Here is a 144,179-nt window from a genome sequence, read left to right on the forward strand (position 1 = left end):
GGGACAGACTAGTCACATGAGTATGTTACACTCTTTCCACTGAATTTCAGCCATATCTGCAGCATATCCATTAATTTAGTAGGCCACTCTTCCATTTTAGTTATATCATACTGCCAACCAGTGGCATGTTTTTCTAAATTTCATTATATCTCACTACGCCACTGTAGTCAAGCTATCCTGGCTGTAGACGGCTAATAGACAGAAACCGGTCCTAGGATGCTTGATTCCGGTCCAGGTAAGACATGGCTTGGCATTCCGGGCTGGACTGTTCCCATGAGTCACAGGGCCAAGACTGATTTGCCTATGGCCATGTCTGAACTGGGGTGGCTTGGTGAGCAAAATAACAATGGATTAAACCCAGATCTGTGGCTCAGGGTGAATGTTTTGCCATTGTGTAACATTCCGTCCATCATCTTGTGTGTTTTGCTATTCACCCTATGTGGGAAGGGTATGCTTAGACGTGGGTCCCGTCCTCACTATGCCACTGGAGTCAAGCTATCCTGGCTGAAGACGGCTGATAGCCAGAAACCGGTCCTAGGATGCTTGATTCCGGCCCAGGGAAGACATGGCTTGGCAGTTCGGGCTGGACTGTTCCCATGAGGCACAGGATCAAGACTGATTTTCATATGGCCATGTCTGAACTGGGGTGGCTTGTTGAGCAAAATAACAATGGATCAAACCCAGATCTGTGACTGGGGGTGTATGTTTTGTAATTGTGCAACATTCCGTCCATCATCTTGTGTGTTTTGCTATTCACCCTATGTGGGAAGGTTATGCCCAGACATGGGTACGTGCTCACTACGCCACTGGAGTCAAGCTATCCTGGCTGAAGACGGCTGATAGCCAGAAACTGGTCCTAGGATGCTTGATTCCGATCCAGGGAAAACATGTCTTGGCAGTTCGGGCTGGACTGTTCCCATGAGGCACAGGGTAAAGACTGATTTGCATATGGCCATGTCTGAGCTGGGGTGGCTTGGTGAGCAAAATAACGATGGATTAATCCCAGATCTGTGATTGGGGGTGAATGGTTTGCCATTGTGCAACATTCGGTCCATCATCTTGTGTGTTTTGCTATTCACCCTATGTGGGAAGTGTATGCCCAGACGTGGGTCCCGTGCTCAGTACGCCACTGGAGTCAAGCTATCCTAGCTGAAGATGGCTGATAGCCAGAAACCGGTCCTAGGATGCTTGATTCAGGTCCAGGGAAGACATGGCTTGGCAGTTCGGGCTGGACTGTTCCCATGAGGCACAGGGTCAAGACTGATTTGCATACGGCCATGTCTGAACTGGGGTGGCTTGGTGAGCAAAATAACGATGGATTAAAGCCAGATCTGTGACTAAGGGTGAATGTTTTGCCATTGTGCAACATTCCGTCCATCATCTTGTGTGTTTAGCTATTATATTTTCAGACACACTAGCCTCTAAAACTAACTTGGCTTCGTTTTAAGAGTGTCAATCCATGATTGATATTTTGTCAGGCTAAATGTAGCTCAACAGGCTACCCGTGGACTACCTCATGAAGTATCTTGATTGTGATGAATAATGGCACCACAACTGTTTTACAGTTTGAGAATCTTAGAAAGAGGATGTAGGTTAGTAACCCTTAATTTCTGAGTGTTTTATTAGTTTTAAGATATTTTTGGAGCTGCACACATTTAGAGGGCCCTCCTCGTTATTATTGGTTCCCCCCTGCTGTTGACGAGGCTGCTCTGCCATGACCCCCCTTTGGGCGCTCTACTGTGCAGGGCTTGAGTGCACTGGCGGCAAACGCTGTGGAAGCATGTGCAACGTGGCAGTGGAGGAAGGTGGCAACCTGCTGAGCCAGGACTTTGAGTGCAGATACCAGCACAACTGCTCGCGCAATAACCACTCCAACGCTGATGTTAGCATAAAAGGCCATTTATTAGTACAGGGTTGACAACATAAAATTAACCAAAACATCAGTAACTTATCAACAACCCCAAAGTCATGTCTTTCATCCATCATCCATTCCCACACTCCATTTATTCTCTCCCAATTCACTCAGCGATCTCCTCCCTTCTCCCATTCGCTTCTACATTTATCTTTAAACCTCCTCCAGCATCTCCAGCCATCGCACTCTTGCATCCTGCACCCCCATCATTCACCTGTATCCCCCTTCCCGGGGGGGTGAGTATGCCTGTCATAGACTCCCAACCCCTCCACAGTCCTGCATGACCCAAACTTCAACCCTTCCTAAACTGGCACGCTCTACCGTGTACTTAAACCGTTCCCCACTCCTGTAACATGTAGGGTGGGCAGGCAGATCAATTATTTGTTAATGATCCTTCCCTAGCTGAGGGCAGGAAGAGGCGAAAACTCCTCACCTGCCCTCTTTAAACCCTACACTTAACCCCACCCCTAACACAACCCCCTAACCCTACACTCAGCCCGGTCCTCTGGTCTTGCGCAAACCCCCCGGGGGAAGGCTGGTCTGTCTACCCCACTTCCCCATGGGCCACATTGCGCAATAACATCTCCAACGCTGATGTAAGCGTAAAAGGTCATTTATTAGGACAGGGTTGACAACAAGATATAAACCAAAACATCAATAACTTATCAACAACCCCAAACGTCATGTCTTTCATCCATCATCCATTCCCACACTCAAAGTATTCTCTCCCACTTCACTCAGCAATCTCCTCCCTTCTTCCATTCGCTTCCACACTTATCTTTCAACCTCCTCCAGCATCTACAGCCATCGCACTCTTGCATGCCGCACCCCCATCACGCACCTGTATACCCCTCCCCGGGGGTCAGTATGCCCATCATAGACTCCCCACCCCTCCACTGTCTGCCAACCAGGGAACCCCTGTCGGGCGGTTACCTTCCCCACCCAAATGTTCAGTTGCACATATTGCCCTCAAACCTGGCGGCACCAATGGACTCATTCCATAGTTTACTGATACCAGCCCTCATTTCATCATGTAATGCATTGCCAATGTGCTAAAGGTGCACTCCATCATCGCGGAAAAGAAGTGGCTCTTCCAGCCACAACCCCACATGTGCAATCAATTTATTACCTGCCTTCCCACAAAAAATTCTCATTGCGCAGTCCAATTTCCTTTGCTCTTTCTCAATCGCAGCTGGCTTTAGCGCTCCCCTCCAGATTTTCCTCAGCACAAACTTTGTCTAAACAATACATGCACCTGCAAGATTGCTCTTCATGGCTTCCAAATCACGTTGCATCAAATGTAACAGGAACACACCAGACTGCTTTATCAAGTCATTTTCACCCAGATGAATTACCAACATGTACGGACAGCCTCTTTGTGCCACTTTCTTTGTAAGCCAGGGCAACTACCCTCCCCAGCGCATCCCGCTCTTCCCCCAGCAATGAACCTCATGGTGGCTGCTGCGCAGGCCCAGGCTACAGCCGTATGCCTGCCTGTCCGCGTGCTTCAATGCCCAATGTACAAACGAGTGCCCGACAATCCAGATAACCATCTTGACTCCTGGGCCCCCATGCAACCACGAAGAAAAACAAGTGTTAATACAAACTTCCCCCACAAAATACACCAACAACCGTCACTGGTACCTCCCCTTTTCAAACTGTACTCATTTTGGCACATAGAGCTTGCAGCAGCAAGAGATCCACCTCCCAATCTGTCTTTTCCTATACCAGGACCATCCCAAGCGCGCCGCCGCCGTTGCCAGGCTAATGTGAAAGGAATGCATACCATACCTAGCTGGATCCTTGCCCAAACGCCTCAGCGCCATTCGCAGTACTGCCAGCAACTGATATTCCGTCACGCGCTACTGGGAATCATGACAGAAAATCTCACCAGATACACTCAGTGCCTGCTGACAGAAACCTTTCCACTCCATCGCCGGGGACACAAATCCCGCAACCCGTTTCGTTTAGCCAGACCCACTTACCCCTACCACTTGGTATGTTTAAGAACGACCCAACAAAATACCCAAATGAGTCCTATCCAGTCGTATGTCATCATAAACTCTCCCGTCGCTCCCTCGTGCACCCAACAACTCACCCCGGGAGGCTCCAAAAAACATGCATACATGTTGGAACAACGCAACCTTGTGCTTATCATAACAACAGTGCGGCAGCTCCGCCAACAGCCCCTGCAAAAGATCAAAAGTAATCGCCTCCCCCTCACTTCACTCTAACCCCAACCATTCAACATTCTGCTGAACAACTCACTCTTGGCTGGATCATAACCTATGTACAACGTGCTGTAAAAATAAATTCCCGCCAGTTGGCCCCCAATCATCCTCTGAGACAACCCCCTGTCAATGCAATCCAAAACAAAATGAATAACTCCCTGTTCACAGTCCTGCTGTGACATGCACCATGTCTCACTGGTCCATCCCAGAAACGCCCCGAATTTAGACCACGCCAATCTGTAAGTACGCCTTGTAGATTCAGCTACGGATTTCTCGACGAGGTTCCCCACTCTCACTTCCCCCAGGTCCAGATGCCGTCTGGCACCTTGGTCTTGCAAGCATCCGCTCCTGGTTCCAGGCATCTGAAACGCGGCCACTGCAAACGAGACAATGCATCTGCAATGCAATTGCTTGCACCTGGTACATGCTGCTCGCAAAACAACACATTCAGTCGCAAGCATTGCAACATAAAATTTGCAGCAGGCGCAGCACACGCAGGTGTCTTGCTTTCTGGTTATTCACCAAGTACACTACCGTCCTGTTGTCCACATGGAACAATACTGACCTGTCCCTGAACTCTGTACCCCACACCTCTAAGGCGAACAACAGAGGAAAACATTCTAGGAAAGCAATACTTCTGCCCTGTTCTAGCCAATGGTTCGGCCACCATTCTGCACACCACCTCCCGTCCCGAGAGATCCCAAAACCGGAAGCCCCTGCGTCATCAGAGAAAAGTTGCACCTGCCAGATCATCTTGTTATCCACAAAGTCCAGTGACACAACATTGAAATCTGACAGAAACATCTGCCACACCCGAAGGTCCGCCCTGACCCCCAACAAGATCCGGACCCTGTGATGTGGGAGCACCTCAACCGACATGGCCATGCTGAGGCGTCTGCAGAAAGTCCTCCCAGCACGCACCACCCAGCACAAAGTTCAGAGATCCCAGGAGTCGCAATACCAACCGCAAATCAATCTTCTTCTCACCAATCATGTGCAGCAGGAAAGCCTGCATGTCTGTCGCCTTCTGTTCCGGTAACCTGGCCACCCAAGCACCCGAATCCAACTCAATGCCCAAGAATGTCAAACTGCAGCTGGGCCCAGCTGTTTTCTCTGGAGCCAATGGAACCCCAAAATCCTGCGCCAGAACCTGGAATTGTCCGAGTGCTCTCTTACACTCACCAGACTGCGCTCTCCCGACAAAACAGAGAATCGTCCAAGTAATGAGAGACCCCCCGATGACCACTCCTGTCTGTGTGAACACCCACTGTAAAAAGGAGCTGAAAGCTTCATATAATGCACAAGAAATGGCACAGCCCATGGGCAAAACCTTGTCGACAAAGATGGCACCCTCAAACTGCATTCCCAACAATGAGAAGTCCGCTGGGTGTATGGGAAGGAGGCGAAAATTCAACTTAATGTCACACTTGGCAAATTCTGCGCCCTACCCGCATACCTGCATCAAACTGATCGCATTGCCCACAGAAGCATACAAAATCCTGGAATCTTCTTCGGCAATGAAATCATCCACAGACCTACCTTCCAGAAAGGACAAATGATGGATCAGCCTGAACTCCCCCGGCTCTTTCTTGGGCACCACTCCCAAAGGTGATATGATCAGGTCAGGAACAGGCCAATTGTCTAAAGTGCCAACTATCCTGCTTTCTGCTACCTCCTTTCACAACTTTTCTGCCACAACACCTGTCAATTCCTTTGCAGAGCTAAAATTCTCTGCCCATCTCCATTTCAGAGGGACCTGATAACCCCCCCGAAAACCCTCAGTGAAACCCCAATGGATCCTCAGCGCGGCCTGCCTGTCAGGATATCGTGAGAGCCACGGACCCATGGCCACCACCCTAACCGGTGTAGGAGCGCTTAGGCCAAGTTTGCGCACTTCCTTTGGTGATTCGCTACTGCTCTGAGGGCGTGGCCAGGGTGAAACATTGTGTGAGAGGATGGCGTCCGCCACACTTAGTGCAGAAACCCTTGTTGAAATTCAAACATGCACCTGTACTACCTCCCGTGGGCTTGGGGGACTGGCCTGTAGACCCAGAGTAGCTGCTCTGCCCATCCGCTCCAGTGTACAAGCTCTGCCTTCCCGACCCAGACTGGACGGGACGCGATTGAAAAGGCCGACGAGTGACTAGCAAGCCACTGGCCGTGCGCGTGGTTGGTGACGACTGAGTGGAGGACATCCACTGCATCCAGAGCTCTTGATCAACCTCCCCCACAGCTTATCATGGTTGGCACTGGTCCTAGGCCTAAATTTCTCATCGTGACTATGCCAAGCAAACCTCGCGAAATGCATCTGTGCTTTTCGAATGATGTCCATGTACTTAAGCAATGCGATAGTGCGATCAAAATGTTTCTCACAATATCTGCTCACGTAAATCAAGAAGGCCGACATCCAATTCTCCATGTTAACCAGTACCCGCGGCCACCTCGTCAACTCCCATTCCTCTTCCTTAGAGCCCTCCTTGGCATGTATTTCCCTATGTAGTAGCTTGAAAACATCCACATACTCATGTTTCAAAATCCTAGACAAATGTGACCCTAGCGCCATCGCCAACCCCATATACGGTAGTTTCTTACGGTGTTTGTCTTCACCCTTGTCATCCTTACCCTCCTGGTGGTCAGTCTTGTCCGTCTGGATGCCTGCACCTACCATTTGCTTGCCACCCCCCACTGGCTCCACTGCCGCTTTAGTAGGCACACCTGGGTCCCTCATTGACCCCTCTCCCACACCCACCAACCAGCAGGCTTTTTTCTGCCCCCCTTTAGTGCATTCATCCCATGCCACCCACTAGGCACCCTCACCTGATAGATTCATGTCACCTCCCGGTCCTTTCTTCGAGCTTCAACTGACTTCTGGATCTCTTTCTTGTTCCCACTGGTGCTGGCTTGTGTGGCCTGCAAGACACCAAACTTTCCAGTTGCCGCCTGTGGCCTCCCCACTCCCCGCAGTCACACACTTCACCCTTTTCCAGCTCATCACTCTCCTCATGATAATCCAGCTGTTCCTCTTGCGCAAACTCAACCAGCAGTTCCAGCACATCTTGCACCACTCTCTTCGGGCCTTTCCCTTTCACACCAGGCAAAAAATCATACTCCGGCACCGCTGATGCCGCTCCCTCGAGCAGACCACCCTTATGCTTTCACCCGGCTTGTGCCCCCTCAGGCTGTTGGAACCTGAGGGGGCCCCAGCATCACCAGGTCTCTGAGTCGTCGTGGCTGTCCCTACTCCTGACGTAGACCTCCTCTCATCCAACCAGATCCACTTACCTCGGGCCCCTTGGCCCAGAGACCATACCCAAAACCAGAGCTCCCCATCCCTCCCCCAAACCCCACATCCCTGGCTGCACATAAAACCTGCCACCTCAACTCAGTTTCCTGTATGATGTGGCATAGGTCACATATCCTCTACTGAAGTGATCTCTTCCCACCTAGGCAACGTGGGCAGTGAAAGTTGCTCATCAAGTCCCCCAGCCCCAGAAGGCCCTGGCACGCTGTTCCTGGCTCCTTACCCCCGTCTCAGCTTGCCACTGACCTTGCCCGCCCCCCCTTATCCCCCTGAGGTGCGGGTCCTAACCCCTAACAAATACCCACCCCGTCTGAGTCCCCACCCGAGAAGACGAGCTGGAAATCCTCACCTGTGCTCTCCTCCAATTCTGTGCTTTCATCCGCCTTATCCTCCTCCGGTGCGTATGATCCCACTTCCACCCCCCTGCTCTACCGCGCCTGAGAAGGAAAATCCCCATGTGCAGCGATGGAGGCCGCTGCCTCCTCTGCACGCTGCTGTGTGGGCACACTCCTGCCCCCGGGGTAACGGAGGCGCGAGGAGAGCATCCACGTCTCCTTGGAAACGCGGGGCATGCTCTTACACCGCACCCACATTTCCCCGTCTCTGCTGTTACCAGGCCCCAGCCCCATTCAGACATACCTCAACGTGGTGATGGCGGCTCGTCCTGGCATGCCATCACCGCCGCAGCAACCCTGGCAGACGCATATCGAGGTGTACGGGTCATCCCGACCCACGCCTCCTCCAGCACTCCGGGCTGCAGGAGGTCCACTCTCCCAGCGCAGCCCAGAATCTGTAATGCAGCGCGGACCACCTCCATGTGCGGCACTGCCATTGTCTCCTGGCAAAGCATCACTCCCCTGTGGACACAATCCAGACACACCTCCTCAGTCATGCTGCACCGGGACACCAGCTGCATGTGCCAAAAACTGCCTCAGCCGACAAGTTTGGCCTATTCACCGATCTCCCCTAACTATGATCAATTATTTGTTAATGTTCCTTCCCTAGTGGCGCTGAGGGCAGGAATAGGCTGAAAACTCCTCCTTTGCCCTCTTTAAACCCTCCATCTAACCCCACCACTAACCCAACCCCGTAACCCTACACTCAGCCCTGTCCTCTGGTCTCGCAAGAACACCCCGGGGGAAGACTGGTCTGCTGACCCCACTTGCCCCGCGGGCCACAATCGGCGTACGTTTTGCCAACACAGTGGAGTAGAGATCTGGGCTGCACTGAGCCGGAGTGTGTGAGAGCTGGCAGGGCCAGTTCTGTGTTGCCGTATAGCCTGAGTGGATCAAGCGAGGCTGCAGCGGTGTTGGGTGGCACCAGTGAATCGAAAGGGTCAATACTTTTTGCACACAACACCGAATTGACGGTAAGCGTTTTTCTGACACCGATTCCCGGAGCTTTCTCCATGCGACAGGCAGATGAGAATATAACGTGTATGTTTTTTGTACACATTTCAGGTGATCTCGACAGTTTTCGACATCTAGGGAATATTTGAATTTACCAAGAGGTTAGATTTTACTCAGCACTTGGTTCGCTTTCGGCACATTAGTTCACTATCACCTCGCACGTTAGAATGTTCCGATACGCTTGTTTGTCATTTTGTGGCATTTTTTCATTTTTTCATTAATACAATAGATCCCTGTACGGCTTGCACGCCAGGCAGTAAAACTACAGAGAACTTTAATTCACTTGTCTTCCACTACCTAGTCACTCGGTATTTCATCCTTCTAGCCTTCTTTTTTACTTGTTTAATGACGCAAACAACAGACATGAGGTCGGCAGAATCACAATTGATACAGCACTTTACCCACTGATCTTTGAGCATCTTTATTGGTACGCAGTGCAATGCATGTTTGCTAACAGCTTATCACAGAGCACAGCAATTCCTATGTTATTTTGTGATGTCTATGATTATATGTTTGTTCCTGTGCTATATGGTGAAAAAATTGTCATCCTTTACACTTTCAGAATTAAAATCCATTGTCCATTACAGTTTGGAAAGAAAAACGTTTCTTAAAATGTACTATGAATGAAATAGTATGAACAAAACAGAATAAAATCAATCTAAGGATAAACTAGCAATAAGACTTTCATGGAACTTTATTGAACTTTTCAATCAAAGTGTGCCAGTTTGGGGACGTTACTTCTACGGAAGGAAACAAGTGTTTTGACTTATTGAGTATGTACAATCTGGGTGAAATGTACCTAAAATGAGTACAATTACTTAACACTAAAAGCCGAGCTAGGGTGAGAGTAGGCAATAGATTCTCTAACAGCTGGATGATGAAGAGGGGGACCAGACAGGGTTGTCCCCTGTCTCCATTGATATTTGCTTTAGCTTTTGAGCCGCTAGCAAGGCAAATACGGGTGCGACACAAGAGGAGAAGGGCTAATGGTAAGAACACAAAGAGCAATTATTTCTTAATATGCTGACGTTATTTGTTGACTTTGCTGGATCCTGTATGAACGTGGCCCATAGTATATAACACTATTAAGGAAGTAGGGGCCCACTCGGGATTCATACTTAATACAGACAAAACAGTTATTTATCCAGTACGGTCACCATAATTAGGAGATGAAGCTGTCAGTGAGATTAGATTACAGAGAGCACTTATTGAGTACTTAGGGCTGTACCTGTGCTATAGTATTATACCAATATATGCAGCTAATGTTGGGAATTTATTGGAAACTGCAGAACGTAGTGTTTGAAGATGGTTAAAGTTTCCTATGTCTCTAATGGATTGAATAGTGATTAGTAAGATGATTCTTGCAGGATCTGCAGCATATGCTGATGCGAATTCCAGAAGCATGTTTTAGATGATTAGTTGAGTTACTCCGCTTACTATACTGGGGTACAGGAAGAGCATGCTTTATCTTCCAGGTATTGAAGCTACCATGGGACAGTGGAGGATTGCTGGGCCCACATTTTTTGAGTTATCATCAGGCCTCCACTTACAACATGTTGCCAAGTGGTTTATGAACCCATCTTGTGATCTTGTGACTGGCATATTGACTAGGCTGGTTAGACTATGTGAATTGCTGGCCTTTCCATTTGTCTATAGAAAAAAACACAAAGACACGCACTTTACAAGTATGCACATTGTGGTACATATGGGAACAAGCAATGAAAGGAACAAATTACACTTATATATACCTACAACAATTGATGCTGTGGTTAACAGACATTAGCCCTTTGCCATGGGTGCTCTCATAACATAGGAGGGGGAATAACTTTCCACGTACAATAGGAGAATTATATGAAATTGACTGTTTAATGAGTGATGCTAACTTTTGTGCCAAATGGAAACTGTTTGGAGGCAGTTTTTGGCTTATGCAGGAGTAGCAGAAGCCATTCCTAAGGTCTTGGAAGGGTTATAGCTGGAATCAGATACACATGTCCTTAACTGGGCCTAGTCAGATATGGGGGTTGGAACAAGCTTATCACTAGGCTATATTTATTTCGCCGGAGAGTGTCCCATAATGTGAGACATTAATTGATCCATTATAAATTTGTGGAAAGGAACTATGTTACCCCTATCTGGATACATAAACTGAATCCTGTTAAATCAGATGCCTGCTCTAAATGTAGATATAATGTTGGAACTTATATACATATGTGATGAGAATGCCAGGGGATACAGGAGTTTTGGGAAGATGTAATTAAAACTCTACAGGGTTTGACGGAGTTACCTTTACAATGCTCTATCTAGATATGCCTGCTGGGCTTAATACTACTAAGATGACTAAACATGCTATTAAACGTGCTGAACTGGGGATAGTAACAACAGAGAAATGTATAGCTAAATTCTGGATCATATCCAAACTCCCCAAAAATAAATATTGGTTGCAAGAATATATAAGGTGGTTGCTGGCTGAGTATGGGGTCAGGTGTAATAATTTCGGATTGATCAAAGCCAAGATTGAAGGATGATTTCGGAACAAGCGGAGATTCATATCCAGCAATTTACTGATGCTTTAACACAGATGGCTGAAGATGTATGAATTGAACTTTGAGATTATACTGATTATACCCTGCTCCATTACACCTCTTCTGTTATTGTTGTATTTTGATATCTGCCCTCAGAATAATGCAATTGGATACCATTCTGCATTTGTAAATTATCTGTACAATACGCTCCCATAGAATCATGGAAAGAGGAAGGCGATGGGTGGAAACTGTTCAATGTCATTGTAGTTATGATGTAAAACATAATAAAAATATATATTAAAAAAAGATTTTTGGGGAGCTTCCCGTTGCTTAAAATATTATCATTTCTGATATTTAGCTCTTTCAGTGCCCTTCATTGCTTGATTTTACTGGCGAGAAAGTGTCACTAAGTGTCACACATTTGGGAGTTGAATGCCACTCATAAATACATTGAAACCACAGAAATGTTGCACAATCTAACAACTTGGCAGATATGTAAAGTACATATCTCATTGGAATGTAGCTACCTAGACTTTAGCAGTTGTTGTTTTCAGACTTATTCGGAACCAAATTGAGGGAAAGAATCAATTAGCATTTGTCTATAACAAGGAGGGCCCTTATCTCTCATCATGGTCCAGTCAATATAGTTTATGTAAATCATATATTGAGCTGGTAGCAAAACCAGAGTATTGAGTTATAGTCTAACAAAACCAGAGCTCAGAGTGGCATAAATCTGTTAATATAAACCCACAGGTATTACCAGAGCTCTGTGTGTGTGTTTTTGGTAGTATGTGGAGTTAATTTTCAGAGAGTCTGGGTTTCATAAAGTGCTTTGAGTGGGCATTTGCATTACCATAAACATAATATGACTAAGATTAAGCACAATAAGGAGATACATTCTCTGAGTGGAGTGTGTATTTTAAGAGCTTGTGCTCTGAGTGAGTAGTAGTTTTATAATGGGCTTTGAGCGAGTAACGATTATCAAGAGCAAGAGCTCTGAATGGGCTTTGATATTAACAAACTCTTGGTATTATCTGTTGCAGTGTTCTCAGAGAATCTGTGTTTTTGAACAGTCCTCAGAGTGTGCCTGGACATTATCAAGACAAGAATTATGGGTGAGTGTGTATTCTCAGAGCTAAAGTAAATGTAGTGTGTCATAGAAAAAAAGGCTGTGTAGAACCTTGCAGGGTAACCATTTTATCAAACTTTGTCTTTTTTTTTCTTCTTTTTTTTTGTTCTCATACGCCAGTAAAGATATTTTCAGTATTGATTATACAGAGAGTCTTTATGGAAGCTCTTTTTGCAGACACCCAGTATACGACTTACGGTACCACAATGTCAATAGTCAGCTCAGTCTTGCACTTTACCAGACCCTTGGACTGATCTTAGGGTGGTTCATTCCGCAAAAAGGCATAATCATTGGACATAGTTGGTTTATAGCCCTTCAAGCCAATTAATACATGGGGACCATAAATGCTTCCTTCTCTTCCATACCACATTGTCTAAACTAAGAGTGTGCCTAATTGCCCTGACCCAGTCTAGATATATTGGTGCGTTGGTATTCACCCACAATTTACATATTTCCCTATGAGCTAAAATAATTAAGTACAAAAATAACTTATTACTGTCTTGAGATATTTCCTCATAATTGGAGGGAAGTCCAAAAAATACTTGTTGTGTACTAACCTGTATTTCATGCCCAAAAAGGGCTTTCATACCTTCTTGTACTTCAAACCAAAATTGTGATAGTGCGGGACAATTCATAAACATATGGAGATAGTCTGCTTTTTCCAAATGGCACTTTGGGCAGCAGGGCGTGGGCTCCTTTGAAATTTTAGCAATCCTGGCCGGAGACCAGTAAACCCTATGGAGAGAAAACAGGTGATTCCGCTTTAAATTGGCAGGTGAGACCGTAAGGTGTAAAAGATCAAAGGATACTTGCCATAAGTTCTGCAAATCAAGATCCGAGATTTGTTCACTCCATAGATGTTCTGGAAGGCTGAAGTCTCCATCCTCTCCTTCAAGTATTGTCCAGTAAAGAATTGATGTTTTAAGCGGACTTGCTTTCTTCAATATTAGTTCAACCAAATAGATTTGGCACCTTTATCCTCTGTAACAGCCTGGTCCCAGCTTTTTATTTGCAAGTACTTGAATTTGGATAGATTTTTATCTGTGAGAACTGAAATGTTTTCCCAACTCAAAAGATTACCTTCAGGCATCAGCTGGCCCCATGATCTGATATTTGCGCTCCGGAGAAGTAGGGATAATAAATCTTTAGTCCATTCTGGAGAGCCAGGAGAGGCCCAGATTGATGCTAGGTCGGCGTAATATGGAATGTTCAGCTTTTTTCTAACTCTGGCCAACACATATGCCATGTCTCTAAGAACCTTTAGACGCACTTTTTTGAAAAATCGCATATCACCAAACTTAAACATAAACGCATGAGACCCTCCCTGGATCTCAGATAGCATATTTTGAAACATAAAGTCTGTTTCTGTCCCCCCTAAGGTATCAAAATAACTGATTCCATCTTTCAATAATAGGGTCTAGGCATACACTCTCAGGTCAGGTGCACACAGCCCACCTTTACCTTTTTTCCTTCGTAGTTTTCCCAAGAGATTCTTATACCTTTGGAGGCCCAGATAAACGAGTTCCATTTAGCTTGTATTTTACTTAATCTAGCTTCTTTGAAGGTAAGTGGAATGTTCTGAAATATATATATTATTTTTGGTAGCAACATCATTTTTACTATATTGATCCTACCGATTAAAGTCAAGGGGAGAAGCGACCATTTTTTTAGGGATTCCGCCATTTCTTTATCAAACATGGCGGCTAGCAGGCGTGGCTAGTCCTGAGACTCGGAAGCTCCGGGCGTTCAGCAGTACGGAAGCAATGTTGAGAGTGGAGGCAGCGTGCTGGGAGTGAATGCAGCGGGAATACCAAAATGCCGAAAATCAGCTGCTCGAGCGGCTGCCACGAAGACACAGGAATTGTTACGTGGCCGTGGCCGTAGCCGCGGATAAGCAGGGGAACGGGAACGGCTTCCGTAACGGCTTTGCAGTGGCATTCAGTGGACGGGGAGCCGACAGATTCAGCGAAATTCGTACCGGGATTGAAGCAAGCGGAATGTAGAAGGAGGTGGGGGCTCTGAGGCGCGAGCCGATCACGGAGAGTTACGGTGAGGACAGACAAACACCGGTGAATATTTAAAAAAGCCCATAGTGAACTGTGCAGCAAAGGAGGATCAAGCAGCTGTGTACCGGGGGGCAGCGTGTTGCAGGGGTTACTCTCTGACTGGCAATTGAAGTAATTGAGGTAGTCTGGGGAGTTTTGAAGGATATTGTACAGATGCTCCTTTTCTTGAACAGATCTTCTATGCACTTTAAAAGGTAGGATCCGCTTATGTTTCTAAAACAGGGCTTGACGCGGTGGGCATATGCGGCACACGAGTTGAAGAAGGGAAGAAGAGCTGGATATAGATACCAAAACATTGGAAGCATTGAAAAAACTAAATTAAAACTACCAACTCCACAAAGCAATGGGCTGGGTTAGATTTCCATTAAAGCAGCCCCTTCAGCTTCCATAATGCCCTCAAACTCTGATTTGTATATGTCAGGAAAACAGATATCAGGCTCTCAGGATTTGGTATATACCCTCAGAAGCAGGGGAGGGAAACAACATACGCTTAATGAGTCAGCAGATTCCCCATTATTAGCTAAAACTAAGGCAAAAACCTTAAAGAGAGCTGGGAAAAAAACTTAAAAGCACAGAAGACAGCTGAAAAGCAAAAGCCACCTCCGTCTTTGAAGGCATATTTTAAAACTGTACCAACAGTTTTGGAACTCAAACCGTCCGACGTGGTTTCAGCTGAAGTATCTATAAAAGGCGTCCCGACTTCCAACAGATATCAACTTTTAGAAGGTTTAGAGATGGAACCGGTGCCGGAACAAACCACAGGGCCAGTTGAAAACACTAAACCACATCACGCACATAGTGCGGATAAGGATCCTGAACCTTATTTAGAGGGGGTAGTATCAGCTCAATCCGTTCAAACAACAAACATAAGCAGTGAGGATGACGTATTCACTGCCCCAGTGAACGCAGAATATATGGATCAGTCAGTTATATCAATTCTAAAAGCTCTGAGCTACGAGGTAAAAACTAGTTTTGAAGCCACACTAACCAATCAGCAGGAGCTAAAAGAGAAATTTGATGCATTAGCCACCAGAACCTCTGAACTGGAGTCCTCAGTCGTAGATTTAAAAAAGCTTGCCACCAAGCATAATAAGAAGCTTGAGGATCTCAGACAAAGTGAGTAAGGACTCCAGGAAAAAATGGAGTCCCTAGAAAATGCGCAGAGACAAAATAATCTGCGCCTTCTGAAAGTTCCAGAATGGGCAGAGGCGGGCAATATAAAGGAGTTCGTGGCCAGGCTGATTAAGCAAACTATTGAGTTGGAGGTGTCAGAAGATGAAATAATAAAAGATATCCAGCGAGTTCACAGGGATCCGTTTAGGCTCAACCCGAACACAAGTAGACCTAGAAAGATCCTGGTGTATTTTCAGACTTATACTTTAAAAGAGGAGATCATTAATAGAGCCTTAAGAACCAGTGAGCTTGCATCAGAGGGATTTTCTTACCAGATCAGATCTGATGTCTCCTCCATCACAGCATCTAGCCAATGGGAGCTTGGTAAACTGGTAGAACCCTTTAAACAACTAGGCGCTACTGCTCAGCTCAAATTTCCTGCATCACTGAAAGTGATGTATAAAAATAAAATGAAAGTTTTAAAAAAGCTAGATGAGGCAGAGGAATACCTTTAACTACTTACAGATGCTAGCCAGAGAGAACAAGCTAATAAACATTCAAACTACTAAAGACTCTAAACGAGGTATTCGGGGTGTCCTCTATCTTCATCAGCATATCTCTCTAAATTTTTTTTTCTCTCTTCTATATTTGGTTAGCTGTACTTAGCTGTAATTTTTTTGTTCCACTTCTCACAACTTACGAACACGATACGCCCAGACGAACGACTCTCAATGGCCAAGATAGGCCAAGAAAAGGAGGGGGTTCTCCAGGGGAGCACGGGGGCTTGGGGGGGGGGGGGGGAAGGAGGTGGGAGCACTGGGTGGGGAGCATTGGGAAAAAAAAACAAAAAAAGTCCAAGTCGCCAGATCCTAACTTTTTTTGCTTTTACCATTGTCAAGACAAATAGCGCAAGGTAGTGTAGCAACAGCAACAGCATCATACATTAAGATTCTATCATGGAATGTAAACAGGTTACGAGTTAAACACAGAAGGGAGAGAATTCTTCAGTACTTAAAGGATGCACCTGAAAATATATTCATTTTACAAGAGACTCACTCCACTGAACAACAATTAAGAGATATTTTTACGGAAAAAAAGTGGATTCAACAGGTGATAACTTCCTCACAACAGACCTCCACTAAAGGGGTTGCTATATTGATTAAATCTAACTCAGAGATAAATCTAATCCAGTCTAGGTCTGATATAAAGGGAAGATGGGCTATTGCAAAGATACAACAACACTCACATAAATTCACGATTGTAGGATACTATGGTCCCAATTTAGATGACCCTCTCCCTTTGAAAGACCTTCTAGTTGAACTTCTAGATTTCGAGGATCCAATCATTCTTGCAGGGGACTTTAATCTTGTAATTGATCCAAAGCTGGATAAAACATCGGCGGCTAGGTTCTCTCATAATCCTAAAACTAGGGCGATATTATCCAATGCGATAGCTCAGTTTGGTTTGAAAGATATCTGGCGACAAAAAAATGGAATAAAAAGAGAATTCACATTCTATAATAAGAAACTGCGTCATAAATCGAGATTAGATTTTTTTCTAATCACAGAACATTTAGTCCAACAAGTTAAGGAGATAAAACACCTCCCTGCGCATATCTCCGATCATTCAGGGGTCACTATAACCTTAAAGCTCTCAGGACCCCAGCTGGTCAAGACATGGACTATAGACAGAAGTATTCTTTGGGATGAAGAGGTAACAAATAATTTGATCAAGGAAACAAATGAGTTCTTCATCTATAATTTAGATACAGCCTCCCTACCAATTGTCTGGGATACGTATAAAGCTTTTCTGAGAGGGCGTTTACTAACATATCAGATTGCAAAACACCAAGCATATAGAGCGCAAATTACACATATTGAAGCAAGAAGAAAGGCCCTAGAACAAGCAGCCCCAGTCCCTAGCTCCCCAGATGAAGAGAACAACATTAAAAACGATCTGTTAACCTGTAAATTAGAACTAGAGCAGGTATTAGATGGAAGGCTGAGGAAGCGCTGGCAGGCTAGTCCACTAGCACATTTCGAATATGGAGAGGCTAGTGGAAAACTCTTAGCCTGGAAAAAAAAAAGATATTGAAAAGAACTCCATAAAGGAAGTACAGATTACAAATACGGATGAGATCTCTGATAACAGAATAGATATTGAGCAGGCCTTTTTCCATTATTTTGACAAAGTATATAGAGAAGATTTATTCCGTCAACATCAATCAATACATTCATGGCTTGACCAATACCAGGTTCAAGCTTTAGATGATCAATCCTCTTGTAATCTTAATAGAGAGATCAGTTCCACTGAAATTGCAGCAGCGATAGACTATTCCAAGAAAAGTAAGGCTCCAGGCCCGGACGGGTTACCATCAGAGATCTACAAGGCACTAGCTCCAGCAATTGTACCCGTTCTAAAAAGGCTATTTTCAGGTATATTCGAGGAAGGCGGCAACATCCCTGTTTCCTGGAATGATGCCATAGTTGTTCTCATCCTAAAACCAATGAACTCATCTCAACACTGATTATAAGCTTATGGCAAATATACTAGCGAAAAGAATGAACGGCTGCGCAGCTAAACTTCTACACCCTGATCAGAAGGGTTTTATCCGAGGTCGCTCTATACAAGAGCTCATTCAAGCATTGGTGGGAGCAATAGATCTTGCCTCTCAATACAAAATTCCATTAGCGGTCATTACTTTGGATGCTGCAAAGGCTTTCGACCGCGTTAATTAGGAATTTCTGGCCAAAGTATTAGCTAAGGTTAACTTGGGAAAAAACTTCTGTGGCACAATAGCAGCATTTTACCAAGCTCCGATGGCTAGATTACTAATAAATGGTAGCTTGTCCCCTCCTATAAAAATCCAAAGGGGGACAAGACAAGGGTGCCCGTTATCACCTTTATTATATGATTTATAATTTGAATCATTCGCAGAAAAGATCAGACAAAATCAGGATATTCTACCCTTTAAATACAACAACTGGGTGAAGAAAGTTGCCCTCTATGCGGGCGATTTCATGTTATACACCACTGACCCTATCAAATCAATTCCACTTATCTATAAAGCTGCAGAGCAATTCAGTGAAGTCTCTGGATATTTAATTAATCAAACTAAATCAGAGTGCATGTGTTGGAATCTACCCCAGATTAATCATATCCCAATTCTGAAAAGTCAAATGAGATATCCGGGAATTCAAATTAAACAGGATATAAATCAATTAGTATCAAACGTTGTCTTGTATTGAACAAGAAGCCAAATGCAAAAACAATATTTTCTTTAAATATATATGCAGTATAAGCCATCCGTCACTGATATTTTATGTGGTCCTTGAAAATGCAACCTCTGCACAAATAACTGCTTGCCAAGGGAATGCAATTACAAGTAGTGCTATCTTTATCGTACCCGCCAATGAACCAATGCGATAGGTTTGCACTCTTTTTTAAAATTTCAGCATGTCCAACCTAATGGAATTTAAGAGGAAATAACGCCCCACTATTTACCAGAACACGCAGGTTTTGGTGCATTATGCACCAAAATCTGTGTTATCTCCCAAAAAATTGGAATTGGAGATAATTATTGTATCCTATAAAATAATTTCTTACACCTCAGTTTCTGATTTCATTGAGTGTGATAATTATTGCATCCAACAGGGCCTCCTAATAAGGCCTCTAATAGAGCTAGAATACTGCAGCAAGTGCTTTCATAAAAGTTTCAACAGATGACTGATAAATTCTGTACTTTTCCACACACAGTATCCTATGGTAAGACAGTGATATATATATATATATATATATATATATATATATATATATATATATATATATATATATATATATATATATATATATATATATATATATATATATATATATATATATATATATATATATATATATATATATATATATATATATATATATATATATTCGCTCCAAAATCCCAGGAAAATCACTCCTATAGGAAAGTAGCACACACAGGGGAGGTTCCACAAAGATTTAATAGGAGAACCAACAGCAACGACGCGTTTCGCCTTGGGGCTTCGTCAAGTTGTGCAGAGAGCCGAGGCGTGCGTCGGTTTAAAAAGGACAACATGCAAATTCAATGAAATCAAGGTAGGACTGTGCAAAGTGTTACATGGTCGCCATGTTGGAACGATGTGCAATACATGTCCTATACAGGCAGTTGAATAGCATTACAACATAAATAAATGCCAAAACCAAGTAAGATACATAAATCAAGGAATGTCCAACATTATGAATAATCGAACTAGCACAGTCACAACAATCGGTGGTAATACAACAATCTGGCCCTAGATGGGCATGAGGTTAGAACTAAAAATATACCTCTTAATGCAATATAGCAGTAAATCAAGGAGGGGGCAATAGCGGCTTAATGCCGCCGAATGTACAAGCGCCGCACCAATCATAATAGTGCAAGTAACCAAAATGGTTATATGTTAGGTATAGTTACACCTCACATTACTATCACGCCCTGAATGGGCATTTGCATAGGAATTCATCGAGTTTGGGCATGAGACACAAAATTCATTCAAATAACATTAGTATAAAACATTAAAAGAATATGTAAGGTCATCATAATTCATATAAACATATCCTCATGTAGGTAAGGCACAGTCAAAGAAACACGAGGGGAAAATACAATATACAAAGTACAAGATATCTCAGAAAATAAATACCCAACCAGTCAGCCTAAATGGACTGATAGTTCCTCATGCATATTAAGGCCAAAAGGGTGCTTACTCTGTAAGTCTATTATGTATCTTGATTCCAATCGTCTGAGTCTAAGCAGACGATCACCCCTCCTGATACTCAAAGGCACGCTATCGATGCATGTGTATGCTAACAGGTCCCTGTTACTTTTATGCATTTTGGCAAAATGCCTAGCCACTGGATAGGCGTCATCCTTTTTAGCAATCGCACGCATGTGCTCTAATACTCTAAGTTTCACTGCGTTAGTAGTGCTGCCGATATAATTCAGGCCGCACGGGCATGTTAAGCAGTAAATGGCATATGGCGTGGAGCATGTTAAGAATTTACTGATTCTTTTCGGGATGGTGACACCGGGTATCTTGTAAGTAAGCGTCCGCTTACTATATTTACAAGCCTTGCAGCGGCCGCAGGGATAGAAACCATTGAGTGCAGACAACTTGGGGGTCTTTTCAGGTGCAGAGTAGTGACTGGAAACTAAATGATCCCTTAAAGTTCTCGCCTTTCTGAATGTTATAAGGGGATTCGATGGTAAGTCTGCTTTGATGATATTGTCAGACAATAAGATGTTCCAGTTTTTTCTTAAAATTTGCTTAATTTGGCATGCATTATGAGAAAAGGTGGTAATAAGACGAAAGCTGCCATTTTTAGATTTATCTTTCTTTTTGGACTTAAGTAGCTCTTTGCGTTTCGTTTTCTTGACTCTCTCATAGGCCTTACATAGCACATTGTCACCATAGCCCCTTGTTTTGAACCTTTGCATGCTGGCATGGGCTGCTTTCTCAAAATCACTATCATTAGAGTTGTTTCTGCGTATTCTTAGTAACTCCCCATAAGGGATGCTATCCACTAATTGGCGGGGATGACTGCTAGTGGCAAATAGCGTGGAATTGCCCGCCGTCTCTTTCCTAAACAGTTTAGTCTGTATACAACCACAACTATCTATGTAAACAGTGAGATCAAGATAATTAACAGAAGTGTGGCTGATTTGTCCTGAAAACTTTAAATTGATGTCATTATCATTGAGAGCATCTACAAAACTGTTGGCTGTATCCACAGGACATTCTAAAATGATGAAGAGATCGTCTATATAACGATACCACCTTATTATTCGGCTGTCCCACTCTGGATATTTCTCGCTCCAAGATGCCTGCTCCTCCCACCACCCCACGAAAAGATTCGCGAAGCTGGGGGCGGAGCAGGCACCCATCGCGACACCGGACATTTGCTTGTACAATTGCTTGCCAAATAAAAATATGTTGTTATTAAGGCTAAACATCATGAACTCCATCAGCATCTTGTTGTGCTCATAAAATCTTATAGGACGTTTATCCAAAAAACTGGCCATGGCTTTGAGACCATCGCCATGTGCTATACACGTGTATAGACTGGTGATGTCAAGCACCAGCATACAGTATGTGTTTTTCCAGACAATCTCCTCAATACAGTTTAGAAAATGTTTAGTATCTCTTAGATAGGATTTTAGGGACATCACCAAAGGAGATAAAAACGAGTCCACATAGATAGAAAGATTCTCTGTCAAACTACCATTGGAAGCAACAATGGGCCTGCCTGGAGGATTTAACAAATCTTTATGAACCTTGGGTAGGTAATAAAAAGTGGGGATCACAGGACTCAGACACCTTAAAAACAAATATTCATCTGTATTTAGCATGTTAGCGTTGTGCCATTTGGAAATCATCTCATGATAATCAGCCACACTTAAATTGTATGTTCTTTCATTCACAGTGGCATAGGTGTCGGTATCTCCCAGAAGGCGGCAAGCCTCTGTTTCATATTGGGTGGCTGTGAGTAGAACAATGTTCCCCCCTTTATCAGAAGGCTTACATACCAATCCCGAGTCTTCACAAAGAGTGGTCAGAGCGAGCTGTTGAGTTTTGGTGAAGTTGTCTTTTTTGGGTACATGTTTACTAGTGATGCGCAGTCTAGTGAGATCCCTCATCACGGCATCAGAAAAATTATCAATTGCGTCAGTACCCATTATTAGCATAAATGTAGAGACCGGTTTAAAATCACTGGCCCCACCTTTTTGCTGTACATCCCAATTATCAAGCATTTGGGTATTGGTTACCTCACCATCACCATCAATGTTGCTTTCCAAACGAAGGCCTTCTACTGCTCTTAGGCCTCCCAGCTCGCTACATATAAGTTCAGTGCCATCCGCAGCTTTGCTGGCCACATGGCGCACACCGGGTGGTTTGAGCTTGAAAAATTTGTGCAGTTTCAACTTCCTCACAAATTTGAAAATATCAATGCGCGTTTGCGCGAATTCAAAATTCCTGCGTGGACAAAAAGATAGACCTAGTTGAAGTGTCGAATTTTCTTCATTCGTTAACACTTTCTCTGTAAGGTTAATGATGGTTAAATTGTCATGGGGATCAGTGGAATCTTGGTTACATTTCAGTTCTTTTTCTTGAAGAACTTTTTCATACTGCGTGTCACTGGAGGAGAGCTTAAAGGATTTCTTCCAACGGCCCCCCGCCGCGTCTTCCTCTTGGTCCTTGGTTGTCCGGGGGCTTTCCTCTCCCTCCCTCCAGTTGGTTGTTGCGCATTACTTGGTATTCCACATGAAAAGAAGAAGCGTCATCGCTGCCATCTTCACTAGCTACATCCTCCGGATTAGCATCGGACTCCGAAGTTGCAGGTTCAGTGGTTGTAGGGACACCCATCTTTTTCTTTATCTTTAGTTGCCTTCTCGTGTTATCGTACTTCTTCGCGAAGGTCAACACTCTCCCCATTCGATAATCATTTTCGTCCCTTTCAAATTTTTCTTCTTTTCTTTGTTTGATTTTGTGTTCATATTTTTTCAAACGCTTTTTCATTAGTTCTCGTTTTTCCCCCAGGGTCCCCTGGTCTTCTTCTTTCAGTAATTCATCCTCGATTTCCTTGATCTGTGCCAAAGCCTTTTCTCTGTAACTCCAGGCAAAGCGCACTAGAATTTGTAGGCTCCCTTTGCACGATGCGGCGGTATGCTCTGCCCATGCATCTAGCAATTTAGGGTCCGGATTTTCGTACGCCGGAATGGTGTATATCCGCAAACCTCTGGGGACACGGTCGACCTCAATATAGTTCTGTAATGAGGTTGCCTCCCACCACTTTCTGATCTCGCGTTCATATAAACGCTCCAGTGAGACCAGTTTGGATTGTAAAGATGTATTAGCCCCATTGGCTTGACTTCCACCAGCCCTTTGTGTACCATCTGACTTTTTCTTATTTTTAAACATTCCTTGTTCCGCCTCTCTTCTCTCTGCTTCGCAAAACATGTTGAAGGTAGTGCAGCCGCAACTACCTATAGAATAGTGCTGTATAGTCCCCTTCACTCTAAGTTAAATGCCCACAGTGTGAAAAAAGAAGAAAGTCTTTTGAATGCGCACACTGCGCCTTACCCGAAAACTGATGAACTGCCTGTTGAAAATGTTCGTATAAACAAATGGCAGAGGTTCCGGATGTTTGACGATACGTGGCTTTCAGGGCAAACTTGGTGCAGCTGGTAACAAATCCAGAAAGCTACAAAACACCAACCAGTTGCACACACGAGTGGGTGCACACCACTCGTGTGTGCAACTGGTTGGTGTTTTGTAGCTTTCTATATATATATTACCTACTGGCGGTCGCCAGTAGGTATATATAGTTAGGATTTTTTCTCTATGGGATTTTTGAAAATTCTATGTCTAATAACTTTGGCGTTTGTGGACGGAATCGGCTGAAATTTTCAGGAAAATGGGACATTTTGTTTCTGAGCAGCCCCTGACAAGTTCCATCAAGGGGGGACCGAGAAAAAAGGGGGGTCCCAAAATGCGTTTTTCCCATGTTAATTTCCATAGGGCGGTTGGCCTCACTTTTAGCTCGAACGGCTGAATGGATTTGCACGAAACTTGGCAAAATTGTAGGGACTGTTAGCCCGATGTGCCTTTGCTAGGTCTCAATATATGTGCTCCAGTGGATTTTGAGTAATTTAGGTTCAAAAAAAGATATATATCTGGGCGGAGCCTAACCACACATCTGATCTGATTGGCTGTCAGCACTTCATCCAAGAAGTGTTGGCAGCCATCTTGGGACCAATATACATGATAGCACCTCATTAAAAAGCATTGTAGTTAATAGAGGGTTTTAGGACTTTAGTTACATTATAAATCATTTGTTGATGGTACCATACTCGTTTTAGGAATTGTGGTGGGTTCTAAGGTGATTTTACCATGTGAAAAAACCTTCTGCTGTGATATCATGAATATTGTTTGAAAGAAAACTAATATCTCATGATTTTCCCACAGTGGTTTGGAAGGGGATCTATAAGCTAAACTGAAAGCATATTTTCTGTAAATTCACATTATCTTTCTCAGTCATGTGAAAATGAAGTCTGACATTCTCAGTAAAACATGTTCATCCAACAAGGACAGAGACTGTCAGTTGATTCCTTTGTGTTCTACTGCAGCCTCCTAGAGTGTTCTAAAGTCCTACTTATTACAAAGGTATGGCACACCTGAAGCCATCTTGATTGGAATAAAGTGGTAACTCTTAAAACATTTAATTTAAAAAGAAACAACATGAGGGGGTATATTTTGCCATAGAAAGTATGATTAGTGCTGCAGAATGAAAAATTAGGGCACATTTTGAGTGACTTCTCAAATCCTTTTCTATTTCATTAAAACATTCTGACATGCAGTCTCCCAAAATGGCCACCAGAGACAAAAGAGCCCAAATGTAGCCCAAATATCACCCAGATGTAGCCCAAGTATAGCCCAATGACAGAATGTCCCAGAGTGTTCTAAAGAACAACTAGAGCGCTAACAGTCCTACTTATTACAAAGGTATGGCACACCTGAAGCCATCTTGATTGGAATAAAGTGGTAACTCTTAAAACATTTAATTCAAAAAGAAACAACATGAGGGGGGATATTTTGCCATAGAAAGTATGATTAGTGCTGCAGAATGAAAAATTAGGGCACATTTTGAGTGACTTCTCAAATCCTTTTCTATTTCATTAAAACATTCTGACATGCAGTCTCCCAAAATGGCCACCAGAGACAAAAGAGCCCAAATGTAGCCCAAATATCACCCAGATGTAGCCCAAGTATAGCCCAATGACAGAATGTCCCAGAGTGTTCTAAAGAACAACTAGAGCGCTAACAGTCCTACTTATTACAAAGGTATGGCACACCTGAAGCCATCTTGATTGGAATAAAGTGGTAACTCTTAAAACATTTAATTTAAAAAGGAACAAAATGAGGGGGTATATTTTGCCATATTAATAATGATTAGTGCTGCAGAAAGAAAAATTAGGGCACATTTTTAGTGACTTCTCACACCCTCTTCAATTTCATGAAAAAATTCTGACATACAGTCTCCCAAGATGGCCACCAGAGACAAAAGAGCCTAAATGTAGCCCAAATATCACCCAGATGTACCCCAAGTATAGCCCAATGACAGAATGTCCCAGAGTGTTCTAAAGAATAACTAGAGCGCTAACAGTCTTACTTATGACAAAAGTATGGCACACCAGAAGCCATCTTGATTGGAATGAAGTGGTAAGTCTGAAAACACTCAATTTAAAAAGGAACAACATGAGGGGGTTAATTTTGCCATAGAAAGTATGATTAGTGCTTCAGAAAGAAAAATTAGGGATCATTTTGAGTGACTTCTCAAATCCTCTTCTATTTCATTAAAAAAATTCTGACATGCAGACTGAAACATGCACTTTGAATACCAGCAGCAGACGTCCCTGGTGAGCAGTAGCTTTACTACAGTGATCTAATGTGACACATCTGAATGCCTTCTTGATGGAACCAAAGTAAACAAGCATTGAAAATGCAATAGATCTCGCCCTCGTTTAAGTTAAAGCCATTCTGTTTGTAATGAGGTGGCTTTTTAGCTTTGCTTTTATTAGTGTTTTTTCAACTTTTATGCAAATAACATGCATCTGTATGCATATAAGTATATGTATGCATGCATTTATGTTTGTATTTATATAGATATACAGATGATATATGTTTATATATGTATGTATATATATATATTCACTGAAAAAACCATAGGCTATAGACCATATATAGTTAGGAATTAGCATTTACAAAACCTTGAAAATTCACTGAAAAAACCATAGGTTATAGACCATATATAGTTAGGAATTAGCATTTACAAAACCTTGAAAATTCACTGAAAAAACCATAGGTTATAGACCATATATAGTTAGGAATTCGCATTTACAAAACCTTATTTTACTCACACAAAACCATTGAAATTCCATATATAGTTAGTTGCACTAACTATATATCACGCACCCGCAATCCACTGCTGATGATGTCACATATTACATCATTCATGACATGGTCAGTGACATCACTGATGACATCACTGATGACATCTCAAATTACATCACTGATGACATCACTGATGACAACATCCAGTGACTGTATGTTTCTGTAAAGTTAAAATATGTCTTACATATTGAAGAATGAGTGGATGTATAAGTGTCTGGATGAAGGATTTAGTAGGTGCATGACTGACTGTATGAGTGAGTGATTAAATGTGTCTCACTGAGTGCATTGGTTAGTGACTAAACTGTCTTAATTTGTGCATCATTATGTCTGTTGTTCTGTAAACTGTTGCATGTGTTGATAAGTAGCTATATGAGTAACTATATGGGTTATTGATTGGTTGCCCAAGTATTTGTATGGGAGACTGAGTGTGTGTGTGGGTGGCTGGGAGGTGTATGACTCTGTGCATAGATGTGTGAGCAGTTGATTCACTAGATGTATGGTTTCAAAAGTGCATGTGGAAACAGCTGTATGGGCGGTTGACTGTGTGCATGAGTGTATTGGTGAGTGAATGGATATCTCAGTGCTACATGTCAAAGTAAGTACATATGTAAAACACAGTACATGTGAGAGTTGACATATATAAATAACTGTGCATAAGAGCCAGTGAATGTGTGAGTGGCTGTATGGATCATTGTGAACTTGTATCAGGGATTGTATAAGAGAGTAAATATGTGTTAGTATATGTTTGAATAAGTAAAGTTTGTATAACTGTATAGTTGAGGAAATGGAGGTGTGATTGATTCTTTGCATGACTGACTAGGTGTGTGAGTAACTCCATGGATGAGTGATAGTCTGTGAGTGTCTGTTTACACTGATTGTATCTAAGGTTATATTAGAGTCTGAAGAGGTTCATCGTATTATCACATGAATGATATCATCAGTGATGTGATCAGTAATGTCAAATGAGATGTCATCAGTGATGTCATCAGTGATGTCATTTGAGATGTCATTTGAGATGTCATCAGTGATGTCATCAGTGATGTCACTGACCATGTCATGAATGATGTAATATGTGACATCATCAGCAGTGGATTGCGGGTGCGCGATATATAGTTAGTGCAACTAACTATATATGGAATTTCAATGGTTTTGTGTGAGTAAAATAAGGTTTTGTAAATGCGAATTCCTAACTATATATGGTCTATAACCTATGGTTTTTTCAGTGAATATATATATATATATATATATATATATATATATATATATATATATATATATATATATATATATATATATATATATATATATATATATATATATATATATATATATATATATATATTACCTACTGGCGGTCGCCAGTAGGTAGTTATAGTTAGGATTTTTTTCAATGTTAAATCTCAAAATTCTATTTGGAATAACTTTGGAGCCGGTTGACGAATCTGCCTGAATATTTCCTGAAAATGGCCTCGTCGAGCTCCGGTCCTTCCAAGAAAGTTTGGGGGGGATTCGTCAAGCGGGGGCCGAGATAAAAGGGGGGTCCCAAAACGCGTTTTCTCCATGTTAATTTCCATAGGGCGGTCGATTTCACTTTTAGCTCGAACGGATGAATGGATTTCCACCAAACTTAGCAAAATTGTAGGGACTGGTAGCCCGATGTGCCTTTGCTATGTCTCAAGATATGTGCTCCAGTAGAATTTGAGTAATTTAAGTTTAAAAAAATATATATATCTGTAAGCGCGCCCCGGTGCGCGCACCGGCGAGCGCTCCGGTCGCGCCACGTGAGGTGCGCACGGAAAGCTGATTGGCTGTCGGGTGTCTTAAAACATTCGAAACAGACCGGAGCGGCCGCCATCTTGTGTCTCGGTAAAATCGAGACACAAGAGGTGTCAAAAACAAAGGGGGGAATTGACCATAAGGGGGCAGGGTAGACCCCCCCCTGACCCCCTAGGTTTAATGTGGGGGCCATAAAAGGGCCCCGCGGGGTCAAAAAAAAATATATTTTTTTTGATTATCGCGGGGGGCGCGACTGGTACGCGCACCGGGGAGCGCACCGGGGAGCGCACCAGGGAGAAAAGAGAATGGCAGAGTTTTAAAATTTAAGTCGTTTTATATAAATGGGAGGTAGTCCCGAAAAGAACTGTTTTTTTATTCTTTTTGTTGTTTTATATTTTTTTCGGAGTTTTTAAACTTTTTTTGCTTTTTTTGGTTTTTCTGAACATTTTTTGTTTTTTTTGTATTTTTTAAGGAGAGAAACAAAAACCAAGCATTTCAAAAGGGCTCAACAGGAGAAAAAAAAAGGGCAACAAAATAATATTTCCTTTGGCACTTGTGGTTTTCCCAAGCACGATTAATAAGAGTGATGCATTGCTCACCATAGCAAATCGTTTGACCACAAAATTTACAAACCATTTTAAAATTTGAAAAGTTGGTTTGTATGATGGAGCATGTCTCCCTAACTTCCGGTCCTGATGGGGTGGGAACAGTAGTTTTGGAGGTGCTGGCAGAAGATTGTACAGGGTTTTTGGCCAGTTCCCTGACCTCTGCCCTAGAATAGTTGTTGGGATGTTTTCTTAGCATATGCCTAATCATTGTGTGGTTGCCGAAGGAGTACTTCTTGTTGGGATTCCCCCTTGAGATCTCCTGATGACAGATAAGGCAGGTTGCTTTAGGTGCATTCACTTTTGTTTTGTCACTCGGGATAGAAATAAATTGCCAAATGATGTGCTCTTTTGGTTTGTATGTTATGTTGTCCTCTGGGACGAATCTACTGTCCTCTTCGTCCTCATCCTCCTCCTGTTCTGGATCTCCACCACTGTGAAGTTGAGGAGGTCCTTGTGGTGGTGGTGGTGGTGGTGGTGGTGGTCCAGAAGATCCAGCAGCTGCAGCTAATGTAGCCATTTTCTATAGATAAAAGTAAAGGTCTTCCTCTCTCAAAGCAAAAAGGTAGAATAAGGAAAAAAGGTGGGGGCTTTCCTCATTTGGAAAAAAAAAATATCCTGAACCAATGAGAAGTGTTAATTTTAGGTCACATGACTAGGGGTTTTATCATTATGAAACCAAAACTGTTATGAACCAATCAAAAGTGTTATTTTTAGGGCACATGACCCGACGCGCTTACGCTACGCGCCCTGGGGCGTGCCCGGGGGCGTGCCCCGGGTCGCGTAGCGTAAGCGCGTCTGTGCGCTTACGTCGTGCGTTTCACGCATACGCGGCTACGCGATACGTCACGATTATGTTTTCGTTCGTGATATTGGCGCTTACGGGACGCTCCCCGGTGCACGCCCCGGGGCGCTTCATACAATTGCGCTTTCCGGGGCGCTCCCCAGGGCGCGCTCCCCTCCCCCCCCCAAAAAAAAAAAAATGAATAAATAAAAAAAAATGGGAAAAATTGTAAGGACTGGAAGCCCTATTTTTAAGTTGTTTTTACGAAAATTAACTTTGAAAAAATATGTATTGGGATACATTGGGCTATATATATGTTAGTGCCCAAACGTAGCCCAATGTAGCCAAATATAGCCCAATGTAGCCAAAAGATGGCCACCAGAGACAAAAAAAATTGCCCAAATATCAGCCAGATGTAGCAGAACTGTAGCCCAATGACAGAATGTACCAGCATTAAAAAAAACCTATGAAATTCACTGAAAAAACTATAGGTTTCACACCAGTTATAGTTAGGAAGTAGCATTTAAAAAACCTATTAAATTCACTGAAAAAACCAGAGGTTTCACACCAGTTATAGTTAGCTGGAAATTTTACTGTCATAAAACCATTGAAATTCCCACGTTATAGTTAGTCGGACTCACTATAACTTGCGCGTACAATGCACTGCTGATGACATCACATATTACATCACTCATGACATGGTCAGTGACATCACTCATGACATCACTGATGACACCATCCTTGTGACACAGTGACAGACCTCCTTTCAGTGTAATGTAACCCTTGAAACACATATTCAAAAATAGAAACTAATATTTTCAAAAAAGTGAATATACCCATACCAGTTACAACAACCAATTCAGTAATTTTACTATCTATATATAGTGAGTCCGACTAACTATAACGTGGGAATTTCAATGGTTTTATGACAGTAAAATTTCCAGCTAACTATAACTGGTGTGAAACCTCTGGTTTTTTCAGTGAATATATATATACATACATACATACATACATACATACATACATACATACATACATACATATATATATATATATATTCACTGAAAAAACCATAGGTTTGACACCAGTTATAGTTAGCTGGAAATTTAACTGACATAAAACCAATGAAATTCCACGTTATAGTTAGTTGGACTCACTATAACTTGCGCGTGTAATGCACTGCTGATGACATCACATATTACATCACTCATGACATGGTCAGTTACATCACTCATGACATCACTGATGACACCATCCAGTGAATGTGTGTCTTTCTGAAAAATAAATATGTTTTATATATGTATATGTAAAGGTCGATGGAAGAATAAATGTTTGAATAAGTGTCTAAATGGATATGTTTTAAATTGATTGGTAACTGGCTTATTAAGTGTATCTTAGTGAATACATATATTAGCGAGTAATGTTTAAAAATTTTAATATATGTATCAGTGTTTCACTTTGTGTATAAGTGGCTGTATGGGTTGGTGAGTAGCTACATGTGTGTGTATATGGGTTATTATATGTTTTTTTTAGTATCAGTATGAGTGTCTGTATGGTTTGGTGGGGGTGTTACTTAGCATAGATAGATGCATCAAAGACTGACTCACTGTTTGTATGTTTTTTGAAAATAGCATATGTGCAGGACTGTATGAGTAGATGAGTGTGTATATGTGTGTGTTAGTGATTGAATGCCTATCTCAGTAGTGTGTTTATCAGTAGCAAGATACATTTTAATCTAGTATATGTGAGTATTGATGTATATAAGTCAGTATATGTGAAAGTGAGAGATTGTAAGAGTTCCTGTTTAAATAAGTATGTGTTTCTATAAGTGATTGTTTAAAAGAGTACATATGTATAAGTTTCCTTAGAAGTAAGGTGGTAGTGTGTGTATATCTGTATATGCAAATAAATGGATGTTTATTAGTTTATTTGCATATGTGAGTATATGTGTGAGTAACTTGTTGATGACTGTCAGTGTGTAACAGGATGAATAGGTGTATCACTACATATGATGAGTGAGTATATGTATGAGCGACTATATAAAACTGTTGGTGAATGTGTGAATGTGTACATAGATGGTGAAATTACTGAATTCGTTGTTGTAACTGGTATGGGTATATCCACTTTTTTGAAAATGTTAGTTTCTATTTTTGAATATGTGTTTCAAGGGTTACTTTACAGTGAAAGGAGATCAGTCACTGTGTCACAAGGATGGTGTCATCAGTGATGTCATGAGTGATGTAATATGTGATGTCATCAGCAGTGCATTACACGCGCAAGTTATAGTGAGTCCAACTAACTATAACGTGGAATTTCATTGGTTTTATGTCAGTAAAATTTCCAGCTAACTATAACTGGTGTCAAACCTATGGTTTTTTCAGTGAATTTCATAGGTTTTTCAAATGCTATTTCCTAACTATAACGTGTGTAAAACCTATGGTTTTTTTAGTGAATTTCATAGTTTTTTTGAATGCTAGTTCCGAAGTATGTAATCACGTTCGTAACTAGATAGTGTCACCGCCTACACGTCCTGAGAAGCGCATGTAAAGTCATGTGACTTGAAAACAAGACTTCCAATTGGTTCTTAGTAGTTTCTGTTCTGGAATTTACACGAAGCACTCCACCCACTTTCCTCACAATCTTTTCTACTCTCAAGAGACAACAACGTCGAGCATCTTCCGGAAAACGTTGCTGAAATGGCTGCCCTTTCGCATTCATCTTCCGAATCTGAAGGAAATGAGCGACCACCGTTAAGAAGAAAAAAGGAATCTTTCATTTGGCAATTTTTTAATTATCCTAAAGATCAAAAGAAAGTGAATGCGCCAAAAGTAACCTGCACGATATGCAATTCGGAGCTCTCAAGGGGAAATCCAAATAAAAAATATTCCTTTTCTATACACACCATGCAGTTAAACAAAGGCACCCTGAGCATTATGCAAAAGCATCGACAAGAGCCCTGGCCACGCTATTACCATCAGAGGTGGCCAGCACATCTTCTGGTGGACGACCTATATCTCCATCGAGTGCTGAGATGGACTTGAGACCATATCTTGCGAAGGTGCACATGAAATGCAACGAGTGTGGAGAAATTCTTTTGTACGGAGAGCAGAGCCTCGTTCTTATTCAACTCAAAATTGAGAGTCATAAATGCCCCAAGAAAAGATAAATTTCTTTACTTCATTTTCATAGTATTACATACTGAAAAATGTAGTAGCAACTTTAAAAAATCGAAAGCATCATAACACTTGTTTCCAAAAAAAACAAACAAAAAAAAAAAAAAAGTTCTTTTCAGAACTACCTCTTTCTACCAAAACGTGCTCCAAGAGCATATTATGACATGTTTTTTCCCCGCTTTATTTTAGTGCGAGACCGGGTGCGCGCACCCTCCTATCGCGTACAGGACCTGACACTTGCATGTGAAGTCATGTGACTTCAAAACAACACTTCTAATTGGTTCTTGGTAGTTTCTATTCTGGAATTTACACGCAGCACTCCACCCACTTCCATCACTTTCTTTTCTACTCTCAAGAGAGAACAACGTCGAACATCTTCCCGAAGACTTCGCTGCAATGGCTACCGTTCCGCATTCATCTTCCGAATCTGAAGGAAATGAGCGACCACCTTTGACAAGAAAAACGGAGGCCACGCTATTACCATCAGAAGTAATCAGCACATCTTCCGGTGGACGACCTGTATCTCCATCGAGTGCTGAAATGGACTTGAAACCATATCTGGCGAACGTGCACATGAAATGCACGAACTGTGGAAAACTTCTTGTATACGGAGAGCAAAGCTTTACTCTAATTAATCACAAAATTGAGAGTCATAAATGCTCCAAGAAAAGTTTCATTTCTTCACTTTATATGGATACTATGACATACTCAAAAATGTCGTAGCAACTTTAAGAAATCAAAAGCATCATAACACTTGTTTCCAAAAAAAAAAAAAAAAAAAAAAAAGTTCTTTTCAGAACTACCTCTTTCTACCAAAACGTGCTCCAGGAGCATATTATGAGATGTTTTTTCGCCGCTTTATTTTAGTGCGAGACCGGGTGCGCGCACCCTCCTATCGCGTACAGGACCTGACACTTGCATGTGAAGTCATGTGACTTAAAAACAACACTTCTAATTGGTTCTTGGTAGTTTCTATTCTGGAATTTACACGCAGCACTCCACCCACTTCCATCACTTTCTTTTCTACTCTCAAGACAGAACAACGTCGAACATCTTCCCGAAGACTTCGCTGCAATGGCTACCGTTCTGCATTCATCTTCCGAATCCGAAGGAAATGAGCGACCACCTTTGACAAGAAAAACGGAGGCCACGCTATTACCATCAGAAGTAATCAGCACATCTTCCAGTGGACGACCTGTATCTCCATCGAGTGCTGAAATGGACTTGAAACCATATCTGGCGAACGTGCACATGGAATGCACGAACTGTGGAAAACTTTTTGTATACGGAGAGCAAAGCTTTACTCTAATTAAACACAAAATTGAGAGTCATAAATGCTCCAAGAAAAGTTAAATTTCTTCACTTTATTTGGATAGTATGACATACTGAAAAATGTCGTAGCAACTTTAAGAAATCAAAAGCATCATAACACTTGTTTCCAAAAAAAAAAAAAAAAAAAAAAGTTCTTTTCAGAACTAACTCTTTCTACCAAAACGTGCTCCAAGAGCATATTATAGGATGTTTTTTCACCGCTTACATTTAGTGCGCGACTGGGTGCGCGCACCCACCTATCGGGTACAGGCGTCGAGACACGCATGTGCAGTCATGTGACTTTAAAACAACACTTCCAATTGGTTCTTACTAGTTTCTATTCTGCAATTTACACGGAACACTCCACCCACTTCCCTGGAAAACCAGTTTATCGAAAAACTTTTAAAGCCTCCTCTTATGAAATATTCGGCATCGTTCACATAGCAGAGTAGTAAATAGCACTATATACACTCCGTCCCTTAATTATAAGAGACTTATTGCTATATGAGAACAACTTTTGTTTTCACACGATAATGTGAAATGCTGAGCCTGTTACAGAATTTTATTTCATATATATGTTACTATTCTCCTTCGAGCACTAACACCGTAGAAAATACCACCAATAGCGGTGATATTTTTTACACCGAGAACGGGCGATTTGTATCGCTTAGAGCCCTTACAATTATAAAGTTTTATTTCCTAAGTCTCTGATCTCACACTGTGCAACGTGGCTCCCCTGTGTGTCATAATAAGGTCCATAAACAAAAACTACAGGGCCAGCATTATACACATGCACAGAACCACAAAACGACAAGAGCCACCATGTTAATATATATCCTTAATATAATAAACCTCTGAGAATAAATACATATTTCCGTGGCACCCCATAAAAGAAATTTGGCGTCCTCTGACTCTGCTTCATTACCAAACACCCTAACCCCCCGCCCCCCTCACTCTTCACTAAACTCCACACTCCACCCCACCCGGACCCCCTATTACAAACCCCCAACCTACCCTCCCTGCCCAAATCCACCATGAACCTCAAACCGCCCCTGCAAAACTAATAAGACACAGGATTACTAAAACTCAAAGAATAGGCAACAGGCAGATAATCTAAATAGTACATAAAGGCACATATTTTTTCCATAATACTATTGAAAAACATGTTCTATTTTTTATAAATCTATCATGCATCTGACCCTCTAGAACCGCTTTCAAAACGTGAACTATAAACCTCTACTTTTCATTTTCAAACCATACACTTTCAATTACATTATTTTTTTTTTTACAATTCATGTAATGTTACACACCTTTTCTAAAATACACCAGTCCCTGTTATTTATAAGGATTTATTTTCAGTCTTCATCAGTGACACTTTCTTAACATATAATGAAAATCACGGTAACTTTTTAAACGACAATGCTAACGCGGTAAAAATAACCCTTCATTTCCTTTCCTTTAAGAATGCAGACTATCTACCCCACGCATGCGTTTCTTGATCTTTGTATTTGGCAGCGAATACCGACCTTGAATCGGAAGACATGAACAAGACCTCCATTGTCACATTTAAAACTGAACGTTGCATCTGCTCACACACATATCTTTCACTTAGCTAACATTCACAGAAAACAGCATTGATGTAAAAAAAAATTGACCTTGCTTTACAACTTGGTCAAATAACTCCCTTATTTTTTAACGCATCCTCCACTTCAAGAAAAGCTACTTTTTTGATAACTACTAAGCAATATATAAGTGACTAGACTCCTAAAAAATTTATCAAGTCATTCTGCTCCTCTCCACTGCATAGCCTAATTTTGTGGAGTTGCTATCCAACCGGCAGTGCTGCGCCGTTTCCTTTATCATCTTGGGAAATTCAAAATGGATGTCCCTCCTGCCTTCGCAAACGAGCCGGACTACTTAGAACTATTTCGATAGAGAATGCTTCGGTACTACGGCACCTTACCACTCTCAACTCTCAACTTTGAATACTTCATATCGATTAACATTTCGATATTCGTATTTCACCTGTGTGCAGCCTGTATTTCATTGCCTGAGCTGTGATTTCACGTGGGCCCTGGATTTATGTCTCTGCAATTTGGTACCTCCTGAACCGAATTACAATCACCTCATGAATCCGTTACTTGATCATGAACAGCTTTGTTACAACGGAGGGTTTATGGCCTTTGCAGCGATACAAGGAGTTCTGGGTCATTGGAATATATTCGCAGCGGCGCAAGATTTCCTAACAGAGAGCTACATCGAAAACCCACCGTGCTGCCCAATCATGGTAAAAGACGCTCCAATAATGACAGATCATGAATGCTCCTTTGATCTTCTCAATTGGATGGCTGACATGTTTTCAGATGATAACAATGATTTCCTGTTAGAAGCACTTGCTGCATACTTTGCCTACACAATGGACGGTTAACTCTTTCCTAACAGAGAGCTGCCCTCTGATAATAAAAGAGGCTCCGATTTTAACAGATCATGAGTACTGCTTTACTCTTTTCCATTGGATAGCTGACATACTTTCAAATCATAAAAGTGATTTCCTGTTACAAGCAGAAGTTACCTATTTTGCCTAAACAATGCTTCAATAACTCTTATACAAGCCATTGACGTCCTCATTTCCTTTTGCTTCCCGATATTCTTCACGTTCTTTTCCATATTTTCTTTTGAAGAACAGACCTATTGGCTTTACTAACAGTGGACATTATGATTTCGTGTTGTTTAAATTTTGGTCTTTTATGTGGACTACATTTGTTTCTTCAGCTACTCGATTTTCAACTTTTTTTTTTTACAGTCTAATTTCAACAATTCTATTGCATATCTTATCTAAGGTTATTTCAAACGTACTCGATGCAAAACTCGCTAATATATGCTACATGTACCCTAATTAATGTGTAAATTATGAACGAGTTTTTTATAACTGTAAACGCCATTTCGCATCTCAACTGCTTATTTCCACCTCACACGCCTCTGCTCCTTTAATTTTCTATAAAATTATTAATTTAAAATACTTTACAGAAAAATATGTTCTTTCAACAATATTTCCATTGTTACTTGTGCTGTATTTCAAATGCAATACTGCAACCTTCAAAAGATATCTCAATACAGTAGTTCTCCTCAATAGTGATTTGCGCAGCATCCAACAGATTATATACATGCACCTCTCGCCATTTTGTCGCTTTCGGCGCCTTTTTTTCCCCGTACACAGTAACATAACACAAACTTGATAGTGCTTCGCATGTAGACAGCTGATTGATAAAGTAATGATGTATAACCACTTGCATTTTCATATATCGTTCCTAAACTGAAAGGCCAGAGACCTTCTTCCATTTATTAAAATATATTATACTTCCTTATAAGAGTGTACAATGTTTTTTTCCAACTATATCCATTTTTCTTCAACTATAGCGTTTGTATTCCATGTACTACTGACAATACCAATTACTGTGTTTTTTGCAATTTCTGTACTCATATTACATAATGATTTGCCTTTAAAACAGTACATTTCTAAATAAACATTTCAAATATTCACGGTTTCTCTTTTAATCCATAATCTCAACTGAAATGATTTCATATTGAAAAACTATTCATGGGTTCCACATAACCTTAACTGTAGTCACTGAGGACCTTATTTATGAAGACCTTCCGCCGCCGGTGCCTCATTTTTTAAAATGGGAAACAGTGACGCACCGGTGGCGCAAGGCCTTCATAAATAAAGTCCTGAATGTTTTCTTTTCTCAACCTCACTTACTGATACTAGAACCTGCAAGCCAATTACGGCCCGTGAACTTTTTCTTAGTAGGTCGCGCACCGTACAGACAGTTATACCACTGTTAAAAAATTTTTTTTATTGTTACCAAGCACCGCCACAGTTCCGCTTCACTCAGAGTTAATCACTGCTCCCACGCTTCTACAGGCCAAACGCTATGTCGTATTTCTCTCCTTATCACCCTTTCATCTCTACAATAACAAACAGTTGTCCGCCTGCCACCACAGAACAGAGTCAGACACAAAGGCACCAAAGAGTGAACCCATCACCAACTGCCATCTCCGGCTGTTTCCATGGTTACACCTCATTCTGCACCTTGCTGAAGGCACAGGTCAAAAGTTCATGTCTCAACGTTCTACAACAAATTAAGAAGACTATTTTCCCTCCAGAAACACCTGCCAATCCACAGCTCTGTTACATGTCTTGTTTTTTCACACCCAATAGTACTTCTCGTTTAACATAAACATTAACATGCAACGTACTCTTCAATCTCCACTTATTACAATCAACCAATCATTTTTATTTTTTTAACCACACCCAGCCTCTTCCTTTTTCTTTATTTAGAATTTCAACTTCTAACTACCATTCCACTTCCAGAACCGATCGGAGGACGACTACAAATCCCTTGAAAATGAAGGTCTGGCTTATAGGACACAGTTATATTCACTGGAGTGAAAAATATGGAGTAAGCAGACGAATTTCCAACCTCGGCTTACCAAATGTACACATAACATGGATTGCCAAAAGAGGATTGAAATGTCACCAATTGATTCCATTGGTGAAAACTTTTATGCATCTCCAAGAACCAGACCTTATAATTGTGCACTGTGGTGGGAACGATCTAGGCACAATCACTGGGGTAGGTCTGGAAATGCTTCTAAAAGACACCTTTCGACAATTGATGACACTTTTTCCTCGATCTGCCTTGGTATATTCCAATATATGCCAAAGACAGAAATGGAATTGGTCCAATCAACATTGTGCACAATTTGAGAAAGCAAGGAGACATGTAAATAAATCTGTTTCTGCGTTCCTCAGAGATTATAGCATGGGTTCTATTTACCACAACAACTTGCGATACCACATGCAAGACGTCTATAGGAGAGACGGTGTTCATTTCACGAATGAGGGAAACAGAATCTTCCTCTGCAACATCAGGCTCTGCATCGGTACTTACTTATAAATGCAGAAAACACTCAATTAACACAATGGCTCTTTTCAGAGCCACCTTATATCTAAGCACTCAAACTTCTGATTTATCTCCATTTTCACACTCTTGTAAATAGGTGTGCGCGACCAGGTGCGCGCACCCCGTATTTTTTTTCGGGAAAAAATTATATCTTTTTGCGTTTAAGGGCCTTACTGCACACCCCGAGAAAAGCTACGCAGTAAAACAATCTCTACCTTCTCCCCTTTCCATGTTTCAACGCTTTGAAATGAACAATATATTTACTTGCAGTGACAAAATGGCGAACAAAACTTCCTGATTTCCTTCGAATCGAACATTAAAAGTCGTCACGCAGCAAAAAAAATTGCGCTCACGCGCAGCCGCTTCAGTGCGCGCACGCGTGCGCGCCTATAGATATATAATTGACTTTAACTTTAATTTTCTCAACAACTACTGAACGGATTTACACCATTCCAAAAAAAGCGTAATCTGCGAACCGGACTCTACAGTTTTGCCAAATTTCTCATAAATCCATTCAGCCGTTCGACCTGTAGCCGAGTCTAAAGGTCCTATAGAAAATAACATGGAGAAAACACGTTTTGGGACCCCCCTTATATCTCAGCCCCTACTTCACCAATCCCCCCCAAACTTTCAGGAAAGGAGCGCAGCGGACCGAGCCATCTTCTTTGAGAAATTCACAAAGATTCATCCACCAGGGCCAAAGTTATTCAAAATAGAATGTTGAGGATTTCCTATGGAAAACAATCCTAACTATAACTACCTACTGGCGACCGCCAGTAGGTAATATATATATATATATATATATATATATATATATATATATATATAAGTGTCAGATGGAAGCTTTCCAATGGTTTCTAAACAGAGGTTACACTAAAAAACAATTGACCTCAGCCCTAAATAAAGCTAATGCCATTCAAAGGGAAACTCTTCTTCAACCGAAGTCCACTCTAATATCTGCAACTATGGCAGCTGATAATGCAGTGCAGCCCGTCAGGCTTATTGCTACAATTAATGTACAGGAGCAGTCTATCCATAGAATTATATATTCTGACTGGCCAATAATTATGACTGACAACATTTTGAGGACAACTCTACCAGATCTGCCAGCTATCACCTTCAGAAGGGCTCCCTCTATGAGGGATGCCCTGGTTAAATCAATGCCTGAGGTGATAGCAAAAAGCACTTTGTTGATGAAACCAGGCTTTTTTAAATGTACATCCTGCCGAGCCTGCACCTCTGTAAAAAAGTCAACTTACTATGTAACAGCTTTCAGTGAGAAGTTGATTGCCATCAAAGAACATCTGACAATGCTTGCACAGAATACGCTGTTTACAAACTACGGTGTACATGCAATCTGGAAGCAGAAAGCTTCCTGTACATAAGCGTATACTTCAGCATGTCAGGGCGATTGTAAATTCGGACCATAACTACCCGGTGGCCAGGCATTTTAGATCAGTCCATGCCAACACATTTAAGGATCTCAAATATACTGTGTTGGGATCGGTTCCAAACCCCAGCCGGGGGGGGGGGACCGTGATAAGTTGCTTAGACAAAGAGAATCCCAATTCATTCTTGCTCTAGACACTCGAGTTCCTAGCGGGTTAAATATGAATGAAGATTTACACAACTTTCTTTAATATCCTACGTCGATTTCAAACTTTATTCGACAAATTGATCATAAAAGCATCGCAAACATACATTTTTCACAAATACTAAATCCTTTTTTTAAAAAACATTTATATGAATATTTAAAATTTTTAAAAGGTAATTAAACACCACAAAGTTAATGTCGAATTTTACTTAAAAATAGGGGATTGGACATATATCCAGTGTTCATCTAGTTATCACATAGGCTCAGTTAATTACACCAGGGTCAGACCCCCCATCATAGTATTACACATCATCCCTTACTACTGACAATCTCCTTTGTGTCAAATTACCCATTCCCATTTCAAAAACTTTGCCATATCAATAGCAATCGGAAGGCTAGGATCTGTACATAATATTCTCAATGCCTCATCATGTTTCCGTAGGCCAATTAGACGACATATTGGTTTCACCCATTTATCACGTGATGCTGCATATGAAGGACAAAAGAACAAGAAGTGACTTATAGACTCTTTCTTGTCCTTACAATTAGCGCATTTATCCTCAGTGATCCCTGCCCACCTTGCGGTGAATTACCTTATTGGAAGGGTTCCTGCCATAAATTGGAAATAGAGCTTACGATCTAATGGTTTCTCAATTGCATCCCAGTATGGTTCCAATGCTGGATAGTCCTTAAATTCAAGAAAGCGCTCTGTGAGATGAGTTGAGGAGCTCATGGCACATTTCTCTGAGATAATCATCTCCCAATATATCCTCTCCATTTCTACCTTAGAAGGGAAGACATCATTTGTGGGATCATCAGACAGATCATTCAAACCCATTCTCCCTAGAAGGGATCTAATGGCTTTCAACCAGCTAATTTTATGAAAGCGGTCCTTCTCTATAATTTCCTTGAGACCCCTAGCATAGTAAAACAATTCCTCAGTTGTCCATATTCTGCACCAGTATAATACTGGACGCAGCATGGCCAAATCTTGCACTGATCTTTTACCAAGATCCCAAAACAGAGGAACTAGTGGGGTGCTTTGGGGAACATGAGTAGCTTTCCTCAGAAATTAATTTTCTAATAATGTCAGCTGTTTAATATTTGAGAATCCTCACAGCTCAGCACCATAAAGGACAGATCCTAAAACTTTCATCCCATACATTTCCAGTAATGATCTCATAGGTTTAGTAAAGGAAGACTTATATCTTTTGAGAAAATGCCCGCTTGTTGTTTGTGCCTTAACACGGTCATATCTAACTGGGTATTCCAGTACATGTGATTCTGTAGATCAACATGCTCTAGCGGGCAATTATTCATATATATACTTCCCTTAAACCGTTTCATTGACTTAGGGCGTTTAGGTTCAGTGAGGACCATAAATTTTGTTTTAGCTGTGTTTATTTCCAACCCGGGCAAACGGCAAAAATCCGTAAAGCGCTGGAGTGCCCTTTGAAGTCAACTTGGGGTTTTCGAAATTATCAAAGTGTCGTCCGCGAACATAAGGATCGGGACGCACTCTCCAGCCATCATCGGGGCATCAGTCAGGACCAGGGAAAGGTATTATGCCGCCCCGTTCACGAAGAGGGAGAACAGGGTTGGCGCCATGACGCACCCCTGCCTCACTCCCCGCTCGACTGGGAGGGCATCTGTAACCTCACCCTGTCTGCCCCATCTGACCCTAGCATAGGTGTCCTCATGTAAGCGGACAATCAACATCAACAGTTCCAGGGGCATACCTAATTCCTCCAGTACTTGCCAAAGTTTCCCTCGCAGGACACGATCGAACGCCGCCCTTAGGTCAACAAATACTGCATATAATACCCCTTTTTCTAGGACAACTACTCACCAATATATAACAATAAATCGAAAAACCTGATCTATCGTACTGGTCCTAGGGCGGAACCTGGCTTGCAATGGACTCAGGATATCCCCCTCATCCATCCAGTCCTGGATCTTTCCCAGGACCAGTCGACCCATTATCTTCAGTAAGGAATCGATCAGGCTAATAGGACTGTAATTGCCCGCTAGGGACTTGTCCCCTTTTTTATACACAGGCACGATTTCTGCTCCTTTCCATGAGTTGGGAACAGCCATCCCCTGGGCAATAGCATTAGATAAATAACTGATGTATAATCTCCATCTCTCCTTATCACTAAGGAATAAGTCTGCAGGTGTGCAGTCCATCCCTGGAGCTCGCCCCTTGGTTACTGAGTTCAGGGCTCTACCCACATCCCCTAAGCTAAAAACAATCCCTTCATAAAATTTAAAACCAGGAGCCGCCTCGCTTAAATTGCCTTCTATACTAGCGTACTGGGGCTTAAAGTATTCAAAGAAAAACCAAAGGAAATGATGGACGGAGCGTTTAAAATACAAGCTCACCCCCAGTCAACTGATCTGGGTGTAATCCATCACCAAGCCCGACTTGCTGGAATCCATTGGCAAAGTGAGCAAGGGACTCACGTCTGAGCATACCCTGCCAACTTATGGTGAACAAAGAAAAAACAAATGAAATGATGGACGGCGCGTTGACAATACAAGCACTCACCCCCAGTCACTGTTCTGGGTTTAATCCATCACCGTTCTTTAGCCCACTCTGCCACCCCAGTTCAGACATGGCTTGGCAGCTCAGACTGGACTGTTACCCTGAGGCACAGGGTCAGACTGATTTGCATATGGCCATGTCTGAATTGGGGTGGCGGAGTGAGCTAAAGAACGGTGATGGATTAAACCCAGATCAGTTGACTCGGGGTGAGTGTTTGTATTGTCAACGCTCTGTCCATCATCCCCTTTGGTTTTTGCTTAAAGTATTTAACCCAGGAGTTTTGAGGAACATTATGTTGCGGGCTATCCGCACACCCACCTCCTTCCCATTTATTGGTATCCCAAAATAGCTTCTGGCTTTTAGACTGACATGCTCCTTTGAGATCCTGCCACATCTGGTCATCCCATTCCCTTTTTGCGCTACAAATCATTTTCCTATAGTTACAACGGGCGGCTCTTATTGTCACTGAATTTCTTGTTTTTAATGCTAAACTCAGCCCAACCCAAGCTTCCCTACATGATCTGTTATACCACCTCTCTACTTTTTTCCTCGCTTTTACCCTGGCAGTACTAGGTTTACAAAAGCGGGCTTTAAGATTGTTAAACAATTCAATATGATCATCCTCAAAAGGGCTATACTTGGTTCCATTATTTACATCTTCTCCAATTTTACTGAGTACCGTTTCGAGGCGATTGTCAATGGCATGAAGTGTTTCTGGTTGGTTAATCACTTTACACCACTTAAGATGGCGCTCATCATTTGTTAAAATGGTTTTGGGAACTGATAGCTCTTCAAACTTATTTACCACACCATTCTGGCCTAACCAAAATAATGCTGTCAGAGGATTATGATCACTCTCGGCATGGATCTTCACCTCCATATCCACCAAAGTGTGCCAGAGTTTCAAATGGACAAGTATGTAGTCAATTTTACTTGACCTTGTTCCATTATCATAGGAATTTTCCCCCTTCCTATCGGACAAAGTCTGACCCTTTGCAGCCCATAATTGGTTACCAAGAAAAAACCCATTCAAATGTAGCGCAGCCTCAGTCCATTTAACTGTCGACCTGGCCTCAAGTTGGGGAACACCCTATCTATAGTCTTCCTCTTCTGACAGGTTAACACCCTCCAGCCCTAGGGGTTCAAAGGTTGTATTGAAATCACCCGCAATTAACGGCAATACCCCATCTGGCAGGGATTCAATCAGTAGTTCTAATGCAGTTAGCACCTATGACTTTTTACCGCCTGGGACACCTCTAGCATAAACTTTAATAATATAAATTTTTGGGCCCCCCGGAAAGCTAAACCTAACTGCAATAATGTCACAATGCCTTACAGGAAGTAATTGAATAGTACAACTTAGATGTTGTTTAATCCAAATCACCATTCCCCCCATCGGACGTCCCCTTTGCCCTCTCACAGCAGGAACATAGAAGTTCAAGTAACCTGGATTAAATACTGGTGCAACAGCCCAGGTCTCTTGGAAAAGACAGATGTCAAATTTGTCAATAAAACTTAGCCAGCATGGTGACACTAATTTGGTCCCCATACCAGCCAAGTTCCATGACACCAATGAAGTCGGGTACGCTATAGATTGTGGTCCCCCATTTATTACTTTCCTTACTAAAGTGGGGCTAGAGTGTGGCATCATATTGGGGGCAATAATAGGTAGTGGACTATTCCTAAATGCAGGAAACCGAGGGAAATAGTTTTCACCTTTTAGAAGGGTAATACCAGTTCTAATATTTTCCCTAGGACTCATCCCACCCACAGCTAGTCCTGCACTTTCATTCTTTTGCCCCTCACTTCCAGCTACATTTACATTAGATGGGTGTGGTTAGTGGCCATACTATCTTCCCCTTTCTGTGTTTGCTGTCAATCGCACTCCTCCAATCCCGACAAGGCTGAGATCCTATTATATAATCTTAGACTCCGTGCAATGGGGTAACTAGATTGTTCGTTCCATAAAAGGATTTCTCTGTGTGGATCCTGTGCTGGAACATAAAAATCAGTTAGTGGGAGAGAATGGATCCGGGATCTAGGATCTATTTGTGGCCAATTGCAGATATGTTCTACACATCTCCTGTCCCTAAAGTTAATAATAACACAATCCCCCCAACTGTCTTTACACTCCTGCTAACTCCAATTAACCCTTCTAACGGATAAAATCTCTGCCCGAATATGGGTTGGCAAAGGCCGATTAGCATTAAGCCAGAATGTGCACTTATTTTTTAATTCCATATGTGTATCCCTCTTACCCTGATCTAGTGGTGGAACCCCTGCCAATATAACCATGCAAGGGGCAGATTCAGGGGGGAGTTCTACAGTAGGTGCATTAGGTACCACATAAGCTAAGGGGTTACTAGATCATAAGCGGGTGTGACTTGCTGGTTTACTAATCGCCAAATTTTTATCCCTGACTAGCTGGGCAGGTAGACTAACCCCTCCAGCATTAGATAATGGAGTAGTAGCTCTAGGAGCTTCCGGCTTATTTACTACTATACTACTACTACCATTTGGCAGACAGTTAGAAGTTACACCCACACCAGATTGACCTTGCGGGATTGACTGTTTACAATTTGTACCACTGCCCCGATTTCCCATCAGCTTCTGGGCTAAGTCAGTCTGCTGAGCGTCATGATTATTCTTAAGTCTCCTTGGTTTTAACTCAACTGTTTGTAAATATTTGTATAGATGGAGATTTTATGTACTGAATAGTATTGCTTGGGCTCATGCAACTTTGTGTACTTTTATAAGTAGATGTTGATTTGCTTCCGCTGCTATATAGTTCAGATATCATTATTTTAGCTATTTTAGCTCTTTTTGCACAGCACTTTTTTGCACACTTTAGACATTAGGCTTAGCTGTATTTTGCACAAAATCAACCTTTTTTCCAACCTAGCTGGCAAGTTAAAAAAACATTAGAGACGATCTAATTTCTCTGTTTTTACATCAGTGCTTGCATAGGAGTTAATGGGGAAACAGATGTATCTGTTTTCACCCATTTGTTCTGTGAAAAATCTAGTTCTAATGCTGTGTTCTGTATACGTTCCATGACCTGGTGTGTACATATAAATCTGCATTTGCATCTTTTACATTATATATGTTTTATGACCTGGTCCATGTGTATATAGCATTTGCTATAAGATGAACATGCACTAGCACTTTAATCTTAGCACTTTATTTCCAGCACTGATATCTGGAATGGACTGATGGCCACAATTATGCGGCATGTATCTTCTGTAAATAAGGTTGTGCTGTAGGTCGATTTTTTAAAGATGTTTTCGCTCACAATATTGGGCATGATCTTGCAAGTTTGGTTTAGATTTTCAATCAGATACAGTGTGAAGGTCTAATTTATAGTGCTAGAATCCATTGTCGATATTTATGTATGCACTAGGCACTTTATTGAGTAGCGTATTTGTACATTTATATGATTGATGCAATATTTTAAACAGGTATTAGGTTTGAATTTTAGGACTGGACTCTATCAGTTTTTTGAGCATACCTATTAGCATTATGAATGCTCTGCTCCTGTTATAATTTCAACATGCTGTTTTAGATCTTGCACATAGCACTTTTTTCCATCTGTGTATCTCTACACATTGTGGCCAACATGAGTTCAATTATTATAATATCTAGGATTATTATCTAGTTGCACTGTGTACAGATTATTACAATTGATTATTCAGTATGTTTACCAAGAACGTTACTACCATCGTGCATTTTTTAGCTATTGCCTTACTGTTCTGTGTTTTTATGTGTGTGGAAAACATTGAGCCTTTTTTCTAAGGCTATTCGTGCACTTTACTCACTTTTGATCACTTTAAATATCATCATAGCTAATGGACGCATCATGTGACCAAGCTCCCACGAGGAGCAAAACGCGTCATGAAGGGCACTTGCCTGAGTTATTTTATGCAAAAATAAATACTCTGCATTGCTTCACCACAATCTTCTATGTGGAGTTCCTTTATTTGCTGGAGGAGATTTCTTGAGGTCCGTGCCTGCGAGCTGTGAGCAACTGTCCCTTGACGAGGAGGGACGGGCAGGATTGAAAAAATAAAGCTTACAGTAACGTTATAGTCAGGTGAAACAAAAACTGAAGAAATTTACTGAAATAAACAAAGGTTAAAGTAATGTTATAGTCAGGTGAATTTCTGAGTGTCTCAGTGACAACTTTAAGGTTTTGAACTTTAAAGAAACACAAACCTTCACCAGTTATAGTTAGAAGCACTAACTATAACTTGTACCCCCGCCATGCACTGCTGATGTGTTCACATATGACATGTTCTATGACATCATTAATGACATCATTGATTACAGCCCAAATGACATCATTGATGACATCACTGATGACATAATTCAATGTGTGTACGTTTGTTTTGTAATTTACATAGTGGTGATTAACTACCATATGAATTCTACATAATTTTGTACAGCTTGGGTGCAGCTAATGGGGGTAAGGCTTTATAAAATGTGTGGGCTCCTAATGCACCATAGCAGTTTAGCGGTATTGAACACGTCTTAAATGTTTGCATTGAAGAGAAACTATGTGTGCAAGCGAAAGTTGACTTGCATTCATTAAACTCCATATAACGTTTTGGTTCTGCAGAAAAAGTTTCCAACAGGAAAAAGATTCTACGTAGTATATATAAACATTTATAAGCAGGCTTGAGTTATTAGAGAGACTTGTGTCACCATAATGATTTCTAATTAACATGAAAGAGTGTGTGCACCAGGTACTAACCTATGTAAGTATGCTTCTTTTGCTTCAGAAGAAGGGCTATCTGTAACGTTTTTACCACAGTATGAAGGGTGCAGTTAACATGATCTTCAGTACTTTCCGATCTTGTTTATTTTGAGAAAATAGTTTACCACTGTTGCATAGAATGCACACTGTTTTTGTAGATTCTTTTAAATATCTGTGGTGTATTCCTCATGACAGATTTACTGTTTGCAAACAGTGTGGTTTAGAATGAACTCTCTCCATAGAGTAAACACTGTTTATAGTATTCAATTCTCTACTGATATCAACTTCATTTTTTTAATGTAGGCTGGTGTGTGTCAGGGTTTTCATACAGGTAAAACCTGTTTGTAGTAGGGCATTTGCTTTGGAATTGGCATTTACAATAAACATCAGCACCAGGATGCCCATCTGGGTGATCATGCGCTTTACATTTATGTTTTGCTACATGTAAAGCAATAGCAATTTATGCAGCAATATGTGTGAAAATGAAGCTTGGATGATGTAATCAGTGATATCATCTATGATGTCATTTGAGATGTCATAAATGATGTCACAGAACATGTCATGAGTGATGTCATATGTTAGTTCATAAGCAGTGCACAGTGGGAGAAAAAGTTAACTTAACCTTTTTTTTCAGAGAATTTCTAAGTTTAAAAAATAATAAAACTGCATAAAAATATTTTTTTAACTAACTATTCCAAAAATGTTTGATCTAAGGATGTTCAACATCTTAGTTTTTGTAACTCACATATACAGAAACATTCCCAGTATAGTTTTCATACTCTGTATCTTTACATTAATTCATATTTATATTTAAAAAATACATACATTTTTCCTGTACTGTAAACTACATGTTTTCACTTTGGATATCCATTTTTAAGTTGAGCCTCCAGGGCATGCATTTTCTGCAAGACCTGTTTTGGTCAACAAAAATGACTTTAATCCCACCTACTACTGACCATTGGGTCACTGCTGTGTCACTCTTCTTTGCTGCCTCCTAAATCGTTCACGTAGGGGGATACATTGCTTCCAGTCATAGCTAAGGAGCACTGGCCAAGCACAGTCTACTTACGCTTACTTTCTTTATCTGTTGTGGAAGAGAACTCTTTTTTAAAAGAAAGGTTTCTTTCCACTGTCGATGCTTTCAGCATTTCCCTTAATACACCCACTGACACAAACAATCAAGCTGTGAACCTTGCCTTAGTTTTCGTCCACTTCTTTTTTTCCATTTTTTGCTTCCTGCCTCTGTCTCCCAGCACCAAAACTGTACCATGGCAGTCTCATACTGTCTTCTGTTTGAAACTGCCTGCGAGCGGCCAGATACATTTTGTAAGGAAAGCCCTTCCATGTCCGGGATTAGAGCCTGGTAAGCTGTTCATTGCTTGACTTCCTTAGACCTCCATGATTGTAGTTAGGCCTGTTTTAAGCTTCCCGAAGTTGGCAGATAAGGGAAACTGGTTGAGAAATATATGGTGTAGCAACTGTGGAAGACAGGGTTGAACCAAGGTCATCCGAGACCAGTTTAGCTACTTGACTTCCTCACTTAATGAGAGGCATACTGTTCTAATTGAAGCAGAATATTTCTCCAGTTGTTGGTGCCTTTTGTGGTTTGAAGAGTTGGGCCAGAGACAGTCATGCGTGTTTTTTATGAACATTCACCAGCCTTTAGCCTTCTCTAAGTCGTCAGTGGATGTTTAAATTAGAGAGATTCCTGGAAACACCACTCAGCTTGCTACGAGGGTTCTTTCATTTTTCTTGTACGGTACGTAGGCTTTATGTAGCACTGTTTCAGATGAACATGGCCTAGTCGATAACGTAGCCCCGTAAGGTAGAATTTTTTTTTTTTTTACATCTTTCTGTGTTAGGTACATATTACAAGTTTTGGCCTCTAAAGTGCATTAATAAGGAGCATGCTGCATGAAGAAACTGCAAAACTGCTGGAGCGATTGCTTTATAACATACAATACTCCCTCTTGCCTCCATGATGCACATGGAGGGGGAGCCAACTCACTGGCCCCAACCCCGCTTTGCTGTTCCTCGGAGCTGAATGCCCATTGAATGCTGCTGCCCAAGAGTCCTGACTCATGAGCTCCACTTTGTGCTGAGTAGACCTCGGGTTTCTATTTCCACCTTCGGGTCAAATCTAGCCATGAAGTCTCTGCTATGTTACCTGGTGAACTTTTGATTTGTTCATACTCCCTATTCCCTGCTTTTGACTACACTGTGACCTCATTTCCTAGACTGGACAGAGTGCCACCTTCAGCTGTGGCTACACCTTGTCCGGGCATGACAGGGGGTGGTCAACACACCTTAGGACTGGGAAGCAAATGCTTTCTGTTTTACTCGTTAAACTCTCTGATGCCCCTGGATTACATTAGCGCTAATAAAACAATATATATATATATTACCTACTGGCGGTCACCAGTAGGTAGTTATAGTTAGGACCTACTTTCCATTGGAAATCACACAACCTTCTATTTGGAAGAACTTTGGCGCCGGTGGACGAATCCTTGTGAATTTCTCCAAGAAAATGACCTGCTTGGTTCCGCTCCTTCCCCAAAAGTTTGGGGGTGATTCATCAAGTGGGGGCCGAGAAAAAAGGGGGGTCTCAAAACATGTTTTTCCGATGCAATTTTCTATCAGGACCATTAGCTAGGGCTACAGCTAGAGACAGATTTCTGCATGCAGAAGGAGATCCATTCAAGTACGAGTGCAAGCTGCATGCTGATTGGCTGTCAACTGTCTGTCAACAGTCGAAACAAGGAAGTGCTTCGGTAGAACCAAGTCACAAGAAAACAGTAAAACAAAGTTGAGAAATATGGAAAGGGGGTAGGGTAGAAACATTCTAACCCTATAGGCTTGGTCAGGGAGTTCTTTTTAGATAAAGTTCAGAACATCTATTCAACTTTTCCGGACACTAGGCCACCGGCAGGTACTCCACGTAACTTCGGCGGAGATTTTCTGCTTCATGTGCTACCCCCGTTGTCACCCGACGGCTTTACCATCTTAGCGCAGCAGGTGAAATCCGGGTCGCCCGCCGATCCGCTTAAGCCAGCCCTTTTCAGAGACCAGCTGTTTGTGGGTCGTACCTCGGTACTCTCCCTGATTAACATCTCGCTGGCCTCGGGTACGGTTCCAACAAGCTGGAAGCGGGCTGTGGTTTCTCCTATTTTAAAGAAACCCTCTTTGGACCCGGAAAAGCCGGAAAATTACCGGCCTATTTCCCTGCTCCACTGGCCGACCAAAGTCGTGGAGGCCCACGTGAACAAGGTTCTTTCCGACCACCTTACTCGTGCCAACATCTTAGACCCCACCCAGAACGGGTTCCGTGCTGGGCACAGCACGGAAACCGCCCTTCTCACCATGGCTGAACATCTTCGCACAGTGATGGATGCAGGACAGACGGCGGCGCTGGTATTATTAGATCTAAGCGCCGCCTTTGATACTGTCTCCCATCCCATCTGCTGCACCGCCTGGAGGAGATTGGAGTGGGGGAGTCCGCTCTCCAGTGGTTCCAGTCCTTCCTCAATGGTCGTCTCTTCAGCGTTGCAATACCGCCGTTCCAGTCCAGTTTCCATCCTCTGAAACAGGGAGTGCCGCAGGGATCCTCGCTGAGCCCCACGTTGTACAATCTTTTCGTGAGACCGCTAGCTGAGGTTGTCAGGCAGTGGGGTATGACAATGGTGTCATATGCCGATGACACCCAGCTAGCGGTTACGATCAGCGGGGATGCAGACCAGGATGCTCCCAGGTTTCAGAGTGGACTCAGAGCGGTGGCAAGCTGGATGAAGGCCAACTGCCTCCAGCTCAACGTGAAGAAGACCGAGATCATGATCGTCGGTAGAAGGGTGGATCGCTGGGCCGGCCCCCCTTCCTGTGACGGAATAAAAAAACTTGGGAGTGTGGATGGATCCCACTCTCAGTTTTGTGGGGCACACGAAGAAAACGGCAGCATGCTGTTTTGGAATTCTCCGGGCTTTGCGACCAGTCCTGAAGTTTTTTGACTCTCATACACGGCAGTTGGTAATACAGGCGACTGTTATATCGCACCTGGATTATGCCAGCTCTCTTCTGGTCGGCGCTAACTTGGCCGAAGTCACTCGCCTCCAACGAGTGCAGAACGCTGCCGCCAGAGCTATCGTTGGTCTTCCCAGATCTTGCCCTGTTTCCAGTACTCTGAAAGCGCTGCACTGGCTGCCGGTCAGAGCAAGAATCCAGTTCAAACTACTGTGCTTGGCCTTTAAGATCCTAAAAGGCACGGCCCCTCAAACTCTTACGGGTCTTCTGTCCTGGTACGTCCCCACTCGACATCTGAGATCCTTGGGCCAAGCTCTTACCATCACTCCGCGATACAAGCTGTGCCGTATCAGTGGTCGTTCCTTCCGGGTCAAAGCGGCCGAACTCTGGAACTCTCTCCCGGTGGAGATTCGGTTGCTGGAAGACCTTCTCTCCTTCCACAAGGCGATAAAAACTTTCCTGTTTTAATCTTGATTTCTCCTTTTTAGCTGTTGTGTTTCCTGTGGTTGTTGCGTGTTACCTTGACATGCGCCGGGACGCCCCTTGGCTGGGGCAGCTGTGCGCAGTACAAATTAACATAACATAACATACATGGATCTTTAGGCTCTTTTTTTTTTTTGTTTAAGAAAAAAATAAAAATCGTGGCGTTTAAGCTATATATATATATATATATATATATATATATATTTTTTTTTTTAAAGAAAAATCGGGGCGTACGTGTACGGAAATCCGTACAATTACGAGCACGAGCTGAATGCTGATTGGTTGTCAACTGTCTGTCAGCATTCCAAACCAGGAAATGTTGGCAGCCATCGTTTATTTTGAAGTATGCGGGGGGCTCACGGCTCTCCTACATTCTTCAGGGACCGCCACCTTCCTGGGGCAGTGATATTTCAAAATAGGGGTGTCCGTGATGGCACGGATTTCCCAGCTACGGGGACTTCCACTTCTCGGGACTTTTTAATGTTGGGAGTGGGTCGCACGGCCTCCTTACTGGAACCCTTGATGGCCCTGGGGACCATTGTCTCCCAGGGCTGGCTCTTGCAGTGTCTCAGGCTGCCTATCCCCGGGACACTGCTGTTTGCTATGGTAGGGTGGGAGCGCCGCGGCTCCCACTTTAGCACAGCAAACTTGTTTACTATTTGAAAGAGAGAGCAAGTTAATCTGCTGTCTCTTTTAAGTAGGAGAGCTGATTGCATTTCGTTAGTGAGAGCAGCATGTAAGCTGCTCTGTCTGAGAAAGCAATGCCGGCTCTCGAAGGATGCGGGGAGCCAGCTGGGATCGTGGGGGCATTGGCGTTCTCCTCGCGGTCCCCAATGTTATTTTTTTAGTCCCGGGGGATGGGTCCCTTTGCAGCTCCTTAAACATTCGTACATATAACTTCTGAAAAATCTTTTTTTGTGTTGGGGAACGGAGTAATACTCCAGTGACTTTGTCATCCATGTATCTTTTTAACTTTTTCTTTATTTGAATTCCGCTTTATTTACAGTATGTTTCTACCTTTCTTCACAATGAGTTCCACAGCGTAGCGTCCGTCGCAGTGTTCTTAGCCTTTTTGTTCTTTTGGTGACTTAACAGTTTGTGTTCAAGATTCGGTGACCTATTTGTGTTGCTTTCCTTTGTGTATCTTTTATGCAGCCTTTTTTTGTGTATGTTCTTTTGTATCTAACTTTATTTATTCAGTGCTTCATCCAGTGTTCTAAATATAGGAGTACATCAGTAGACATGCAGTTTACTCCTGTGCTTTTCCTCCCTCAACCCTAATTGAGAATGTAATGGGGTGAGTCAAACTAAGGCAGTGCTGTCGTCATTGTTTTAAGTTTGCAAAACAGTAGGTAGTATAAATAAATAAATAAAGCACTTGACACAATGCAGAGTGACACTGTATTTATTGTATTTAATATTAGAATATTTCGAAAATAATATACACTCATGTTGAAAATATTGTTGCTTTAATTGTAAGATATATTTTTAAGATATTTCATATGAATCACCACATATGCTGATATTACAGTGAAGATAAAATTAAGGGTTTATGTTTTTGTACAAGGACCTACAATTCAGTATGGGAAATCAATAAAACAATTTGGAAGGCGGTTTCTAAATTAGTAACAGTGTCATAGAAGAGCTAAACATAATTTGGGAGAATGAAGAGGAAGATATAAAGGCTGTAGATATCAGTTGTGATTTCCTAGACTAAACTTTAGATGCTGATTTTGTGGAAGCATTAGATGACATCGAGTATGATGATATGAGTTTTGAAATTGATAATCAGAAATATGAAATACATTATGAAATTATTTTAGAAGCTCTATTCAGTTATGAGAGGTTATATTCTTCAGTCTTCAAACCACTTTATTCGAGTAATAAAAATCATAATAGTACAAATACAAAACACGAGACAATTCAATATATATAGGCTGTATAAAACTGTAGATCATTAGTGCACAGATATATATATATAAATGATTTAAAACTAGAAAGATATATCAATTAAAAGAAATTCTTGGTATTTAAAAATTCAGGAGAAATACACAGTTCAATCATTAATGGGAATCTTTGTTTCCTAAGGCGAACAGAAGCAATAAGAAATCGAGCAATGTTAAAAATTGTCCAGGTATTGTCTAACAATTGAAGGTACATTAGTGCTGGTCTAACCTGAAGAAAGCCCTTGCCCCTCAAAGTCCCGCTTCCTAATTTCTGTATAAAAAATCTGAGAAAATGATAAAGTGTATAGTGTTTTGATTTGAGAAACTATCACAGTTGTGTTGTGTTTGGCTGAGGTAGTAGCTATAATAAAAAGGCTCTATAAAGGGCATTGACTTTGAATCAAAATATGAAATTCAGGAATAATTAATAACTCCAGTCAAAAAAGGCAGCAAGTAGGTGTGTATATTTTTGGATGATGTGTTGATTGAGTGGAAGATGAAAAAGGTGAAAATTAAGAAAGGCAGCAGACGTTGAAACTATGCACTGCCTTGTAAAAAAAGTGGGTGTTTTGTTTTTCAGGCCATTATAGACTGTGAGTCGCATTCCGTAGTGGGACCCTGAGAAACTGTCAGTAAATCTAAGGAGGGAAGCAGCTGTTTAAATTACATACACTGTGCGGTAGAAAGGGTGCAATAAAGTCATTCATCGGTAGTACTTACCAAGAAGGCTCAATAAAGGGTCTGCACTTTGAATTTGTATTATAAGCAGAATTGATAACCGCAGCCAAGAAAGGCAGCCATTGTGCAAATTTTGGAATGCCTTTGGCCGGGAGTGTAGCTACACCAAAAAGGCTTGATAAAGGGCCTTGACTTTGAATCAAAATATGAAATTAAAGAAGAATTGATAACCGCAGGTAAGAAAGGTAGCAAGTCTGTAAATTTCTCTGTGCTTTTGATGGGGGTAGTTGTTACAACTAAAAGGCTTGATAAAGGGCTTGCACTTTGAATACGGATATAATGCCGCTCGAGGTGGTGTGTTGAACTCTGGACTCTGGGGCATTTTCGAAGTGACTGGACTGCGAGGGCCAGCAGCCCGTGTTGCTTGCAGCTGTGTGCCTCTTCCCGCCCTCCCACGCTGGGACTTTAAAAAGCTACTCGCGGCCCCGCTCCGTGGGAGCCGCTCGAGGTGGTGTGTTGAACTCTGGACTCTGGGGCATTTTCAAAGTGACGGGACTGCGAGGACCAGCAGCCTGTGTTGCTTGCAGCTGTGTGCCTCTTTCCATCCCTCCCACTTGCTTCTATTTCCTTGTCTGCGCACTCCGCTGCGCGGCCAAGGGCAGGCCCGTTTAAGCCCATTGTAGCCCAGAGGAGACCGAACCGGGCCCCTACTCTTTCATCTGGCTTCTTCCATAGTGTCATCATCGTGACCCACTGTAAGTACTTGCCTTAATCTCGGGTGGTGATAGAACAATATCAGGCCCCAAAAGTAGTAGCTAGACAGCGATTGTGAGTGGATATGTAACAGGGATGCTTGATAATTTCATCATCAGAGCAAACTCAGTTATTGACCATGAAATAATTCTATTGGAACGCCGCCTCTTGCAAGACCTTGCTTTAGCTAAAAGATCCTCTTTGGGCTACCTCGCAAATGCTCGAACACCAGAGCTTACTTTGCGACCTACTATTACTGAAGTCCCCATAACTATACATGCTCCTGATACCCCACAGGACCAGGGTCACACGTCTCCAGCGGATGGGTCTCAACTATCAGCATAATAGAGTCTACCGCAGTGTCAACAGTGGATAGTACTCCCGAAAGATCAAACACCCGGCATCTGCGGGTGAGACGCAAGGGGGCGATACCGAAGAGGAAGCGAGGGCCGGCTGCTGCCGCTGGTGGCAGGAAGCCCAAACTCGCTAAAAGCACATGTAATAGTGATACAACTCCCAAGTGCCAGGGCCCCGGGGTTAAGAAGGTAATGGATAAAAATGGCTCACTACCGCAGACTATGAACCCTCCTGGAGAGGTCAACCTCGTGAATGCAACTGTTACAACGGAGTATCCTTTTCTTGAAAAACTGGGCACCTTACTAAGATCTTCTCTCCAGCCATTTGAAGACAGACTAGTGCAGATTGAGCAGCGGTTGGCCAAGATTGAAAAAGCATCGTTAGAGACTGTGGACTGTATAAAGTCTAGTGTGCGGTCTCTGGGTAACGCACATACGAACACTGTTCAGGGGGGGATTGTACCACAAAAATCTGTACTGTCATTAGCACTACAACCTCTTAATGCACCTATCATTATGCCAGCGGCGCCTGTGGCTCCACTTGTTAACACACCAACAGGCGACAATGCTGCAAAGCCAAAGGAGGACTGTCAGGTCTTACCCGATGTGGGCTCCTCTGGGGAAACTAGAATCGACCTGCCCCCAGAATCCAGCCCGTACGTGGTAGTCCTAGCCGGGGTTCCCAAACTAAGCAACGCCAGTAGGGAATCTTATATGTCTCTAAAAAACAAAGTCTCTGATTGGCTTAACAAAAATAGACCGCTCCCCTGCCACATTACCAGTGAAATCTTGATGGTGCGTAGGCTGTCCTTGGTTGGACATAGGCTAAAAACCATAAAGGGTGACTGTGTGTTGGTTAATTTTAAGGACCCAAGGACCATGAGGCATATCTGTCATTGTATGCATGATATTCATGGGTCAACTATTCAACCCCTCCCATTGTCATATTTCTATCCCCCACCCCATATATCAGGCAGGGAGGGTGAATGGACCCGAGTAGAACACCGAGGAGTGGGCAAGGTCGATAGGGGGTGGCTTGCTCAACCACATGTATCTAGACATATACACTCAAAATAGGTACAGTTGCCTGGAAATGGTGGATTGACTGCAGCATAGATGCCATGGTATTAACAGGAACTCTAGAAGTAAGAGTAACATACACCATGAGGGATCCATGGAACTAGCTAGCAGCCAATTAGCCTGCGACTCCCCAGAACCCAACTTGCCTAACCTCGCCCTCGCCACCATCCCAAGGATTCGTAGAACCACCACCAGAGGAAGATCATTCTCCTACCTAGCAGCCAAAACATGGAACTCCCTCCCCACACACCTACGAATGACCCAGGACCATCTCACCTTCAGGAAACACCTCAAGACCTGGCTCTTTGAGCAGTAGCAGCAGCAAGGCCTGCTCTCGATCAGTAGCAGCTCCCCCCCCCTTTCAGCGCCTTGAGACCCTCACGGGTGAGTAGCGCGCTCTATAAATGCTTTGATTGATTGATTGATTGATTGATCATAGTTAGTAGGGCTGACCTACCTGGGAGAACTGTGACAAGTGGCACATTGGACTCCTCCCATACATGTCCGAGTATAGGTGCCCAAACGTGGAGTGGAGACATCCGGCCCAATGGCACAAATCTGAGCTCCTGGAATGTTGCAGGCTTACCTAATAAAATGGCTTGCCCTGAGTGGGGTTCCTTTGTGGACAAGAGTGCCTCTTTCAAGAGACCTGGGCTCGTGATTAGCAACTTCGTGTAGGATATGCTGCATTCCAATTACCTACCCGATGGGGGGAGGGGGCAACCGTCAGGAGGCCTCACCATCTGGGTCGGCTCTCATCTGGGCTGTACTGCTGAGACTTTGCCCACCCACTCAGACGATGTCCAGTGCGTAGTGCTGGAATGGCCAAATGTTTTTAAGCTTGCCCTCGTGAACGTCTACTCTCGACCAGTAAGCATAGCCAGTGAGTCGAGTACCATTGATGAGTTGTCACGTTTTCTGCACACTCTCTCTGGCGAAATCCATCTCCAGGTGGGGGGTGTCCTGAACTGCCATTTTGAGCCTCTAATTGGGTTGAATGGGGGTGCTCTTATGGCAGAGGATGATCACTGGGCTATTCCAGCGAGTCAATCGCCATCCCCAAAGACCTGGTCACACTAGCAATACAGATCACGTCCCTAACTTTGAACCACTCTATCAGGGCCTGTAATGGCCGTACGCCTTCAGATATACCAGCAAAGTGTACCTTTAATAAAATGGGACAGGAGTCTCTCCTCGACTATATTATGGTCGAGACGCGGCTATCGTCCAAGGTCATTGATTTTAAGGTAAACACAAGAGTACAGAGTGACCATAATGCTTTAAGTCTGGAGTTTGCTTTTCCTGGACCAGCTGAGAATGGTATGGTAAATTACGAGGCCCTAGGAGAAAGGCCTATATTGTCAAACAACAGATGCCGGGTTAGATGGGTAAAAATTGTGACAAAACCAGAAGAAGTTTGCAATATATATAATATAATTGTACCCTTGCTTGAGGAGCTGGATATTTTGAATATACAACCTCCGCCTTCTGATTTTAATGATAAAATGCAGTAACTCCATATGGATATAGTATCCAATTTAGCTGTGGTTTTTAATCCCCAGGTGGCTAATGGGAGAAAAAGGGCTGCTGCATCTTCATGGTATAATGCCGTATGCAGAAAGGCGAAGACTAAGCTAGTTGAGGCTCTGAAGCTTCGCAGTAATAAACCCCAGATTAGAGTTCTGAGACAAGAGTATAAAGAGCTAATGAAACACACAAAGCAGGAGTGGGATCAAGAAAAGTTGACCAGCCTAACCGACGCCCTTAAATCGGATGCGCGTAGATTTTGGTCCATAGTCAATGGCGGTTTTGTAGAACCGAGATCAGCTATCGAACCAAATATTGATGCCAAAGTCTGGGAAGACCATTTCAAGACTTTATACTCTGCAGAACAAGGTTCAGAAAGTATCCTGGTATTTCCATCTCCCACGTCCCAGTATGATGGACTAGAGTTCATGACAGAAGAAGTATGTAATGACATAGGCAAACTTGCTGTGGGAAAAGCCCCGGGCCTTGACAAATTGCCAGAATATCTCTTCAGACATCAACCTGGGATTCGGGGCCCTTACCTTCAAATACTTTTTAATGCTGTCCTGAGGGGCATGGCGGTGGCCTGTACTTGGTTGGGAGCAGAGATTGTCCCAATTTTTAAGAAGGGCTCTCCTCTGGTCCCAGTCAACTACAGGCCCATTAGCCTTATCGATGTCCCGCAAAATTTTTTGCGTGGCTCATCTTAGACCGCCTGCAGGATTGGATTTAGGAGCACACAATCCTCAGTCCGTATCAAGCGGGGTTTAGGAGGAACATTTCCACCACGGATCAAATCTTTCACCTAATTCTACTATTCTGGAAAACTGTGAATATAGAGGGTGGCAGCCTCTATATGGTGTTTGTGGACCTCCGCTCTGCTTTTGACCTCGTGCCCCGGGGGAAATTGTGGACTGTGCTCCAAGAATTGGGCATTCTGCCCCAACTTTTAACCATTTTGATGAGGCTCCATGCGGAGAATTTCACGCAGGTTAAATGTGGGAAGAATGGGGCGCTGTCTTCCAGGTTCCCTGTTGGCAGGGGGGTAAGGAAGGGGTGCGTATTGGCACCTACCCTGTTTTGCCTCTATGTCAACGGGTTAATCGCCCATCTAGATGGTGTTCTCCATAATGATGCCCCAAAACTAGCAGGTAGGCAGCAGGGTGCCGGCGATCTTTTTCGCAGACGACACCCTGCTGCTCTCCAAGTCTCCTATGGGGCTACAGCGCATACTTGACGGCTTCGATGACTTTTGCAGAGGTCCCGGTTTTGAGATCAATGCTGGTAAAACGAAATTTATGATCTTCAACCCGCCTGTAACCACCCGGCCGAATCCAAGCTTAGGCCCAGTCAGATTAGAAAGGGTGACGACCTTCGATTATTTGGGGGTCACCCTTAATGAAAACCTGTCATGGGGCCCCCAACAAATAAAGTCACAAGTGAAACTGGCTCAGCTTGCGGGTGGAATACTTAAGCTTTCCAATTCATCTACCGATAAACCAGATAGTCCCCCTCTGGAGATCTACAAAACACAGGCAAGAGGTGCAATTCTCTATGGTGGGGAGCTGTGGGGATACTCGTGTAGGCGTGAAACTGTTAAAACCGAAAATAAATTTATTAGACAGCTGTTGGCACTCCCACAAAGTACTCTGTTACTCCCTCTAAGGCTTGACCTGGGGCTGAGACCTATTGAAGATGAACTAGCGCTGAAACCCCTTAGGTTCTGGCGTAGACTCTGGATAACGCCAGAGCTGTTTAACTATATGCTAGATCTCAAGGAAATACTAACTTATCCTAGTGCAGCCAAAATTCCCTGGCTCATGTTCATAAGGAGGGAACTTGTAAGAGTTGGATTACTCGCCTTGTGGCATGATCCTGAGAGGAGTTGCAAAGAGGTTTCACGCAAGTCGCTTACCAGGATTTTAGAGGATAATCAACTTACTGCTGCTTTGTCTAACACCCGTGTCGGCACCCTAACTAACTCTTTTTTAACAATTAAAGTTTCTTATTTAGTTGAGGATTTCATGGATGATATCTACCCTATTGTAGCCAGGAAACTTTATCTTCAATGGAGATATGGCACTCTACCTCTAAGAGCCTTTACTAGTAAATGGTCAGTTAATGCACACAAGAACTGTCCTGGATGGAGCTGTGACACAGAAAATGAACTTCACGTTCTCTTCTTTTGTCCAGCTTACAGCAAATCCAGGAAATACTGGCTCGTACCACTTTGAAGAAAATTTGGGCTTTGTACAGTGCATGCATGCTTTTAGAATTTTAAAAACTGATACAACTAGTATTTGCTGTTTCCCAATATATGGCAGCTATGTGGCATAAGCGTAGGCTCTTGACCCTTAATGAATGGTACTTATTTATTGGTAGGGTCTGTCACAATGAAATTATGTATTTTCCTAGTGCGTATGTTTTTGATTAGTCTCTCCGTTTGCACTAATGAACTGTATCATCATCTGTGAATGTTGTTTTATTGTTTTGTACTCTTATGGCAAAATGCGCCAAAATAAAGATTTTATTAAATGAAATCATATAGAACAATAGTTAATAACCACAGCCAAGAAAGGCAGCAAGTAGGTGTGTGTATGTTTAGATGGTGTGTTGATTGGTTGGAAGATGAATAATGTAACAAGTAAGAAAGTCTGCAAGTGTGGAAATTACCTACTGCCTTTAGGCGAGGTAGTAGCTACAACAAAAATGCTTGGTAAAGGGCCTTGACTTTGAATCAGAATATGAAATTGAAGAGTAATTGATAACTTCAGCCAAGAAAGGCAGAAAGTAAGCGTGTGTATGGGTGGATGATGTGTTCATTGAATGGAAGATGAATTAGGTAAAAAGTAAGAAAGGGTGCAGACGTGCAAAGTAACTACTGTCTTATCAGGGAAGTAGACCATTGGATTCCCAGCTCATTACACAGACTGTGCATTGTAAGAAAGGATGCAAGTATGGAAATTACTAAGTATGGGCGAAATGCGCGAATTAGCGTTACCCGAATTCACGCGAATTCATGCGGATTTGCAGATTTTTTTGCGTGTTTGCGGGGCACTTTGCGTGTTTTACGGGCCTCTTGCAGTGCACTGAACGCGAAGTTACCCATGCGGTCATACATGGGCGCGGCCATCTTGTCCGCGTTGCGTATTTCCATTTCCGGGTGCTAGTTGCATGCTCGCGTTGTGCGCGGGGCGCGATTACGTGGTCGCGGGCGTTTTTGCGTTCTTGCAGGGGAAATATCACGCAAACTTACCCACGCGGTCCTCTAAGGGTGCGTCCATCTTGTTTTTCATTCATTGCTATGGTTCTGGGCATGCTTTTTCTATCCTCCTTCAATCTTTGCAATACTTTGTTTCTTTGAACTTTTTTTAAATCTTTTTTGCTCATTACCTATACCTACTTTTTTTGTTTAGCTCTCTCTTTTATTTTATTTATTTGTTTCCCCCTATTCTTTTCTTCTTTCGCCCAGGACCATGGCAAAGGGAGCCGGCAAGTCAAAGGGGAAGGGTCCCACACCCGTAGCCGACTCCCTTGCGGATGCTTGAGGGCAGAGAATGTACAGGCCAGGGAAGTCTTTACTGCGGTGGAGGTGGAGGTGGACGCACTCATCTTCTATGTGCAGCACCACCTCCCGAAGACCGTGGCAGCTGGGGGAAAGCTTGCTTCAGGGTATGGCCTCCGGGAGCCTCGCCAGCTGTGGGAGAAGGTGTTCCGGGCCATGCGTAGGGAGTCAGCCGTCCGGCGCACCTACCAGCAAGCGAGTGGTCAGACCTCCTTGACCGGGAGCAGGACCTGCTCCATCTACTAGGACTGGAGATCCCTGGCCTTGGTGAGTAGCTTTTTAATAACTACTTTGTTTTCTTCTGCTCTGTGTTATATTGCTAATATATGTTTTTCTTGAAGAGCAAGAATGCTGCCGATTTGATTACATTGCAGGTAAATTAATGTTTAAATAGATTCTGTGATTGCAGGTGTTCGCCTGCTCAGTGGCGTTGCTACTATGCTTACTTGTTTGCAACTTTGTGCTCATTTGAGAGCAGAACTGGGTAATGCTAGAGAGACTAGAGACTCAAGTCTAGTCCTTCCTTTGTACTCCTGCTGCCACTAAGAAGAGATAGTGGTGGATTGATAGGTTGAGTATATTATTTATGACTTGTTATTTAATAATAGGACATTTTTTAGTGGTCTGCAATCATGATGACGGACTGTGTCTGTCACGTCGCCTGCTGCTGTTGTTGTAGAACCTTTTTGTTGTTGGTGTAGTTAGTGATTTACATAACTTTCCTAGTAGAACGGTCTGTGAATCCAACAACACTGTACTATCCTCCTAGTTGACCAGATCAGATAGGTCAATACATGTAGTACAATTGTTGGTAATTTGTTTCCCCAAGATAATTTTAGATTGTGGTCAAAGAAATCAAATATTTAAAAAAAACAATCATCCATGTTGTGTTTATTTCATGATCATCAGCACCTCCCAGGGGCAAGGAGACTACCACAACAGAGACTCCGGCGGAACAAGGTGGGCAGAAGGATCTGTCCTCTGCAGGCTCTTCTGCTGGCCCCAGTAAGTTGTTCTATTGTTATATTAATACTTATACTTCCCTAACTTTTACAGCTCCTATTCATTACAAACTGTTTCTAAATTCTATTATTTATGAAATAGTCTTTGATCTTCTTCTAGACAGTTTCTACATTCTTATCCTGCCTCTACCATCACCCTCTGTGCATCTACTATTTACTATTATTATGAGTCGGACTGTGTAGGTAGCTAAGCTTGCCCAGTCGGTAAACGGTGTTAAACAAAACTCTGATCCAGCAATAGCTCTAGGCACTGAGTGCAGTCCTCTGGGTTGCCCTTGCTGTCTATTCTGGTCTTCTTAATGTAAGTGATTTGACAATTTCCAACAACAAAATGTCAATGTGTCCGCCAAGAATAAGCTAGTAGTTGGCTTTTTTGATTTGATAGGAGCACATACCATACCGCTAGTGTTTCAGGGACTATTCTGCACATACAGAAGTATGGACAAGAGAAATAGGACATTGTTGATGATAGGTGCAGTTCGACTTTCCACATACCTCAGTCCGAACAGAAGTTGAACCCCCAATCCCCTGACTGACTATCTAGTGTGTCTGACCAATGATTACGACCCAGAAGAACAGAAGACTACCACAGAGTCCCGACCTATCAGAGTCACGGAAACATGCCTGCAAAGTGCAGTAGTTCAAACCCTTCTGCTCACTCACTCATGAACAAAAACCTCACAGTGTTTGTTAGTTTTAAAGTTTTATTTTCAAATAAGAAATAAAAAAACAATTTCTTTATTTTTAATAGCGCAGAATTCCGAGTGAGCTCTGGTGATAGATGATGTTAAAGTTTGAACAGCATTCCCTTGAATCAATATACTTCAACTTAACACATCAAATTATTAGAATAACTGTGCGGGAGACCCCACCTTCTTTAAAGTACTTAAAGTACCGCTGAGATGAGGAGTAGGTGGTGAATTGTCCTGTTGGCAGAAGGGCAATGGAATCTTCTTTCTGTAATTAGAAAAATGGTGCACGTTAAAAAGCAAGCATTCATCAGTTGTCCTAAAAAGTGTAGCATTTAATGGCTAAACATATAAAAGGTTAACACCCTCCACAAAACCGTCATTTTTTTCATTCCCAATAATTAAAAATTGGTTATGTTGTATTAACAGTTTCTTCCATTACGAAACGAAATAGGGTGTGGTGTATGGCATCTGAAAATATGACATGTTTTTTCTAGACATCTCCACATCGGATGCGACACCTAACAGCACCAGTGCCGGGGCCAGCAGTGTGGAGGGGTCCACTCCAGGGAGTGATGGGGTGGCGCTGCAAGTGACAGCAGGAGGAGCTATGGGGGATGGCTCAGTGGTGGGGGACGGTGGTAATTTATTATACTCCTTACTTATTGACATTTTTGAGTAGGCTCGCAAAGGAGTGTATGATGTACTGTACAGTAGACAGTACACTAGTACAAGTACACTCTACTGTTAAGAACAGTTATAATTTAGAACTACATTTTTGCCAATCACGGAGAAGACAGTCAACCTTGACTTAGTAATAGCATTAGCTGCGGTAGTTCTCGGGTAAGCAATGGCCCCCTCTATTTGAATTCAACTCAGCTGGGAAACTTTTATCGTGAAGCCAAGTCATATCAGATGAACTTGAGGGATGTGGAGAACGAAAAGGGAAAGAAGGGTTAAAGGAAGGATGAGCGAGTCATAAAATTTATGATTGTAAAGAATGATACGTGTTTTTGAATGCAGGCAGAGGTGGCTGATAGGAAGGAATCAGATGCATGGCTGCTTGAAGCAAGTTGGAGGAGAAAGAAAAGATGACTGCCTGTGTGGGTGAATCAGAAAATGCATGTGTGGTGTGCATTGAAATATATCATTTGGGTCAAACTCAAATGCAAGTCAAGACGGTGGTTTACCAAATAAAATGAAAAGGGTGTTAGTTGGTTTTTGAGAAAAAGTTAACTTGGTACAGTTGAGACATTAAGAAGAATGATAGACGTTTACTTTGGAAGCATGGATGGTATCTTCTTCTTCCTCATAGATAGCAGAGGTGTATGTAGTAGAGCAGACGCTCAGTGGACGAACAGTGTTACTTACTTTGAACAGCATGTCCGTGCCAGAGTAGCAAAGCTGAGGAAGTCCAAATACTAGAAGTTGTGATTGTTCAGAAATACTCCCTTGACTAACAGTACAGTAGTTTACTTTGCCAGCACAGCATATATTGTGTATGTATTTTACAGTTGACATTATATCAAGTCAAGTCTCTTCCTCCGGCAAATATGGGTACCACACTCACTCCCTATGTTAATAATTTTCTTTCAGCTGCGTCATGGGTGGACTATCACTGTTGTTCACTCAATCTATCAAAACAAAGCACCTAAAGTCATCCATCATATAACCAAAGATCATGTGATCGGCAGGATATATGATCAGAAATGAATAATCTTCATTTTCCTTTTGAAGTAGTCAAGACCCGGGGGGCAGTGCAATATATAAATTACATTGAGTTGAGCAGTAGCCCTTGATGTAACCGAGTATGGCCAGTGCCACCCCTATAGAAATGTAAGAGCTTCTTATCCCCACCTGCATGTGCTGCTTAATGTAATGCAATTCTGCATCATCATGGCTTGTGTCTGTGTTTCTTGGGTGCAAGCTGAGTCAGCAGGCATTATGCCGGCTACTAACGAGTTCACGTACAAGTAATTTCTGTTACAAAACAAGAGAAAAAAAGACGAAGACTGGTGTAGTCTCTGACTCTCTGAATATGTAGTAGTGAGTCCATAGTCCTGCTAGTAGAATTCCTGAAACTCCCACTAATGTCACAGGCCTACAAAGACGGTGGAAAGATACATGCCAAAATGTTATACTGTGCTTGCAAGTTGCTAGTATTACTGTGAGACAACTTTCTGTTGAATTATTTTGAGTTAATGTTAAAGACTATTGGCTACAGTATTTTTCTTTCTTTCTTCATATAGATGCTCCGCACCAAAAAAAGCTCATCCGGAAGGAGATGGCTGTCCAGGCGAGGGCCCGTAAGCTGGAGGCCATTTGCGCCAAATATCGGCGGCTGTGGGCTCTGGAGCAGGAGGAGGAGGAGGCAGCAACTACTGCATCCTCCTCCAGTGCCCCAGGGGCCACCAGCCAGCAGCCTCCAGCGAAACGCTGCCATGGCCCGACAGCCTCCCACCGCCGCCACACAGCAGCAAGAACAGCAGCTGCCCCCCCCAGAGCCTGGATGGTATGTCTGCGCCGCCTCTGAAAGAGAGTGGACTACCTGGAGCGCTTGGCAGAGAAGCAACAGCGCCAGCTCCGGGAGCTCCTCAAAGAGCTGCGGGACCACCTGTCCACAGGACACTGCCAGAGGAAGTGACTGTCCCTTGCTCCTTTTTTAAAGACTGTTGGGGGGGTGGGATTTGGGCGTTGTGGAAAGGGACTTGAAGAAGGACATTTGGACATTGGTTAGGGTTAGGGAGGGGGGTGAGTTGAGTTAGTTTATTTTTGTTAGGGGAAATATATTCATTTATTTTACATACTTAAACATAGTATACACGTTCATATTATTTTGTGTGGTGGTGGGCGGGGGTTACTGTATATTTGGTTTCTTCAAACTTACCAACATGAATTATCTAAACATCCAAAAATGTACAAAAGTGCCACTAACAGAGTTAGTGAATTCAATTGTCCTACTAGTACTTTACTAGTACTACTCTCAGTCTCTCCTCTCCTCCGAGTCCTAGCCCATTATTCTACCTCCCCAAAATGCTTATCTTACCTGTGATTCATGTTTGAGAATGGGGCTAGGCACAGAGCTGGCTGCATGGCAAATGGCGATTAAGGTTCGGTGTTGACTTGAATCCTGGACAAACAAAATATCATTGTTGTGCTGGTAGTAGTAGTGGTACACAGTGGCAGTAGCAGCATATGAACAAAAAGGAAATGAAACATTGAGTGGCCTGAGCGTAGCATTAGAAACAGTACGATAGATAGTACGGTAGAGAACAGTGCCATAAATTGTAGCCTAAGCAGTGCTAAAGTATTCTAAATATAAGTACTAGTTGCGTGGAGTGTAGCTACTATAAGAAATAGTATTAAGGCAAAGGACACAGCAACGTAAGCATTAAGCATTCAATTTGTCACGTGTAGGAGGAGGATGTTGTTGATGATCAATCCACGATGGCGCACATGAAATTCTGATTTGAATGATTTTTCTGTTGCTTTGACCTTATCCTCCCCAGCAAGTGTGTGGAGTTTATTGTTGTCATTTAGTCACACCTTAATGAAAAACCACACAGCCCGGGAGAAGAGGGTTAGTGTTTGAAAATTGGATGGTAATGGGGGTTTTTTGAGAAAGTTTTGTGAAGAGAGGAAAAAAAACTCAGCATGGACAAACAACAAATGAAGAAAAACAAATCTTTGGATTCAAAGATATCCATACATCTTTTAAAGAAGTGGACTACTGCATGCATGAAGTTGTTTGCTAAATGGATGGTTAGATTACTGAAAAGTAGAACTTACTACAACTTACTAGTAACTATGAAGAAACAATTCTGTACTGGGCTGCAGTAATTACGCAATTTCACTTGCCTCTCTGCCCTCAGAGAGAATAAACTCTTATTAGTAGTACATTAAATTCATTTTAAAAATAGCAAAGAAACGTATCAAATAGCTGGAGGGATGAATTTGAAGCAGAGAGCAAACAAATGCACAGAGTCACACTCGTAGAAGTTCAAGTTAACAACAATAACATTTAAAAGATAGGGAGAAGTGAAGAGGATACTGTAACTGTATGTTGTAGTTGTCCTGTTGAATTTGTGAAGTGATATGCATCCAGCCATTCTTCCTATTCGCGGTACTCCTCCATTCCATCTGACGCTCCGTCGATCAATCTTGGTGACCAGAAACACTGTGCACTGCCTGCCTAATGCGGAATTGCGGATCGCTAATGGTAAGCCTGAGTTAATCGTTTGTTCCATGGCACAGGGTAAAAGCCGGCCTGTAATTGTTGATGGAAAAACAGGAAGTGATATTAAAACACCACGGAGAAAAAAATATAAGGTGTGTAGTGCAAAAATAACACTTTCAGTTTCAGAGGTGACAGTATTACATACAAAGCGATACTTAAGGATTTGATGGACGGAGCGTTTGAGCAAATCAAACTCTCACCCCCAGTCAACTGATCTGGGTTTAATCCATCAACATTCTTTAGCTCACTCCACCACCCCAGTTCAGACATGGCCATATGCAAATCAGTCTGACCCTGTGCCTCATGGAAACAGTCCAGCCCGAACTGCCAAGCCATATCTTCCCTGGACCAGAAACAAGCATCCTGGGACCGATTTCGGGTTCATAACCCTCTTCAGCCAGGCTATATTGAATCCAGTGGCAAAGTGAGCAAGGGACCCACGTATGGGCATACCCTGCCAACCTAGGGTGAACAAAGCGATACCAAAGGGGTTGATGGACGGAGTGTTTAAGCAAATCAAACTCTCACTTCCAGTCAACTGATCTGGGTTTAATCCATCAACATTCTTTAGCTCACTGGACCACCCCAGTTCAGACATGGCCATATGCAAATCAGTCTGACCCTGTGCCTCATGGGAACAGTCCAGCCCAAACTGCCAAGCCATGTCTTCCCAAGACCAGAAACAAGCATCCTGGGACCGATTTCGGGTTCATAACCCTCTTCTGCCAGGCTATCTTGAATCCAATGGCAAAGTGAGCAAGAGACCCATGTCTGGGCATACCCTGCCAACTTAGGGCGTACAAAGCGATACCAAAGGGGTTGATGGACGGAGCTTTTGAGCAAATCAAACTCTCACCTCCAGTCAACTGATCTGGGTTTAATCCATCAACATTCATTAGCTCACTGGACCACCCCAGTTCAGACATGGCCATATGCAAATCAGTCTGACCCTGTGCCTCATGGGAACAGTCCAGCCTGAACTGCCAGACCATATCTTCCCTGGACCAGAAACAAGCATCCTGGGACCGATTTCGGGTTCATAACCCTCTTCAGCCAGGCTATCTTGAATCCAGTGGCAAAGTGAGCAAGGGACTCACGTATGGGCATACCCTGCCAACTTAGGGCGAACAAAGCGATACCAAAGGGGTTGATGGACGGAGCGTTTAAGCAAATCAAACTCTCACCTCCAGTCAACTGATCTGGGTTTAATCTATCAACATTCTTTAGCTCACTGGACCACCCCAGTTCAGACATGGCCATATGCAAATCAGTCTGACCCTGTGCCTCATGGGAACAGTCCAGTCCGAACTGCCAAGCCATGTCTTCCCTAGACCAGAAACAAGCATCCTGGGACCGATTTCTGGTTCATAACCCTCTTCAGCCAGGCTATCTTGAATCCAATGGCAAAGTGAGCAAGGGACCCACGTCTGGGCGTACCCTGCCAACTTAGGGCGAACAAAGCGATACCTGGCTGAAGACGGCTGATAGCCAGAAACCGGTCCTAGGATGCTTGATTCCGGTCCAGGAAAGACATGGCTTGGCAGTTCGGGCTGGACTGTTCCCATGAGGCACAGGGTCAAGGTTGATTTGCATATGGCCATATCTGAACTGGGGTGATGTGGAGTGCAAAACAACGATGGAATTAGGCCCATATCTCTGTACTGGGGTGAATGTATGACATTGTTCTGCATTCTGTCCATTAACTGTGGTTTTTGCATTTGTCACCCAGAGTGGGATGGGTATGCTCAGACGTGAGTCCCATGCTCTCCACACCACTGGAGTCAAGCTATCCTGGCTGAAGACGGCTGATAGCCTGAAACCAGTCCTAGGATGCTCGATTCTGGTCCAGGAAAGACATGGCTTAGCAGTTCGGGCTGGACTGTTCCCATGAAGCACAGGGTCAAGGCTGATTTGCATATGGCCATGTCTGAACTAGGGTGGTGTGGGGTGCAAAAAAGCGATGGATTTAGGCCCAGATCTCTGTACTGTGGTGAATGTATGACATTGCTCTACATTCTGTCCATCAACTGTGGTTTTTGCATTTGTCACGCCGAGTGGGATGGGTATGCTCAGAGGTGAGTCCCATGCTCTCCACACCACTGGAGTCAAGCTATCCTGGCTGAAGATGGCTGATAGCCAGAAACCGGTCCTAGAATGCTTAATTCCGGTCCGGGAAAACAATGGCTTGGCAGTTCAGGTTGGACTGTTACCATGAGGCACAGGGTCAAGGCTGATTTGCATATCACCATGTCTGAACTGGGGTGGTGTGGAGTGCAAAAAAAGATGGATTTAGGCCCAAATCTCTGTATTGGGGTGAATGTATGACATTGTTCTGCATTCTGTCCATCAACTGTGGTTTTTGCATTTGTCACTCGAGTGGGATGGGTATGCTCAGACGTGAGTCCCATGCTTTCCACACCACTGGAGTCAAGCTATCCTGGCTGAAGACGGCTGACAAGCATCGTTTCGAAAGTGCATACTCTGAGTTTCCTTTTCAAGGATAGTAATTAGTAACTATGGGCGCATTTTGCGGATCTGCAGTCCGCGAATTCGCACGAAATCGCAAAAGAATCCACGAATTTGCGCAAAAGTTGCAAACAAATCTCAGATGTTGTGGATTTTCCCGCAAACTTGCGGATTTTTTTGCGATTTGCATAACTATTACTGGAGTACTTTCTACTGGCTAATCCAGTAAGTGCTACCTCGTTGGGTAAATGTATAGTGCTTTTCCTACACTACAGCCGCCTAAAGTCCCAAAGATTTGACTCCAGTGACATCTGCAATAACGCATTACGGGCAATGTTAGCCTATGCGCCGAAATGCACCTCAGAAACAGTGCCAAATTCCCCTTTCCCCTCAACCTACGACCAAACTGCTACTTTTACACAATATTAGACCTTCCTAGCAGAGCTCCCAGACCCCTCAACCCACTACCAAAAATCTAGAACACCCCACATTACCCTCCCAAAAATGTGCAATACTGCTACCTCGCAGAGGCCTAAGTTCAAATTGTGCCAAAACGCACTCTGAAAGTAGGCCCAAAACACCCCTTTTCCACCATGGATTTTATCAAAACAACTTGCAATCAGAATTAGACCTTCCCACCGTGCCTCCCAAACCCCTCAACCCATCCCCAAAAATCTAGAACACCCCAAACAACCCCCCGAAAACATGCAATACTGCTAAAAAAAACCTTTTCCACCATGGATTTTCTTTAAACCACTTGCAATCAAAACTAGACCTTCCCACCGTGCCTCCCAAACCCCTCAACCCATCCCAAAAATTTAGAACACTCCAAACAGCCCCCCAAAAACATGCAATACTGCTATCCCCAAAGAGGCCTAACTTAAAATCGTGCCAAAATTCTCTCTGCAACTAGGCCCAAACCCCCCTTTTCCACCATGGATTTTCTTCAAACCACTTGCAATCAAAATTAGACCTTCCCAGCAGTGCTCCCAGACCCCTCAACCCACTCCCAAAAATCTAGAACACCCCACATTACCGTCCCAAAAACGTGCAATACTTCTACCTCGCAGAGGCCTAAGTTCAAATCGTACCAAAACGCACTCTGAAAGTAGGCTAAAAACACCCCTTTTCCACCATGGAATTTCTTTAAACCACTTGCAATCAAACTTAGACCTTCTCAGCAGTGTCCCAGACCCCTAAACCCACTCCCAAAAATCTAGAACACCCCCAAACATCCCCCAAAAACATGCAATACTGCTAAAAAACACCCCTTTTCCACCATGGATTTTCTTCAAACCACTTGCAATCATAATTAGACCTTCCCACTGTGCCTCACAAACCCCTCAACCCATCCCCAACATTCTGGAACACCCCCAAACAGCCCCCCATAAAACATGTAATACTGCTATCCCCAAAAAGGCCTAACTTAAAATTGTGCCAAAACGCTCTCTGCAAATTGGCCCAAACCCCCCTTTTCCACCATGGATTTTCTTCAAACTACTTGCAATCAAAAATAGTCCTACCCAAGAGTGCTCCCAGACCCCTCAACCCACTCCCAAAAATCTAGAACACCCCACATTAGCCTCCCAAAAACGTGCAATACTACTACCTCGCAGAGGCCTAAGTTCAAATTGTGCCAAATCACACACTCAAAGTAGGCCCAAAACACCCCTTTTACACCATGGATTTTCTTCAAACCATTGCAATCAAAATTAGACCTTCCCAGCAGTGCTCCCAGACCCCTCAACCCACTCCCAAAAATCTAGAACACCCCACATTACCCTCCCAAAAACATGCAATACTGCTACCTCGCAGAGGCCTAAGTTCAAATCGTTCCAAAACACACTCTGAAAGTAGGCCCAAAACACCCTTTTTCCACCATGAAGTTTCTTCAAACAACTTGCAATCAAACTTAGACCTTCCCAACAGTGCTCCCAGACCCCTCAACCCACTCCCAAAAATCTAGAACACCCCTCATTACCCTCCCAAAAACGTGCAATGCTGCTATCTCGCAGAGGCCTAAGTTCAAATCGTGCCAAAACGCAATCTGAAAGTAGGCCCAAACCCCCCTTTTCCACCATGGATTTTCTTCAAACCACTTGCAATCCAAATTAGACCTTTCCAGAAGTGCTCCCAGACCCCTAAACCCACTCACAAAAATCTAGAAAAGCCCCCCAAAAACATGCAATACTGCTAAAAAACACCCCTTTTCCACCATGGATTTTCTTCAAACCACTTGCAATCAAAATAAGACCTTCCCACCGTGCCTCCCAAACCCCTCAACCCATCCCCAAAAATCTAGAACACCCCCAAATAGCCCCCCAAAAACAAGCAATACTGCTATCACCAAAGAGGCCTAACTTAAAATTGTGCAAAAACGCTCTCTGCAACAAGGCCAAAACCCCCCTTTTCCACCATGGATTTTCTTCACAACACTTGCAATCAAAACTAGACATTCCCAACTCTCATCCCAGCTAAGCAACTCCACTAAGAACCACCTACAACACACTCCAATTGCACCATAAAAGCACACAATAATTGAAAATTAACATAGGCGCCTATGGCAGTGGTTTCCCTTCCTTGATTATGCCTAAACACACCCTTCCCATCAATCGATTCCCCCTCCCTTCCACTCACAGAAGCCCCGTTCCCCTAGCTCAACTGGAACACCGCGAACACACTTTCTCCTTTAGCCCCAAACCGCCCTTTGGATAACATGGCAAATCGCGCCTTGACAGAAAATTGCTGTTTTCAGCACTTCCACTACTTCGATCCTCTTGAAACTTACCAGGACACTTGTTCCAGCGATTCCCAAAAATCTCAGCAAGGCAGAAAAAAATCAATCCTCTGGAAGGTGTACGACTTTTCACCCAAACACACGCGCCTGCAAAACACCAAAAAAAGCCAAAATTCGGCCAATTCTGGACCAAAAAACGCCAACCCCCCCCCTAAAACCTTGCCAACATCATTATGGACAAGCCTGCATCGGGCCCTGAGCCCTAGACTCCTGGAACCCGACCAAATTAAACCCAAAAACCCTAGTAAACCGCACTGAACCCCCAAAACAGCCCTAAACCCTAGATATTCTTTGTCTGTCTGTGTCAAAGAGCCTAGGTATGCTACATCAGGTTGCTTCACTCAGTGGTGCCTGCCTTGACCGTCTGCATGGCCCTGCCACAAGCATGGGCCAAAAATCGAATTTTCTGTAATTTCGCAAAATTCGAGGATTGAGAATTTGCCGCCGGAAATCCACAAATTTCACGAGCGGAACGGATTTTTGTCCCATGCTTGCGTCAGGGCCATACAGACGGTCAAGGCAGGCACCACTGAGTGAAGCAACCTGATATGGCATTCCTATGCTCTTTGTCACAGACAGACAAAGCATATCTAATTGTATGCAGCAAGCCACATAGCCCCAATGTCACATGAACTGCTGTCTGGACTCTGCCTGGCATAACAACACCACACTGCCTCGACCACTCCATACCACGACTAGACAGACATGTAGTTCTGCTGTAGTAGTTGTTGTAGACTGGTTTACCTGTTTGCCACTCATGAATTGGCCATAGTTCTTCCGTAAACCTACGCTGATGATCCATCCATCCCAGCGAGTGACTGTAAAGAAAAAAGATATATTATTTAATCAATCATCATGGTATATTGGTAAGCAATAAGTACAAGGACATTTTGCATATTGGGAAATGCAACGTAGTGGCCCCTGCAGTTCAAGTACAATTTGAATTAAACAAGGTAAAAAAGCAGAGTAGACTTGAGTTACATTTAGTGTGTAAAAGATTAAATAATAACAGAAGACATATGATTAATTTCATGCACAACAAACAAACAGAAATTGCTTTCATCAGAGCCAGACAGCCATTGCTGTCCACTGCATGCCATCTTCTTCTCATTATTCATTACCTGTTTCCACTTTTTGTCCGCATCTTCTTCTGAAAGTGAGGGCCCACGGGGCAGCCTCTCCTGTCAATTTCAGAAGTAACTGTCAGCAATCAGCAATCATGTAGTCAGTAATTCCAGTCCCACTTGGGAAGGCTCGTCTACGAAGACAAAGTTTCTTTATTCTGCGTAATCCAGCCATCTGCCTTGAGGAAAATGGATAGAGGGAGTCTGGAGGAGGGGGATAGAGAAGCATGATTGAGTTGTGAACTTGTGAACCTCAGGAATGCAGACTGCGGCACCTTCACATCAATAAGGAAATAAGATGAAGACAGTGCTGCTGATGGACTTGTTGTGATTAGGTGATTAGAGTTTTGTTGTGGTAAAAGTTGCAAAACAAAGAAAGATACACAGGAATAAAAGTGAATAATGACGTAAAAAAAGGAAGTCATTTTCAGGCCTCGGTGTCAGGGAAGTAGAGCGCGTCCTCAAACTCTATGAATTGGGATGGGAGTAGGTCAGCTAATAGAGAAGAACTTTCGTCACCTAAGTCGGTCTCCTCTTCTTCCTGCGCTTTTTTGTATTTTGTAATATCTTGGTATGAAGTGGTGATTCATCTTGATCAGTGTTAACCTCTCCACATTTTTGGGTGAGAGGCGGGTCCTTTTTGAAGTTACAATGGCACCAGCAGCACTGAAAACACGTTCAGAAGACACGCTTGCGAGTGGGCAAGACAAATAATTTAGAGTCAGGTTGGTGATCAGTCGCCATAGAGGCCTTTTCCCATACCAATACAGCAATGGGTTCTGATTAACAAAGACCTCTGTTGGGTCATCCAGATAGGCCTACACCATCGACTCAAGGTTCTCCAGGGTTGCTCTACTTTGCCTACCATCTATGGCCTTTGCATCACTGGAACGAGCAAACCCTTGTTGAATTAGCCAATCCGCTTCCGACAATATTATAGCTGGGTCTGGTGCAGGTGAGGATGATGATACTGTTGCTGGTGTCGTTAACGGCTGTGAGGGAAAGTGACTCCCTTCGGCCACAGATTCAAAAGTGGAACTTGACGCCGGATGGCCTGCTGATTCAGTAGTACTTCTGCCGGCTCCTTCAATTTTCTGCCGCTCTTTTTCGAACCGAGTGGCTGACAGAGCTATCCAATGTTTGTACTTTGAAACATCTGCTTCATTAAAAGGAATGAATGCTTTGCTGGCCACTGTCTTTTTGTACCGCGGATCCAGAATAGTGGCACAAATTTAATGTTGTTCTGTATGTATTTTTTTAAGCCTTTCATTGTCAACTAGGCGACTTAATAACCTCTCCGCAAACTGATATGGGTCTTGCTTTTCAGCAACATCTCAGAACGTTGAAGACACCACCTTCAGTTGGTGCTCTAGCATGTGCAACAATGGGATAGCTCTGCCTAAAGAACAGTCCTCCCTGCTGACTTCACACATGAAGACCTCAAAAGGACGAAGCATGTCTGTCAGGCTTGCAACTAGCTTCCATTCCTCCAACTCTAGCCTCATTTCTTTCATAGTAGAACCCAGTGCAAAGACATACTCATTGATTACCCCCCACTGCTCAGACAGACGCTCAGGCATGTAGAAGGTTGAATTCCAACGTGTTGCCACCTCCTGGATGAGTCCTTTGACTGGCAGTCTACGTTCATGTTGCATGCTCCTCAGCTTCTTTCGGGCCTTAAAAGAATGGCTGAAATGTGTGCAGATTCTTCGGCAGGTGGTCAGTAACTTTCTGACTGTGTTTTCTTTTTTCCAGAAATCTTGCACAACAATGTTAATACTGTGTGCCAAACACGGCACTCTGAAATAGCCACCCTCATGCATGGCCTTAACTATATTACTGCCATTATCCATGGAAACATAACCAATCATGAGATTTCTTGGATGCAGCCATTCATAGACCTTCCTATCAAAAGGTTAGGTGCAGTTTGAGATTTCTCCATGGGAAACATGGCTACTGTTGGATGTTTCTGACTAGCTTGAAAAACTGTGTCTGTGTCAACACCTGCTTTTAACTTGTTTTTAACCCCTGCAAAAGAGACCCAGTGTGCAGTGATGCACGTGTAATCAAGGGCTTGGCAACTGGTCCACATGTCTGTTGTCAGGTGGATAGTGTGAACAGCACTTTTCTGAACAGCTGCGCTAATCACCTCCAGCACATTTTGATGTAGGGTTGGATCATCAACTCTGGCAAAATCGGACCGGCTAGGAACCTTCCTTTTAGTGTAGACTGTTGCCACAAACACTAGAAAACCCACCCCTTCCACAAAAGAAAAAGGGAGAAGGTCCATCTCTAGCATTTTAGCCAGCTTTGCGTTATACAGAAGTGCCGTTAGGTGGTTGCGTTCAAATGGCGCCTCCGAACAAAACATGCTTCTAATGGTGGTCTGGACCGTTTTACGTGATGATGATGATGATGATGATGATGATGATGCAGACTTCTTCAAACCAGTTAGGCTCATTGATGTACTTTTTCGCATTGGTGTCTCTCCCAGACTCTTAGTGTGCCTCATACATGTTGCAGGGGTAGAGGGTGTGGGCACTACCACTGCAGTGCTGCTGCCAGGGGTACTGGGTGTACCAGAAAAAATGTCTGCCGCTTCTTCACTTGCCCCCTGCACGATCAGCCCCTCGTCATCATCAGATGCAATATGAAAGGATACATTTGGATTTGTTTTTCTTTTGGCTTCCCGGATCTTCCTTAGGTGCGCCTCCCACTGGATAGCGTGGTGTTTTTGGAGATGACCTCTCTGGCCTCCGGTACCATAGTTGGTACCAAGCTTACCCCGACTAACTACTATTTTACAAATCAAACAAACAACCATGTTTTCCGCCTTTTTGCTAACACTAATGAAGTGCCAAACTGGGGACTGGAGATATCTGCTGGTGGTGGAGGTGCTACTTTCAGTTTTAATGCCATATGAAGTGGAGGATGGGCGTGGCTGAATTCGACACAGTTGTGCACTTACAGCGCCACTACTTGAGATAATGGAGGTCGAACTGGATGGAGGTCGTGTTGGTGTTGTGGTTTACTACGTTGGTGGTGGTGCCAGTGCCACGTCGCCAACATCCCGCTCAGCAGCCATTTGGGATAGGGTCAAAATATCTGTCTGCTGCATGCCTGCTGGGGCTGAAGTAATGACTGTGATGACTGGGTCATCGTCAGACTGTTCATCAGCAGCAGAATACACCACTTCTTGTTTGTCGTCATCACCCATAACTGAAAGCCTTGCGGGAACCTTCCTTTTAGGCTTAGCAACCTTTGTCGGCTCATGGCGTGCTTCCCTCTCACACTGCATTGGTGGGTTTCAATCAAGATCAAGATCATTAGAAGGAAGGGGGCTTGAAGAAGAACTTGTAGTAGCCCTCCTTGACCTTTTTCTTGCTGGGGATCTGGAAGACAATGGATCATTCTCAGGTGGAGCACCTTCCTCTGATGATACCTCCGCTTGAATCTCGATTTCCTGATGTGCCCCTATTTCTGGAGAAACAAGCATTGTGGGCAGTTGTGCTGCTCCATGTGCCTCTCCATGCGCCTCTACTTGTGCCTCTCCTTGAGCCTCTCCTTGCGCCTCTCCATGCACATCTTCTTGCGCCTCTCCTTGCGCCTCTTCTTGCGCCTCTCCTTGCGCCTCTCCTTTCGCCTCTCCTTGCGCCTGTACTTGCGCCTCTCCTTGCCCATGTACTTGCGCTTGTACTAGTTGCACCTGTGGTTGTCATTGCGGCTGTGGTTGTTGAACACTCGTCAGATGAGTTACACCCTGCGTTGATTAGGTGCTACTTTCTTGCGATGAGCCAACATCACTGGTCGATGGTAATTAAGCAATGACAGTGGCTGCCTCTGCAGCACTCATGGGCTTGGACCTAACCTTGTGTGGTGGCACTGAGTCTAATGAAGCAGAGGTGCTGCTCCCAGCTTGCTCCCCGTCAGAAACCGCTCCTGCAGGCATTTTTTTCCCCCGAAAAAAGTGTCTGTGGGCACACCTGTCTCCTTGGTAAGTGGCACCACTTGCTTCTTCTGCTCCTTCTTACTGGCAGTGGCACTGGCAACTTTCTTTGTAGAGGAGCTACGGCCACCTTTCTTTGGGCCCATCTTCTTCAGATGTCTGTGGCCACACGTGACGTCATGTGATGTTGTGCTGCACACACCGCTGCAGGACTTCTTTCTGGCACTGGTGGTTCTCTTGTGCACCTAAAAGCAAAGGGAGCCAGAGGAACATCAGTTAAACAACCCAAAAAAGTTGAAAAACACACAAAAATCACCACAATCCAATGCCATCCATGTCCTCAATGATGTTTAAATTCAAGAGGCCCCACACAAAGCCTTGGTCCATGCACCACTCACTACCCCTGGGCATAATGGGTGAAAGCAGGGAAGGCTGGGTGCAGGCCTATGGCACAAAGCACACTGCCTGGCTTCAAAATGGCCCCTTGTCCCCCAGCCACATGGCCAAGCCCTGCCTGGACCAGGCCTCAAAATGGCCCCCACCCACATGGCCAGGCCCCAACAACACCCCAAAAAGTAGAAAAACACACAAAAATCACCACAATCCAATGCCATCCATGCCCTCAATGATGTTTAAATTCAGGAGGCCCCACACAAAGCCTAAGTCCATGCACCACTCACTACCGCTGGGCATAATGGGTGAAAGCAGTGCAGGCTGGGTGCAGGCCTATGGTTCAAAGCACACTGTCTAGCTTCAAAATGGCCCCTTGTTCCCCAGGCACATGGCCAGGCCCTGCCTGGGCCAGGCCTCAAAATGGCCCCCACCCGCATGGCCAGGCCCCAACAACACCCCAAAAAGTCATAAAACACACAAAAATCACTGCAATCCAATGCCATCTATGCCCTCAATGATGTTTAAATTCAAGAGGCCCCACACATAGCCTTGGTCCATGCACCACTCACTACCCTTGAGCATAATGGGTGAAAGCAGGGCAGGCTGGGTGCAGGCCTATAGCTCAAAGCACATTGCCTGGCTTCAAAATGGCCCCTTGTCCGCCAGCCACATGGCCAGGCCCTGCCTGGACCTGGCCTCAAAATGGCCCCCACCCACATGGCCAGGCCCCAACAACACCCCAAAAAGTCGAAAAACACACAAAAATCACCACAATCCAATGCCATCCATGCCCTCAATGATGTTTAAATTCAAGCGGCCCCACACAAAGCCTTGGTCCATGCACCACTCACTACCCCTGGGCATAATGGGTGAAAGCAGGACAGGCTGGGTGCAGGCCTATGGCACAAAGCACACTGCCTGGCTTCAAAATGGCCCCTTGTCCCCCAGCCACATGTCCAGGCCTTACCGGGACCGGGCCTCAAAATGGCCACCACCCACATGGCCAGGCCCCAACAATTCCACAAAAAGTAAAAAAAAACACACAAAAATCACTACAATCCAATGCCATCCATGCCCTCAATGACGTTTAAATTCAAGAGGCCCCACACAAAGCCTTGGTCCATGCACCACTCACTACCCCTGGGCATAATGGGTGAAAGCAGGGCAGGCTGGGTGCAGGCCTATGGCTCAAAGCACACTGCCTGGCTTCAAAATGGCCCCTTGTCCCCCCAGCCACATGGCCAGGCCCTGCCTGATACATAACAACAACAGAGTACCAGAGGGTCTAGAAGAGAAAGAAAAGGAACAAATGGTTTGTGGTGTGTGTAACCAGACAACAAATACCCTTATAACTGACCTATGGAGAAGAAGTATTCAATGACACCCACATGGATGGTCAAAGATACCCATCGGTCACCACTCGGAACCGCCCTACATCATTTGGGTTTCTTCCGATACCATCTACCCGGGTGTGTTGTTCTGAAAAAGAAGAAGACCAAGGTGTTGATAGATCTCTTTAATTAAGAAAACAGGTAGTATGGTATACCACTTCTCAAGATTAGTAAGTGGTGCAGTGTAGGATAACTGATGGGGTGCAGTGCAAAAAACTGAGTGAAAAAAATAAAATATAAAGTGTGCTTAAAATTGGAAGAGGGAGTACAGAACAGAATTCATTCGGGTGATACTCACTCCGCCAATGTTAAAAAATTTGTCAAGACAGTTTGAGGAATAAGCTGTCTAGAAATGGAACCAGGTTGACATGTTTCAGCAATTGACGGACAGGTTCGTCCTTGCTTTCTTCAGGACCTTACAACAAATTAACGCTACTGCAAAACTACACAAAAAATAATAAGTGACAATAAGAACAAAGTTCAAAGACAAGTACTGAGATCACCTGCAGTGTCTAGGTGAAAAGGTCTTGTCTTGTTCCTTATGGGTTATGTCGTTCACTAGGAAAGGTCAAAACAAGAAGAGTTAAGTGTCAGAAGGGTTGAAATCACACGTAATCACACAAACACACACAGGGTATCTAGGTTTGATAATTATGAACCTTCAGCTATGTCAGACTGTCTGTACTGACTGTGAACACTTTTATACGTAGTCCAGATGATTTGACAGTTTCAGGATATATAAATTATATGCCAAAAACGAGAATGACTCTTACCATAACTCGTAAGAAGTGAAGACCTCACCCCACCTGGCAGTGGCTCAGGAGTAGAGTGAAGCACCGCTCTAGAGGGACAGGTAAACAACAGTTCAGGAACTTGTCTCTCTTTAATTTATTTTGCATATTTATAGAGCGCTCTAATACCCAGAGGTGTCCTGGCGCTAGAGGATAGACTGGTGTGAAGGAGCGAGCTTACTGAGTGAAGAGCCATGTTTTTAGACCTCTTCTAAAGGCCATCAGATTCTGGGTTTGTCTGAGCGCAAGAGGAAGTTTATTCCAAGCCTCAGCCGCCCCAAGAGAAAAGGTCCTGCCTCCCCAGCGAGCTTTTTTAATTCTGGGGACCGTAACCAGGGCCAGTTGTCCTGACCTCAGTGTTCTTGCTGGTTTATGCCAGCAGAAAAGAGACTTCAAGTGCCTAGGACCTGAGTCGTGAAGGGCCTTGAAGACCATGCATACTGCCTTGAAAGTGATTCTTTTACGGATGGGTAGCCAATGTAGCTTAACCAGTTCCTGAGATACCGAGGCAAATTTGGGTGTGTCAGTGATTAAGCGAGCGGCTGCGTTTTGCAGAAGTTGGAGTTTATTAAGTACGCTCTGCTGGGCGTTTAACATCAGGCTGTTGCAATAGTCTAGGCGTGAGAGCACTAGACCAGTGACTATTGTTTTCCTGTGTTTCTTCTCAAAATAAGTTAGAATTTTTCTGATGGTCTTGAGTATGAAATGAAGGGAGGAGGAGAGGGCGCTCACCTGGGATTTAAAGTTCAGGGTGGTGTCCACCAGTATACCGAGATTTTTCACTTTGTCCACCGGTTCTGGGAGAGGTCCCATTTCTTCTGGCCACCATCTCGGGGACCAGAAGTTGTCTCTGTTACCAAAGAGCAGAACCTCGGTCTTCGAGGAGTTCAGCTTAAGGCAGCTTTGTGCCATCCAGCGGCCAACTTCAAGCATGCAGTTTTTGAATCTATCGGCAGTGTTTTCTGTGTCGCCGGGAAGGAGGGACACCACAATCTGTGTGTCGTCGGCGTAAGCCGTGAGTTGAAAGCCGAACGATCGGATTACCGGGGCGAGGGTGGACACGTACACATTAAAAAGGGTTGGGCTTAACGAAGACCCCTGAGGGACTCCACAAGGAAGTACAAAGGAGCGTGATTCGTAGCTGCCCAACGCCACTGTCTGGGATCTGTCAGATAGGAAGGCTTGTAAGATTTTTAGAGCCTTTCCCTGAATTCCACAGGCCCTCAACCGGTCCACCAATAGGTTATGGTGGACCGTATCGAAGGCCGCAGAGAGATCCAATAGGATCAGGGCTGCTCTGCCCCCTGCATCCATCACCTGCCTGATGTCTTCCATAGATTTAATCAGGGCGGATTCCGTGCTGTGTCCCTCTCGAAAGCCGTGTTGGGAGGAATCCAGTACTTCCGCTGATTTTAGGAAGGCGCTAAGTTGTGTGTTCAGGTAGCCTTCTATTATTTTGGCAGGGAGGGGGAGTCTGGCGATCGGGCGATAATTGTTCATCTCCGTGATGTCAAGATTGGGTTTTTTGAGCAGGGGTAAGATGGAGGCTTGTTTCCACCTTGAGGGATATTCCCCTTTCTCCAACATCTGATTGAAGAGGGGGGTGAGACCCCTGGCAATTGCATCTGGTGCGAGTTTAGATATTGACGTAGGGCAGGGGTCATGAGGGGAGCCTGATTTAATTTTTAGTAGGCGACTTCTCACTTCTTTTTCCGTGATGTGCGGGAAATGTTGAAGCGTGGTTTCAGGTCTGGCGAGGTCGGGAGCCTCCCTCGGTGAGGAAGTCATCACTGTTCTGTCTAGGGGGAGAAAGATTTTCTCCACCTTTTCACGAAAGAAGGTTGCCAAACTTTCGCAAAGTGAAAGGCTTGCTGGAATTTCAATGGGTTTGGGGTTTGCTAGGGAGGCAACCGTGAGGAAGAGTTCTTTGGGGGTATTAGTAGCGTCTTCTATCTGTCTCGTGAGAAAGGCTTTTTTCGCTTGTAGGATGATTTCCTTGTAGCGTCTTTGTTCCGAGTTAAGCGCTGTTTTGTCCGATTCCCTATAGTGCGTACGCCAGATTTTTTCACGTTTTTTGCACCTTATTTTGTGTTCCCTTATTTGGTCTGTGAACCACGGGGCAGCGGGCTTGGCCCGAGTGGAGTGGATGGTTTTGGGGGGGGCTAAGCGTCGGCAAGCCTGGTCCAGCCAGGTAGTGTAAGACTTAGCTGCTTCCTCCACATTGTTCGGAAGAGGAGGCAATGTGATGTTAAGTGTGTTGTCTAGAGCGTCCCCAGTGATGTTTTTCCATTTTCTCACTATTTTCGGGGTGTTTCTCTTGTTAACTGATTTTTCATGGGTGGTGAGAGGAATAGAGAAGTGGATTGCTGAATGGTCGGACCAGAAGACTGGTAGAACCGAGGAGACTTTCAAATTGGACTGATTGGAGAAAATCCCGTCTAGGGTGTGTCCTGCTCTGTGAGTAGGATCGGTTACAAGTTGCAGCATGTTGATCCCAGCCAATAGGTTGGTTAGTTCTTGGGTGTCGGGAGATGTCTTGCATTGCAGATGGAAATTAAAATCACCCAGAATAGTGAATCTTTGGGAGCAAGCTACTGCTTCTAGTAGTTTGCTCAAGGCTGCTAGAAATCTAGTTTTCTCGCCCGGGGGCCTGTAAACAAGGCATCCTGTAAAGGACTGATGATTAGAGAGGGTAAAATTGAACAGCAGAGATTCTTCTAGGTCAGAGGGACCGGGTTGAAAGGAACCTCTGATGTCTTTGTGATGTAGGATGGCTAGTCCACCCCCTCTCCTCTTGTCCCTATTTTGGGTATAACAGATAAAGTCCCGAGGGGTGGCTTTAACTATATCTGGACCTGATGCTGCATCAGTCCAGGCTTCCGTGATGAATGCAATTTTTATGCCTTCATCCTGAATGTACTCAGCAATTTCTGAGCTGTGCTTAACTAGAGACCTCGTATTGAGGAGAAGGCATTTAGCCAGGGGGTAGTTGGTTGTTGAACAGGTGGTTTGGTCTCTTAGTTGAACAATAGGTAGCCAGAGGGGTTTGAACAATCGTGACGAGCACTTGGGGCAGTGGGAAGATGTAGGAAGGTATTTGGTCCCGGGTTCCCAAATATTGCAATCCTTACAGGGATGTGCGATGTTTAAGGCTAGGAGCGTGTCTCTGTTGTAGACAAGCCTGGGTAATTGGTAAGGTGTGGAAGAGACAGGGGGACTGGCCCTGGGCGCGGGCCCGGCGCGGACGGGCGCAGACGGGCTCGCCTTTGGCGCGCCGCCGGCACGCCCGCTGCGCTCGTCCGCTGCGCTTCCTCGTGAGGGGGGCCATTTAAAGGAGAAAGGGCGGGAGGGGCGGAGCACTGCACTGCTCGGCCGGCTCCCAACCCAAAATGGCGGTACCCTCCGGAGCGGATCGCCTCCAGACAAGGGTTCAAGTCCCCAGAGCAGCAAATTACCCAGTTTAAAAGGCACACGCAAACACCAGTGTGCTTTGCAGAGTAGCGTTGGTAATTACAAACCAATTTAAAAACAATGCATAGATCGCAGTAAAATTACATTTCAAAATGTCCCGGCTTCCGCCTCAGGACGCTTACTTCCCACAAGAGACTATCAAGTCAGTCTCACGCAGGAAGCGCCAAGATTTTAAAGGAGAAAGGGCGGGAGGGGCGGAGCACTGCACTGCTCGGCCGGCTCCCAACCCAAAATGGCGGTACCCTCCGGAGCGGATCGCCTCCAGACAAGGGTTCGAGTCCCCAGAGCAGCAAATTACCCAGTTTAAAAGGCACACGCAAACACCAGTGTGCTTTGCAGAGTAGCGTTGGTAAGTACAAACCAATTTAAAAACAATGCATAGATCGCAGTAACATTACATTTCAAAATGTCCCGGCTTCCGCCTCAGGACGCTTACTTCCCACAACAAGACTATCAAGTCAGTCTCACGCAGGAAGCGCCAAGATTTTAAAGGAGAAAGGGCGGGAGGGGCGGAGCACTGCACTGCTCGGCCGGCTCCCAACCCAAAATGGCGGTACCCTCCGGAGCGGATCACCTCCAGACAAGGGTTCGAGTCCCCAGAGCAGTAAATTACCCAGTTTAAAAGGCACACGCAAACACCAGTGTGCTTTGCAGAGTAGCGTTGGTAATTACAAACCAATTTAAAAACAATGCATAGATCGCAGTAAAATTACATTTCAAAATGTCCCGGCTTCCGCCTCAGGACGCTTACTTCCCACAAGAGACTATCAAGTCAGTCTCACGCAGGAAGCGCCAAGATTTTAAAGGAGAAAGGGCGGGAGGGGCGGAGCACTGCACTGCTCGGCCGGCTCCCAACCCAAAATGGCGGTACCCTCCGGAGCGGATCGCCTCCAGACAAGGGTTCGAGTCCCCAGAGCAGCAAATTACCCAGTTTAAAAGGCACACGCAAACACCAGTGTGCTTTGCAGAGTAGCGTTGGTAATTACAAACCAATTTAAAAACAATGCATAGATCGCAGTAAAATTACATTTCAAAATGTCCCGGCTTCCGCCTCAGGACGCTTACTTCCCACAACAAGACTATCAAGTCAGTCTCACGCAGGAAGCGCCAAGATTTTAAAGGAGAAAGGGCGGGAGGGGCGGAGCACTGCACTGCTCGGCCGGCTCCCAACCCAAAATGGCGGTACCCTCCGGAGCGGATCGCCTCCAGACAAGGGTTCGAGTCCCCAGAGCAGCAAATTACCCAGTTTAAAAGGCACACGCAAACACCAGTGTGCTTTGCAGAGTAGCGTTGGTAATTACAAACCAATTTAAAAACAATGCATAGATCGCAGTAAAATGACATTTCAAAATGTCCTGGCTTCCGCCTCAGGACGCTTACTTCCCACAACGAGACTATCGAGACTATCATGAAACAGACACCCATTTTTCGAGCAGCCCCGTAGTGAAAAATAGAAAAAAGGTAAAGAAACACTGGAAAAGCGTTTAGATTCAGAAAGCGAACTACTCAAGGTCTTGTTACTTATCTAAACATTAGCGTCGAGAATGTCTCAATGTTGATTAGAGCGTATGGAGACATCTGCAAAAATATGACTGTGTCCGCCCAGCGAGACACTGAGGTGCTAAATGTTTTTAAAAAGCTGCCGAATTAGCACCAAATTAGATGGAAAAAGAGGCCATAGCGTGCTTACCTATCCGTCGGTACTACCGAGCCGGCGTCTGAACCGACTGGGGAGGTGCCGGCGGGTAGCGTAGCATCAAGTTACAGGGACCACTCTGATGGGATAGAGGAATCACGTGGTTTTCAATCGCGTTCTATGATTCGCTCCCTGTGTCAAGGAAATCGGAAGTAAAGGCGCATGTCATTGGTTGTATACAAATGCCTAGGTTACCAATGTTAGTTGATAAACAAACACAAACTCTTGTGAGTAGGCTGTTAGACTTGCAATTGTGTTTTTATCACCACGTGGTTCATTATGGCACTATCTAATACGTTGCCTCAAGTGTGGAAACGCAAAAATGTCTCTCATTGCTTCTCAACGGATACCCAGGTAGCCGGTGTCCATTTACAAGCCACTTGTCAGGTAAAGGTGAAATTACGTGTACGGACTATACTAACAAGCAGATCTGTTCATGGCAGTTCAAAATACCAATAGTTTATGAGTGCCTCGTAGGATAGAGTTAATTTGTAAAATAAACACTCAATCTCCAATTGACATATAGAGGAGTGTGCGTATATATTGTGCACCCAGATGTAAAAAAGGGGGGCATATTGTGGCGAGTATTTGAGAAAATATGGCTGGGTCGACTATTATGTAGACAGATGGATGTAAATATCTATTTCCATCCCATGGCCGTGATCTTAACAACAGCAGGACACCTACTTTTGATATATTCAAAAGGTGGACCACGGAATCTCGTCGTTAAGTCCACTCCGATGGGTGTCAAGCTTCAGGACCCATTTCTGTTCTTTTAAGAGAAGAAATTTTGCCACGTCCGTGGTGTGAGAAGGAATGAACGGTTGTTCCAAAACGGTCCATTGGAATGAGGTGGACGGATGGTTAGCTTCCAAGAAATGTGTAGTGAGCTTGGTGGCCTGCCTTTTGCAACGAATAGTGCTCTTGTGCTCAGATATCCTTATGCGAATTTTGCGTGTCGTCATTCCCACATATTTTTGCCCGCAAGGGCAAGTGATTAGGTAGACTAGTCGTTCACTGTTGCAATTCGTGAATATAGTTTGTTTCCAAGGCCTGGATGTTCCTATGTCAACCTCTGTTGTTTTTTTAGTTTGTGGGCACACCTGACATGAGTCACAAGGATGGTGTCCAGTAACTGGAGGGAGGTCCCATAACGAACTCAGGGCCTTGGGTTGTTCTTCTAGAGGTCTCGTATGGATCATCCTATCTCTCAAGTTAGGACCTCTCTTGAAAGAGAACAGAGGAGTTTGGATACTCATATGTCCAGAGTTGAGAATAGGCCAGTGTTTCTTAACCGACTTCTGGATTTTGTTGGACAGAGTACCAAATGTGTGCACGAATGTAAGTCTCTCAAGTGGAGGTTTCGACCTCAAAATGGCCCCCACCCACATGGCCAGGCCCCAACAACACCCCAAAAAGTCGAAAAACACAGAAAAATCACCACAATCCAATGCCATCCATGCCCTGAATGATGTATAAATTCAAGAGACCCGACACAAAGCCTTGGTCCATGCACCACTCACTACCCCTGGGCCTACTGGGCCAGTGTGGCTTTACACACACCCCAAAATTAAACCAAAATTCCACATATAACAGTGAGCTATTAAATTCAATACCATGACATAATGAGATTTAAGTTCAACAAAACTCACAGAAACAGTTGTATTATGCACCCATGACTAACCCTGGGCCTTGTGGCTACCCACAATATATCTTTATTAAAAGTTATGGAAAGGTTTAAAAATTGTAGTTGCAGCAACTGCAATGCCTTAAACAAACAACACCAACTTACTTGTAAAATCTAAAATCCAAAAGTGATTCAAAGTCGAAAAAGTCCTCAAATACAAATATCCAGCAGCAGCCACAAAAATGAATCCTTCCAGCTCTAGATCCAAATGAAAAGTGAGCAGGCCATGGACAAAGCACTGGGAGGAGCCTGCTGGGCAGGGAGAGGAAGTTGGAGACTCTGAGCCACTTCCTTCCTCACACCCCCCCAAAAATGGACTCCTTGCACAAACAAGTGCAGCCAAATGTCAATCTGAGGAGTTATTCTGATCAAAATCATCATATTCAGAAGGTTTATGCTGCCTGCGGTGGATTTCTTGTGCAGAATTGCAATTTTTGCAAGTTTGGCAAAGCCAGCTGTTCAAATCGCCCGCCGGAAGTCAGCTGCGCGCCACATCTATGTGTTGGCAATTGTTGACTCCCGCGATACGTGATCGCAGGCACTTATGACATACTCGCGTTGTCAAACTCTCCCACTGCTCGATGGAGGGCCGCGATGATGTACTAGCGGTCGAAAAACTCTTGCGCAATCACGCAGCAAGCTCCAAAATGGCGCAGCACACGCAAGAGGGGATTAAAAACAACTTGGAGAGCTCAGAATCAAGGTAATTCAATGCCGCGCGTGCAATATTGTCTTTTTTCAAACGCGACCAAGCAAAAAAATCTGCCGGCTTGCGAATTGTGGATTTCTTGGCAAATTCGCGGGATTTGCAAAATTGCCAAAAATCCGCAAATTGCGCAAACGGAATGGATTTTGCGTCCACGCTTAGCACTTACCCACTGCTATTCACGTGAAGTAGTTATCAAGAAGGCTCAAAAAGGGCCTGCACTTTGAATTTGTATTGCAAGAATAAGAATTGATAACCCTAGGCAAGAAAGGCAGCAAGTGTGCAAATTTCTCACTGCTTTCGGCCGGGGTTGTATCTCCATTAAAAAGGTTCGATAATGGGCCTTGAGTTTCTTGTTTTTGATGAGGTTGATAGACTATTTGACGTAACAGAAAAGTTAATCGCAATAAATGCATAGAAATTTAAGTTTACCAAAATCAAGTTCAATATGTGAGTATGGACTGCTTGCCGAAGATGCTGTTGCAGTAGTTGATGTGCTTGGTGCAGCAGCAAGTGGGTTGTCCTGCAATCTCTGTGTTGCAGCTCAAGCGAAGTTGTTGGGTTGCAAGTTTTTACATGTTGCACCATAGTTGGTGTGCCAAAGGAGTATTTTTTGAATGGATCATCCCTTGAAAGAGTTGTTTGCTAAATTTTACAGATCAGTTTTGGAGTATTAACCTTCTTCTGGGGTAGTAGAAATTACACAAAGGTTTGATAAAGGGCCTTGACGTTCAATCAGAATATGAAATTGAGGAATAATTGATAATCCCAGCCAAGAAAGGAAGCAAGTGTGCATCTAAAGCAACAAAGTTCTGTTGAGTGTGTGATGCTCTGTGGTCCAAGCAGCACGGATTGGTAGCAAAATCTTTAAAATCAAGTTTTCTAATAAATATTGGTTTTCCATTCACAGAAGTAAGTTGGAGTATATTTTCAAAAAGTATGATGTATTGTTTTCGAAATAAGTCATCTCATTCAATACGGTCACATGGTGATGATTTGTGGTGCACTGAGTTAGTAATACCTTTGGCGCTGAGCTTGAATGTACCCTGTGATGATGTGTGGTCGGGGTGAGGTACAGTAATTGAAGTAATATCTTTTGTTGATTGAATTCTGCATCAATTCCATTTAAAAGGGACGGTATGTCTCACTGTGACATAAAAGTGTTCACTCTTGTTTGTGATGATTTATGGTGCGTAGTAAGTAGTATCTTTGGCGGTGAGCTTGTATGTTCCCTGTGCAGTGTAGATTGAAGGCAGTTGTTACCAGACATAGACAAATGTTTTTTGTCACTTATTTAAACAAAATGTGAAATGCATATAGTAGAATTTTGTCTGCATTAAATAAATGAAGGCTGCATTTCCTAGTGTTCAAAGTTTAAGAAAATGTGAGGATATTGTGCAACTGTCTGTGTTTTAAGTAAATCAATGTTTTCTGTAGTGCTGGCGCTCTTGGTATCTAGTTATGAACTCTACTGAGCGCAGAATTGATTGAAGGCACTTCTCAGCACACATAGTGAAGAGACATTTACATAGAAAACTGAATTGAAGTTGTGAACCCTGCTGTCTATAATGTAGATCCAAGGTACTAATCGATAGAAACATTGATGAATGGTATTTTGTACAGTTAACAGAATCTTAGGACAGAGTAGAATTGTATCTGCAGTAAGGAAAACAATGTTGAATGTAATGCTGTCCTTAATGTAGAAGGAAAGCTGAATTGAAGTTGTGAATACAGCTGTCCCCAGTGTAGATTGAAGGCAGTTGTTGACACAAAGATCGATGAATGCTATTTTATCTTAGTTAACAGAGTCTGAGGACACAGTATAATTGTGTCTGCGTTAAGGAACGTAAGGCTGAATACAATGCTGTCCTTAATCTAGAAGGAAAGCTGATTTGAAGTTGTGAACTGAGCTGTCTGAAATGTAGATTGAAGGCAGTTGTTGACCCAAAGATTGATGAATGCTAGTTTGTGAAAGTTAACAGTATCTGAGGATGCAGTATAATTGTGTCTGTCTTAAGGAATGTAAAGCTCAATACAATGGTGTCCTTAATGTAGAAGGAAAGGTGAATTGAAGTTGTGAACTGAGCTGTCCGTAGTGTAGATTTAAAGTGCTAGTGAGCAGTTATAGATGGATACTATTTATGACATTCTTTTACAAAATCGGAAGACATAAAATCCATTAGTCTATACCTTAAATAAAGCGAGAGTGAATTCAATGTTTTCTGTAGTAGTGAAATTCTTGATATGAAGTTTGAATTTTTACTGACCGCAGAATATATTGAAGGCTGTTGTAAGGACAGATATTGAACATAATTTTAGTTTTAAAGATAAGTTGAAGTTGTGAACCCTTCTGAACGCAGTGTATATGGCTGAGATACCCGCCACCCCCTCTCAACACAATCATCCCCAAGAATTGGGAAACCGGAAACAGTTCTTGAACTTTTGGAAGGCGGGAAGGGAGTTACCCTTCCCGGCCGTATTTATTAAAATATGAAACAAAAAATAAAACATTAAAATAACAGTTTCATATTATGTACAATTTCATTTCCATATTACGATGTTTGGCTAACCTTAACAGATCTCTAATACAAAAGTTCTCCTAGCCGAACTAACATCCTACAAAACATTTGACTTGAAATTGTACATCCTAACGTTAAGGGCCAACGGCAAGGTCGTAACCGGTGTCAGATCCCTAAACCAGAAATACCCCCCTCACTTGTGAGAGGAGCGACCGCACAGAGGCGTACCTCAAGTGCATCTACCAATTTCCCTTTGTACTTGACGGGGGCCCCAATAAACTCGACGCCATTTAACGGTCGTTCGAGGACTCGTGTGAGGTGTCTAAAAGGTAGCGTAAACCCCCTCCCGCACCCCACACAACTTACCCATCTGCCGTCGCAGATGTCCTGGCCCCGGGAAATTCCCCAGGAGGGGCCGTAGCCCCTCCTATCCAGGAAGGGGCCTTGACCACCTTTCCTTTCCTTCCGGCGGCCTCTCCTTAGACAGGACCGCCTCCCCGTTGAGGGGCCAATTGGCCACCTCCCCCGAGCGCTCCCATCCGTAATGGGTGATGCCCCCTCATAGGGATCTTCGAATTACTGCTCACCGATCATGACCTTACCGCCCGACCAAAATAAATACGACAGTTCTACCTAAGTTACTAAGATTACAACGCAAACATCACTTATTACCAAGCGTAAATACTGATCAATCCTTGTTCTAAGTTACTTTATTTGCAAAACATACTGAAAATCACCAATCTTTATTGCATCTTAAGCATTTCACGACAATCATCACAACCTGTAAGAAAACAGAGAAAACAAAAAAGATACTATGTCAACTGTATTCACAACGAATCGCTGTCCTCAAGGGCTGGTGGGTGGGTCAAAATTGGCTCTTCGTTCCGTCTCGAGCTCACGTGCAGCGGGGAGGTGCAGCTTCAGAGCACAGGAACAAGAGGATGCTTTCTTGGCTTCCGCTTCTTTTATCCGTCTTCAGGGCGGGCGTACACCCGCCCCTGCCTGCCTCCGAGGGCGTGGCCGGCCGCGTCGGTGTCTAGGCCAGCCCACTCTAGGGCGGGAAAAAGGCGCGCCCCGGCTACGCCGCTTCGGGCATACCAGCCGAGACTCGCCTCCCGTCCAAGATGACTTCCCGGGGGGATCGTGGTACTCCACCATACGTTCGGGGGGACCGAATGGTCGCCCCTTTCCATATGGCTGAGATACCCGCCACCCCCTCTCAACACAATCATCCCCAAGAATTGGGAAACCGGAAACAGTTCTTGAACTTTTGGAAGGCGGGAAGGGAGTTACCCTTCCCGGCCGTATTTATTAAAATATGAAACAAAAAATAAAACATTAAAATAACAGTTTCATATTATGTACAATTTCATTTCCATATTACGATGTTTGACTAACCTTAACAGATCTCTAATACAAAGGTTCTCCTAGCCGAACTAACATCCTACAAAACATTTGACTTGAAATTGTACATCCTAACGTTAAGGGCCAACGGCAAGGTCGTAACCGGTGTCAGATCCCTAAACCAGAAATACCCCCCTCACTTGTGAGAGGAGCGACCGCACAGAGGCGTACCTCAAGTGCATCTACCAATTTCCCTTTGTACTTGACGGGGGCCCCAATAAACTCGACGCCATTTAACGGTCGTTCGAGGACTCGTGTGAGGTGTCTAAAAGGTAGCGTAAACCCCCTCCCGCACCCCACACAACTTACCCATCTGCCGTCGCAGATGTCCTGGCCCCGGGAAATTCCCCAGGAGGGGCCGTAGCCCCTCCTATCCAGGAAGGGGCCTTGACCACCTTTCCTTTCCTTCCGGCGGCCTCTCCTTAGACAGGACCGCCTCCCCGTTGAGGGGCCAATTGGCCACCTCCCCCGAGCGCTCCCATCCGTAATGGGTGACGCCCCCTCATAGGGATCTTCGAATTACTGCTCACCGATCATGACCTTACCGCCACAGGCCGGATAGTTGACCGGCTATCCGGACCCCCCACAAAACACTCCTACCTAAAGGTCATGCTGTAAACTCCTTAACCATGCTATGAAGTCTCCTATGAGTAACTCGTTCCCCACCCGGGACAAATGAACCCCGTCACCCAAATACATACTGTCCCCTTTGATACAAGCATGCGAAACAGAATGCAGTGTATTTGAACGAAACAATCTACTCACTTTGTTATTTATCTTCCTTACTGAATGATTTAATGCAGTAACCGAAATAGCCCCCCGCCACACTTTCCGTGGGATCATATGGGACCATGCAATTGTGCACCCTGGAACTCTCCTTGCCAACCAACTTACTGTGGAAAGCATTGCCTCAAGAAGAAGTCGTCTACCAGTGGCCACCAGATCGTTACCCCCAAGATGGACTATGATTATAGACGGCGGTGACCTTGTCCGCCCTAACAAACCCTCAAAAAAGAATTGAAACTGGTCAATACAGAGCCCGCCCTTTCCGTAGAAGGACACCCTGTACCCGTATTCCCCAGCCACGTGAATCATATCACCTGCTTTGAATACGTCCGCGGCACGCCTCACATATGAGTGGCCCACGACCCACACCTCCTTATTCGCAGACGGTGATTTCTGACCGCCGATCCCCAGGAGTCGGGTCGACTGTACAGTCCGCCCCGCTTCGTAAGCTTGCGTAACTGAAAATCAAACAGAAACAAGAAGCGTGAGTATATCATTACAGCTTCACAACATGTGCAACCGCACATACCTCTTATAACAGTTCGAGGACCAACGCCCCACACGTTTTACTTGTTCCACACTCAGACCCCTGGCTGTAGCCTCAGTAGCAGCCCCTATCCGAAAGGAATGGGTCCCGAACTCGCCGGGGTTCAAGCCCGCGGCCGAAATCGACATCGCAAGCACCCTCTGGAACTGAAACCTCGTCAGTGGGGTGGCGTCAGCGTGTCTCAAGAAGGTCCCCCCCCATGCTGCACCCCTCTGCGCCAAATATTCCTCTATGCATACCACAGGGCACATGGAAGACCCGGGGATCCTCTGAATGATTACACAGTCCCCGATTGCACCTTGATCGGATTTGGACCTAACAAATGAGACCGTCATCGTCTCCCCCCTAACCTGAATGTGCTCCCGGCACAATCCCCCCATCGTATCCCTCTTGTTCTTCGCCACTAGTTCGCTTACCCGCATAGCCCCATGGAATGCTAGCGAAAATGCGGCTCGGAATAACACAGTTTCATACTGGGATGAACATGTTGCAGGGAGTACGGAGGATAACAGGGCCAACCTATCCAGACCTATCGGGTGCCTCTCATCCACTCTGCGACCCTCAAGGCGTTGCCACCCACGTAGCGCTTTCTGCACAACGAAAGACGCTGTCGGGTCCTGGATCCCATGAGCCTTTGCCATAAAGGAAATGGCGGCCCGATGCCTCTGGGCCGTAGCTACTGATTTGCCTGCCTGATGTAAAGAGAGCAGAAATTGTACTACAAACTCTTCCTGACCCCAAAACTCTCCCCTAGTAGTACCCAAAAAGGCCCAATAGGAACGGAACGCCCCTTCATATGCCTTTCTCGTCCTGGGTGCTAAACTCTCTCCCACGAGGTTTTGTAGTTCGGGGCACCGAGAGACCAGAGAGCTTCGGGAAAGGGTGCCGCCACCGGGTCCGCTGTGGGCAGAAAACCCCAGAAGGCCTGCATACGGAAACGAGAAAGCGCATCAGCCGCTTGGTTCATTACCCCCGGCACATGTCTTGCCCTAAACAGTACATTCAGTTGCATGCATAACAACACAATCTCCTTGAGCAGTCTCAGAATCAATCTGCATCGTGCTGCCTGATTATTGATACACTCAACCACGGTCATGTTATCCGACCAGAACACCACAGAGTGATCACGGAAACCCCCGGGCCATGTTTTCAGGGCCACCAAAATAGGAAAAAGTTCGAGAAAAGCAATGTTACTCGTCAACCCGTACTCATGCCACCATGACGGCCATTTTTGGGCCGACCATTGTGTACCAAATATGGCACCAAAACCTATACTCCCCGCCGAATCTGTCCAAAGGCCCAGCTCCTCGGAGGACACCGCTGGTTTGTTCCAGACAATTCGACCATTGAAATCCGCCAGAAATGCCAACCAAATGCGCATGTCCTGGCGAACCTCTGCCGAGAGTCTCGTGCGGTGATGTCCTTCCTTTAGGCCGACCATGGCTTGTGCAATCGAGCGGGAAAAGGGGCGCGCCATTGGTATCACTCTTAGGGCAAAATTCAACTGACCCACCACCTGTTGCAATTGATGCAGGTTTACTTTTGTCGCACCAATACATGTCTCAAGGGATAACCTAAATTTCAACACTTTTTCCTTGGGTAATCGAAAACAACCTTCTACCGAGTCGAGCTCGATCCCCAGAAACTCGATCAAGGTCGAGGGCCCCACAGTCTTACCTGGCGCCAATGGCACACCAAATTGATTCATTAAGACACAAAATTCCTGTAAAGCCTGTCCACACTCAGGATCCCCGGCTGCCCCCAAAAACAGAAAGTCATCGAGATAGTGCATGACATGTTGAAAACCTGTCTTCTTTGTGAATACCCACTGCAGAAAACAACTGAACTCCTCGAAATAGGCACATGAAATCGAGCACCCCATTGGCATACATCTATCCATGTAATAGCGACCCTGAAACATGAAACCAAGAAGACGCTGATCGTCTGGGTGTACCGGGAGCAACCGGAACGCTGACTCGATGTCTGATTTCGCCATCAGCGCCCCGGGCCCCAGGCGATTCAACATGGCTACGGCCTCATCGAAAGATGCATACCGCACTGAACACACATCCGGGTCTATCGCGTCATTCACGGAAAGACCACGTGGGGCTGACAAGTTATGTATCAGCCGAAACTCACCCGGGTCCTTCTTGGGGACCACCCCTAGAGGGGAACAAACAAAGTTAACAACCGGTGGCAAATCGAATGGACCGGCAACACGACCTCGAGTCACCTCCTTCCCAATCTTTACCTGTACCACCGCCGCGTGCTGCAAGACCGACAGTTGATTCTTACAGTTTGCTACACCCTGAAAATCCCCCACTGGGATGCGGAAACCATATGAGAACCCGTTTCGCAACATCCCAGCGGAAGCATGATACGGGTATTCGTTGAGCCAAGGAATCATTGCCATGGTATCAATCGGGGTAGGTAAAGGCGCCCCTCGGACTATATCAGACCTGTTTGGCGCCTCCCTTACCACCGTTATCACTCGTTTTGGCTCTGCACAAGGACTCAGGATGGGATGGCTGCCCACACCCCCCACACTCATGTCTGAATTTGCATGACCCCTGGGGCCTCGTACATTTCCCTCTGTTAAAATTCCAACAGATCCCCCTTTTCCCTGTGTTGCCACTCGGTTTCGAGTGGTACTCATTACCTGCACCCGTCCGAAAGGGCGTCCCAGAGTTTTGGCCGGAAGATTCTCCTCCGTTACTCCCCACCAATTGTACCTTCAACATTCCCGTACTCTCCATTTTTTGCCATGACACGGAGTCGTAACAATCCCAAGTCAACAATGGGTTGTGTTCCTTAGCTTTTCTAAACAGATTGTCATAGCAGAACCACTGATTGCCCCCATATGCCACAAAATACTCCATAATACGTGACTGATAAATGGGTAACTCGGTCAGCAACTCGGGCCTGCGCTCGCCCATGATGGAGGTAAATATGCCCCACGCTCTGCCCCAAGTACCAATGTTCTCGTCGACCTTAAAGGCGGCCATTTTTGCGCGCCAAACACTCGGATGCATGAGCTCCTTTTGGCTCTTCACATGCTCTATCCCGTAATGGTCGGTAAGCAATGAAAACATGTTTACATACTTATCTGCCCAAATCAATTCCTTAATTTCTAGTGGGACATGCTGGGCAATCTTCTCCCTTCGAGAAGGTACAGACCCCTCCCCCGCAATCGGCAATTGCCGCTTACCTGAAGTAGACCCCGTGCTTGTCGCCGAACTTGGGCCTGCTGTACTTCCAGCCGCCGGAACCTGTGGGGGAACAGAAGATGTTGCCTTCGCAGCCTCCCTAGATTCCTGCAGTTGCCTCATTACTGCCCGGGCGTCGTCAGCCGTGGCGCCCTCGCTATCTTTTCCCAACCACGCTGCCAATTGTGCCGCCAACTCGGGGGGCATATCCTCCCTGTTCCCGGGAGTGACCACCACAGGAATTGGATTCCCCTCTTTCGGCACCGGGATTGGCTCCTCACGTGGGATATCGGGAACCGGGGTGTCTCCCCCAAGTGCTCCCCTTCTGGGCCTCTTGCTTTTTCCACCGGGGACTGCTTCCTGCAAAGGCCGTTTCGGTCCTCCCGCCCCGTCCTTAGCCTCCACCTTTTTCTTCAGATCGGCTATCTCCTTCATGAGCATGCGGAGCATCTGCTCGGTACCGACCCGCTTTCCGACTTTCTTGGGCATTCTCAGACGGGATATCTGTAAGACAAAAGAAAGATTACAACGCTCAAAATTGGCTCTTCGTTCCGTCTCGAGCTCACGTGCAGCGGGGAGGTGCAGCTTCAGAGCACAGGAACAAGAGGATGCTTTCTTGGCTTCCACTTCTTTTATCCGTCTTCAGGGCGGGCGTACACCCACCCCTGCCTGCCTCCGAGGGCGTGGCCGGCCGCGTCGGTGTCTAGGCCAGCCCACTCTAGGGCGGGAAAAAGGCGTGCCCCGGCTACGCCGCTTCGGGCATACCAGCCGAGACTCGCCTCCCGTCCAAGATGGCTTCCCGGGGGGATCGTGGTACTCCACCATACGTTCGGGGGGACCGAATGGTCGCCACTTTCCAGATTGAAGGCAGTTGTTGACACAAAGATTGATGAATGCTATTTTGTCACAGTAAACACAATATGAGGACACAGTACAATTGTCTCTGCTTTAAATAAAGCAATGATTCAGAAAAGGGGGTTGGATCTAGCCCTGATCTCTTGACTGGGTGAGAGTATTCTGCTTAATTCAGAAACTCTGTCCATCACCACCCCTTGTTGTTAAATATTTTGTCCACCCTAAGCGTGGAAGGGTATACTCAGATGTGAGTCCCTTGCTAATTGCACCATCAGGATTCAAGCAAGCCGGGCCGACGACGGCTGAAATGCCCGAAACCGGTCCCCGGAAGCTTGTTTTCTTCCCAGTGTAAGAATTGGCTTGGTAGTTTGGTTTGCCCTGTTCCCATCATGCACTGGGACAGGAACAGACTAATTTGCATATAGCCAGGTTCTGAACTGGGATGGTGCAGTGAGCTAAAAAACGGTGTTGGATCTAGCCCTGATCTCTTGACTGGGTGAGAGTATTCTGCTTAATTCAGAAACTCTGTCCATCACCACCCCTTGTTGTTAAATATTTTGTCCACCCTAAGCGTGGAAGGGTATACTCAGATGTGAGTCCCTTGCTCATTGCACCATCAGGATTCAAGCAAGCCGGGCCGACGACGGCTGAAATGCCAGAAACCGGTCCCCGGAAGCTTGTTTCCTTCCCAGTGTAAGAATTGGCTTGGGAGTTTGGTTTGCCCTGTTTCCATCATGCACTGGGACAGGAATAGACTAATTTGCATATAGCCAGGTTCTGAACTGGGATGGTGCAGTGAGCTAAAAAACGGTGTTGATTCTAGCCCTGATCTCTTGACTGGGTGAGATTATTCTGCTTAATTCAGAAACTCTGTCCATCACCACCCCTTGTTGTTAAATATTTTGTCCACCCTAAGCGTGGAAGGGTATACTCAGATGTGAGTCCCTTGCTCATTGCACCATCAGGATTCAAGCAAGCCGGGCCGACGACGGCTGAAATGCCAGAAACCGGTCCCCGGAAGCTTGTTTCCTTCCCAGTGTAAGAATTGGCTTGGTAGTTTGGTTTGCCCTGTTCCCATCATGCACTGGGACAGGAACAGACTAATTTGCATATAGCCAGGTTCTGAACTGGGATGGTGCAGTGAGCTAAAAAACGGTGTTGGATCTAGCCCTGATCTCTTGACTGGGTGAGAGTATTCTGCTTAATTCAGAAACTCTGTCCATCACCACCCCTTGTTGTTAAATATTTTGTCCACCCTAAGCGTAGAAGGGTATACTCAGATGTGAGTCCCTTGCTCATTGCACCATCAGGATTCAAGCAAGCCGGGCCGACGACGGTTGAAATGCCAGAAACCGGTCCCCGGAAGCTTGTTTCCTTCCCAGTGTAAGAATTGGCTTGGTAGTTTGGTTTGCCCTGTTCCCATCATGCACTGGGACAGGAACAGACTAATTTGCATATAGCCAGGTTCTGAACTGGGATGGTGCAGTGAGCTAAAAAACGGTGTTGGATCTAGCCCTGATCTCTTGACTGGGTGAGATTATTCTGCTTAATTCAGAAACTCTGTCCATCACCACCCCTTGTTGTTAAATATTTTGTCCACCCTAAGCGTGGAAGGGTATACTCAGATGTGAGTCCCTTGCTCATTGCACCATCAGGATTCAAGCAAGCCGGGCCGACGACGGCTGAAATGCCAGAAACCGGTCCCCGGAAGCTTGTTTCCTTCCCAGTGTAAGAATTGGCTTGGTAGTTTGGTTTGCCCTGTTCCCATCATGCACTGGGACAGGAACAGACTAATTTGCATATAGCCAGGTTCTGAACTGGGATGGTGCAGTGAGCTAAAAAACGGTGTTGGATCTAGCCCTGATCTCTTGACTGGGTGAGAGTATTCTGCTTAATTCAGAAACTCTGTCCATCACCACCCCTTGTTGTTAAATATTTTGTCCACCCTAAGCGTAGAAGGGTATACTCAGATGTGAGTCCCTTGCTCATTGCACCATCAGGATTCAAGCAAGCCGGGCCGACGACGGTTGAAATGCCAGAAACCGGTCCCCGGAAGCTTGTTTCCTTCCCAGTGTAAGAATTGGCTTGGTAGTTTGGTTTGCCCTGTTCCCATCATGCACTGGGACAGGAACAGACTAATTTGCATATAGCCAGGTTCTGAACTGGGATGGTGCAGTGAGCTAAAAAACGGTGTTGGATCTAGCCCTGATCTCTTGACTGGGTGAGAGAATTCTGCTTAATTCAGAAACTCTGTCCATCACCACCCCTTGTTGTTAAATATTTTGTCCACCCTAAGCGTGGAAGGGTATACTCAGATGTGAGTCCCTTGCTCATTGCACCATCAGGATTCAAGCAAGCCGGGCCGACGACGGCTGAAATGCCAGAAACCGGTCCCCGGAAGCTTGTTTCCTTCCCAGTGTAAGAATTGGCTTGGTAGTTTGGTTTGCCCTGTTCCCATCATGCACTGGGACAGGAACAGACTAATTTGCATATAGCCAGGTTCTGAACTGGGATGGTGCAGTGAGCTAAAAAACGGTGTTGGATCTAGCCCTGATCTCTTGACTGGGTGAGAGTAATCTGCCTAATTCAGAAACTCTGTCCATCACCACCCCTTGTTGTTAAATATTAAATAAAGCAAGGCTGGATTCATCGGTGTCCTTAGTGTACATGGAAAGCTGAATTGAAGTTGTGAACCCTTCTTTCCGCAGTGTAGATTGAAGGCTCTAGTGAGCACAGTTATAGATGAATGCTATTTGTCACATTCTTTTACAAAATCGAAGACATAGAATCCACTTGTCTCTACCTTAAATAATGAAAGTTGGATTCAATTTTTTCTGTAGTAGTGGTGTTCCTGGTATGAAGTTTTGAACTCTACTGATCGCAGTATACACTGGAGGGAGTTCTTGGCACAGATAGTGAAGACAAATTTAGATTCAAAGTTGAATTGAAGTTGTGAACCCTGCTGTCTGCAATGTAGATCGTAGGTACTACTTAACAGAAATATTGATGATTGATTGTGTGTCGAATTTTGCTGTGGGAGGTTGAGAAATGCCTACCACATGGAAGCAAGCAACGGAAGTGCATGAAGTTCCCATTGTGGGTGGTAGGGTTTAAAAATTACAACACCGGGCCCATTTCAGGGCCTCTACTTTGAATTAGAATAATACTTGGTAAAGGCAGCAAGAAAGTCAGCAGGTAGGTGTGTTTCAGGTAGTGGATGCAAAATAAGGTGAAAAGGAAGAAAGGTAGGAGATGTGGAGACAAGGTGCTGCCTTGTAAAGGAAATGGGTATTTGGTTTTCCAGTGCATTACAGACTGTGAGTCGGATTCCACAGTCGGAGCCTGAGAAACAGGTATCTCATCTAAGGAGTTAAGCAAGTGCACAAAGTACACACACTGTGCGCTGGAAAGGATGCAAGAAAGGACGCAAGTGTGCAAATTACCCACTGCCATTCATGGGTAGTAGCTATAAAGAATGTTCCATAAAGGGCCTGAAGTTTGAATTTGAATTAGTTTAAGAATAATTGATAACCCCAGCCAAGAAAGGTAGTAAGTGTGGAAACTTCACACTGTCTGCGGCCGGGGTAGTATCTACAACAAAAAGGCTCCATAAAGGAACTAGACTTTGAATCAGAATATGAAATTGAAGAATGATTGATAACCCCAGCCAAGAAAGGCAGCAAGTATGCAAATTTCTTACTGCTTTCGGGCGGGGTAGTTGTCACAATAAAAAGGCTTGAAAAAGGGCCTGCACTTTGAATACAAATATGACATAGAAGAACAGTTGATTACCATAGTTAAGAAAGGCTGCAAGTAGGTGTGTGTATGTGTAGATGATGTCTTGATTTAGTGTAAGATGAACAATGTGAAAAAATAGGAAAGGGTGCAAGTGTGTAAATTATCCACTGCCATTCAATAGTAGTAGTTACAAAGAAGGATCAATAAAGGGTGTCTACTTTGAATTAGGATAAGAAATAGAAGATTTGATAACCATAGACCATCCTGGCTCTTTTTTAATATTCGTAGACTTTTGTTAAGCTTTTTATTATACATGAACGGCAGGAAGTGCGCAAATTACCAACTTAGATTGATGAGTAATAGTTCCCAAGAAGGCTCAATAAAGGGCCTGAACTTCGAATTTGAATGTCAAGAAAAATAATTGATAAGCCCAGCTAAGAAAGGTAGCACGTGCACACATTTTCCACTGCCTTCTGGCAGTGCAGTATCTACAAGAAAAAGGCTTGATAAAGGGAGATGAGTTTGAATCAGAATATGAAATTCAAGAGTATTTGATAATCTCAGCCAAGAAAGGCAGGAAGTGTGCAAATTTGCCACTGCCATCGGCCGGGTTAGTAGCTACAACAAAAAGGTTCAATAAAGGGCCTGCATTTTGAATATGGATAAGCAATAGAAGAACCATAGCCAACAAAGGTAGAAAGTTGGTGTGTGTGTACATGTAGATGATGTGTTGATTGAGTGGAAGATGTATAAGGTGAAAAAATAAGAAAGGATGCAAGTGTGCAAATTACCCACTGCCATTCATTGTTAGTAGTTACCAAGATGGCTCAATCAAGGGCCTGTACTTTGAATTTGTATTACAAGAAGAATAATTGATAACAACAGCCAAGAAAGGCATCAAGTGTGCACATTTTCCACTGCTTTTGAACGGGGTAGTTCTTAGAATAAAAAAGGTTGATAAATGTCTAATAACTAATGTTAAGGAAAGTGACGCTCCTGTTTGTTGTTTTTGATGAGGTTGATAGACTGTTTCGTGTAACACAAAAGTTATTCATAATAAATGCATAGAAATTTAAGTTTACAAATTGAAGATCAATATGTGAGTATGGACTGTTTGCTGAATATGCTGTTGCAGCAGTTGATGTGCTTGATGCAGCAGCAAATGGGTTGTTCTGCAATCTTTGTGTTGCAGTGAACCAAAGTTGTTGGGGTGCAAGTTGTTTATGTGTTGTACTATATTTGCTGTACCAAAGGAGGATTTGTTGGATTGATCACGTCTTGAAAGAGTTGTTTGGTAAATTTAAAAGGTTACTAATGGTTGGTGTGTTTCACAGTTAGTATGTGTCTGGACTTTGTTGGAATCTTTATTAGAGCTTCCATAATACAGAAACACTTTGTACTTAGTGACGTCCAATTCTATGTTATGAAGAACGGTTGAATTCTACTTTCGTCTTTAGGACTAGTGGGAGGGTAACATTTTAAAGTGTTTGACAGGTTACACTACATGTGTCTATGCAGCTAAAGAAAACTTAGCATGGTTATGCATGGGCATCCTCTGACAGAAAACGTAGCAATCAGCATTCAGTATTGTAAAAGCTTGACATAGGAGTGACTGATGAGTTTATATATGTCAGTGACAAAAGAAAAACAATTACGATTGTTTTACATTAGAGATATATAGAGCTGAAAGACTATGCATGTAAATCCATGAAATCTTTTTTGAAGGTATAGAAGAAAGCAGTGAAAGGGTTTTAGAAGCAATACTGTCCAGCATAAAAAGTGCATAATTGTTCATTTTGTTGAGTCTAACCACACCTTTTGGATTATGACTATGGAATTGTGGTGTGATTATATCATTGATTCTATTGTCAGATATCTACCTTAGTGATTGTGGAATTACCACTACTTTTTAAACTATCATTAAACAATAATATGTATAGGAGCGGTGTTGCTTCTTCACCTTCAAAGAGGAACATTTAAATTTATATTTCAACAGGTAAACAAAATAATTGCTCAATTTCAAAAAGAAAAATTTAGTAGGAATGTTACTGGAAGTCTGGTCCAACTCTAAATGGATTTTGCAAACCGTAACAGGTGAAAAAAAGTGTGTCTCAACATTAGTTTTTATGATAATTCGGACACAAGACTAGACTGCAGGAGTGTGTGGAAATATCTAATTAGATATCTTGCATGCGATCATATGTTACTTAAAAACATACATTTTCTACATATATAAGCAGTAAAAGGTAAGTATGGTTTACATTTGCTTTTGTGCATTGAAGGTGGAGTCATCTGCTGCATTCGAAACATTGGGCCTGTTGAGAAGATAGTGAAGAGTAACTTGTAATTTTGAAATAAAAACAACTTTATATGCATTTACATAGTAAACATAGTTATATGGGAGCTCTTACATAGGCTCTGTGATTATGCCAGGGTTTTATACAATTGTAGTGTTTTAATACGTGCTATCCCTTTATGTTGACATCTTTCCTCAGATCTACATACAGAGGCTGAAGGTAATAGTAAGGAATAGTTCCAGGGTCAGAATGGACTTTTGAGTGTGTGTAAACCCACTAACCTGCATGTTTTAAGAGTTTTTAACAATTCTTCTCTAATCTTTTCTCATACTGAAGAATGTTAGAATTGTCTTCTTGACAATGGCAGATATAAACCTTGTTTCTCAGTTGGGAAAAAAGGTGTTGCATGAGCAAATCTACACATGCAAATTTGTTCATGTAAAAATGCAGTTCACAAATATTTTCTAGGAGTACTATTTCTTGTCCTACTTCTATACATTTTTGGGAAATCACAAAAGCTGTGTATCTGCACGTAATGCTAGGACATATACCATGGGTACACTTTTGAGACTTTCTTGAATAATTGGGCCCCTAATTTGGTCTGGCATTAACCGTGACCTTTTGCGTTTATTACATCTCTCTCTCTCTCTCTCTCTCTCCCCTCCACTCTCATCCACTCTGCTCTCTCTTCAGTCTCTCTCTCTGTCTTTGTATTGGATGGCTTCACTGTGAGTGACAGCATTATGCTGTTTCAAAAGGAGCATATCGGCTCACAAAGTAGTTTTGTTCAGTGCCAGTAACTACTGCGGAGTTTGTGCTTTTTAAAACCAAAAATATTTTTTGCTTTTGCCAAAGTTTGTTATAATAGTGAGGGCCCAGCAGCTTCCACGCCAATAACGTTGTACAAACACGATGTCAAAACAAGTCACACAATGACAAAACTAAAAAGGTGACCATCAATTTCAGACCTACTGGGTTTGCCAATGCTTATTTAATTTTGTTTCTAATAATCTTATTCAAACTAATAACAGAGATTTTCCATAATGAATATTTTTGGGAAATACTAGCATGGATTAACACGTTATTAAATGATGCTGCAAAAAAATGGTAACTGAAATTGCGATTCGCTAATTGCTAATCGCAAATTGAGAATGTTTTCCCATTTATTGCCTCTAGCCCCATAGGAATGAATGGGGAGGTATTCCTTAATTGCGAGTCGCAATTTGCGAGTCGCAATTAAGGAATTTTAAGAAATCGATATTTTTTAAGCGAGTTCTTCGTGCATGGCATTTTGCTATATCTTATTAGCAAATCCATATTTTTCGCTAATAAGGAATCCCAAAATGGATGCTTGATGCATCTGGGGGTAAGCTATTAAGAACCATATGTATCATCAAGCTGATTTGCAATTCTGAAATAGCGATTTGTAAGAAATCGCTATTTCAGAATCGCAAATTGATATGTATTTACAAATTCGCATTTTTTTGCGAATTCTTAGTATTCCTTAATTGCGATTAGCAAATTGCAAATCGCAATTAAGGAATACTTTCTCATTCATTTCTATTGGCCAGGAGGCCCATAGGAATGAATGGAAGTTATTCTCAATTAGCGATTCGCAATTTGCTAATCACACATTGAGAATAATTTCAAGGGTGCAGGGGTGTTCAAAGGAATACGCAACTTACCACCAACTAGAAGTTTGAATTTGAATGTAATTTTTGAATTTAAAAAAGCTTATAAAGCGCACGTACACTGGATCAGTTTCATGGCGCTGGTGAGGTCCCTGAGTGAGAATGGTGGGGGAGCTAGGTGTCAAAGGCCTGCTGGAATAATAGCGTTTTTAGTGACCTCCGAAACTCCATATAGGAGGAAGAGAGTCTTAAAGGTAGGGGGAGGTCATTCCAGAAGGTGGGAGCAAGCACAGCAAACTTCTGCCCCCCTGCGCGCTTCTTTTTGAACCGGGGCGTAGTCAGTAGGGCTAGGCTAGAGGAGCGGAGGTCCCTCGAAGGAACATAGGGAGAAATTGCCGAGTTGATAAAGGCAGGGGCTGTGCCAGCTCTTGCTTGAAAAGTCAAGCACCCTAACTTGAACCTGGCTCGTTGTTTTATGGGGAGCCAATGAAGGCTCCTAAGCAAAGGGGTCGAGTGGTGGGACCTAGAAAGGCCGAAGACCAGGCGAGCAGCCTGGTTTTGTACTAACTGTAGGCCCTGCAAAGCATAAGCAGGGACTCCGTTGTAGATGATATTGCCATAGTCAATCTTTGACAGGACCATGGCCATAAGGATCAGCTTTAGTGCAGAAGTGGAAAAGAATCTGGCCACTTTCTGAATAACTCGTAATGTGAAGAAGCAGGAAGAGACCACCGAGTTAATGTGTGAATGGAGGGTTAATTGGTTATTGAGCATAATCCCGAGAGTTTTAACTGAACAAGAAGGGAGAGGAGGGGGTCCAAGTGACGGGGGCCAGAAGGAAGGGGACCAGGGATTGGCAGCACCGCCCGTTGCTACCAGTTCTGTTTTATCCGGATTAAGTTTTAACTGATTGATGTTCATCCAGTCTCGGATAAATAGCATGACGGACTGGAAACTGCCAACCCCTGAGGGGGAAGAAAGATCAAAAATGAGTTGAAGATCATCTGCATAATTATATACAGTGACCTCCATATTCTGTAAAGCAAACACCAGTGGAAAAACATAGAGATTGAAAAGTAAAGGGGAAAGAGCAGACCCCTGGGGCACACCACAGTTGACATTACGTGGAGGGGCCGAGAAGGTGCCAAGATGGACAGTCTGAGTGCGGTCCTTCAGGAACGACTCGACCCAGGCTAATGCTAGCCCCCCTATCCCCGCCGCCCTGACACGTGATAACAGAATGTCGTGGTCCACAGTGTCAAAGGCGGCGGATAAGTCCAGTAGGACCAGAATCTTGGGGGTGTTGGTATCGAGTCCTTCCCTGAGTTGGTCCATGACCGAAATCACCACCTTCTCTGTTGAGTGTCGTGGTCGGAAGCCGGCTTGACATGGGGCCAGATAATTGCTGTCCTCAATGAAAGTGCTCAGGGTTTGAGACACATGTGCCTCTGCCACCTTACCCAAGTAGGGAAGCAGGGATATGGGGCGATAGTTAGCTAGAGAAGAAGGGTCAGCCCCAGGCTTTTTTAAAATGGGGATGATGGTGGCCGATTTAAATGTAGTGGGGACTAGGCCTTTAGTGAAGGTGTTATTTAACACAGTGAGAACGGGGGCAGGGCAAGCCAAGAACACCTGGGCCAGGATACGGGCTGGACACGTGTCGGAGGGAGCCCCAGATTTTACACGCTTAAGGAGCGGGGGCAAAGACTCATTGGTTAGCTCTGGAATGTAGGTGAGACACTGGGTATTCTGTGGCGGGGGACAGTCTGAAAAAGAGTTTGATGGGGGAGGAATACGTGCTTTTATTAGTGCAACTTTCTCAATGAAGAACTCATTCAGTGAGCTGCACAATAGCTGGGAGGGTGTGATTGTAGGTGAAGGCCTGTCTGATAGGGCTAGCTCGTGGACAGTGGCAAAAATTTCACGTGGCTGGCATTCTGCTGCCAGAATGCGTTGGGAAAAATAATCTTTCTTAGCCGCTTGAATGGCTTTTTTATACTCTGATAGTAGGGTGGTGTAGTTAATTTTACTATCAGAGCAGTATTTCAGCCTCCAGGCCCGTGCAGCTTGACGGACCTTTAGCTTAAGTGCTTTCAGGGCAGGAGTGAACCACTTGTTGGCATGGTGGTGATGATTGATGGTAACCTTCTTCAGAGGGGCCTTTTCATCACGAAGGTGGATTAGCCAACTGTCCAAAGTGGCCAGTTGCTGTTGAGGAGGTATGTCAGTGAGATCAGGACAAGTGGCAGTTAAGGACTCACAGAAGGCGGGAATATCAACACGATTCCAGCTTCTAGCCCAAAGGGTTTTAGAGCCACGTGGGGCAGTTTGCACGCGCAGGTCCAGAGAAAAAGACAGAAGATAATGGTCGGACCATACGCAGGGAGCGATGGACAGGTTAATGGTGGGCAAGTTAAGGGTCCATATTTGGTCTAATATATGGCCCCGCACATGTGTCGGGGTACGGACGTGTTGAACAAAGTTTAGGCTTGATAGCAGAGAGGTAAAATCCTTGGATATGGGGTCTTCCGAGGGATCACTGGGCCAGAAATTAAAATCGCCAAGCACGAGTACTGTAGCATTACTGACCACTAAAGGGGCCAGTAATTCTTGGAAAGCAGGAAGAAACTGGGAAGGAGTATGGGGAGGGCGGGTAGAAGTTGGTGGTAATTTGCGATTCCTTAAGGACATTTAGCAATTTTTTTTGCTTCATACATTGCATTTAAGGAATCACAAAATTTGCGATTCCTTAAATGCAATTGCAAAAAAAGGATTCACAAATTTAGCGATTCCTTGTTTTGCACCAAATTTTGCTTTATAAATACCATATAGCTAATTCGCATTCGCAAAGGCCGAAATTCGCAGAATGCGAATTTGCTTGATACATATGGCCTTTGCTTCATACATACCGTTTAGAAAATTCGCATTTGCAAAGGCCGAAATTCTGCGAATTTCGGCCTTTGCAAATGCAAATTTGCTTGATACATGTGGCCCTAAGATGACTAACTGCCATTGGTCATAGTCGGGACGGTTCAATTGCTGTAGGAAAACCTTTTAGAGAGATACGAATGGCTGTGTGAAATATTTAGCTTTTTTTCATTTACATTTTTTAATTTCATTAAGAGAAATTATATTGGCAATTTTATATTTGTGCAATATAATAAATAATAAAGAGATAGGGAACATTTTTTGTAGGGAAAAGTTACCTTCAATATAATAAACCTCTTGATAGGTTTGAATTTTGTTACTCCGGGAATCATGAACGTTTGTCTTTGTTAAAGGTTTGGAAATCTATAGAAGATATTTTAGAAATATGATTTTTAGTATGGAGAGTTCACATTTTACGGTACAGATGTCTACTTTAGATACATTACAAAAACATTAAAAAAGATTAGCCTTTAATTTATGTGATAAAAAAAATTAGACAGTTTAAACTATTACAAGCAGTTACATTTTTGACCAATAATTTTGAAAACTGACTAATAAATGTTGAAAAACTTGCACTTACCAGAAGTATCCAATGACAGTCAGTATTTGTCGGACTAAGAAGAATGTCCATTTTCTTAAAAGGTACCTGTAGAGTTAAAATGCAATCATGAATAGGTTTACATTACAATCCAATTACATTTGTTTAGACTTACAAGTATTAGAAAACGTGAATATGAATGGAATATGTATTAAAAAAAAAGAAACTTCAGATGAAAAACTTTTAAAAACATCTTACATTTGTCATAGTGTTCTAAACGTTACTCGATTCTACTCCTAAACATTAATTGAAATAGTGGTCTGGGAGGGCCATATGACGCAGCAATAACTATTACAACCATGTAGGCATCATTTAACACCTTCAGTGCTAAGGCATTTTTTGTATTCTCATATAATTTCCATTGAAATCAATGGAAAGTCCATGACGAGTTACCCTTGTCATTAGCAGCCAAGAGGTTAAAAGAATACAGGCTTGGGAGTGTCACGTGATGCAGTAATAAATATTAAAATTAATGGGAGAATTAGGAGGGAGCAAATACGATGAACTAGAAAGCATATATTCCAGAAAAATAGATCAAAACAGAACTGGGAGGGCCACGTGACGGATTAAAAAAAATAATAGTATTATGAGCGCACAATGTATCAGGCGCGCAACACCCATTGGGCTCACGGGGCTTCAGCCCCCCCGTCGTGTGTGTCAGCCTGGGGGAGACAGCTTCGCGGGCTGGCGATCATCAGATTGCAGCCGCACCCAAGTACTTAACAGGTCTTTAAAGACCATTTACTGTAAATGAGGCTTTTGTTGTGTGTTTACCCCTTCTTACAGCCACTCTGTCCTTGGTTGAAAGAATTAGCCCCTCCCAAAATATTTTCCAGGCCCCCCCCCCCGAAATTTGGCTCCAGTTGCCTGCCTGCAATGTATAAGAATACAAGCTAAAGCACGTGTCAGTTCAAAAATAAGAAACCGAAATTTATGCAGGCAGAATTTATAAAATTAGAGGTGTGTAAGACCTCGTGACGCAGAAAGAAACTTTCATACTATGTGCATACAATTTAAAACCATTGAGGGGTAGGTGAGGCATATGATGGAGAAAAAAATTGCATCATGCATATACAATTTACAGCGGAGACTGATGTTGTGACGGCTTCTCTTACCTTTGCTTCTGTCGTCTTTTGTCGTGTCTTCAGCGGCTGCGGTTTCAACGTCGAGAGTCCTCCTCCGCTCGAGCAATGAGTTTGTAGTAAAATCTATGACAACACTCTGTCTGTCACCGCAGCACAGGCAGGCAAAAGAGAGCGTTTTCACAACAGTGCCCGCATTATATGGGAACCGCGGGGGCTTAGCAAGCCAAGCCCAGGGCCATCATTGGTAGTGTTTTCACGGTCTATAAGAATGATTGCCTTGGGGGACATCCCATTGGCTAATGTATTGGTTTCCAGGCTTAGTGATAGCAAGAATGCTAAGTAGTGGCATGTGGGGAGGGTGGGTGGGCGTGCACCGCGCATGTGCAACTGTGAGTGTGTGCACCAACAATTAACAACTGAGAGAGATGGGGGCGGTGTTATCATGTGCGCAGAGGCAGGCCCAGAATCGGATCTCCAATGAGTGACCACTTCTAATCATTCTCCTTAGCACGCCCTGAGCTCTGATTTGTCACTGAGACGGTGATCGCAATATACTTTGTACTGCTAATCATACTCAGCGTGTACCCGTGCATACAGTACGAATATGGTTTGACGTTACGCATCGCAATGAAAGCTTCCATGTGAGGTCATGTACGGCGTTCTGAACGCGAAAGGCTCCAATGTTTGTACATGGTTAAAAACATATATTTATGTATTTAATGTACATACTAAGGGAAGATAATATTTGGAATAACTATGAACATTTTTTTACAGTTTAACAATCATATATTACTTTTAAAAATAATTACAAAAATCGCGGTAGAACATCATGCGTACTGGTATCGAAAGAACTGCGTAAGCGCATCATTAGCATACGCAAAGCAATGTGACTTTAAACGGAGAGTTTTGATTGGTTCATAACTTTTCCTATTGCAACTGTTGATAGTTCCATCCCACTATAATCATTCGACTTTGACTTTCTAAGAAGAAGCATTTCTTTTGAGAATCTTCTCAAATAGAAGGAAGATCACCATAATAAGAGCAATGGACTCATCTTCCAGCAGTTTTTCAGAGGGAGGTTTCATTCCTGAAGAACCTCCAAAGAAGAGGAAAGAAGCTCTAATTTGGTAGTTTTTTACTTTTCCAGAAGCGCAAAAAAAGGTTAATGCTCCAAGAGTAACCTGTAAAATTTCCCAAACAACTCTTTCAAGGGGTGATCCATGTAAAAAATACTCCTTTGGCACAGCAAATATGGTGCGACACGTGAAGAGCTTGCACCCCAACAACTTTGCTCAAGCTGCAAGGCGGAGGTTGCACGAGAACCCACCTGGTGCTACACCATGCACATCAACTGGTGCAGCAGCATTTTCAGCAAGCAGTCCACACCCACAAATTGAACCTGACTTTGCTAAAGGTAAAATTGTATGCATTTATTGAAAAAAACGTTTGTGTTATGGGGGACCGTCTATGGACCTGATAAAACACAGGATGCAGGACCATTGGTGTCCTCGATATTAGTTGTTGTTTTTTTTCATTCTTTTGTTCTGCTTGGAATCTTTTGAGAAAATACAAAAAAAATACAAAACTAAAAAGACAAAAAAAACAGTTCTTTTTAGAAATACCCTCACCGGTCAAAGAAAGAACTATATTTCTATGTTAGTGTGTAAACGTTTGTCAGAATGAAGGTGTAGTTCATAAATGAATGACTGAATACATTACTAGTGTATAGAGAATGTGAAAGTGCAGAACTATAAGGAAGTGCTACAACATAAATCTATAAGGTGTTTACTTATAGTATACTGTAGTACCTCCGAAGCACTTGAATGTAACATATGTACATAAATATGTTACAAGTCTATGCTTCAATTACCACTGCTGTTGAAACTGCCTGAATTTGTATGTGTTAGGGGTGGATTTACAATTCCCTTGTGCCTCTTTTACACAGCCCTTGCACCACAGCGGTGGTGCAAAAGATGTCATTGATGTCATTTGAGATGTCATCAGTGATGTCATGAGTGATGTCACTGACCATGTCATGAGTGATGTAATATGTGACGTCATCAGCAGTGGATTGCAGGCGCGCAAGTTATAGTTAGCTGAACTAACTATAACGGAGGAATTTCAATGGTTTTGTGTGAGTGAAATGACAAGCTAATTATGACATGTGTGAAACCCATGGTTTTTTCAGTGAATTTCCAAGGTTTTTTAAATGCTAATTCCTAACTATAACTTGGCTGAAACCTATGTTTTTTTCAGTGAATATATATATATATATATATTTACAATGCACTCAATCCAAGAAAGTAATCTGAGAACCCACAAATCTCACAAAAGGTCAACAATAGGTCTAGCATTTGTGAGGAATTTAGCTACTGGCATTGAAAATGGCAATGCCTTTTATTTATGGATTGGTTTTTAAAACAGATAACTTAAAGGCATTGTCATTTACAATGCCAATAGCTTAAACTCTCGCAAATGCGAGACCTATTGCATTGCAAAGACTTGTTAAGGTGTGTGATCACTCTTGCAGGTGGCACATGGGAGACTCACAAGAATGTACAGTTATAAATTTCATTCTAGTACAAAGATCTTTTTCATGTGGTCAGTTATTATTAAAGGATATTCTTTAATAATAAAGTAATTACAGTATGGAAATTGTATTAATTATTTTATTTAGAAACTTAGGGCATATGCAAGACAATCACAGGAGTAGAGCCTACAATCCCCTGTGTGGATTATGAGGGGGCTGTACTTCCTGTCCGGCTCTCACAATCTGCTCATGTGATTGTACATTTTGAATTAAGTTCATAACAGTGTATTTTTGTTGTTTCGAAGAAAGTTACACATGAGAAGTGTTGCTTAAAGTAAAAAACCTGTTGATGTATTGTTGCAGGTGAGATATTAAGAAAGTTCCCTGCTTCTACAATCTAGGGGGCCTCTCGCGAGACACCTACGAAATACCAAAGGATAGCAAAGAAAGATTCCATCATTGTTGATTCATTTATTGTTTGGGGTTTGATGTGGTTAGATCTTTTTGACTAGCTCTGTGACATTGCTGATTTTCTTTCACCAGAATATCATCCTCAGATTCAGATGAGAGCCCTACTGCTGTTCTTGAATCTCAGCTGTCCTTGGTGTGAGAATTATTTCAAATGAGGCCAGGTAGGAAAAATGTATCTGAGAAATATGTGATTTGTAAAATATGCCAAAATGGAGTTCAGTAGGGGCAGCCAGAACAAGCAATACAGCATGAGTACCACTGAAATGTGGTGACATTTGGTGGCTATGCACCCTCACCGCCTTGCTTGAGCGGAGTGAACCCATGCTGCAGAGCTTGATAACTCATCAGAGTTATCCACATCTTTTTAACCTGGTGACACTGTGCCTGCCCAGGTACTCACCACTCAAACAGATAACAACTCTGATTATCTGAACAAAGCCCTTTCTTGCTGCTTAAGCAAGGGGATCATTTTTTTCCTTCTGAGACAAGTAAGGCTGCACAGGACAGGCTTGTCATCAAAGCCCACCTTGGCAGTAAGGGATAGATTTAATACTTCTGGCGCATCTCTACTAATCAGCAGGGATGCACCAGAAGAGTTGTGATGCATCTGCCCACTCGTGCGCCACCACTGATACGCCACATTTACAATGCGGTGCACCGTGGCGCACGGATGGGCAGATGCATGTCGCATCCCCCGTCGGAAAGGTGACGCATTGCTGGAGTTGCATCGCAAGCACGACACAGCTCCAGTAAGGCTCGGGGTGCCCTATCCCTAGCATGCTGTGTCAATCCTTACGCCTGCTTCAAGCAGGCGCAGGGTTTAGACGCAGCATGGACTTAAAAGTGACTGAGTAAAAGGTTTTAGATTTCACTCAGCCACTTTAAGGGAGCGTTACTGCGCTGGAAAGCCTACAGGTGGCGCATGGCTTTACAAGGTGACGCATCTCCCAGATGCATTACGTTGTAAATACCCTACTGCATGGTGCTGGCTTTGCGCCACCACTGCATCACAAAATTGGCGTACAAGAGGCACAAAGGGCTTGTAAATCTGCCCCCCAGTGTTTTCTTTTTTTACATTTTCTCCTATTTTTTTTCTTCTCCTCGTTCTGAAGTTGTTTGTGTTTACCTCCAATTTCTTGTTTTTGTTGTAAACTTTTGAAAAAAAGACAAAAAAGTTAAAAAATTACAAAACAGAAAAAATACAGTTGTTAAAAAATGCTAAATAAAAAAATCTCTTTTCAGAGCTGCCCTGTACTTTCATTATATATTATGTTTGTAAGGTTACTCTTTTATTTGCTTCTTGATGACTCTTGCGAGACACTCTTGAGAGCCATGATGCTCTCATACATATTGTGGTTGACTCTTGAGGGCCTCTCGCAAGAGCATACATTTATATTAAATTTGCATTTATATTGAACATATCATTTATATTCAACGGATTTTCACTACCCCTTTTTTTATATGCCATTAAACATGGTTCCATAACCGTTTATAAAGTAACACATTCCTCTAGATACACCTTTTCTAACAGTGAGCATAGTCTTTACTCTAGAAATAGCAATATCTCCACTCAAACATCTCAAAGTGTTAACATATGTATAATGTAAGGTTATAAAAACACTAGACCTTGTATTAACAGGTTGCAGATTCGTTGCTTTATAATTTCAGAAAAGCTGCCTCTTATACTTACAACTTCATACAGATTGAACATTTCAATGTGTAACATAACACCCATTACCTGGTGATATCTATTTACATTCTAAACTTGGGGTGATTAATGACTGTGTAACCTAATTTGACCTTCAACTCGAGCACCTGCTTTACTTTATCTATTAGTGCTTCCTGTTGAAGCTGACTTATGGCTGAGGGCAGAAGGGCACAAAGTGGGACAGAGGGCATGAGTTAGGCAGAGGGCAGAAGGGCACAGAAACAGTGGGGCAGAGGGCAAAAGGGCACAAACAAGAGTGGGGCAGAGGGCAGAAAGGCACAAAAACAAGTGGTACAGAGGGCAGAAGGGCATAAAAAACGAGAGGGTGGCAGTGATGAACCAGGCAAAAAAAACCTGCGAACACGCAAAGTGCCCTGCGAACACGCAAAGCTCCCCGCGAGCACACGCGAACACACCAAAATAAAAAATCCGCAAATTCGCAGGAACTCGCGAATTTTGCGGATTGCGAATTTGCAAATCCACAAATTCGCGGACCGCGAATTCGCAAAATTCGCCCATACTTAGTAAAGAGACACTGCCTCTCCATTCACACCTTACCTGAGATTCGTAGTATGCATAGTAGGGTTGGAATGATACTCACCTCACATGTAAGACCGCACTGTTCCACAATAAGTATAACAAGTACTACCCTCCCCACTGAAACCTCTTCTCAGAAAATAGCCATATTAGTGTGTGGGAATGGATTTCCATGTCCACTCACAACTCTCCCCAGAATCACATGTATATACAGTAATATGCAGGGAAATAGTGTCTTCTGCACTAACACCTATCCTTCATGCTCAAATGTATGTCTTATATAACATCTGTAGAGACTGTGATATGAAAAGTGCCCTTTCAGGTGAGACATCTCCCTATAATACCATATGCAAAGTAGGCTGTGATTAGATACTGTTCTCTCTGCACATAGCTTTTTTTCGTACAGATGAATCTCTATAGTAGTCTATACAATGGAATAATGGAATATCCTCTCTGTTCAAAACAGTGTCTTGGATAGCTTGTTTCCAGATTTCATTGTAGAGATATACTTACCCATGTTGCAAGCAGCACCCAATGGCAACACCCATACATAATAGAGTATGCACAGCAGCTGATAGCATTTGCAAAAAAGGAGTTGAGGTGGGAAATTAGAAACAACCAGTGTGTTACATCCATTATAGGAATGGAGATGCAGTCATTCTGAAACCATAGCTAAGACAAACTTAGCTCATGCAGCCAAAGTACACCATTCTTCATCTGCTGCACATTCTTTCAACTTGCAGATACAACCTATCTCCAGGAACTTACTGTTCAAGCAGATGCCAACCTTCCTTTTGCAAATAAAGCACTTTTTTGCTGTTTAAGTAGGCAGATCATTTTGCTATCAAAAATAAGTTGAGCTACAGAGAACAAGCTTCTCCAAGGGTACAAATGTTGCCATAGGCAGTAACAACATCAGTTGTGCAATATTGTATTTTCTTGACTTTCCTCTTTTTTCCTCCGCCATATATTCTGTGACATGATACTTCTGTTCAAAACTTCTTTTTTCAAGTTTCCACCTAATAAAAATACAAGATGACCAAAAAATGTAAAGTTAGATAACTCAATAACTGATAACAGTGATACTGATACATCACTATATTCTCTAAAGTATTTTTACATTTGTGACCCAAAATCACATAGTTATTAGCTAAATGTACTGTACCACTACTTTATAATATTTTCCCTTGAAGAATTCAGCACCCATAACCAGTGCATCTTTTCACAATTAAATTATACCATGCTATTAAACATGGTTCCATAACTGTTTATGAAGTAACACATTTCTCTAGATACACCTTTTCTAACAGTGAGCATAGTGTTTACTCTAGAAATAGCAATATCTCCACTCAAACATCTCAAAGAGGTAACATATGGATAATGTAAGGTTATAAAAACACTAGACCTTTTATTAACAGGTTGCAGATTCGTTGCTTTATAATTTCAGAAAAGCTGCCTCTTTTACTTACAACTTCATACAGATTGAACATTTCAATGTGTAACATAACACCCATTACCTGGTGATAACTCTTTACATTCTAAACTCTACTTCTCAAAACCTTTATTAAAAAACATGTACCTCTACAAACAGCTTTTGACTCACTAAACCTTGTATAGAATACGTTTCCCAAGAGTAGTGCACTTACTAACACTTCTTAACAAAGTTCATAAAGTATGTTTTTAATTACCTGAATGTAGAGCCCTTTTTTTATACAGCTGGAGACACCAGTCTGTCTCAGTTCCAAATGTAGTCCTCTGTTGAGCACAACTTCTGCAGGCTTCCTTCTCCTCAAAATAACCATGAACAATTTTTACTTACTCTCGTTCTGCACCCAATCACATCACAGTATTTCTTCAACCATCTCCAGTAAGAGTCCTTCATACAATAATCAGTGTACATAGCAGAGTGCATTCACACATTACCTACTTTTTATGATCTGGTCTCACGAGATAGTAACATTAAAATAAAATTATGTAACCTTCTAATAATCAACAAATTTGTCTCTTACACACTTCCTCTCAAAAACAATAACCAAAACATGCATTATTACTGATGGGGTGTATTGAGAACTCATCTACTTAATTTTGCTATTCCCGATCCTGTGAGAGTCCAGTGAGATTGTTAAAATGATTTTAAAACAATATACATGTATATCTTCATAGTACTTATCCCTTAGACACCTTCACTCTAAACCTAGAGGGACAGCATGCCTTTCTGCTACCCCTTATATAGCTTTTTTTACTTCATTTCCACAACACCTACAATTTTTCACAGTAAATAGCAATAATGGCGATTTCATTTCTAACATCCAACATCCAGGCAGCCAATCAGAGCGCTCACTCTTATGAGACTCATAGAAGCCTCACAATCCTGCAAGAGCATGAACGCTCAGAGGAAAAATGGGCTTCTCGACCACACACTGGGTTCCATTTTTGATTTCACACTCTATCTGGAGCCTCGCTACTCCCTTGTGAGCCCAAAAACAAAAATATAGAATCATTTTTGACTCTTAATATCTCAAAAACGAATGAACAGATGAACTCCAAATTCCAAAAAGCATAATCTCTGAACCAAGATCTAGTTTCCACCGAATTTGTTGTAATTCTGTTGGGGAGTTTTTGCAAAAAACTGTCTGAAAGAAGTTCATGGAAAATGCATGGAGATTTTGAGTTTTGGGACCAATCACCCAAAACTTTGTGACATTTCGTTATATGGGGCCAAAGTTATTAGCAAATTAAAAAAATGCTCTGTTAATGGAAAAGCAGACCTAACTATAACTACCTACTGGCGACCATTTCCCTGGGCCGATTTGGATTTGGGGACTCCATTCCCCAGGGCCCAACCAACAAAGGGTGGGTGCCCTGGTGCTCATCCAGGGTACCCACCATGCTATGGTTGGGGGCTTTGGGGAGAACACCAAGTCCCCTTCGGCCCCAGTGAAATAACCACCTCCAGTGGGGGCCAACATTGCCCCCGCCCGCAGGGAGAAGATAAAAATGCTGCCCCCTGTGGGCTGGAGCAATGTTTTTATTTGTTTCCCTGCCAGTGCGGGCAGGAAAACCACTATGTCCCAGGGGTGGGCTCCCTGGGACAAATCCTGAGCCGGCCCTGGGGAATAGTGTGGTCCCCAGGGCCAATAATGGCTCAGGGTGGAGTGCAGTGTGACCCTCCCTCCCCTTTGTAGTTTTGGCAAAACCATGGGGAGGTGTTCACCAGGGTCAAAATTGGCCCAGGGAGTGGAAGGCTGCTTGCCAACCTCCCTTTTTTAATCCAGCCAAGCCCTGTGGATGCCCCCTCCTCCAAGTATCTATATTGTCCCCAGGGATGTGGCCCATCCCGGGGCATAAAAAACACAAGCGCAGTAGAATATTTTGATATGGATCCTCCACAAATTTGTGACAAAATTAAAAAATAAAATGTTTGCGGCTCCAGGTCCTTTGGGACCCCACCGCCAGGCCTAGGGACCCCGCCACCAGTCCTAGGCAGTGTTTTTTTCTGGGCTATTTTTTTAGTATTTGGGCCCAGTCCTGACTATTAAGATGGTAGTCACCTCTCAATCAATCAATCAATCAAAGCATTTATATAGCGCGCTACTCACCCAGAGGGTCTCAAGGCGCTAGGGGAGGGGGGTCCGCTACTGCTCGAACAGCCAGGTCTTGAGTTGCTTCCTGAAGGCGAGGTGGTCCTGGGTCAGGCGGAGGTGGGTCGGGAGGGAGTTCCATGTCTTGGCGGCGAGGTAGGAGAAGGACCATCCCCTGTGGTGGCTCTTCGGATGCGGGGGACGGTGGCGAGGGCATGGCCGGTCGATCGAAGCTGGTGTTTGGGAGCGTAGAAGTTGAGGCGGCTGTTGAGGTATCCTGGGCCTTGGTTGTGTAGGGCTTTGTGTGCGTGGGTGAGGAGTCGGAAGGTGATTCTCTTGTTGACCGGGAGCCAGTGCAGGTCTCTCAGGTGTCCGGAGATGTGGCTTCGACGGGGGATGTCCAGGATGAGTCGTACTGAGGCGTTCTGGATCCGCTGGAGTCTCTTCTGGAGTTTGGCGGTGGTTCCAGCATAGAGGGAGTTGCCGTAGTCCAGACGGCTGTTGACGAGGGCCTGGGTGATCGTCTTCCTGGTCTCGGTGGGGATCCACCGGAAGATCTTACGTAGCATGCGCAGGATGTTGAAGCACGACGAGCAGATGGCGTTGACTTGTCTGGTCATGGTGAGGGAGGAGTCCAGGATGAAGCCCAGGTTGCATGCGCGGTCTGTTGGTTTGGGTGCGCTGCCTATGGCGGGGGGCCACCAGGAGTCGTCCCAGGCGGAGGGTGAGGATCCCAGGATGAGGACTTCCGTTTTGTCCGAGTTCAGTTTCAGGCGGCTGTTCTTCATCCATTCGGCTACCTCTTTCATCCCTTCGTGAAGGTTGGCTCTGGCGGTGGCGGGGTCGTTAGTGAGGGAGAGGATCAGCTGGGTGTCGTCGGCGTAGGAGATGATGTTGAGGTTGTGCTGGCGTGCGATGTCTGCGAGGGGGCTCATGTAGACGTTGAAGAGGGTCCTTGAGGAATGCCGCAGATGACTTTGGTGGCTTCAGGTCTGAACGGAGGGAGGCGGACTCTCTGTGTCCTTCCGGCGAGGAAGGAGATGATCCACTCCAGTGCCTTCTCCTGGACTCTGACGTTGCTGAGGCGCTGTACTAGGGTTCGGTGGCAGACAGTGTCGAAGGCCGCGGAGAGGTCTAGGAGGATGAGGGCCGCTGTTTCTCCATTGTCGAGCAGAGCTCGGATGTCATTGGTGGCTGCGATCAGGGCGGTCTCGGTGCTGTGGTTGGCCCGGAAGCCAGACTGTGAGGGGGTCGAGGGATCCATTCGTCTCGAGGAAGGCGGTCAGCTGCTTGTTGACGGTCTTCTCGATGACTTTTGCAGGAAACGGGAGCAACGAGATGGGGCGGTAGTTCTTGAGGTCGGTGGGGTCGGCTTCTTGAGTAGAGCGCTGAGGTCGGTGTGCTTCCAGCTCTCCGGGAAGGTAGCGGTGTCGAAGGAGGTGTTGATGATGTCCCGCAGGTGGGGTGCGATGACAGCGTCGGCCTTGTTGAAGACGTGGTGAGGGCAGGGGTCAGTCGGAGATCCGGAGTGGATGGAGTTCATCGTGCGGACGGTGTCTTCGGTGCTGATCGGGGTCCAGGAGCGGAGGGTGGTGGTGGGGGGCGGTGGTTCGGTCATGGCGTGCGTCGGTTGAGTGCTGAAGCTGTTGTGTATGTCTGCGATCTTGTTGTGGAAGTAGGAGGCAAGGGAGTTGCAGAGGTTTTGCGAAGGGGTGATGTCGTTGTTTCCGGCGTTGGGGTTGGAGAGCTCTTTGACGATGTTGAAGAGTTCCTTGCTGTTGTGTGCATTGTTGTCCAGTCGTTCCTTGAATGCGGTTTTCTTGGTGGCGTGGATGAGTTGGTGGTGCTTTCGGGTGGCGAGCTTGAGGGCAGCCATGTTGTCCAGAGTTGGGTCTCTGCGGCAGGTTCACTCAAGAGCTCTTGAGTTCGTCGGTGAACCATGGGGCCTTCTTGCTGCCGGGTCTGCTGGGCGAGGTCCTCAGGGGGGCGAGGTCGTCTGCGCAGTCGCTGATCCACTTCGTGAGGTTGGTGGCCGCCTGGCTTGGGCTCGTTGTGCTGGTGGGGGTGTTCATGCTCAGGGAGGTCGCGAGCTGGTCGGCTGTGATCTTGTTCCAGCTTCTGCGTGCAACCTGTTGCTGGTGGTGGTGGATCGTGGTCCTTCTGAAGCTGAAGTGGACGCAGCTGTGGTCCATCCAGTGGAGTCCGGTGGCGTGGCTGAAGGCGATGTCCTTGCTGGATGAGAAGACGGGGTTGAGTGTGTGTCCGGCGTAGTGGGTGGGGGTGGTCACCAGCTGCTTGAGACCGAGGTTGGCGAGGTTGTCCAGCAGGGTGGTGGTGTTGCGGTCGTTGTTGTTCTCCAGGTGGAAGTTGAGATCCCCGAGGAGGATGTAGTCAGCGGAGCAGAGGGCGTGCGGGCTGACAAAGTCGGCGATGTCTTCGCTGAATTGTGTGCATGGTCCCGGGGATCTGTAGATGAGGGTGCCTCTGAGGGTGGTCTTGGGGTTGATGTGGACCTGAAAGTGCAGGTGCTTGGCGGGTGCGAGGGTGTCGTCGGTGTTGGTCGTGATGCGGATGGTGTTCCTGTGGATGATGGCGATGCCTCCTCCGGTATGGTTGATGCGGTCCCTTCGGATGATCTTGTAGCCGTCTGGGATGGCGATGGCGATGTCGGGCGCTGAAGAGGCGTTCATCCAGGTTTCCGTGAGGAAGGCGACGTCTGGGGCTGTGGTGTCGAGCAGGTTCCAGATCTCGAGGGCGTGCCTGTGCTGCTGCTGCTGCTGCTGCTTTTGCTCGTCTTGGTCTTTGTTGGTGCTGGAGTAGTGCAGGTCCGGATGCAGGTGAACTTGCAGGAGTTGAAGTGGTAGCAGCCAATCAGATCACATTATATATATATATATATATATATATATATATATATATATATATATATATATATATATATATATATATATATATATATACATATATATATATATATATATAGATAAATGTATGTGTATATATATATATACATATATATACATACATACATATATATATATATATATATATATATATATATATATATATATATATATATATATATATATATATATATATATATATATATATATATATATATTACCTACTGGCGGTCGCCAGTAGGTATATATAGTTAGGATTTTTTTGAATAGGGATTTCTGAAAATTCTATGTTGAATAATTTTGACGTTGATGGACGGAATTGGCTGAAATTTTCAGGAAAATGGCACATTTTGTTTCTGAGCGTCCCCTGAAAGTTTGGGGGGGGTTTTGTCAAGCGGGGGCCGAGAAAAAAGGGGGGTCCCAAAACGTGTTTTTAACATTGAGTTTTCCATAGGGCGGTTGAACTCACTTTTAGCTCGAACGGCTGAATGGATTTAAAAAAAACTTGGCAAAATTGTAGGGACTGGTAGCCCGATGTTCCTTTGCTATGTCTCAAGATATATGTTCCAGTGGTTTTTACGAAAATTAACTTTGAAAAATATATATTGGGCTACATTCGGCTATATATATGTTAGAGCCCAAATGTAGCCCAATGTAGCCTAATGTAGCCCAAAGATGGCCACCAGAGACAAAAAAAAACAAATGTAACCCAAATATCAGCCAGATGTAGCCCAACTATAGCCCAGTGACAGAATGTCCCAGAGTGTTCTAAAAAACAACTAGAGCGCTAACAGTCTTACTTATGACAAAAGTATGGCACACCTGAAGTCATCTTGATTGGAATAAAGTGTTAACACTTAAAACATTTAATTTGCAAAGGAACAAAATGAGGGGGTTCATTTTGCCATAGAAATTATGATTAGTGCTAAAGAAAGAAAAATTAGGGCACATTTTGAGTGACTTCTCAAATCCTCTTATATTTCATTAAAAAATTCTGATATGCAGTCTCCCAAGATGGCCACCAGAGACAAAAGAGCCCAAATGTAGCCCAAATATCAGCCAGATGTAGCCCAACTATAGCCCAATGACAGAATGTCCCAGAGTGTTCTAAAGAACAAGTAGAACGGTAACAGTCTTACTTATGACAAAAGTATGGCACACCTGAAGTCATCTTGATTGGAATAAAGTGGTAACACTTAATACATTTAATTTGAAAAGGAACAAAATGAGGGGTTTCATTTTGCCATATAAATGTTATATATTACCTACTGGCGGTCGCCAGTAGGTATATATAGTTAGGATTTTTTTGAATAGGGATTTCTGAAAATTCTATGTTGAATAACTTTGGGGTTGATGGACGGAATTGGCTGAAATTTTCAGGAAAATAGCACATTTTGTTTTTGAGCGTCCCCTGAAAGTTTGGGGGGGTTTCGTCAAGAGGGGGGAAAAAGGGGGTTCCATAACGTGTTTTTAACATTGAGTTTTCCATAGGGCGGTTGGACTCACTTTTAGCTCGAACGGCTGAATGGATTTCCACAAAACTTGGCAAAATTGTAGGGAATGGTAGCCCGATGTGCCTTTGCTATAAAATATATATTGGGCTACATTGGGCTATATATATATGTTAGAGCCCAAATGTAGCCCAATGTAGCCCAATGTAGCCCAAAGATGGCCACCAGAGACAAAAAAAACAAATGTAGCCCAAATATCAGCCAGATGTAGCCCAACTATAGCCCAGTGACAAAATGTCCCAGAGTGTTCTAAAGAACAACTAGAGCGTCTTACTTATGACAAAAGTATGGCACACCTGAAGTCATCTTGATTGGAATAAAGTGTTAACACTTAAAACATTTAATTTGCAAAGGAACAAAATGAGGGGGTTCATTTTGCCATAGAAATTATGATTAGTGCTGAAGAAAGAAAAATTAGGGCACATTTGAAGTGACTTCTCAAATCCTCTTATATTTCATTTAAAAAAGTCTGATATGCACATGTTTTTTCTTTGTCCTAAGGTCCAACTTATGTGGTCCCACATTTGGTCTACACTTAATAAGATTTTATCTACTAATGTTCCCTTTGTTATTTCTTCTGTATTCCTGGGTGGTTTGGCCCCATTTTGGGATGTCCCACTCCACACTCGTAAATTTATTGATCTTTGCATAGCTATCGCTTTTCAAATTATTACAACTAATTGGAAAGACACAACAAACGTGGTTTATAATGCTTGGTGGAACTTGCTCTACCATCATCATAGACTAGATCGTGCATGTGCTTCTTCTATTCCATTTTTGATAAAACGTGATTTACTTTGGTCCCCTTTAACAGACTTTTTATCTAAAAGTGCCTCTTGATCTCATGTTATTGTTATATTTAGTATTACTGTTATTATTATAACTGTGAACTTCTCTGTATTTCATACCTCTTTATTTCTCTTACCATATATTTTTCTATTGCTGTTCCCCTTCCATTCCCCCATTTTTCCCTTTCTTCCCTCTTTCTCTCTCTCTTCCTTCCCCACAAAATGAAAAGTTATAAAAGCATTTTTTCTTTGTTTAGCGTTTTCCCCTTTTGGGGCCTTTCTTGTTTATTGGCACATTATTCTCCACAATTATTTTAATTCCTATTGCTCTTTATTAGTGCTATTGTACTGATGTTTTACATTGTTTTCTTCAACTCAAAAAAGCTTTTCAAACTTAAAAATTCTGATATGCAGTCTCCCAAGATGGCACCAGAGACAAAAGAGCCCAAATGTAGCCCAAATATCAGCCACATGTAGCCCAACTATAGCCCAATGACAGAATGTCCCAGAGTGTTCTAAAGAACAACTAGAACGCTAACAGTCTTACTTATGACAAAAGTATGGCACACCTGAAGTCATCTTGATTGGAATAAAGTGGTAACACTTAATACATTTAATTTGATAAGGAACAAAATGAGGGGTTTCATTTTGCATAGAAATGTTATATATATATATATATATAACGCCAAGGTGCCTCTGAACATAAGGACGCCACTCCGCTGGTGTTGGTTTACAAAACTATTTATTTCAGCAGCTGCACATTGTGTCCGGTTATTTTTAAAGCCTTCCCCGACGCGTTTCGAAGCTCCTGCTTCTTCCTCATGGGGCCACAGGCAGCACGTGACAGGGTCAACCACAGCCTTAATTAATTATCCATACATTGCACACTCTCTCACAATGAGGTGTGCTGGGGGCTGTAGTTCAATTTTTACCCTTCAATGGGGTCCGTCATGTGCCAAAATTAAAGCCTTTTAAACTCTTTTCACAGCCCTCCAGTGGGCTCCAGGCATCGAGTGCAGCAGTTCGATTTTGAAAACACCAGCGCTGTATTTAGGCAGAACATTGTCCGCCCACAGTCCTGTTCCGGTAAGTCCTGCCAGGTGGTGCATCCTCCGCGGCTGAGGCCGCCGCGTGATACATAACGCCAAGGTGCCTCTGAACATAAGGACGCCACTCCGCTGGTGTTGGTTTACAAAACTATTTATTTCAGCAGCTGCACATTGTGTCCGGTTATTTTTAAAGCCTTCCCCGACGCGTTTCGAAGCTCCTGCTTCTTCCTCATGGGGCCACAGGCAGCACGTGACAGGGTCAACCACAGCCTTAATTAATTATCCATACATTGCACACTCTCTCACAATGAGGTGTGCTGGGGGCTGCAGAACATTGTCCGCCCACAGTCCTGTTCCGGTAAGTCCTGCCAGGTGGTGCATGGCGTCCTTATGTTCAGAGGCACCTTGGCGTTATGTATCACGCGGCGGCCTCAGCCGCGGAGGATGCACCACCTGGCAGGACTTACCGGAACAGGACTGTGGGCGGACAATGTTCTGCCTAAATACAGCGCTGGTGTTTTCAAAATCGAACTGCTGCACTCGATGCCTGGAGCCCACTGGAGGGCTGTGAAAAGAGTTTAAAAGGCTTTAATTTTGGCACATGACGGACCCCATTGAAGGGTAAAAATTGAACTACAGCCCCCAGCACACCTCATTGTGAGAGAGTGTGCAATGTATGGATAATTAATTAAGGCTGTGGTTGACCCTGTCACGTGCTGCCTGTGGCCCCATGAGGAAGAAGCAGGAGCTTCGAAACGCGTCGGGGAAGGCTTTAAAAATAACCGGACACAATGTGCAGCTGCTGAAATAAATAGTTTTGTAAACCAACACCAGCGGAGTGGCGTCCTTATGTTCAGAGGCACCTTGGCGTTATGTATCACGCGGCGGCCTCAGCCGCGGAGGATGCACCACCTGGCAGGACTTACCGGAACAGGACTGTGGGCGGACAATGTTCTGCCTAAATACAGCGCTGGTGTTTTCAAAATCGAACTGCTGCACTCGATGCCTGGAGCCCACTGGAGGGCTGTGAAAAGAGTTTAAAAGGCTTTAATTTTGGCACATGACGGACCCCATTGAAGGGTAAAAATTGAACTACAGCCCCCAGCACACCTCATTGTGAGAGAGTGTGCAATGTATGGATAATTAATTAAGGCTGTGGTTGACCCTGTCACGTGCTGCCTGTGGCCCCATGAGGAAGAAGCAGGAGCTTCGAAACGCGTCGGGGAAGGCTTTAAAAATAACCGGACACAATGTGCAGCTGCTGAAATAAATAGTTTTGTAAACCAACACCAGCGGAGTGGCGTCCTTATGTTCAGAGGCACCTTGGCGTTATGTATCACGCGGCGGCCTCAGCCGCGGAGGATGCACCACCTGGCAGGACTTACCGGAACAGGACTGTGGGCGGACAATGTTCTGCCTAAATACAGCGCTGGTGTTTTCAAAATCGAACTGCTGCACTCGATGCCTGGAGCCCACTGGAGGGCTGTGAAAAGAGTTTAAAAGGCTTTAATTTTGGCACATGACGGACCCCATTGAAGGGTAAAAATTGAACTACAGCCCCCAGCACACCTCATTGTGAGAGAGTGTGCAATGTATGGATAATTAATTAAGGCTGTGGTTGACCCTGTCACGTGCTGCCTGTGGCCCCATGAGGAAGAAGCAGGAGCTTCGAAACGCGTCGGGGAAGGCTTTAAAAATAACCGGACACAATGTGCAGCTGCTGAAATAAATAGTTTTGTAAACCAACACCAGCGGAGTGGCGTCCTTATGTTCAGAGGCACCTTGGCGTTATGTATCACGCGGCGGCCTCAGCCGCGGAGGATGCACCACCTGGCAGGACTTACCGGAACAGGACTGTGGGCGGACAATGTTCTGCCTAAATACAGCGCTGGTGTTTTCAAAATCGAACTGCTGCACTCGATGCCTGGAGCCCACTGGAGGGCTGTGAAAAGAGTTTAAAAGGCTTTAATTTTGGCACATGACGGACCCCATTGAAGGGTAAAAATTGAACTACAGCCCCCAGCACACCTCATTGTGAGAGAGTGTGCAATGTATGGATAATTAATTAAGGCTGTGGTTGACCCTGTCACGTGCTGCCTGTGGCCCCATGAGGAAGAAGCAGGAGCTTCGAAACGCGTCGGGGAAGGCTTTAAAAATAACCGGACACAATGTGCAGCTGCTGAAATAAATAGTTTTGTAAACCAACACCAGCGGAGTGGCGTCCTTATGTTCAGAGGCACCTTGGCGTTATGTATCACGCGGCGGCCTCAGCCGCGGAGGATGCACCACCTGGCAGGACTTACCGGAACAGGACTGTGGGCGGACAATGTTCTGCCTAAATACAGCGCTGGTGTTTTCAAAATCGAACTGCTGCACTCGATGCCTGGAGCCCACTGGAGGGCTGTGAAAAGAGTTTAAAAGGCTTTAATTTTGGCACATGACGGACCCCATTGAAGGGTAAAAATTGAACTACAGCCCCCAGCACACCTCATTGTGAGAGAGTGTGCAATGTATGGATAATTAATTAAGGCTGTGGTTGACCCTGTCACGTGCTGCCTGTGGCCCCATGAGGAAGAAGCAGGAGCTTCGAAACGCGTCGGGGAAGGCTTTAAAAATAACCGGACACAATGTGCAGCTGCTGAAATAAATAGTTTTGTAAACCAACACCAGCGGAGTGGCGTCCTTATGTTCAGAGGCACCTTGGCGTTATGTATCACGCGGCGGCCTCAGCCGCGGAGGATGCACCACCTGGCAGGACTTACCGGAACAGGACTGTGGGCGGACAATGTTCTGCCTAAATACAGCGCTGGTGTTTTCAAAATCGAACTGCTGCACTCGATGCCTGGAGCCCACTGGAGGGCTGTGAAAAGAGTTTAAAAGGCTTTAATTTTGGCACATGACGGACCCCATTGAAGGGTAAAAATTGAACTACAGCCCCCAGCACACCTCATTGTGAGAGAGTGTGCAATGTATGGATAATTAATTAAGGCTGTGGTTGACCCTGTCACGTGCTGCCTGTGGCCCCATGAGGAAGAAGCAGGAGCTTCGAAACGCGTCGGGGAAGGCTTTAAAAATAACCGGACACAATGTGCAGCTGCTGAAATAAATAGTTTTGTAAACCAACACCAGCGGAGTGGCGTCCTTATGTTCAGAGGCACCTTGGCGTTATGTATCACGCGGCGGCCTCAGCCGCGGAGGATGCACCACCTGGCAGGACTTACCGGAACAGGACTGTGGGCGGACAATGTTCTGCCTAAATACAGCGCTGGTGTTTTCAAAATCGAACTGCTGCACTCGATGCCTGGAGCCCACTGGAGGGCTGTGAAAAGAGTTTAAAAGGCTTTAATTTTGGCACATGACGGACCCCATTGAAGGGTAAAAATTGAACTACAGCCCCCAGCACACCTCATTGTGAGAGAGTGTGCAATGTATGGATAATTAATTAAGGCTGTGGTTGACCCTGTCACGTGCTGCCTGTGGCCCCATGAGGAAGAAGCAGGAGCTTCGAAACGCGTCGGGGAAGGCTTTAAAAATAACCGGACACAATGTGCAGCTGCTGAAATAAATAGTTTTGTAAACCAACACCAGCGGAGTGGCGTCCTTATGTTCAGAGGCACCTTGGCGTTATGTATCACGCGGCGGCCTCAGCCGCGGAGGATGCACCACCTGGCAGGACTTACCGGAACAGGACTGTGGGCGGACAATGTTCTGCCTAAATACAGCGCTGGTGTTTTCAAAATCGAACTGCTGCACTCGATGCCTGGAGCCCACTGGAGGGCTGTGAAAAGAGTTTAAAAGGCTTTAATTTTGGCACATGACGGACCCCATTGAAGGGTAAAAATTGAACTACAGCCCCCAGCACACCTCATTGTGAGAGAGTGTGCAATGTATGGATAATTAATTAAGGCTGTGGTTGACCCTGTCACGTGCTGCCTGTGGCCCCATGAGGAAGAAGCAGGAGCTTCGAAACGCGTCGGGGAAGGCTTTAAAAATAACCGGACACAATGTGCAGCTGCTGAAATAAATAGTTTTGTAAACCAACACCAGCGGAGTGGCGTCCTTATGTTCAGAGGCACCTTGGCGTTATGTATCACGCGGCGGCCTCAGCCGCGGAGGATGCACCACCTGGCAGGACTTACCGGAACAGGACTGTGGGCGGACAATGTTCTGCCTAAATACAGCGCTGGTGTTTTCAAAATCGAACTGCTGCACTCGATGCCTGGAGCCCACTGGAGGGCTGTGAAAAGAGTTTAAAAGGCTTTAATTTTGGCACATGACGGACCCCATTGAAGGGTAAAAATTGAACTACAGCCCCCAGCACACCTCATTGTGAGAGAGTGTGCAATGTATGGATAATTAATTAAGGCTGTGGTTGACCCTGTCACGTGCTGCCTGTGGCCCCATGAGGAAGAAGCAGGAGCTTCGAAACGCGTCGGGGAAGGCTTTAAAAATAACCGGACACAATGTGCAGCTGCTGAAATAAATAGTTTTGTAAACCAACACCAGCGGAGTGGCGTCCTTATGTTCAGAGGCACCTTGGCGTTATGTATCACGCGGCGGCCTCAGCCGCGGAGGATGCACCACCTGGCAGGACTTACCGGAACAGGACTGTGGGCGGACAATGTTCTGCCTAAATACAGCGCTGGTGTTTTCAAAATCGAACTGCTGCACTCGATGCCTGGAGCCCACTGGAGGGCTGTGAAAAGAGTTTAAAAGGCTTTAATTTTGGCACATGACGGACCCCATTGAAGGGTAAAAATTGAACTACAGCCCCCAGCACACCTCATTGTGAGAGAGTGTGCAATGTATGGATAATTAATTAAGGCTGTGGTTGACCCTGTCACGTGCTGCCTGTGGCCCCATGAGGAAGAAGCAGGAGCTTCGAAACGCGTCGGGGAAGGCTTTAAAAATAACCGGACACAATGTGCAGCTGCTGAAATAAATAGTTTTGTAAACCAACACCAGCGGAGTGGCGTCCTTATGTTCAGAGGCACCTTGGCGTTATATATATATATATATATATATATATTACCTACTGGCGGTCGCCAGTAGGTATGTATAGATGTATAGTTAGGATTTTTTTGAATAGGGATTACTGAAAATTCTATGTTGAATAACTTTAGTGTTGATGGACGGAATTGGCTGAAATTTTCAGGAAAACGGCACATTTTGTTTCTGAGCGTCCTCTGAAAGTTTGGGGGGGTTTTGTCAAGCGGGGGCCGAGAAAAAAGGGGGGTCCCAAAACATGTTTTTAACATTGAGTTTTCCATCGGGCGGTTGGACACACTTTTAGCTCGAACGGCTGAATGGATTTCTATGAAACTTGGCAAAATTGTAGAGACTGTTTGCCCGATGTGCCTTTGCTAGGTCTCAAGATATGTACTCCAGGGGATTTTGATAAATTAACGTTAAAAAAAATATATATATCTGTGACAGCGTGTCTCGGTAGGATCGAGAGACAAGAGGTGGAAATAAACGAAGGGGGAAATGAATGAAAGGGGGCAAGGTAGACCCCTCCTGACCCCCTAGGATTGATGTGGGGGCTATTAAAGGGCCACACGGGGCAAAAAAATTAAATACTTTTTTTTTCGATTTTTCGCGGTGGAAGCGCTACCCGGTACGCGAACCGGGTAGCTCACCGGTAGAGTAACGGGAGTCCGCCATCTTGTGTTTCGGACGAATTTAGTCACAAGATGGAGGATAAACAATGTTGGGAATAGGTATAAGGGGGCACGGGAGACATATCCTGACCCCCTAGGTTTTCTGAGGGTGGCTGAGGAGGCCCATATATGTAAAAAAAAAAAAACTTTTTTTTTCAAATTTTCGCACGGTTAGCGCCCGGTCCGCGCACCGGGTAGGGTTCCGGAAAGCGTAACAAGGGGAAAACCAAGGGAAATAGTGAAATAATATTTTAGAGTGCTTTGAGGTAGGGTAGCTCTGAATAGAGCTGTTGTGTTGTGTGGGTGATGTAAGTACCAACATGTAGGTACCAATGAAGAGTCTAAAATTTCAGTGAATATATATATATATATATATATATATATATATATATATATATATATATATATATATATATATATATATATATTCACTGAAAAAAACATAGGTTATAGACCATATATAGTTAGGGATTAAACCTTATTTTACTCACACAAAACCATTGAAATTCGCTTATATAGTTAGTTGCACTAACTATATATCGCGCACCCGCAATCCACTGCTGATGATGTCACATATTACATCATTCTTGACATGGTCAGTGACATCACTGATGACATCATCCAGTGACTGTATTTTTCTGTAAAGTTAAAATAGGTCTTACATATTTAAGAATGAGTGGATGTATAAGTGTCTGGATGAAGGATTTAGTAGGTGCATGACTGACTGTATGAGAGAGCGATTAAATGTGTCTCACTGAGTGCATGGGTTAGTGACTAAACTGTCTTAATTTGTGCATAATTATATCTGTTGTTCCGTAAACTGCTGCATGTGTTGAATAAGTAAGGTGTGTGTAACTGTATAGTTGAGGAAATGGAGGTGTGATTGATTCTTTGCATGACTGACTAGGTGTATGAGTAACTCCATGGATGAGTGACAATCTATGAGTATCTGTTTACACTGAGTGTATCTAAGGTTATATTAGAGTCTGAAGAGGTTAATCGTATTATCACATGAATGATGTCATCAGTGATGTTGTCAGTGATGTCATTTGAGTTGCCAACAGTGATGTCATCAGTGATGTCACTGACCATGTCATGAATGATGTAATATGTGACATCATCAGCAGTGGATTGCGGGTGCGCGATATATAGTTAGTGCAACTAACTATATATGCGAATTTCAATGGTTTTGTGTGAGTAAAATAAGGTTTTGTAAATGTTAATCCCTAACTATATATGGTCTATAACCTATGGTTTTTTCAGTGAATTTTCAAGGTTTTGTAAATGCTAATTCCTAACTATATATGGTCTATAACCTATGGTTTTTTCAGTGAATATATATATATATGAAATATATAGAAATGCCGTTTGGTAGGCAAAAAGACGAGAAGTGGACCCAGAAGTCTGTGCCAATCACAATGTCTTTATTTAATCGACCAGCCTGTCCGCCATGGCGCGTTTCGACCCTCAATCGGGTCTTGATCACATGGTGCATTGTCATAGAAGGGGAGGCTACTTAAAGTGCATACACAGGAAATGACACCTTGCCCAATCATCATAAACAGTAAAAAGTTACTATATACCGCGTAGTGCAATGGAAATGTGCAAAATAAGCTCGAATCAGTGCAGAATTTGTTAAACAATAATAACAATTTTCTTCCTAGCAGCAAATATTTAAAGCAGCATAATATATACTTAATGTGCAAAATATGGCCAATATGATGTAAACATAATGTGCAAATAGTCACCAATTTAAAATGATGATATAAACACAAGATTTACACTTAAATATATGAATATATAAATATTACAAGCTTTATAATTTTTAACCAAACATGTTGTTCAAAAAATTCCTCCTTTTATTATGATGAATTGCGGGACAATATAATATATCCGCTTAATTTCTAATAATCAGATTGACTGCAATATTGCTGCTATCAAAGTTATTCTGTGAGTCAAATGCAGCCCCAGCAGGCATTTGTAACTCTTTTACCGATCCAGGTCTATTCTGCTGTCAACTTCTAATGTGTAAAAGCACATGTTCAATATACTTTACTATAACTAAGATTATGTAATGATCCAAAATAATTATTCCTATGACCATGATGTTTTAATGCATCAACTAAAACCATAGCCATAGCTATCTAGTACTGATGCAACAAACCTCCCAAGAAAGTGAAAATCCAAAACCTATATGTGAATAGTAACATTTGTATATATAATTGCTATTCATATTCGGTCAGTTAATTCATTACTACTCAATATGAGCCTATATTGATAAAGAGAACTTAAGTAAATCAGTCAAAAAACATCACAATGATCGTGCTAAGCAGCTAGAACCCAAAAGAATTCAGAAATGTTCTTATTTAAAGGTTGCTTAATTAAAGAGAGGTGTAAAAATATTCGCTAGAATTGAGCCCCACTGGATGTTTGGTATCGAGTTCGACTATATATCGCGTCTCGAAGAGACGGAGATTAGCTTCCCGATTGCCACCCCGTTTCATAAGACAAACAGTATCAACTATATAATATTGTAACAAGTTGGGATTACTATTATGTGACTGTTCAAAATGCCTAGCCACGGAATAGGTTTGATGCTTTCCAGTAACTGTTCTGATGTGCTGGAGTATCCATTTGTGAGCTGGGAGTTTTGTACTGCCGATGTACCTGAGCCCACATGGACACTCCAGTACATAAATGGCAACGTCTGTCCTACAAGTCAATCTTTTATTAATTGCAATAGGTTCTGCATGGAAAGGACTGGTGTATTGGGTTCTATTACTGCCAAATTTGCAAGCCTTGCAACTGGGACATTTCCTAAAACCCTTAATCTGTGACATCCATGTTCCTTGAGTAACTACTTCAGGATTGTTCTTGACCAAACTATTGCCCATTGAACAACAGCGCCTCGCTCCTGGTCAAGCATTTGGTCATATCTATTGCTTCCTCTATAACACCAAGGGCATAGCCTCTTGCCAAAAAGCGTCTCTTACTGGCCTGTTGGGGAATCTGGCACTCCACGTCCGAGCTGCAACTGCGTCTGATACGCAAACGGGATGCTGCGTATCAGATGCTGCGGATGGTGACTTGACGCGTGTAGTACCGTGTTGCCCGCTGTGGACTTTCTGTACAATCTGGTTGCCAAAGTGTAACTCTCCACGTACACCTCTACATCAGGAAAGCAAACTGTCTGTGTACTAACTGTAGATGTAAATTTCACATTTAAACAGTTAAGAGTTTAACTTTTTGACAAATTGCCTGGCACTTGTCTCTGATCCTCTCCAAATAAAGAATAGATCATCTATGTATCTTAAATAGATCTCAATGTGATCCTCCATTTTTCTGTGCTCTCCCCTCAGGACCTGCTTCTCCCACAGTCCCAAGTGAAGACAAGAGTAACTGGGGGAGGAGCAGGCCCCCATTTCCACCATTCTCACCTGATGATAAATCTGATTATTGAACAGAAAATTATTCTGTTCAGGGCATTCTTTTACCATAGCCAATAGCATTTTGTTGTGGGGCGCACAATTCATGGGTCTCAGGTTAAGAAAATGCTCTACTGCTCTTGTGCCATCATTGTGTCTTATCGAGGTATACAATGAAGTCACATCCAATGTCATTAATAACATGTCTGAACACCAATCTATTTCCTCATTCTTTCTCAAAAAATCGGAGGTATCTTGGACAAAAGAATTTAAGCCTTGAGCCAATTCCTGCAAGAAATAATCAATATATTTTGAAGTGTTCTCCATGATGCTGTTGATAGCTGATATTATCGGTCTGCCTGGTGGTTTGGCAGCGCATTTATGTACTTTTGGAATCAAATAAAAGGTGGGGATCACTGGAAGCTCTTTTTTCAGGAAAACGATATTCTGCACCACTCAATAATCCTCCACTCTTCCAAGCCAGGAGTTTTGAATAGTGTTCATTCCATGCTGTTTTAACTACATGTATGTTACTTTTCCTGTAACAAGCCTGATACGATAATTGTATTTCTGTCTCATATAGAGCTGCTGTGGCCATCGACTGCATTGCCCCCCTTGCCTACTTGTCTGACAACAATGTTAGCATCCGCTCCCAATTTCTTCATCAAATTCTTGTAGCATAGGTTGAGTTTGCTCATCACAAAGTGTGATTTATTAACAGAAGTGTAAAGTTTTTTCAAATCTTATGTCACCAGTTCATGATGCACATCTAAATTATCATGCAGCATAATAGGGTTAAAGACCGATGTAGGTTTAAATGTAGTTTGCCAAGCTTTTCTATCTTCAATTTGCATCATACTGTCAGTAGCCACACAGTCATCTTGTTCAGTGCGTAATGCCCATGCATCCTCAACAATTCAAAATCATCTGCATTGAGGAGAGGAGGACTATTCATATGTGACATATTGGAGGCAATTATTTTCTTTTTCTCCTTCGGTTGCATTTGATGAAATTTCGTGAGTTTGAGTTTTCTGACAAATCGGTAAGTATCTAATCTGGCATCTGCATAATTGAAGTTACGTGGAGGACAGTATGAAAGTCCCAGTTCTAAAACCGTTGTTTCTGCTGCTGTTAACTTCTTGTCTGTTAAGTTAATCACTGAACTGGAGACTACGGTTGTGCCTGATTCCTGTTCTGGAATCGATTCCAACGATCTCTGCACGCCTTTTTGCCCGTGCTTTTGCTTTCTTTTGCAGCATTTTCTTCTTTGTTGTCGCTTGAAATTGAGTCTTGGTTTTGGCTCCACGGGGTACTCGCGGTCTCAATGTTTCCCGCCTGTCTCTGCAATGGCAGTCTACTTCCTCGGCCAAAGAAAGTTTGGTAAACCCAAACTGCTGAGCTCTGTTTCCGTCATATTCTGGGTCACTTTCAGCAGTGGAGCTGAATTCTGAAGCCGAGGTTGATGCAACCGTTACTTCACTTTGTCTTTGTTGTACTTGATTATTTGTTCGTGTTTTCACTGTATCATAACGTTTGGCATATGTGAATATCTGGCCATTTAAATAGTCAATTTGATCTCTTTCAAACTTGAAGGCTTTTCTACGTTTAATCACTTCCTCATCTTTACAGAGATGAGTCTGCATGTCATCTCTAATTTTTTTCGTGCTTATGGTCTCCTCCAAATTACCTATTTCTGATTCTAATTCCTCAATTTGGGTCGGTAGCTTTGCTCGATCACTCTCTGCATATTTAATGAGGATCTTCATAAGTTTACTCGAAGATTCCAGATTTGACTCCGCCCATTCTAATAGATCGCCAGGTCTGGATTCTCGTAGCTAGGTGCAAGTGTTATTCTCAATCCTCTTGGCACCCTTCCTACTTCCAAATAGCGGGATAGAGATATATGTTCCCACCATTTTGATTGTTCAGAACATTTATACTTTTCCAGTTTTTTGAAAAGTTCTCTGGTACTAGGATTTCCCGTGTTGTTACTGGGATTACTGACAGCCGTGGACCCCCCAGCCGGGGAATCCAAGAACATAGAATTGTCTGCTTCCTCTCTGCTACACAATACATCAGCGGACATCATGGCTTATGATGTGGTCATTACTTTTACTTGTATTGATTGCGATAAGGACAGTCGGCGGGCAAACGAAAACAATGTCCCGCCCTGACGCTGCGCACACTCCTCACTAGGAATTCTACCATCTCCTACCTCTGCAGAGTATCCAGCGATTCCCTCTGGTCAGCCAACACGGGGTCCGCCAGTTTCCACAATTCGGGCAGGAGAATGTGCAGCTACTAGGTGCTTCCACAGCTTCCTCCCTTCCGAAGTAACCAAATTTCAGTTCCGGGTCACCGGAACCAATGACTTTCTGCTGCTGTGCCCAAAGGAGGGGAGGGATTCCACTTTTACTGCTGAAGTCGCTCGGTAAGTTAAATATTTCCAAATTCGTCACTTTGAAATGCCGTTTGGTAGGCAAAAAAATGAGAAGTGGACCCAGAAGTCTGTGCCAATCAGAACTTCTTTATTTAATCGACCAGCCTGTCCGCCATGAAGCGTTTCGACCCTCAATCGGGTCTTGATCACATGATATACACATATATATATATGTATATATATGTGTGTTTATATGGATTATATATGTATGTAAGTGTGTGTGTGTGTGTGTGTGTATATATATATATATATATATATATATAGTCACTGAAAAAAACAAAGTTTACAGGAACGTTATAGTTAGGCTCAAGTTTAGTTTCACTCATACAAATCCAGTTAAATTCAGAAGTTATAGTTAGCTGAGCTAATATAACGTGCGTCCAGGCAATGCACTGCTTCTGAACTCACATATTACATTACTCATGGCATGGTCAGTAACATCACTGATCACATCTCAAATGACCACTAATTTTTTGATTTCATATGTCTTTATCAGAAAATACATAACAACATTGTTGCATTTACAGTGTAGTTCTGTCATAAATAAATGTATTTCACCTACTGAAAAATACACTTAAAGACATGTTTTAAATAAAGTTTCTGATAAGCAAATGTGGGTCAGGCGTGTTTCAGAGCTGCACGCCTTTGTATACTGGAGCCACTGACAGTTGTGCACTGAGAGGTTACAACATTTACTTAGAGTGCGCGCCAGAGTAATAAAGACATTCAGTTAATGAACCATAAATACAGGTTTGAACCGCATTAACATATGGGCTAACATATTACGTTAACTGCATACAGTGCCCTTCTCTGACCCATTATGTGGTACTTCTAACTGGCAGCCATAGAGTTTGTGCTGCTGGGAGTTAGGCCTACTTGTGCCAATGACACAATACACGTGAAAACTTGTTGCCCTTGACCCCAAACAATATGTCCTGTGCGTCAGGCTATAAGAATTCCACATCCCTGACGGTGCTTAGTCAGCTTTCCAACATAGTGGACGCAACTCAGAAAAGATTCTTACCATAAAGTTTTCTGTATAAGTTGCTGAAGCTTTTTGGGTGCAGACACCACAATACTTTTCAACAGACTGTAAATGTACAAATGATGTATATTATATAGCGCATCATAATAGCAATGCTAACCATTGAAAAGTTAGTTTGCAAATTATTGTACATGTTGCAAGTGTTTTAAAATGAAAGCAATGGGGCTGGCACAACTATTCATAAGAATAGTAGTTGTTTGTATTAGGATTTGGGTTGAAAACCAATCATAGGTTTCAGAGGAACCGTGTTAGGACCATAGTAGTGGTGAGACAAAAGGATATGCAAATAGCAATATCCTTGCAACGGGCACTATAGATTGGTTTGGTAGACTTTCATAAATGTTATCCTTGAAAACCCTCTTTGGTGTTTACGAGTATTTTAAAGAAGTTGCATCAAGCAAAAAACTGGTCGCAAACGGGCAGATTCTCAGAATCTGCCCTTTGTGACCGGTATTTTTGCATTTGGGATGCATCATCCCACATGCAAAAATCACAATTAAGTAATCTCTAAATTGAGATTGCATTTAAGAATCCCAAATTGAGATTCCTTAAATGCAATGCATCAAACTAAAAAAAAAAGCGTTTTCGATAATAGGAGTAGCAAATTACCATGAAGTTGAACTTCATGGTAATTTGCAAAAACATTGAAAAATGCACTAAAGTGCATTTTTCTAAGTTCAACTTTTACACACACATATGTCCTTTAGGGCATCTGTGTGTGCAAGATGTACCCATATGCAGATTTCAGATATGCAACAGGGTGTCCTTTGGACACCCCTGCACCCTTGAAATTGCATTTTCAATTTGCGATTCGCTAATTGCTAATTGCAAATTGAGAATGTTTTCCCATTCATTGCCTCTAGGCCCATAGGAATGAATGGGGAGGTATTCCTTAATTGCGAGTCGCAATTTGCGAGTCGCAATTAAGGAATTTTAAGAAATCGCTATTTTTTAAGCGAGTTCTTCATGCATGGCATTTTGCTCTTCTTTTTTAGCGAATCCTTATTTTTCGCTAATAAGGAATCGCAAAATGGATGCTTGATGCATCTGGGGGTAAGCTATTAAGAGCCATATGTATCATCAAGCTGATTTGCGATTCTGAAATAGCAATTTGTAAGAAATCGCTATTTCAGAATCGCAAATTGATATGTATGTACAAAGTCGCATTTTTTTGCGAATTCTTAGTATTTCTTAATTGCGATTAGCAAATTGCGAATCACAATTAAGGAATACTTTCCCATTCATTTCTATGGGCCAGGAGGCCCATAGGATTGAATGGGAAGTTATTCTCAATTTGCGATTCGGAATTTGCTAATCGCAAATTGAGAATCATTTCAAGGGTGCAGGGGTGTTCAAAGGACACCCTGTTGCACCACTGAAATATGCATGGGTGCACATTTGGTGCACATACATGCCCTAAGGGCATGTATGTGCATCACATGGCACTTTGAAAAATCCAAAAATTTGCATTTTTCAAGGAATACGCAACTTACCACCAACTAGAAGTTGGTGGTAATTTGCGATTCCTTAAGGACATTTAGCAATTTTTTGTGCTTCATACATTGCATTTAAGGAATCGCAAAATTTGCGATTCCTTAAATGCAATTGCAAAATAAGGAATCACAAATTTTGTGATTCCTTGTTTTGCACCAGATTTTGCTTTATACATACCATTTAGCAATTTCTCATTCGCAAAGGCCGAAATTCGCAGAATGCGAATTTGCTTGATACATATGGCCTTTGCTTCATACATTCCATTTAGCAAATTCGCATTTGCAAAGGCCGAAATTCTGCGAATTTCAGCCTTTGCGAATGCGAATTTGCTTGATACATATGGCCCTAAGATGGCCCTAAGATGACTAACTGCCATTGGTCATAGTCGGGACGGTTCAATTGCTGTAGGAAAACCTTTTAGAGAGATACGAATGGTTGTGTGAAATATTTAGCTTTATTTAATTTTAATTTTTTTATTTCATAAAGAGAAATTATATTGGCAATTTTATATTTGTGCAATATAATAAATCATAAAGAGATAGGGAAAATTTTTTGTAGGGAAAATTTACCTTGAATATAATAAAAACTCTTGCTAGGTTTGAATTTTGTTACTCCGGGAATCATGAACATTTGTCTTTGTTAAAGGTTTGGAAATCTATAGAAAATATTATAGAAATATGATTTTTAGTATGGAGAGTTTATATTTTTTACGGTACAGATGTCTACTTTAGATACATTGCAAAATGATTTTAAAAGATTAGCCTTTAATTTATGTGATAAACAAATTAGACAGTTTAAACTATTACAAGCAGTTACATTTTTGAACAATAACTTTGAAAACTGACTAATAAATGTTGAAAAACTTGCACTTACCAGAAGTATCCAATGACAGTCAGTATTTGTCGGACTAAGAAGAATATCCATTTTCTTAAAAGGTACCTGTAGAGTTAAAATGCAATCATGAATAGGTTTACATTACAATCCAATCACATTCGTTTACAATTACAAGTATTAGAAAACGGGAATATGAATGGAATATGTATTCAAAATAAAGAAACTTCAGTTGAAAATTTTTTAAAAACATCTTACATTTGTCATAGTGTTCTAAACGTTACTCGATTCTACTCCTAAACATTAACTGAAATAGAGGTCTGGGAGGGCCATATGACGCAGCAATAACTATTACAACAATGTACTCATCATTTAAAAGAATACAGGCTTGGGAGTGTCACGTGACGCAGTAATAAATATTCAAATAATGGGAGAATTAGGAGGGAGCAAATACGATGAACTAGAAAGCATATATTCCAGAAAAATAAAACAAAACAGAGCTGGGAGGGCCACGTGACGGATTAATAAAAATAATAGTATTATGAACGTACAATGTATCAGGCGCGCAACACCCATTGGGCTCACGGGGCTTCAGCCCCCCCCGTCGTGTGTGTCAGCCTGGGGGAGACAGCTTCGCGGGCTGGCGATCATCAAATTGCAGCCGCACCCAAGTACTTAACAGGTCTTTAAAAGACCATTTACTGTAAATGAGGCTTTTGTTGTGTGTTCACCCCTTCTTACAGCAACTCTGCCCTTGGTTGAAAGAATTAGCCCCTCCCGAAATATTTTCCAGCCCCCCCCCCGAAATTTGGCTCTAGTTGCCCGCCTGAAATGTACAAGAATACAGGCTAAAGCACGTGACTGTTCAAAAATAAGAAACCGAAATTCATGCAGGCAGATTTTATAAAATTAGAGGTGTATAAGACCTTGTGACGCAGAAAGAAACTTTCATACTATGTGCATAAAATTTAAAACCATTGAGGGGTAGGAGAGGCATATGATGGAAAAAAAAATTGCATCATGCATATATAATTTACAGCGGAGACTGATGTTCTGACAGCTTCTCTTACCTTTGCTTCTGTCGTCTTTTGTCGTGTCTTCAACGGCTGCGGTTTCCACGTCGAGAGTCCTCCTCCGTTCGAGCAATGAGTTTGTAGTAAAATCTATGACGACACTCTGTCTGTCACCGCAGCACAGGCAGGCAAAAGAGAGTGTGCTCAAAACAGTGCCTGCATTATTTGGGAACCACGGGGGCTTAGCAAGCCAAGCCCAGGGCCATCAGTGGTAACGTTTTCACGGTCTATAGGAATGATGGCCTTGGGGGACATCCCATTGGCTAATGTATTGGTTTTCAGGCTTAGTGATAGCAAGAATGCTAAGTGGTGGCATGTGGGGAGGGTGGGCGGGCGTGCACCGCGCATGTGCAAGTGTGAGTGTGTGCACCAATAATTAACAACAGAAAGAGATGGGGGCAGTGTTATCATGTGCACAGAGGCAGGCCCAGAATCGGATCTCCAATGAGTGACCACTTCTAATCAGTCTCCTTAGCACGCCCTGAGCTCTGATTTGTCACTGAGACGGTGATCGCAATATACTTTGTACTGCTAATCATACTCAGCGTGTACCCGCGCATACAGTACGAATATGGTTTGACGTTACACATCGCAATAAAAGCTTCCGTGTGACGTCATGTACGGGGTTCTGAACTTGAAAGGCGCCAATGTTTGTACATGGTTAAAAACATATATTTATGTATTTAATGTACATACTAAGGGAAGATATTATTTGGGATAACTATGAACATTTTTTTTACAGTTTTAACAATCATATAGTACTTTTAAAAATAATTACACAAATCGCGGTAGAACATCATGGTACTGGTATCGAAAGAACTGCGTAAGCGCATCATTAGAGTACGCAAAGCCATGTGACTTTAAAAGGAGAGTTATGATTGGTTCATAACTTTTCCAATTGCAACTGTTGATAGTTCCGTCCCACTATAATCATTCGACTTTGACTTTCTAAGAAGAAGCATTTCTTTTGAGAATCTTCTCAAATAGAAGGACGATCACCATAATAAGAGCAATGGACTCATCTTCCAGCAGTTTTTCAGAGGGAGGTTTCATTCCTGAAGAACCTCCAAAGAAGAGGAAAGAAGCTCTAATTTGGAAGTTTTTTACTTTTCCAGAAGCGCAAATAAAAGGTTAATGCTCCAGGAGTAACCTGTAAAATTTGCCAAACAACTCTTTCAAGGGTTGATCCATGTAAAAAATACTCCTTTGGCACAGCAAATATGGTGCGACACGTGAAGAGCTTGCACCCCAACAACTTTGCTCAAGCTGCAATGCGGATGTTGCACGAGAACCCACCTGGTGCTACACCATGCACATCAACTGGTGCAGCAGCATTTTCAGCCAGCAGTCCACACCCTCAAATGGATCCTGACTTTGCTAAAGGTAAAATTGTATGCATTTATTGAAAAAAACGTTTGTGTTATGGGGGACCGTCTATGGACCTGATAAAACACAGGATGCAGGACCATTGGTGTCCTCGATTTTAGTTGTTGTTTTTTTTCATTCTTTTGTTCTGCTTGGAATTTATTGAGAAAATACAAAATAAATACAAAACTAAAAAGACAAAACAAAACAGTTCTTTTTAGAACTACCTTCACTGGTCAAAGAAAGAACTATATTTCTATGTTAGTGTGTAAACGTTTGTCAGAATGAAGGTGTAGTAAATAAATGAATGACTGAATACATTACTAGTGTATAGAGAATGTGAAAGTGCAGAACTATAAGGAAGTGCTACAACATAAATCTATAAGGTGTTTACTTATAGTATACTGTAGTACCTCCGAAGCACTTGAATGTTACATATGTACATAAATATGTTACAAGTCTATGCTTCAATTTGCACTGCTATTGAAACTGCCTGAATTTGTATGTGTTAGGGGTGGATTTACAATTCCCTTGTGCCTCTTTTACACAGCCGTTGCACCACAGCGGTGGTGCAAAAGATGTGCCATGGTGTGTGCTATTAATAATGTGACGCATCTGAAAGCTTCATTACATTGTAAAGCCCTGCGCCAGAAGAAGGCTTTTCTGTGCAGGAGGGGGTGCAGTAACGCCTCCTAAAAGTGACTAGGTGGAATGTATGACATTTCATTCAGCCACTTTTGAGCTTATGCTGCGTCAAAATCTTGCACGTCCTTGAAGCACGTGTAATGATTGATACAGCATTGTGAGCATAGGGCCCCAAGAGCATTGCTGGAGCTGTGTTATGCTTGCAACCGAAGTCAAGCAATAATTAATTCAAAAAATATTTTGCAATTTAGTTTTGTTATTATTTTATAATAAGAATATGAAATATAATCTAAAAAGTAAAATAAATATAAATATTTATATTAAAAATATAAGAAATTAGTATAAAAAGAAAGACATAATAATTAATACATTTATAAATTATCATTTACAAAACCTTTGAATTTCACAGAAAAAAACCATAGGTTTCAGCCACGTTATATTTAGGAATTAGCATTTAAGAAACCTTAGAAATTCATTGGAAAAACCATAGGTTTCAGCCAGGTTATAGTTA

The sequence above is a fragment of the Lissotriton vulgaris genome, chromosome 1_1 (assembly GCF_964263255.1).
Source record: "Lissotriton vulgaris chromosome 1_1, aLisVul1.2, whole genome shotgun sequence".
Lineage (NCBI taxonomy): Eukaryota > Metazoa > Chordata > Amphibia > Caudata > Salamandridae > Lissotriton > Lissotriton vulgaris.